Source organism: Muscardinus avellanarius (genome assembly GCF_963383645.1).
Source record: "Muscardinus avellanarius genome assembly, chromosome: 7".
Lineage (NCBI taxonomy): Eukaryota > Metazoa > Chordata > Mammalia > Rodentia > Gliridae > Muscardinus > Muscardinus avellanarius.
The window spans coordinates 91807144-91951322 of NC_137793.1; the positions used below are offsets into that span (position 1 = coordinate 91807144).

The 144179-nt window shown below is 37.4% G+C and overlaps 1 protein-coding gene across 1 annotated transcript; it reads right to left on the reverse strand.

Moving 5' to 3' along the window:
* Window positions 1-10732: 10732 nt before the first annotated feature.
* NEK7 (NIMA related kinase 7) lies at window positions 10733-91761 on the reverse strand (the record flags this gene model as incomplete). The annotated part of the gene is made up of 9 exons (XM_080698604.1): window positions 91693-91761; window positions 70000-70140; window positions 58118-58180; window positions 56014-56124; window positions 42165-42273; window positions 41172-41279; window positions 27361-27455; window positions 23344-23457; window positions 10733-10843 (listed from the first exon to the last, which is right to left on the reverse strand). Exons 1-9 carry the CDS (start codon window positions 91747-91749, stop codon window positions 10733-10735), a joined length of 909 nt encoding a protein of 302 aa, XP_080554730.1. The 5' UTR covers window positions 91750-91761.
* Between the last annotated feature and the right edge of the window lie 52418 nt (window positions 91762-144179).

Consider the following 144179-nt stretch of genomic DNA (forward strand, 5'->3'; position numbering starts at 1 on the left):
CACACCTTGTTAGTTCCTGCTTTGCCTCTTAAAGGCAGAGCAGGGGAGGACCTGAGCAGTGGTCCCCACAAGCAGTCCTTCAGGTCAAAGGCACTTTTGGTGATTTCCAGTTCTTGGGGCGGATGCTGTTCTCTCCATGAAGCCTCCTCCTTGGAGATGTATTCAATGAAAGTCTGCAGTGCTGATGCAGGGGTGCATTACAGCCTCAGGGGCTCCTGTTTCCAGCAGAGGGGCTCAGCAGAAGTAGCTGGGTACATACCTCACTGTCAGATCACTCCCTGGAAGTGTCATGCATTTGAATATGCTCAAGCCCCCACATATACTACTGATGGGGGTCTCAGTAGCCCTCAGCTCACAAGCATTGTTTCAAAGCTCCTTTAACCAGCCTGCCTCAAAGGTATTCCCTTTGACATTAACCAGTATCTCTAGTTGGGAAGAAGTTGTAGAGATTTTATTGCTTCCTGAGCTGTAACCTTAGATGCAGTGAATTTAGGAAAGGCATAGAAGTTCTTTATCAGCAGGTGGCTTAGCAGCTGTGGTCCCAGCTTCACTCAGTCTGACATTCTCTTCTATCACTATTTTCAAAGTAAGCTTGTCAACTTTGCTCTCCCTTTCCCTTCTGTTGTTACCTACCACTCCCCAGACTTGCCTTGTTGGTACATGTGTTGATTCTGGTTAAATTATTGCCTGTTCTGTGTTCCGGTAACCATGGTTGTTGTTGATTCCCTCCAAACTTCTGACCTTCCAATACTGAGTCTGAGTAGCCTTTGTCACCCACATCCTTGATCAGCTATTCTCACGTCACTGATTCCAATCAGCAGAGGAGCTGAGATCTGCAGCCTGCTTCCTCACCATTGTGGATCTCCCCACTTGTCAGTTTTGCTTTTGTATTTTGTGTTTTGGGATTCATTCTCAGAATATAATTGCTTGCATTAATGAAGTGGGCTTTCTTTTCTGTTTTCTTATAATCCCAGAGTTTTCAGGTGGTATATTACTTTGTTCTATTTTGTATTTTGTATATGGTGAGAGATAGGGGCCAAGTTTTAATTATCTATATGTAGATTTGCAATTTTCTTACCACTCTGTATTGAAGAGGCTATCCTGTCTCCAACTTTGTTTTTGGTGCATTTGTTAAGAATCTGATGGTTGGATACATGGATTTATACCTAAGATCTTCATTCTGTTTTGTGTGTCAGTGTGTCTACTTTTATGCAAAGATATTTTTTTGAATACTATGTTGTTGTAATGTCTTAAAACTGGGTATTGTGGCTGGGCGTGGTGGTGCATGCTTGTAATCCCCGCGCTTGCGAGGCAGAGACAGGAGGATTGCGCAGGTTTGTGGCCAGCCGCACTGGCTTAAGAGACCGTTTCCAAATAAAAAGTATAAAATAGGTCTGGGAGTGTACCCCAGAGGTAGAAGGGCTCCCAAGAACCCCAGTACCACCAAAAACAAACAAAAAAATTGGGTATTATGATGTGACCAGTGTCCATCTTTGTTATTTTTGCTTACAATCTTTACTATTCAGGATCCTTTGTGCTTCCATATGAATTCCTGGATGGGTTTTTATAGTTCCACAAAGAATGTCTTTGGTATTTTGGTGTGAATTGCATTTATCTGTAGACCACTTTCAATGATATGAACAATTTAATAATATTTACTCTTCTAATCCATGAACGTGTAGGGCCTTTTGGATTTTAGTGTTCTCAATTTCTTTCATCAGTGTTTTAGATTCATCATTGTAGAAGTCTTTTTCTACCTTAAATCATTGCTCATTTCTTTATTCACTTATGTTTCTATTGTGAATGAGACTGCCTTTATGATACTTCCCATACAATATTTGTTGGTATACAGAAAGGCTAATTTTGTATGTTCATACTTTATCCTGGTACTTACTGAATTTATTGTAATTTCTTATAACCTAGTAGTTGTGCAGAACTGAAAAAGAATGCAGGATATTAGTGAGAAATTAATTAAAGAGATATTTTGAAAAAGAACCAATCAGAAATATTAGAAAAGACCAAAAGGCAAGCAAAAAAGTAAAAAAAAAAAAAAAAAAAAAAAAAAAAGCAAACCTACTCAATAGACTAGATCAAGAAGAGATAGAATTTTAGTTTATAGAGAAGGTGCATGAACTAAAAATAAGTATAGACAATATACAAGATCTCTTGGACATTAAAAAGACCTAATTTAAAAGTCATAGGTCTTGAGGGAGGAAGAGAGATACAGGCTAATGATATATAAAAACCTATTTGGTGAAATAATAGATTTCTCAAATCTCAGAAATGAGTTGACACTCAAGTGCTAGATGCCTTTAGGACCTGAAACAGATATGATCAGAATAGATCTTCTCCATGACATAGTTAAAATGCCAAAAATTTAGAATAAAGAAATAATAGGAGCCACAAGAGAAGCACCAAGTCACACATAAAGCCATACCCATCAGAATGACAGCAGATTTCTTAGCAGAAAACTATAAAGTTCAGAAGAACATGAAATGATATATTTCAAGCACAGAAAGAAAAGACCTGTCAAAATAGATTGCTGTGTCCAGAAAATCAATCCTTCAGAATCAAGAAGAAATAGACTTCCTAAGATATGCATAAACCAAAATACATGATCACTAATCCACCATTGCATAAGATTCTTATAGTAATCCCATACAGAAGAGAAAGATAAATCCAACCACAAGAATGAATAAAGATAAAAAATAAATCTCCCCAGAAGAATAGATATGCAAATGAGAAATAATAAACAATCAAACTTTAGAAAAACAAATGGACTGAAATAAGTATATACCTTTCATAATAACAATCAGTAAATGATTTTCATTTTCCAATTTAATGCCATATGGGGGTTGGATAAAAAACAACAACAACAACAAAAAACAAGACCCAGCTCCTTGTCTGCAAGGATCTTCTCACCAGCAGAAGTTCACTGTACATGTGTAGAGGGAACAACCCAATAGGGTGTATTGAGTGCAAACATATGCATGGAACATTGGTGCATACAATTGTATAAAACAAACACTAAACCCATAGGGAAAGACAGGCACCAATACTAATAGTCATCCAATAGTAGGTGACTTCAATGACTCACTCTCACAAATAGGATATCTAGAAACCCCTAAAAATCAAAGAAACATCAAAGTTAAACTATACTGTAGTAATTTAACTTAACACACCATGATGAAAATATTTTGATAGTCATGTCTATTTTAGGTTCTATAAGTCTTCTGTACATGGCTGTCCATGTTTTTCCTATCATTAGGGTTTTTTTTTTCTGCTATTACATCATTGAACAGGTTTTCTATGCCCTTAATCTTTATCTTTTCACCTTGATGTACTCTAAAGATATAGAAGTTTGTTCATTTGTGTCCCAAAGATCTTAAATGCTTTCAGTTGTTCTCAGTACTACTTCTGTGATTGCTAAAATAGCAACTCCTCTTCCTCCTTCTCCGGTTTTTCTTCCTGTCTGAATGGGATATTTCAAAAGACCTGCCTTCAAGCTCAGCTATTCTTTCTTCTGCTTGATCTAGATTGTTGAAACTTTCACCTGAATTATTTGATTTATTCCAATTTTTATTCCCAGATTTCTTTTCCAAAATTTCTTTGCAGAATTTTTCATGCCATGTCCTGCTGTCTTGCTAATTTCACTTGAATGTTATGTATATTCTCCTGGATTTTGAGCTTTGTTATAATTATTTTTCAGGCATATTACTTTTCTTTCAAATCTACTGATTATTTTTTGTCAAATCATGTTTGTTTTATTCATACATCTTGTGTTCCTACATTGAGAGTTGCCCATCTGTTCTATCATGCATCCCTACCAGTCTTATTGGGTGGCTTTCCTAATATTTGGCTTTATACTTAAATTGTGCCTAGGGATAACACTGCATTACTATTATTATTGTTGTGGGGTACTTTGGATTAAACCCACAGGCATTTTTCCTCCAAGTTACACCCCTAGTCCTTATTTTGAAACAGGGTATTGCTAAGTTGCTGAGGCTGGTCTTGAACTTCCTTTCTCAGCCTCCCAAGTACTGGGATTAAAGACTTGTGTTACTGATATTATATAGTGCTGGGTATTTATTTTCCCATCCAAGAACATTTTCCATTCTTTCTGTATTCAGTATTTACTTTGTGTCCTTCAGAATTTTATAGTTTTCTTAAAATAAATCTTCCAGCTTTCATATTCAAATATTTTAAACATTTTTTTCATGATAGCTATTGTAAACTTTTTTCCACTGATCTTACTAGCTGGTTGTTGTAAGGACAGCCACAATCTCAAAACTTACATTGGCTTACTCTAGCCTTGCTCACTCATTTCCATTTTTTTGTGTCTCAAACATACAAGACATTTCTTATCCCATTCTTCCCAGGCATCCTTCCTCTGCCTGGCATAATCATTATTTGTTTTTCAGCTGACTCCTTTTCCTTCTTTGGGACTTGACTTAAATGTCCCTTCCTCTAGATCTCTTTTCCTCCATATCTCTCATCAATACTTGCATTCATATGTTTATATTTTGTTCAGATATGTTTCTTCCTGACTTCAAGTCTGTGGAAATAGATATTGTGTTCAGGACTATATGTATAGGTCTGGTGATTGAATATTCAACATTTCCAGAATTTGTGGGTGAATACTTTTGAGGATTGTAATGGTTTGGATTTAGAATGTCTCCCTATCCTTCATGAAAGCAAGGTAGCCAAGTGAGGCTTGGCAGCTAAGGAAGGGTCCCTTGGGGGTCTGGTCTTGGGGATTATCTAAGGTCCTCTCATCTCCCTGCTCCTGGCCTCCATGATGTGAGAACAGAGCCTTGCTTGCATTCATTCTCATTCTCATTCTCTCTCTCTCTCTCTCTCTCTCTCTCCCTCCCTCCCTCCCTCCCTCCCTCCCTCCCTCCCTCTCTCTCTCTCTCTCTCTCTCTCTCTCTCTCTCTCTCTCTCTCCCTCTCTCACGCCCCTCCCCTCTCTCCTTCCTGCTGCCATGCCATGAGCTCCTGGCCTGACATGGACTGAACCCTGAAATCTCCAAAAACCTATCAGCAGATAAATCTTCCTTCCTCTGAATTGTGTGGCGAGTTGTTGTGGATCACAACAGTGAGGATGTTGGCCGAGAAGTGGATCCCATTCTTATCACCATCCACACTCCCTGTCTAGATCTTCAGTTTCTTCATGTGCTAATTCTCTTAAACTGCAAGCATTTCTAAGTTCACTTTACCTTTAAAAAATTGAGCTCTTGACAAGTGTGGCAGCACATGCCTATAATCCCAGCTACTTGGGAGGGAGAGGCAGAAGGATCACAAATTGGAAACCAGCCTCAGCAAGACCCTGTCTTGAAATAAAGGATTGGTTATAGCTAAGTGGTAGAGTGCCCTGGGTTCAATTCTCTGTAGCACCAAAAAGCAAACAACTCTATTGTGTCTGGCTATCATCTTTCTATATGGCCATCATTCCTATATTTACCCAAAATTGTTTTCTATTTGTCTCCTATTGACATAGCTGTTTTTTAAATGTTACTTGATGTTTCTTATAAAGTCAAGTCCTGATCTTAGACTGTATTATCTTTGATTTCTTTATTTTTATATTCAGTTTCTTTATAATCCTTTAAAATGGACAGTTTTTCCTCTTTCTGTTCTTGTCTATGTGCCACCCTGTGGAGCGCTCATCCACACAAGAAGCATTATATACACATTTATTCATTCAACAAAAGTACAGTGACTACTATGAATGTGGCATTATGATAAGTTTAAAATACAGGAGGTCCATGTCCTACTGGCATTCAGGATTTAGCAAAAAGATTGAACTAAAAAATGGACACAATCATGTGGTTACAGTTGGGGTAAGCAGTAGAAATACAAAATTTTATCTGGGTGGTTCTGGAAAAGTACATTTAAAGTCAGTTTTGTAAGATTAGGTGAAAGCCCAGTGTAGTACTGTGCATGCTTGTAAGCCCAGCATTTGGGAGGCTGAAACAGGAAGATCATGGTTTCCGGAAAGCCTCAGCTACTTAGTGAGGTCCTTTGCAACTCAGTGAGACCCTGTTTCAAAATAAAGAATAAAAGAATAGAAAAGCCGGGCATGGTGGTGCACGCTTGTAATCCCATTGCTTGGGAGGCTGAGATAGGAGGAAAGCACAGGTTCGAAGCTACTTAGGCTCTCAGCAACTTAGACCCTGTTTCCAAATAAAGTATGAAGTAGGTCTGTCTGGGGGAGGTAGAAAAGCCGCTGGGTTCCACCTCCAGTACCACAAAAAAGGAAAAAAAATTAGGTGGACATCTTTTCTTTTTTTCTTTGTTTTTTCTTTTTCTCTTCTTTCCTTTTTTTAGCAAAAAGACCTTTTAAACTATTTTGGTCTTGAAGCAAAAAAGTGGCCGGAGAAGATACACATGAACTCCTCTACACTCATGTAATAATAGCTGTATTTATCAAGCACTCACATGGTGTGTGAAATTATACTGGATCCATATAAAGTATACTGCAACGGAATACTCCACAAAAGGAATTAATATCCCTATTATATTTATAAGAAAGTAAAGATTATAGAAACTAAGTGACCTATCTACAGTATTATACATCTAGAAGGGATGAAACGTTATACGTCATTGCAACAATCATAGGGAAAATACTGAAAGCCCCTGGTAACAACTCCTACCTCTAAAGTTTTCTTGACTTTTTCTTTTAAGGTTTAAAATTAGATTTTGATACTCAGGTTAAACAATGAAATCAATACATGAAAAGACTAGAAGAAAAATTCCCTCAAACTTTTCAGAATTATATACTATGAGCTTTCGTATCTTTCTCTGAAAGATAATCTGACAAATTCATTTTGTCATTAATTTTACCAGAAAATTGCCTGCAATTGAAAATAAGATGAGAACTTCATCAAAGTCTTTTAAAAATTCAAGTGTTCATTGTAGATTATCAATAATATCATTTTGAGCTGGGCATGGTGGCACAAGCTTGTAATCCCATTATCTGGGAGGCTGAGACAAGAGAATCGTGGTTCAAGGACAGCCTTAGCTACTACTTAGTGAGGCCCTTTGCCACTCAGTGAAACCTTGTTTTGAAAGAAAGGATAAAAACTAGGGCTGAGGGTGTAGCTCAGAAGTAGAATGCCCCTGGGTTCCATCCCAAGTACCACACACAAAAAAGTGTCATTTTGATTTAAAGTTACTGGACCAATCTCCTCTGTGGTACCTATGCCTAGATTGCACTAACACATTTACAAACATACATGCCTGGTACCAGCTTTTTCAATTAGCATAGTTTTGAAATTAAATTTATAATTAGTCCCTACTATTATGCTGTGATTAGAATTTCTCTTATAATTATGAACACCTTCCTTCTCCCCCGACCCCCAACACAATTAGACCAAAGGTTCTTTACTCCAAATCATATATTATACAAGTAGCCATTCTTCACTCTGGTCTGTTTGGCATGTACATCCTATCCACTTGTTCTACCACCAGTCTGGCAGGTTTTTTCTAAGAACTTTTTAGCCTCAACGTTTCTAGGCCCAATAATACTACTACAGGAAAAGAATATTCAATATATAAACTATCTGTAACACTATCAGCAGCCCATTACAGTGGCAGAAACAGCACCAACTGCCGACATTTTAGATTCTAAAGGTTCAAATTAGAAAAATGCATTCTCATTTTCTAACTTGGAGAAAACTTTTCTTAGTCAAAGACAACAAAGCACTGAAAAGAATAAGAACATGTGAAGGTGTGCCTGCCTCAATATAACTTATATTCAAAGACTATTTCTCAGTGGGTCAGAGCTTCATTGTTACTCTTGACCATTTTAATTCTTAGGCGTCTCCAAAATGGCAAATAACTGGGAATGCATATGAACTGTTTCTACAGGGTAAGTGGTAGGTAAAATGGGGGAGAAATCATGGATACATAAATTTTACAGTATTCATTTTTTATTTTTATATATTTATATTAGGATATTGTACAATTTTCAAAGCTAACAGAATATTTTTGTATGTGTCCTTAAGGCATAACAAAATAAAAGGATTTCACAAAAGAAGTCCATATTACAGTACTATTGAAATATGAGGCATAGAGTAATTATGCATTTGTGGGTTATAAACAATACATTCATTTTAAAGAATAAACATTTAATGTGAATAACATTTTGGTTAAAATAAATATCATGGTAAATGTTAACAGCAACACCTGAAGTATATGGATCCAAGAAAGGTGTTTTGTAATAGACACTATGCAGAATGGCAGAGCATTCATGAAATGGCTGTAATATCTTACTAAATTTACAGTCATTGCACATTGTTGAGCACTTTATTTATACAGGGATACCCTTCATTGACCATTCCTAAACCTCGGCATACAAAACAATGTTACTCCATGTTTTTCTTGGGTAACTGGTACCAATGCCTAAATAAGGTTTAGAATCAGATGTACCTTTCATTTTGCTGCTTTTCAAATCAATTCAAATATTTAACTTAATATAAAATGTACTTCTAAGCAGAACTACAAAGAGAACATTCATAGGTGATTATAAAGATCAGAGCTTCTAATCATCTTCATAATTCGTTGAAATGATCCCACTCAAAATTTGGTTTGACTCAGTGGTTTCTTCAGGAACAATATGAACACTTGGATTAGAAAAGGAGCTGACCTCTAAAACAACTTTCCACACACAGAGAACAGTAACAGATTTCCCTGACCATTTAACCTCTTCCCAGTTCTTTTTCGTAGTGGCTGAGAAGAAAAGCTTAAGTCTTCTATGAGGGGGTTAAGCCATTGAGTTTTAGATCCATGTATTTCTTTAAAAAAAACAGAGAAGGTCTGTTTCAATCAGAGGACAGATCATCTCACTCAATCCTATTCCATGGAAAGGAACATGACACTAATGGTCAACAAAAACAATTGCATTCAGGCTTGTGGGCTAAATCTCTTGATGCTCAGTGTAAATGTTGTAAGTCACCAGACTCCAAGAAATAGAGCATCTAGCCCTCAAAAAAGTTGACCCAGGTTTCCTTTGCCCATTCTGCAATCAATTTACCCTTCAGATATCATATCTAACCACTTAAAACTTTGAAAACCAGATTTTGCCCTTGATATATTTTTAAAAACAATGACCCAAAACTATTCAGAGGAGAATAAGGAAACTAATATGTGAAAACAAAACGAAACAAAAAGCCCTGAGCATTTCTAGCTGCTGAAGGCAGGTGATCTCTGAAAGTGCGGTTTCCGGGTCGGCAGGATGAGCCAAAGCCAGGGCTCGTGAGGGTCCGCACGGCGTCCTTTGCTGGTGACTGCCGCTTGGCCTTTCGGCTTCACAATTCTGCAAGGTCCTGATCACTACTAATAGGAAGGCATTTGGGCAAACACATCTCCACAACAGCACTTACTGTCCCCTGCCTGTTTCCTTACACTAAGCCACTGCCATCTTCATCATCTTTGTGCACAAATAGTATTCTGCCCAAAAGCTTCTCAACAGAAATGGTAAAAGGCCTATTTATTCTGGCTACAGAAATGGCCGGTTCTCATTTCCTTAAACACACCCTAAAATTATAACCTTGTCAAATGAATTGAAACCATATCAACATTCACAGGTACAATGTAACACACATCCTTTTCTCCTCTCTAACAAGACAAAATGCATACATATCGGGTGGCCCAAGTTTCAAAAAGCTAAAAAAAATTTCAATCTAAGAAAAGGGTTAAGCATATGAATTATCTTTTAAAAGGGAATTATGTTCTCAGAAAGCTGAAACACTAAATAATGGATAAAATGCACACACAATATAAATAAGAAAGTAACTTGAAGAATATAAAAAATCTAAAAGGGACCAATCAGAACCTCAATAAAATCTATGAATAAAAACATATTGCTTACATTATAGTGTACAATTATGATTTAAGATGCATTTAGATTTATAAAGAAATTGAAATATAGTACTGCAAGATTATTCAAAGAATATTTTTTCAATATACAAACAATAATAAAAACACGCACAAAAAAGCTTGGGCAATGTGCAATTTTAAAAATTACTATCACACCAGCCAAACAAATCCTTAACCACTTTTCAAATGGATTCATTTATACCATCTTAATGCAGAGAGACTATCAAAGATATTAAAACAAGACTTTTCAGTGTCTGACTCACATTTTGTCCCCAAATCTTTTCACATTTAAGAGTTGCATTCTGAAAGCATAAGGTGAGAATTAGAAACGTTTCTCAGTTTGTCTACATGTAAGAGTATGTGAAAGCTACAGTGCTAAGAACTAAATCATATACTTAAAACTTTAAAAAAAAAATTACCAAAGCGCACAATTGTGTTCATTTCCGTGTCTATCAGTGACTGAAGAAGCAACCAAGTGGCGCGTCCGGATACCTTTGCTCCGTTTCATGTCTATCCTGATGTGTGCCACGTGCGCCTTCAATATTTGGCACTCAGGGTCGATCTGAACACAGTTATCAGCAGAAAACTGAATAGCCCTAAAAGTGTTTAGCCGTTAAAACTATTATGTTTTCCTTGCCTACTAACATGCATCTTGATGATCCTGAAGTCACAGAGGGTTTGCAAGGAAGCAATTTAGATTGGTACAAAATGAAGCTTATATGAAAACTGGTTAAGGATTCAAAGCACATTATTTCTGAAATAGTATTTGTAACACCCAGACAAAAAGAGAGAGGTATGATCTGCACAAAAATACTTTAAGTCATCCTGATTACAGTCTTCATGCCTGCGCGTGTCTAGCTGCTGGCGGTGCACTCGTGCATCCTCTTTGCCACATCATAGACATAGGTGATGTCTGGCCGCTTCTCTGGGTCTGGGTTGATGCATATGTTAACCAGCTGTCGTAGCTGCGAAGAAAAGAAAACATTTTGTAAGAAAAGTACATTTTCTGACTAGTCCATTTACTAGGAATACGGTATGTGTATGACTGTCAATTTTGCAATCAGCTAAATGTCTTCAGTCTCACTCTCTTTGAAGAGTTTTGTCAAGCGAGAAGTATTTTCTGCAATATAAGCCTTTAAAGTGGACTCTTGTTTTCTAGAGATATTTAATAAGTGTTAAAAATATCTGTTTTAATTTCACTAAAAGGCGCTAGGTTAACTATAGGTGTAGACTCAGGCATTTGAACTACACCTTACTAGGTTAGCTTTTGATTGTAAAGCTGACTTATATAAAAGGCAATGAAGATAGATATCTGCCATATGTATTTATCATAAACCATTTTATGTAAGTATGTATGGAGTTCATTAACTTTAAGATACTTTTATTGGTGCACTGTAACCATACATTGAGGTTCAGTGTGACAGACACACACACACATGTACATAGCACCCAGGGTATTTCCCCTAAACTGAAAAGAGTAAATTGTGAGCAAAAGAAATTATAAATATGATTCCGGTCCTGTGTGAAATGGTATTTGAATGTCCCCACTTTACAGAAGAGGGAGTTGAGGTTTACTATTTAAGTCATAGAACAAAAGCACATCTTGATAAATCATGGAACTATCTTCTATAGGACCAGATCCACCAAGGGGGAACATTTGTAGGGCTTTAATTTTAATTGTATTTACCACCACTTTAGGGACCTATGTCTTCATAACCCTGTATATGGTCTTACATATTCAGATTCTTTTACCTTGGTGTTTTTGGAATAACTTAGACATTTTAAAAATTCACATGCATTAAAAATTCACATCTTTTGGGCAAGTATATTAGCACTTAGTAAACTATCAAATTACCATAATATCATCCTCAACTTTTACAGTAAGAATTTGCAAAAGCACATAGAAGCAGGGATCACATTTGTAGGCTGCATCGGTTAGCTTAATACTGCTATTGAGAGGGAAAATGTAATTCTGAAAGAAGAGTGTGGAGGAGGCTGCCAGGGAGGGGTCGGGGTCGGAACATTGTTGGAAAAGTAAGCCAGGAGTGCTGAATGCTGAAGGCACTCGGTACCCATGCGCCCCTAGGTAAGCCATTCTCCCTGGAGGTTCATTTCTTCATCTGTTACTTAGGTTGAATGAGATAAGAGTTCTCCAAGCTTTCATTCCCAAGTTGTTTATCCTAACAGAATAAAATTTAATGATTCCATTTTAGCCACTTGTGGAAGTTTGACAATGTTGGATGGAAATGTTATACCCACCGAGAGGGCCTGAGATCTCAATTTATATTCCTTGTAAAAGAGCAGAGAATAGGATTAAAAAATCTTAAGGAGTATAGTAACACACAAGGCATTTTACTGTGGAGATCTAAGAGAAATTTAAATTGGAAAGAGGTTGGCATTTTACCAGTTAAAATTAAAAAATGCACCAAGTTATACACAATTCAGGAAACAGCAGGGAAAGCACTTATGTAACAATACTTATGTTTAAAAAGATAAGTGTTCCTATAAGCTACCAAGCTGTCAGTGTTTTGTTTAGAGGTAAAATGATAAAAGCAGAAAGGATGGTAGAAAGAGATAGCTGTGGTACACACATTCATTAGACCTAACCAAAATTCAAGGAGATTTTTTTTCCCCTTCACAGTATTGCTACTTCAAGGTAGTTCAGAAACCTCATTTTCCTGCTTAATATTTCAGAATAAGGTGGTATTTCCAACCTACCGACAATAATGACTGGTCCCAAGTTCTGCCATGAGGAAAACGCCACCCAAGATTTGAGACAAAGACCCAAGGTTGTCTGAAGAAGATGGCAATTCTCTAGCTCTCCAAAGTAAAGGACAAGTGACAGGGAGTGGTGGGTGGCTTCTCAGCTGCTGCTTAAAAAGGGGCCCTACCGAGGGATGAGAGGTCACCCAGAAACCCCAGAGCAATACTGCATTTCCCTCTCCACTTGTTGGTTCAATCACCAAATATAAAATTTACTTTCTCAAAGATTTTTCTCTTCTAGAGGTATTATGGACAGGTCCATCAATGTATAAAGTCAGACATGTCAAATTAGAATATGCATCCCTAACCATATTTATGAATCAGTTTTGAGAAAATATATTTGTGGATTATCAATCTGTTATAAAATGGTGCAGTTAAGAAAGATCCTATGAAGTTACAATATGCTTTGGCAGTACCTGGCACTCATTGGCTGCACCAGTCTTTAGGAGGATCTGCTCTGGGAGAGATGCAGTGTTGGTGGCAACTGAGGACAGAGGGCAGGCCAGGCAAGATGCCTTTTCCCACAGGGAGGCTCCGGGGCCAGGATGAGTGAGAATGACTTGTCTTTCCTGACTGTCCAAGATTTTAGGCAAGAAATATTCATCAGAAGTTTCCACCTGGGTATGTGATAGGACAGTACTGCCATTTACAGAAGTGGGTAAGACAGGAAGAGGAGGGGCCTTGACAAGGAAAGAGGGACATTTTGAAGGTATCAAGTTTGAGATATCGACACTTTGAGATCCAGGCAGAAATGTGAATTCCTGAATTTTGGGTTCAGTCCTGCATCCATACCTAGAAAACCGAATTGTATTATATTCTAGTTTTCAGGACTCTGCCCTGTCTACAATATAAAGACAAAAGGAGATAGCTCAGGTGAAAGTTGTTAGCCTAATTTTGTGTTGCATGGTCCTCTCAAATGCTCATGTTTTGGGGGCTTATTTTTACTCTATTCCTTAGTGTGAATTCATGATGCCTAATGCAGCTTTGCCTGAATGATGACTATCAGTAATCCTAACTGGTTAAATTTAAAATCCTCTGTAAGGAAATGTCACTTGGGTTGACGTAGCATCTGAGTTCTAATCAGGAGAGAGGAGTTAGTAGGCACCACTGAGAGACCTATCTGACTTCCATCCTTGAACACAGGGTGGAATGCTTCAAATTTCACAAAAGGTATCAACTGACCGTGCTCTTTGTTTTTCCTTGAGCAAATAAACAGAAAATCCAGGAAGGACCTCACCAAAGAATACATAACCTTGAACAGAGTTCTACAGGGTAGGTACTACTAAATTTTTGCAAAGAGAATTAAAATTTAGAAAGATCCTGCAATAGATGCAATTCATCCACACAACTTTGGGTCATCTAAGCTCTCTCCCTCCCTCACTAAGTCCACTACAAGGCTGCATACCGGGATTTAATGCTTGCTTTTGTTTTTTTTTTTTTTTTTTAATCAAACAATACTTTGGCATTTGTATGAAATTGCTGTAGAAGACACTGCCTGGTAAGTTTACTCATGGGTCCTTGAGATATTTCTACCATAAATGAGTAGGAGAACACTGTTACCTGAGGAATTGGTACATTTACCAGTTAAAACAGACAATTGTGCTAAATGCTTCCTTCTTTTGCTAAGATCGAGAGGGAAGCAATGAAGACGAGGGCAAGGCTCACCCAAAGCAACTCTGGGGGCCATTCTAAAACAGTTACTGCATTCCCTCTTACCTGTGGTTCTGAATTTGTACTTCTATCTCAATAGCTAATAAACTTTTTTTTTTTTTTTTTTTTTTTTTTTGTGTGTGTGTGTGTGTGTGTGTGTGTGTGTGTCTGGGGAGGGATGGAACCCAGGGGCATTCGACCTCCGAGCTACACCCCCTGCCCTATTTTTTATTCTTTATTTGAAACAGGGTCTCACTGAGTTGCAGAGGGCCTCACTAAGTAACTGAGGCTGTCCGCGAACCGCGATCCTCCAGCCTCAGCCTCCCAAATGCTGGGATTACAAGCGTGCGCCACCACGCCTGGCTCTAAACTATGCTTTTTTTTTTTTTTTTTTTTTTGGTGTGTGTGTGTGTGTGTGTGTGTGTGTGTGTGTGTGTAAGTTATCTCAAATCTGTTCTGAAAAAAAAATAGTTCTAAATTACATACTTAAAGGCTTACATAGGCTGAGTTTTCAGTTTGATGTAGTTTTCCTTGATATATGTAACTGTTGGTTGTTTATATAGAACTGTTATACCAGGGGGGAAATCAGTTACAAAAGTCTCTTAGCATAGGAAGGGGAAAAATTCACAACAAATAATTTAATATAATAAACAGCCATAACTTAGTTTTATATTTTTAACTTAAACAATCTAGCTAAAAAGCAAATATATATGGATTTATGAATATCCTTTTATTAGACTAAATAAAAACTAAATTTATATAAACATGGCTGTGGTGGTGCACATTGTAACTTCAGAACTTGGGAGGCTGGGACAGGAGAATTGTGGCTATCATTATTCAAGATAGCCAAAGCAATTTAGTGATACTTTCAGCAATCTAGCAAGACCCTGTTTCAATGTAAATAATAAAAATCATGGGAACATCTTATATTTTTTAATGAGTCTAAAACTATAATATGGCAGAGTTACAGGTGCTGTCCTATAATAAAAAGGAAAATAAAATAGCCAACTATGTATTACAAACCAGAAATAGTACTGAGTTTAAAATTCATTAATTAAAGGAAAAGTAAAACCTTTGACTTAAAAAAAATGTAATACTGTCAGGCCAAGATGAGTACCTATGTGTTCTAGGTTGAGTCATTTGGTTACTCAGCAGTGCAGTCCTATAGCTGATGGGCACATCTGGAGGCTGTTACTTTGATTCAGATGCTCTCCATAGAATTATTAGTTTTGCTAAGATTCCAATAGACCAGTAGGAACAGTTCCCAGAACATTTTCAGATCAAAAGATAACTAGTTAATTCTAGTGCTTCATATATATATATATTGATAGAGCAGAGAGAAAACTATTTGTTCAAAGCCAATATTTATGAGCCACTCTATGCATTTCTACATGCTTTAACTTAATCAGCCTTCCTAACAACTCTATGGGGGTGGCACTACTGTTGCATACAATTTTACAGAAGAGTAATGTTCCTGAGGTCACGAGGCAGTAAGGAACGAGGCCTAGCTGTGAACAGAGCAGATTAGCTGCAGAGCCCTGGTTTTTAAATAACTGCATTTCAAAAACCTAAGGCAGAGGAAAAATTCTAACTTGGTCTGCAGGTTTCCTAATGACTACCCCTGCACAAAGATGGGCTGACCTTCCACAGCCCAGGGTGGCCAGCCAGGCTGTTGATTTTTCAAAAGCTTCTCAGCTCTAACACTGTTACTATTTTCTAAAACTAATAGCTCTGCCTTCAAATTTCATAGGCCAATCTGGATCAAAACACAAACCAATAAATTTTGTTTAGGGCTTGGCAAAACTCAGGCAATAATATATGTGCGAGGCCCTCCTGTTCTATCCCTAGCATTGCAAAAACACAAACCTTAGTGACTACATAAATTAAAAAAAAAAAAAAAAACTAAATTTTTTCTAAGTCGGGCATTAAATAATCAAAATGAGGTAATTATCTTCTATATAAAAGCTCCTATAGACCTCTGGAAGAAAGAAAATTACTTTAAAAGTCTTAATAGTTATCCATTATTTTGCAAATGATTCTAGTATTGCATTATTAACCATGTTTAAGGAAAATGTGTTGATATAGAGAATTCTATTGATATCCTTTATGCCAAGTTTCAATTTCTAACACCAAGCAATCATTTTTTTCAGAAAATATTTTTTTCATTTGATGATAGCTTCCCATTTTTTACTTCATTCTAGGAATAATTTAATGATCAGCAGATATTATAAACTAAATGAAAATACAAGTTAAAAAAAAGCATACAGTTTATTACCTTACGAAAGGTAGTTTGCATTCCTTTCTAGTTGTTTATGAAATACTTGTACTCTTTTTTTTAAAAAAAAATGTATACACCACGTTAAAAATTAGGCAAAAGTAAAGGTCAGAATATGCAGGAGCCTTTACAAAAATCAGAGAGAAAGACTAATTCAGATGCTTCAGAGAAATTTAAAAAACAACATAGAAACACTTAAACAAATACAAGCATACAAACTAAAAATATATTCTCTAATAGTTTTAAATAATTATAAAGTCATAAACCATACAGAAATCGATGCATATGTTCTGTGAAGTAGATAAAATACTAATATATTTTGATCCAATACATTGCCAAAGAAATATTAACAAGAAGAGAGTGTTAGCCGTCATTGTTGTCAGGGTGATAACCCAATTACAGATCAAGTTCAGTCACGTACAGGTAATAACAATAGGGCTCTTTGTGCATTATAGCTTTAGGTCACTAACACAATTCTCAAAAGAATAATAAAGACTAGTGCTATTGGTACTGCTGCTTTTTCACCCCCATCTTAATCCCTCTGAGACCAATTATGTTATATCAGCCTCCCAGATATACCCAAATTTCCATCTACCCGAGGACACATTTTAGCACCCCAAAGAGGGTCTAATACATTAAAGCGCACTATATTTTGGAGCTTTAGATATATTTATACAAAATGATTAGGCGTAGCCAACTTGTACACCAAAGTGTCACTAGCGATTGACTTGAGGGTACAGGGAAAGGGAAAAAGAGTAATCTTACACAGATATAAGGTAATGTAATGTCTATATTTCACAACTGAAGATCACTCAGTGCCTTTTAAAAACCGAAAGGCTTACAGAAAGTTACATGATTTTATAGGATCCCACAGGATACGTGAAATATAGGGCACCGTTTTGGATCCGTGTCTTCAAGGAGCAGGTCTCCGGTGTCGCTTCAGAAGCACAGGTGAACAAGGGGCCTGCCTAACTATGTATTTTAAATAAAAATGGAACATTCAAAGCTTAAAGATCTGATCTTACAAGGCAACTTTTAGTAAGGTGGCAACTGATATCATAAGTGATATGAATATCAAACTTACTAAAATATTTTAGGAAGGAAATGTTAATGACAGTGACAACTGCTAATTTTAATAAGGACACAGTTTTTAATTGTTGCATCATTATATATTTCTACATTTTAAAGAAAAAATATTCTTATTTGGCATTTGACTACATAATTACAGGGACTTCAGACAGACACAGATTTACCTTCATATATTTGTGCCATATCATATAAGGGTCTTCATTTAAACAGATAAGAATTATTGGGACAATATATTAGAAAAGATTTTCTAATACAAATTTAAGTAATATTGGTTCATTTACAGCAACAACTCCAAGGAAGTCATATAACTACATGGTTAGAAAATAAACGTGCTATAAACTCAAGACGTGCAGAAATCATCTCCACATGACACTTTCTTGTTTTCTCCTATTTACATAAAACAGCTTTCTGTGAGCCAAAACAAAGGTCATGGCTTTTGTTCACTGACTTGACTTCAACTTTCTTAAAAATCTCCCTTATACATGTTCTGAATGTAAGAAAATAATCAGGAATTACTTATAAATGTTAGGTTAAAAGTCATTTGTAATTATTAAGGCTTTCCTTTAGCATTTTATTTAATGATGACCAAAGTATAAGTAAAATCAAGACAATAACATTTTGTGGTTAGCATATTACAAAATCAACACATCCAATGCTTTGAGATAAATGTAGCAGATTTACATACTCTAGAATAATTCCTATCTTGTACAGTTCCCTCTTTCAATGCAACATGGCCCCCAAGTTACCATAGGCCAGAAGAGTTTTCTGTGTAAATATCCATTGTCATGCTTCTAAACCGATGACATGGTACCCTTTGAGGGAGAGAGACTTCACGTAAATATAATAAAAGAAAAAGAAAACATTGATACATCTACAGAAATCACGAAATGCTCAAAACCCTGGAATGTGGGTTCCTACAGCGGGGGAGGCAGTGAGGTCGAGACCCCTGAAGTCCAGTGTTGCTCTCAACACCCACAAGTAAAATGGGAATAAGGTTATTAACCTTTCTCTAACCAAAAAAAAAAAAAAGTTGTTATACGAATTAAAGACAGATTACTTTAAAAGTTGAAAAATCAGAATTTGTATTATAAAAACCACAAATACAGGATATTTTCCAATAACCAAAAAATATCTGAAATCAGTCGAGTTCAATTAAATATGTAGCATCACTGTTCACATATCATCAACCACAGACCACTATACTTCTTAATCCCTATAGTAGATTTTAAATACTCTTGAAAAATAAGACTTTGTCTTAAGAACAATGAAAAGAATGCTGCAAATGCGTACACAATTTGAGCAAAGCAGCAGGGAAGAAACTGTCAGGGTGCACTGCTCAACAATTCCAGGAAAGGCTGGAAGGAAAGAAAAACCCAACTAAGAAAGCAAGACAAAAGTAACAAAGGGGGTTTATAATAAGAGCAAGCTTATAATAATTTACAACATAAAATTATTTTATTCATTTTCTATTCTTTGATTGGATGTGATCTTCCAGGATATTTTTAAAAATAATTTTCATCTTTGAGATACAGTGTCATCACTTTTAATAGAAACACTTTTTCTATATGTGGGCTGGAGGTTTAAAGCTACAAAATGAGCAGATGCTCAATGTAAAACAAGGGAGACATGAAGTAGGAAAACTGATCACTGGGTTAGTAATTCTCATTCCCAAGTATTTTTGTTTCTTCATTTATAAAAGCAGTAATGGGACTTAACTAGCAAGTTTTCAAAAATAGAGGATATATAATCATGAATGTTACATTGTTTAAAGTTCTAGCAGTTCAGATCTACAAGCACTGCTATAATACAGTCTTCTTTAATAAAGGTTTGGCCATCACTACAATGTTTACAGAAGTTTAAAATTTACACTCAGCTGTTGTTTATAAATCTTTAATGCACTAGAGCTCCCTTATTTTCTATCTCTTGAACTTTCATTTGCAACTCTGTCCTTGACTTCAGAACTTTCTCCTAAACCTATTTGATCAAACCCCTAAAATGAAGGGAAATCTGCTAAAAGCAACTACTGAGGCACAATTCAACTTAACCTTTCTTGGGTCTTCTTTATTTAAACGAGGAAGTTTTTTTTTAAATAACAAATTAGAGGTAAAGTCTATATTTTTATGAATGCTCAACTTTTTAACATAATCTCATTTAAGAAGAATTAACTCAGTAGCGTATCACTTTTATTGTTTTCTAAATAATTACCAATATAACTATTCACTGTTTTTCTGAGCCTCAAAAGATGATTTACTGAACAAATACACAATTTTAATAACCACTCTAGTGGAGTGGAAAATAGCCCGACTTATTTCCTCGCAAATGGCCACTGAACATTTCAGTGAAGATGATGCTTACATAAAAGAATGAAAAACCACGCAGGTAGGGTATCGATAAAAGAAAATGAGCACATCTTCTGGCCTGGTTTTTGAGTCAGTCTTGTTGGAGTTCCTTGGAGAACTTTCTCACACTCAGTTGTCACTGAGTGGGTCATTCATTCTGGTTTTAATTTTGTTTCTTTAATCTCACTTCTCTAAATCAAGCAAGCAACCAAGCAATAACCAAGCCTCTTAATATCTGTCAGGTGTCAGGCCCTAGAGATGCACAGATAAAAAGCAGAGTTACTGCTGCTCAAGAGCAGAAGCTTGACAATGGGAAAGGGGAGGAAAACGTGCCAGGAAGTACCTACTGGAGTGCAGGGAAGCGGGGCCAGGGAGAGGAAGCGGCGAGCCCACCTGTTCAGAACAGGGGAAGAGAGATTTCAGAAATAGGAACTGGCATCTATAAAGCCTGAACATTCAGGGATGACTAGAAGAACTTGGATTGGTGGAGTTAAGGGAGAGAAGAGAAGGTCCCATGATTCTACAATCTTGAGAAGGCTGGGTCACATTATGAGTAGTCTTTTAAGTGTTTGCTTTACTATCATCGCCAACATTTAAGTTAACCGGATACCTTCAACTAAATATCTTCAACCCAAGGTTTTAAGTACTGTAATTCTCCACTGGTAGATGGGTGACACTGTTATTGAAAATGGAAAGAATACAAAACAAACATAAAAGTAAAAATATTTCAGTAAGCCACAAAATATACATTTCTTAAGATCATGTAGCTGACGTGTTTCAATGTAGAATCCTAATTATGTATATACAGTAACAACATAATTAAAAAGAAAAGATTTGACATACCAGGCTGGCTTATTTTTCCAAGGCACCCTACTGTTCATTTTTTTTAGTTTTAATGCTTAACTGTACCTATGTTTTATGAAATCAAAAAATACACTGCAAGTTTTTACACTCATGGTCATTCTATTTAAAGAACTCAATCTAGAAATCTTGTTGTGTTCCTTAGGATTCCTACCATTTGGGGTTATTCTGATAAATGTATTTGATAAATTTGCTTAAAATGTTTTTTTCTTGAAATAGTCTTAGCATTATGGCTATAATACTGGCACTTAATGAACTGGTCTTTAAAGGTCACTATCAACCCTTTGGAATCCATTTTTTTTCTCAGTTCATATATTTACTACACTATCTAATTAAATGGCAATTTGGATTTTTAAAATATCAAAAGAGCCTGCTTTGCAAAGATTTAATTATGGCAGCACCAAATCTGTTTGGGTTTTTGTTGTTACCATGAATTCTGAGTAATTATTTTACAGAGTTCCTACTTAAGAAGAAAAAAAATATTTATTAGCACATCTGCATTTCAAAGCTCTTGTGCTAAGAACTCTTCTAAATAGCTGATCAGATTGAAGTAACGTTGTTATATATTGTCTGCATATTTTTATATTCATTTCCTTAAATAGAACTATTTCCCTAGAATTAAGCTTTCTATTTCATCAGGGCATGACAACAGATTTTTACCAATATCAGGTGCCACCCTTGTTTTAGAGGGTACACCACGTAATGCGTTTTGCTTTATAGCTCTTTCGAAACTGGTAACTATATAGAGTGAAGTAAAAAGTGGAATCTATTTTCTTTTCCCAACTCGAAGACCTTCTATCTAGGCCAGACTTTGATATTTGCCCCTTGGCTGAGAATCCGCATATCCAACTTCACACTTAGCTGCAGTGAAGTAGCCCTGCAGGCAGGCCGACTTCAACGAACCACTAGTGGTATCATCATTAAAATCCTGCTGAAGGTCACCATGGTAACCGCCTGCTGAGGCTTCACTGCTGCACTCGGCATCTCCTAATCAGCTACCATGTGAAATGCAAATTCAGACAGTCTGAAAATTAGTCAAGAAGAATAGGGGATGAGGATGCAGATATGTGAAATATTCATGTGCTTCATGGAAAAGAGAAGACAGCATGAATGACACAACAAAGAAAGGCCCCTGACATTCTTGCTATCAGTCTGCATTATTGTTCACACCCTACTGTATTTCTAGGCCTGTAGTTCTGAAGTTGGTTTTGTGAAATGCCATATTTATATTCTATACCCAAAATAGTAATTAAAAATGGCTAACATAAGAGCATTATCATCAAATAAACACAGTACTTCAAAATTATCATCACTGCCTTTTAAGAGTTTATTCTAATTACCTGAACGCAAGCGCTAGGAACAACAACAAAAAAGAAGACGTTATTGATTATTAGTATCAAAACTATTAGAAGAAAACATACCACATTCTAGAAACACAAATGCTTCACATATGTTAAGCAATTCTTTGGAGATATTTATTATTCAAGTTACACAAACTCAAATTTTTTTCCATAATGCTAAGGCTGAATGTTGTTCATTTCACAATAGAAAGACTGACAATATTAACTAGTAAGTGAACATTATAATTGTTTCATTTTTCCTTCGCTCCTTTCCAATTTCCTAGGGCAAAAAAAAAAAAAAAAAAAATCTATTGCTCATGAGCTGAGAAGTCCTAACACAAAACAGTGCTTTCTCTGGGTAGGTCTCCAATGAGCTTACAGGAGCACATCTTAGTTGACCTGAGATGACTAATATGCACACTTCCTCCTTAAGTATTGGTACGATCATGATGTATTAAGCTCAAATTGGTTATATTTTGTTCAATGAAAAACTGGATGTTGGGTAGAACCAAAACAACTCATTTTAATGGGTTATCGACCTAAGCAAGAATTCAGATCTTAGGGTACAGTCTTTGAAAACTTTTAATTTTATCCAATATATATATTTTTAACACACCTACAATGAAAACCTTGAAATACTTCCTCAGGACAGATATTGTCAAGAGGGTAAAGCTTAAAGGATAGAGTGAAGATAAATAGCTAAGAGATATATATTTCAGTTTTTGGAAAACATAGATGTGAGAGAAATTCTGCCAGGATGGAAGGCTTTAATTGCTTGCTGGTCTGAGATGGTGAGAACAAGAAGTCAGTGTATTTAGAGGACCACCGGACACATTGATTAACTAAAGGCTGGACTGGAGCATTGATTCTGCTCTCTGTGTTGGTTCAGTCCACCGAAGAGTCTCCGACTATTCTGGTCACACCTTGGAAGTGGTCAATTGTATGGCACAGGCTGTGTTGGTCCACGCCACATTATGAATTGCAGAGTCAACTCTTTAAAAACAAGTCTCCCAGAGAATGGAAAGTGCCATTTCTGCCACCTCTGCTGTTCATTTGTAATTCCGGATGAAACCATATTCCTTAATATAAAATACATATGTCAGCAAAATGAACAGGAGACAAACACACACAGGCCGAAAGTGACTTACTTCCTCTGAATAGTGATCTGAAGGAAGAGGTGGGTAGTCACACTGTTCTATCTTCTTGCACAGTGAGTATAAGTTCATTTTGTCACCGTAGAAGGGACTCTGTAATGCGGCCATCTATAAAATGTTCCCAATGAAACTGGTAAGAGTTACACGGTAACTTTGCAGGCGATTTCAACAAGTGCATTACACTAGGGTAGAAAATAATGACCAATATTTCCAATACAATTATCTGGGCATTTTTACTTCCATGAATATTCCTTTCTGAAAGTTATTAAGAAATCTTCAACTTTTGACTATTTTATTTTGGGCAACATGTATAACTTCCTAAAATAGAGAATCGTATACAGACAAATTGCGTACTTGTCTATATACAAAGCAACATATAACAATATTAAGAAACGGAACAGAACATAAAAATTCTTTGTGTATATACCCTTAAAACTAATCTCATGACAAAACAGGAACACAAGGTATAGTTTGCAATAGTCAAAATACAACAAAACTGAAGTTAAAGCTGAATTATAATCTAGCAAGTGCTTAGGGAACAGAATGCATGGTATTTTATGTCGCATAATATATTCTATAGGGAAAGGTTATTTTGAGATAAAAAAGTCCCATAAATTTGAATATAACTTATCCCGAGTAGTTTGCAATAAATTGGAACTCCTTTCCTTTTGCTAATGCCTTCCACTAAGTATATTTAAAAAACAAACAAACTTTGGGATCTTAGGTGCAATCCAAGGCATGTGAATGACACTTTTATGCAGAAAAACGTGACTGGGAGGATGAACAACTTAAAAAAAAAAAAGACATTATTGAATTCAAATTTATTTTAAGACAGGGTTGTAGCTTGACATTTAAGGTGGAAGCAAGTGCTGTGGTAAGCAGAGTTACAAACTAAAAATTCAATTTAAAATGTTCGCATCCTGTTCAAAACCTTCTAAATCTTTGAACCGCAGCAGCAAGAATACAGCAACGGAGCGCCGGCTGCCCCAAAGCCAGTCACCCTTTTCTACATGTGCTAATAAGTTTGATTTTGGAAGGACAATGTGTACATTCCCCAGACAGGCAGAGTGTGTGTGAAACACGCTGGTCCATGCTGTGCTACTCAGTGAGCGTCAGTGGGGACAGGACAAGCTGAAAATGGCTCTCATCTGTCTTCGTGCTCCAGACTGGGCTTTAACTCCTTCAGAGCCTCAGCCAGGAGGGGGCCGGCCTGCAGAGGGGCCTGGTGAGCAGGTCCCTGCCGCTCTCGCCTCGCCTCTCTCCATATACACCTACACAGAACAACCTTACGAAGAGCTGTTCCATGTGCGGAGATAAAGTAAAAGACAATTTCAATGCCCCTAAACATATAAACACTCTGCCCGAGATTTCTAAAGGAGGGGCTACAATAATAATTTTGTTTGTTTAAAATGCAAGAACGCCTTATGCTAAGATAGTATATTTTTAGGTAACATTTTTAACATTCTATCTATAAACCGTGGTCTTTATTTGTAAAACCGTAAGTAAAGGAGCATCAATTCATTATCATATGCTAGGAGTTCATTACACTACTTTTGTCTCCATACTGCAGAGTGTTAAAAAAAAAAATCTGAATGTCCCCTAAGGAGTTAAACAGGAATAGTATATTTTCATGCATCTCCTGCTTTGACAGATGAAAAATGTCAACTGTCCTGTTTTTATTTTCAAGCTTTTGCACTATTCATCTGGTTCATTAGTGCATCTCGATGCTGCCCCTGACAGCTGCTCGCCCTCTCCTCCCAGCAGCTGAATTTTTCAGGCTAATTTGATCCTCCACACTGAGACGATCGCGAGAATGATTGACTTGCTCTCTGACCTCCAGGGTCTGACTTTCCTGATTAGTATTCTGGGGGTGTCGGAGGGACGAAAGCCCACTGTCTGTCTTCAGGGCTGGTGGCAGCTCTCTTTTTTTTTTGAACTGTAAGCCACCAACCTACAACCCTGTAAGGATGCAATTGCTGCGCTGAACAATAAAGGAAATGTGTAAAACCTACTTTTCCATGTAAAGGTCCGTGTAGCAAAAGCACAGCATCTTGATTTTAATTAGTAAAGTCTACTTTGTTGCATATCAATTAAAACTCTACTGCTAGGATTTTTTTTTTTTAAGGTTTCAGGAATATTTGAAAGTCTAATTTTTTGAGTTTATAATACATTTTTAAAAAAGCCTTCCTACTCCTTCATTGTTGGTAGTAATTTCTTAGTGGGATACAATATAAAAGATCTACATGATGTGATGGTCAAGTTTTTAAAGTTAAATGGCTGGATAGTTCTATTAACATTACATTCAAGCATAACTGAAAGGAGATAAAACATAAATTAAGTCTTTAGAAAAACCGTAGCTCTTCCATGGAAGAACTGAGAAAATTGAGATGAAAACTCATGTTTGATAAATAATTTGAAATAATTTGCAACATATATAACTCATGAATGTAGAAGTGTCTGAAAAAATAATTTTTATTTTGGTGATCATTTTAGTCTTATATAGAGATGGGATGCTGCCTCTCAAAGGCAAATTTAGAATGTGAAAAATTATTTCAGCTTTGACATTAATATGTTAGCCCTAAAATGAATTATAAGACTTCCTCCAAAAAACATTATCTCAACTGAACAATTTTTCCATTATCTCAATTTTTTTATTGCTAAATTTAATCTAATTATTAGAAAATAATCTGTTATTTACTTTTAGGTATTTAAAGAAAAAAATGTTGCTTTGATAATATTAGACGATGGCCTGAACAAATCTAAGGTTACCTAAACAGATACACAACATTTTACATATATAAAGTGAGTATGTCTTAACATTATAGTGATGTAATATTATTAAGCCAGTTCTTTTCAATATTATAACAAATAGCATAAGAGTGAGCATAAATCTTATAATCTTGCACGTAAATAGAAACATTTGATAACAGTAGTTTCATAAATTTTCATGCTAAAAGGTTTAAATCATATTTAAATATTTCAAAATTTTTTTTATTTTTAAGTGCTTATTACTAGGGACAACAAAAATTACTAGGAACCAAAAAAAAAATAATTCCAAGTTCCTTAAAATAAGGAACCTGGAATTTGTTGTAATCAACAAAATAATAAAAGATCACAACAAATATAAAGAAGAATGCCTCCTGATTTTTGAAGTAATGGAACAATTAAAATAATCTCATCATACATTCCAATGTACGTCAGGAGGACAAGAGACACAAAATATAGAGTAAAAATACATTAGTTTCTATTCACTCACTTTAGATTTCCTTACTGGGACATGAAAATGATTCGATGTATTATATTCACTTTACTAAAACCTTCTATGTGGCCTAATTTTTAATTAATAGCTTTAATTCAGTTTATATATTTTCTTGCCATTCAATTAAAAATAAAATTATGGAAGTCACTAGCTTAAGAAACTTCAGTGACATTGTTCCATAAACATGGGTATAAAATGTGTTAGAAAGATGCTTTCTTCTATGGATCCAAATTATTGTACTGAGATATTTCTGGAGGACTGACCTACGTAATTCCATATTCCTTTAATAAGAGAGCATCTCTCTGAGCTTTCTCAATACAAATTGTTACTCATGGAAACTAAGTGGCAACCAATGGAATTCACTGAATATTATTCTTAAAGCTGAATTATACCTTTGTAAATGCGAAGCAAAACATTGATAAGAATATTTACTATCTTTCATATTTTAAACCCTTTTCCTTACATCTTTTCCTAGATACTCAAATATTTATTTTATAACATAAAATATTACATTAGCAAAAAAAAGTTAAAATTCTCACGATATCATAATTTAAAAATATACTAGGGGAAATAAATACATGATGATATATTATTAAATTCCCTACAAAAATAGTTACCCAAATGAATGTGTTCTTCATAATTTAAAAGCTGAATCTTAAATATCACTCAGAAAAGAAAGCATATAAACTCTAATGGACAGAGGAAAGAGACTGAGGACATGTCAATATATGGAACTTATCAGCATTACCTACCTCATACAGCAGACAGCCCAGAGACCATATGTCAGACTTGAAGTTGTATCCATTTTCATGTATTCTCTCTGGAGACATGTAATAAGGTGTACCCACTGTAAAAAATAAGAGTATAAGAATGAAGATATAACTGTGGTAAGAAATTATACAAATTTTAGATTTAAAAATGTCACCAAAAGATTCCGTAAGATGAGACAACTGTCTGGGAATACTTAAAACTTTTTCATTTCCTCTTGACTCCCTACCTTAAATAGCACATTACTATCTATAACAGAATAAAAAAGGTGTGGTCGTTTAAACTCTGATTTATTCCCCTTAGAACAATCCAGGAATATAATTAAATAAAAAATTAAAGGATTTTGAATAATAAACCTACCTAAGTAATTCACCTTGATTTATTTTTTGGAATAAGGCTCGAATCCCCCCAATAATTAAACATGATAATATATGTTAAACTAAAAAATATTACAGAAAATAATAATTTAGAAGCGTATGTATAAATCACATTAGCTTCTACAGAAGCATCCCTGACAACAAGTTCCTGTTCCTAATATTAGAAATGATATAAATGTTAACACTTGGTACCTCTGTTACTCCCACTTTAGAAAGAGTATAGGAAACTTTTGTACATCACAAGGTTATGTATCAACATCTGTAAAAAGGCACTGACCTTTCTGGGAAAGAAGGTCTTAAGTTCTTACTACTACTGAGACCATTTTAGAAACGTGAGACTCTACATAAATTTTTGAGGCTCTAAGTAAAAATAAAGATTTATCTAAAGTATGGATATAGTTTTATCTCTCTTATGGCCAATTGGAAAATGCTAATTTAAAAGAGTAAAATATTTAAATGACTTTTGAAGTGAGTATCTTTAATTTCAAATTTAGATGGCTATCATTTTCACCTAAGGCTTTTTGCTAAATCGAAAAAGTTTGAGAATAAAATTTATAAATTTCATTTACTAGAGGCAAGCGCTACTAAAAATCTGCTGCTGCTTATGGAGAAAAGGCATTCTCCTTTTCCTGTTCATTTTCAAGAGCTCCCCAGGTGTTTACTGTAAATCTTAATGAGACTACCTCACAACACTGAACAGGGGTCTTTAGTCAGAGACAATAAAAAGAGTCACACCAATAATCAAAGCACTATCCCCAAAGGCAGGAGTCGGTTTTCCAAAAGAATAAAGTTATAACCTAACAGCTATGTATGCAAACTATGCCGTGCTAAAAGGGAAAACATCATATACCACGCAGCCATAAACCCCTACCTATAACTGGATTCCATTTATTCTAATAAAGGACAGTCCTAGTTGGAATGGATGAAAGGGAGGCATTTATGAATCTGATAAAGTTAATAAAAGACTGTAAACAGAGTTTTAAAAAAACCTCAAAGTATGAACTATTGAAAGATGAAATTAATTAGACAAAATTTAAGAAACAAATTAAGTGCCTACTTTGAAAACAAGAAAACTGGCAGTTTCGGTAGTGTCAGAAAAGGAAACACCGAGAAAGAACTAGGTTTAAAGTGCTGTTATCGTGCAAAAATAAACAGGAGCTATCTGGCTTTGAGGGTTATAACTGCTTTCCCTTGTCGTTTGCATAATCACCAGTTATTGGAGATATTTCCACTCACTCTCCATCTGAGGGAGGCTGGTAGAGAATAATAAGGGGTCTCTGCACTGGCTCCTGGTTTCCAGACATAAAGCAAGTGACTGGCAGTGAGGGATGTGCGGAGAGAGGCTTCACAGAATCCACAGGGGGCAGCCGAAAACACTGAGGCTTGAAGGTTCAGAGTTTACCAAAAGCAAAGGTAATTTTAACCAGTAGCTCTGGGAAACCTGCTGATACATTAGGGGTTTGATATGAGTGTGAAAGATTGATGATAGGGAAAAAGAAGAACAAATGCCAGCATTTTACAGAGATTAGCCCCAGCATAACACCTTAACTGCAACACAAACCAAACTCACAAGGACTGGAATGAAGAGGGCAGAGAGAATGAGGAGGAATGCTGCTAACCGCAACTTAAATTGCAGAAAATTTTTGATGTTCAAAAAGCCTCTTCTAGTGAAATTGTTATAAAAAGTTACATACTAAGAACAGTGATTTTAAGCTTAGATACTGATTCTTTGTCACATAAATAACAAACGTCTTCATACTTTATATGTATTTTTTCAATATGTAAACTACACATATCCTGATTATATATTAAAATGTAAAACTAAGTATCTTACTCACCTCCTTGAGGGAAATATTTCCAAAAGAGTCATTATTTAACAGTAAGTTTGCATTCTGCCCTTCGATTTACAATTGGGTACATTCCTAATTAGTTGCTGAACACAGGCCTTGGAGGAAGGTTCCTCTGTCTCCCTCTGCTCTGGGCTGGGCTCTCCCCCTGAGCAAAAAGGTTCGGCCCCATCATGACATAGACTCACTCTCTAGCTGGCAGAGAGGCCTAAAAGTTTAAATGCCTAAAAAATTTGCAATACATTTAAATGCAGTAATATATTTTCAACATTTCAAACTTAATGAAGATATAATTATTTCTTAACATTTCTGAAACTCTATGACAGCTGTGTCTATTATTATTGTCTTCATACATATTGTGATTTCTTTTAAAAGCTATACAATAAGACTTCTGCAGTGATATGATTAAACATTAAAGCAATCATGTTAATTATGATATATTAAAGAGCTTGAAGGCTGCAGATTGCATAATTCTGCTTTCAAGAATTTATGGTTGTAGGTAGAATGAGAATACATTTTGCAAGAGCAGATACCTAGGCCACTAATCTCCTGACATGAGTAAAAATGAATAAAAATTGGATAACAGCATCATGAAACAAGGAGAGGCTTGACACTAGGGGAAAACTGCCAACAACTGAAAATGCTATCTGACCTTTATCTAATCTATATTAATATTACATTAACATATACTAAAGCAGTCACTCAGGTGTAAAACATTTACAGTAATTGGCAGTCTAGCAATATGAGAAAAGTTTTACAAGCTATAAACAATAAATATATTCTCGAATGTGTTCTGAACAAAATGAAGACCAATTTTCCAGAAGTCCTACAGTATGGTCAAGAGAGCCGTCAGGTTCGGCTAACACACTGCTACTATGGAAGATACGACTAAGTTAATAACTTTCCTTCATCAGAATAGGTTATATATACATTTTTTTTCAACAGGTTAGCTTAAAGTTTACCATGGTAATCCCTGCAAAGACTTAAATGAGAAAAATTAACAGAGCAACTGAAGAATCATTACATACGGCTAGATTTGGGTTGCTTTTTTTAAAAAAAAAAAAAGGGCGGTAACAAATCTTTCATATCTTACCTTTGCTACTAACTACCTGGCGCAGCTTAACTTTTTAGTCACTTTCCCATCTGTAAGATGAGGTGCTCTGCACGATGAGATGATCTCCAACATAATTTTTGTTCTAAAATTCTGCAGCATTCAAACTCTACAGAAGTTCATGTGGAAAATTAAATAGAAAAACTATGCTGTTTTTAAAACTATTACTTAGGCCAGCAGAGAGTGTTTTAAGCCAGGAAGGATAAGCAGGCAAAACTAGTTGAGAAATGTTGTTTCTTTCTTTTAGAAATTAAACTGCAGAAAAGAAAGCTTTAAAAATTCCTTCTTGGGAAAAATTAAAAGGAAACAAGTCAACTATATCTCAGGTTAATGGAAAAACAAAAACAACTTCAGAGAATGGTAATTAATTTCCACTTTTTCTTTCATACTCATGATTCAAGGCCAGAAATTGTTAGCAGACTGACTGGAGAGAGACCAAATTTATTTTGTTGGAAGGAGTGTTATCTGAGGTTAATATGGGATGGCTGAGTGGTAGATCAATATTTCTTCCTCAAAAGCTATTTAGAAACATGAAATTTGTTATTCTTTGAGTACAACTGATAACATTGAAGAGTTTTAATAATGCTGAGAAAAATGCCTCACCATATTTTGTTATCATTACTCTGCTCCAGGATCTGAATTAAATGTATTAACGTGTCTCATCTTGTTGAATTTTAACAAATGTCTATGAGGCCCTACCACATGGCATATACTGCTATAGGTGCTGGGGAGACAGAGGCAAACAGAGCACTTCCTTGGATCTCACAGGAACCATAGTCTCCTGAATCGGAGACTATTACCAGGTAGCTATATGAGATGTGGGATTATTATCCTGTTTTAGAACAGAGGGCTAGGGAGGTCAAGTTAAGTTGCCAAAGGTCGCAAAACTGGTAAGGTATGGACATGATTTCAAACCCAGGTAGTTCTGCATTTAAGCAGAGTGTAATTTTATTAAAACTGACCACTCTGAAATATGACTGAATATACATCTACATTTTTTAAGTTAAGAAGCAGAGAAAATATCTGAAAGTCACAGCATGCATACATATGTGAAAAGCCAGAAATAAAGGTCCAGGTTCAATGAAAATTAAGCTACTCTGATTGTTTAAAATAAATACTTGTTATGGTGGTTGAGAGGTTAAATGTGCACAGTTTAAAATTAGATAATAGAGTCTTCCCAGAGCAATTACTTAAGTCAAGAAAAGCCTGAAAGTTAAAAATAAATCAGTGAGAGCGGCCTCCAGTACTGGATGAACAGGAGCTGCCTTCCTGGCTCTATGCAGCCCTGGACAGTGAGGGGTCTGAGCTGAAGAAGGACCCGCGGGGAGGTGCTGGGGAAAGGTGTGGGAAAAGCAAGTATGTGACCACAGGTGGCACCAAAAATGAAACGGTTTTAGTGTCTGGTTCAAGAACACTAATTTTCCAAGTTGAAATCAGAGGATGTATCACACTTGGAAATAGTGTGGGGAACATGAATTGTGCACTCAAGAGACTTCAGTGTGAAAATTCTGATATCAAGCTTAAATGATGGCCATGCATTTACTCTTCTGGCAATAGCACAAAATCAGAGAATCATGTGTCTCTCTGTGAAAAGTCAACAAGAGTTCAAGCAATCCTATAACAGAAATAACCCAAGGTTTCCCCACAGGGTTTCAAATATTTGTCTAGCACAAGAATTGATATCGGAGCATTTTAGATTGTTTTCTAAGAAATCTATTCTTTGAGGTGTATAGCAAGTACATACACCAATTAAATTCAAACACGTACATGAAAAAAGAAAATTCTCCATCTTTCTTTGCACTATGAATGCAAGTAAAATCACATCTCAAGGCATCAATCCAACTACTGTCTGTCTTTCTCCTTTACTGGACTATATTAATAAATATAATTTTGGTGCAAATAGGTTTTCTTAAATAGCAGATAACTACTCCAATTACTTATAGACACCTTTTAAGCATATTATATGGCTAGATTTTATAATAATTTTCCTAATCAAATTGTATTAAACTACCTTTCCTTCTCTCCTCTATGCCAGTTCATGATAGAATAAGCCATGGGAAAGGGAAAGCATATTTGCTAATGAAGAGGAAAGACCCTTGTGGATTAAATAAACTTTTGCAAATAATTTTTTAAATGTCAAAACACCTGTTCAGAAGAGCACTTCATGTCAATAATGTAAATTTCTGTTAAAAACTGACTTTTAAAGAGTTTGACCTTGTCAGGCTTTTGACCACAAAGGACTCCCTAGCTGTTAGGTCCACTCCAGTGCGACAGGCAGGATTCTGGCCCCCGTGGTGTTATACTTGTTTATGTGACAGCACATGGCAAAAGGGACTCTGTAGATGTGAGGTTATGGGCCTGAAAGCAGAGACCATCACTGAGAGAGAAGACAGAAGGGATGGGAGCGATGTGCCGCATGAGAGGGGCTCTGCTTCCCGTCACTGGCTTTGAGAATGGAGGGAGAGGGAGCCCAGAGACAGAGAATGAGGGCAGCCACTAGACTCTGGGAACAACCCCAGCTGACAGCCAGGGAGGAGGAAATGGGTCTCTCAGACACCAAGAAACTGCATTCTGCCAATAGCCTTGAATAGACAAGAAAGAGTTTCTCCCCTAGAGCCTTCTGGTGTCCTGCAGACCTTGAGTGTAGCCTGGAGAGGGCCATGTTGGACTTCTGACTTACAGAACTGCAAAATAATAAGTTGCTGTTGCTTTAGGTCACTAAACTTGTGATGATTTGTTAGGGCAGCAATAGCAAATGAATACTAATGTGTTAATGACCATGCATTGCACAGTGCGCTGATGAGGATACAGCCCAAAGCAAGAACTACACCAGGCACTGTGAGGATACACAGAAAACCTATGGTTAAAAAAAAAAAAAAGCTTGATCTCCAAGAGCTCACTGGTTCATTTTGGAATCAAGCATGGTTTTCAGTTTTCTTTTATTTCTGTTTTTTGGGGAAAGGGCAGGAGAAGCCAATGCATGACCACAGGAAGAACTCTATGATAAGTAACATAATGAGTAAGGTCTGAATTTATAATCTCTTGTAACTTACATGCCCTCTGACTTGGTCATTAACTGATATTGCTATAAAGTCGGTATTCACACCTACCCTCAAAGGTTGTAGAATCAGAGAAGAAGAGGAGAAAACTGTTACAGCTACATGACGCTTAGTCCAGAGTTAGTATTTGAAGCTCGATAAGGGAAAATGTTTGTTGTAAATGTTTTACATTGACCAAAATAAGGTCCTTATCACAAGGGATAACTATAGATATACTGATACAGGGATGAACACTCTGGTGAGCATTATAAATCATTTTGGGTTTAAAGATACAATCCTCTTCAGGATTTTCCAATGAAGAAGATGAAAATTACATAAAGTTGCATCGGGCTCCTACTTCATTTACAACTACCATCTATTCTCACTAAGAGAGTCAAAATTTTAGCTACAGTAGTTATAAATATATCACAAACATAAATAAGTAGTAAAAGAATACAAACTATTAAACATAATAACCAAGGTTATCTTTTCTTCATCTCAGTGCCATGGATTTTTTTTGTTACTCACATGAGAGAATATATTTCCCTGCCTCCTTGAGATAGACATGTACAGGAGATTTATTGTGGACAATGAAGTGTAAATGGAAGTAATAAGTATTACATTCAAGAAGAGGGGTTTAATTAAGACCCGGTGAGTGATTCTCCATGCTCATGAGGTCACACAAAACTATGATGTTATGAAGATAACACAGGATTAAAGCTCCACAAAATGTGAAGGCACCACACGGAGGGCAGGCAGTCACCTCGGACAAGAGGTGACTTTGGGTGACAAGAGGTACATCTTAGTGCTAAGCAACTAAGATTTTTTTTTTTTGAGGGATATTTATTTCTGCAACATAATCTGACCTATACTTACTAATGTATTTAAATTCACCCTTTATATGTAGCTGGCCCCTAAGTGCCAACCAATATTTATGGAGGATCTATTATGTGTAATGCCCTTTCAAGGCATCTGACATATATCAGGGAACCAAAACCACAAAGATTTATGTCAGGAAGCATACATTTTACCTGGGGCAGAAAATAAGCACTAGGCATAGTCTTTAAGTTACATAGTATGTTAGAAAATTTTAAGTTCTAAGGAAAAACAGAAAAATTCTAACAGGGTAAAGATGAGGAAGTCTAAGGATAGGTAGAAGTAAGAAGGTCAGGTGTTAGATGAGAGTGATGTATCTCAGTTTCTTAATCTGTTTCACCCATCCTACCCATTATCCAACATTGAAGATAAAGGGGAAAATGTGCTTTAACACTGCCGGTAAATCATGAAGTACTACATACATATTCATTGCTACCATTGTTACTGTTAATATTTAGTAACAATAGAGAATTCCTCTGGGTCATTATTATAGAAAATATGAGTAGTTTGATATGATGAGACTAGAAGTCATACTGCATATTTGAATTATATAAGAAATTGTTGTTTTGCTATGTGCTTAAATATTCAAAAGTGAAAATACTTGATCTCCTAGCAAGTTGCCTTTGGGTCAGAAGGTATTTGCTGAAAAGAGACTTCCGAGTATGTTAAGAACTAAAAATGTATGAAAAGCATATTGTACCTCTTGTGATATGAGAAAATTACATTTGATTACTGTATTCCAATTTCACAAGATTTGGTGAAGTTTTAGTTTTCAGTTTAGAAGAGCCACATCTTTCAAAAAACGAGCTGTTGCTGGCAGGCAGAATGGTGCTGAAGACACTCAGTATCCTGCAGGCTTATTTCCTGTTCATTTCTGAATCTTGAAGTAGCAAGAGCAGTCAAGTTCAGGAGAGGGAACAAACCAAACTATGTTTTCATGTATAAGCTCCTAAGCAGGACAACCAAACAGAAAAAGGCAATTCCAGAGTACCTAACAGCAAATCAGAAAACAAGGAGGCAAGAGAAAATGCCAGGGCACATCAATAGAATGGAAAGATGACATGAGCGGGCGAGGAATCCTAGGCCACCGGCCGCCTCACCAGACCTTAGCTTCAGAGTGGGAACAGCCCACGTGCGTGTCGGCGTTTATCTGCAAGGACTGCGGGGAAGTAGGTGATCCGCAAATTGTAAAGAGCTACCGTGGATGCTGACATCCACCTGCAGAAGCACAGGGAGGACCGAAAATGATGATGATCAACTGGACCAACCAGAGAGCAAGGAAGGAGGATGGGAACGTAACTTAAAGTAAAAGCAACACGAAAGCACTGCAGGTCAAGAAACCCACCAACAAGTTGAGAAATCAACTGGGTGCCCCAACCAGCAGTATATTTACTAAGTAAATAAGATAAAATAGGACAGATCATATCAGCTGTAGTGGAGTTTATTTTATTTGTACTGGGGTTTGAACTCGGGGCATCGTGCCTCTTGATCTACACCTCCAGCCCCTTTTATTTTTTAATTTTGAAACTGAGTCTTGCTAGGTTGTAGGTCGTGTAAAATCTCAGTAAGCTACTAAGGCTGTCCTTGAACCTGTGATCCTCCTGCCTCAGCCACCTGAGTATTGGGAATTACAAGGTGTGTGCCACCACACCTGGATTGAAACTTTTGTTTCAGTTAGAACAGTAATTTTCCCCTTAGGGTCACAACACCGTGAGGGTTATCCTCAAGAAATGCGAAAGTCACTGATCTCGATTCTCAAAGTTAAATTCAGAGGAAAGTTGTGTCCTTCTTATCATAAATTTTAGAGATGCAGATATCAATGACAGGTTTGGTAACACCTGTTATATCTGTGAGGTTGACAATATGAAAGAAAACAAAAGTCACAGAGGTCTAAAGTCCCACGATTAGTCTCCCTAGCCACACCACTCACCCGAGTTAGTATGAAAGCACTTAAAGAAACCATACAGTAAGTTCTTATGGAAGGAGCAAGGGGACAAAGCCAGCAACTGCCTGTATTACAGATCACAACACAGACTGTCCTAAGAGCTAATGAGCTCCACTGTGGCAAACTCCGCTCAGTTCTGGGGAGCATGCACTCAGAGGTACTCTCCCTCCGAGATGTAGGCAATCCCAAGCATGGGTAACCTCAGGAAGCAAGTTAGTGGCTGCTGTCTTTAGCTCAAACCCTGGTGTTCTTTCCATCACAATTCTGCAAAAGCTTTGCCACAGGGCTAGAAATCCGATGTGAGTTCCTCCTGGTTCTGGCCCTGCCCTATGCAGGAAATACCCTTTAGTAAACCTGAGGCCATATTCCTAGGTCCTTTTACAACTGCCGCTTCTGCCTCCTTCGGATCTCGGCTCTGCGGAGGGGCCCTGTCCAACCGCACCCTTTCTAAAGTAGTTTCCTTACTAGTCATTCTCTGGCACGATGCTATCAAATCATCTAATTTCTTTGTTTGATTTATTATGTGCCTCCTCCACAGGGGAAGCTCCCCCAAGACAAAGACGTCTTGCCCAGGCTTGTCACTAGAATAACATCTCTATAACTAAGGTGCTAAAACTACTCTTTTACATGAATCAATGCAGGTATTTTAACCAAATTGCACAGGAAAACCTCCTCTTTCTGCACCTTCACGACCATCACCATCATCTTAAGAAAAGCAACTTAAACATTTATACAATATATTACAGTGTTCAGAAAACATTCTGTGTGTGTGTGTGTGTGTGTGTGTGTGTGTGTAGTCCTGGGGATGGAACTCGGGCTTTTCTACCTCCAGGCTATACTCCCAGACCTATTTTATATTTTATTTGCAAACAGGGTCTAAGTTGCTGAGAGCCTCACTAAGTAGTTGAGGCTGGCTTTGAACCTGTGTGATCCTCCTGTTTCAGCCTCCCAAGCGCAGGGATTACAAGTGTGCACCACCACAGCCGGCTAGGAAACATTATTTGGTTAGGGATTGACTAAAGGTTAAGGACAAACACAAGATGGATATTACCCACATTTCTGATTTTTTTTTTAATAAACTGAAAAACAGGAGTTTTAGAAATGTTAATAAATAGCTGGGAGTGGTGATGCATGCCTGTAATCCCAGTACTTGGGAGGCTGACATAGGAGGATCACAGGTTCGAGGCCAGCCTCAGCAATTTAGCAAGATCCTGGGGGCATAGCTCAGAGGTAGAACTCCCCTGGGCTCAAGCCCCAGTACCCTCCCCAAAAAAGAAAAGAGTCAATAAATAGCATAATTGGGTTTCCCCAAAGTAATGAGCACACAAGTCCAGGTGTTCTCCATTCTCTCCAAAACATCATGTTGTTTCTTATCTTCAAAGCAAGAGGAAAAGCCTGGCTGGCACACAATAAGGTGAGGAGGTCCAGCCAAGGACCAGAGTAGAAAGTCAGATCGCCCTGAATGCCAGCCAGCGATCCTGCATGACAGCCTTAGAGCAACAGAGAGCCGTCAAAGTTTCGGGGAATGTGAGGTCATCAGATGTCATAGAGGAAGGTAACTCCCGTAGAAATACATACAATGGATTAAAAGACAATATTTGAAACAAAATCTGTATTTTCCGAGTCTATGAAGTATAAAGTAATTATGGTAATTATGAATTAAGGAAGTGGATAAAAAGACATGTTGTGAGACAAAGTATAGAGGCTGTAGCAGGCTAGGAATATAAAACATAAGAGATGCAAAAATAATAGACAAATGAAAAATGCAAAGACTTATAATCTCAAGTATGATTCTAAATTCCATTACTTTTCCTTTTTTTTTTTTTTTTCCGGGTCTGGTAATGAAACCTGGGGGCATTCGACCTCCAAGCTACACCGCCTGCCCTATTTTTTATTTGAAACAGGGTATCACTAAGTTGCAGCGGGCCTCACCAGGTAGCTGAGGCTGTCTGCAAACCGCGATCCTCCGGTTTCAGCCTCCCGAATGCTGGGATGACAAGCGGCGCCACCAGGTATGGCTACTTTTGCATTTTTAAATTCCTAAAGATATCTCTTTTACAAAGTTATGAAATTTGGCTCTAGGACAGACTTTTATCTAAAGTTAAACTTACTGAAAGTTTTCTGTATAAACTACATACATGTCTTTTTAATTTTCCATTTCACTAAAATTTAGACCTGTTCTGTGAAAAATCATGCAAAGTAGATTTTATCCTGAAATAAAAATCAGAAAATGAACAACATGCAATTAAACATAGTTCTATCAATATTTTCTATAAGCAAAATAGATTTTCATAGAGAGGCATATTTTCAATAACCAATTCTTAGAAGCAAACTTAGGTCTACTGGTTAAAAATATGTGGTAATTACACAGAACAGTAATAATTATTTAAAAGTAAAAGGACCAGCTTGTCAACAAAGATGCCGTGTCATAATTTCTATCCTTGTTAGTTTATACATATTCTTTCTTAGCAGAAAAGTTTTCTTGACTATTTAAAAACAGGATATTTTAATTGGGTCCAAAGAACCTTAGTAAACTAGAGTTCAAACTTTAATTCTTGGTGTTTGAGAACTTTTATTTCAAACCATCAACATCTTCACTTGGTAGAGAAGACAAACAGGGATAAAAAGATATTTTCTTCTTTTAAGCATTTGTTTTCTTATAATTTGGAAAACAACAGAGGACTTATGGAAGCAGTTATCTTACTAATGATTCACCCATCAGGGAACCAATTTGATTTCTACCTTCTTGGCTAGACTGAGATGTGCCTTAGGACTACACTGACTATATCATCACCATGTACCACAAATACAAACTGCATGAGCCCAAAGTGATAAAATTTGAAACTTTTTAAATCAGTTATTTTATCTACTAAAATTGATTTTACTCTATGTCACAGAATTTGAACTAGCACATCACCTAGATTTGAAGATCCACAAGTTTGTAAACCTTGTTTAGAACTTTTAGAAGAGGCAGTTATCAATCAGCCTAAACAATTCCATTCCCAAACTGTTCAGATGTGGGATTCTTTTATCTGGTGGATCCTTAGGGTTAGATAGTGGCGCATGCTCTGAGACGGCCTGCAAAACAGCGTTCAAACAATGCACACATGTGTGCATTCAGGTAACCTAGAATCTCTAGTTTAATAACAGAATGCTGTTAAGACATTCCAATCAAGTGAAGAACAAAGTCAAAATACTCAAAATACGTTATCTTTTCTAGTGATGAATACACTATTGGCTTGGAAACCCTAAAATTTTCTTCACAGAAATCTTCCACTATTTATATTGTAAAAATTCTTAATTTTCTCCAAAATCTTTATTGGAGTACTGCATAAATGTAACAATTTCTTAAAGGATTTTATATTAAATTTTCATACTCAAGCTGGGCGTGGTGGCGCACGCTTATAATCCCTGCGCTTGGGAGGCAGAGACAGGAGGATAGTGCAGGTTCAAAGCCAGCCTCGCTGGTTTAAGAGACCCTGTTTCCAAAAAATAAAAAAAGTATAAAATAGGTCTGAGAGTGTAGCCCAGAGGTAGAAGCGTTCCATCCCCAGTAGTACTACCAAAAAAAAAAAAAAAATCATATTCAGAAAAAGAAGTAAAGCTTCATAAACATACAGTGGAAAGAATAAAAACATTGCTAGTCATCATCAATGTGGAATTTTCTTAGTTCTGGACAAAATTGAAATTTTGAGAAATTTACACAAAGATGTAATGCTTAGCATTAAGTGAATATTTACTGCAGACCTATTTATATGGCAGATGCTATTCTAGATATAGAAAAATGATATGTTCAAGGCCATACAGAACCTTAGTAACAAGCCACAAAAACTTAAAAAAAACAATTGTTTTCAATAAAATTATCACACCAAAGATGGGAACATCAAAACAACTGCTTTTTGTCTTAATTCTTTATTTTTTGGCTCACCATTTGTCTCATATTTATAAGGAAAATATGATTTGAAGAATTTTAAGAAATTCTCTATCGCTCCTTTATTCTATTAAAAATGTTTCTAGATATTTCTGTTATTTCTAAATGAAACAGCTTTTCTTCCATTGTTAATGCAATGTTGTCATTGCTATATACAATTCTAGGTACCATTAACTCCAGAATGAATAAACTACAGATACTCCTTCTATCTTCTAATCCAAAGGAATATTTCCTTCTTATCACAGGACATCTTTAGATATTCACCTCTAAAGTCACCACAACCAAGTGTGTTATTTTAGTAAATAAACATTTATAAGTTATTACATATGGTATTTTTGAGTGGACAGGTAAAGTGCTCTTCTAAAATAGTTTATCACTTTTCCGTACTATCGTTGCGTGTAGGATAAAAAGGACTCTCCAGGGCAACAGTCAAAATCAGGCTCGTTGGCACTTCTCAACTTGGCGCCCACCAGACGTCAGGTTAAGAGAAGCATCCAACTGCCACAAACACAACACCTAAGAGACTTGTGGGTATCTGCTCAGGACCTGGTGATTCGTACAACATCTATTAAGAATATAAAAGCTGGTATGTAATTGGTACATCTCTTATCTTTTTAACCATGACACAAATTTCAAAAGTAATCAAATGAAAGTATATTGTATCTCTTACCTAAAGAATGTGCAGCTGTGGTTTTGGAGCTGAAAAACCGGCCAAGCCCCAGGTCTCCAAGTTTTACCACCCCAGTGGCTGTAATGAATACATTAGCTGGTTTTATATCTGTCAATAAATTAAGGGAAGGAACCAAGTGAGTCAAGATGATGCAATCTGAGAATTTTTAAAGAGATAAGAATCTACTTTTCGTGGCAGAATTTAAAATGTATCAAACACCAAAGTCTGAATTGTGAATTGTCATTTTTAATAATTTTGATATATCCTAATATTTTAAAGTTCTCAATCCTGACACAGGATTGGGAATGTACCATGATGAAGATCATTATTAATTTCCATTTACAAGGAATTTTTCATTTTCAAATAATTTTTGTAAAATTCAAAGCATAAAACAAATGTGTATCATTTTATATCAATTTTTGTCTTACTAAAGGTTAAGTTTTGGTATATCTGCCAATAAATATTATTTACTAATACATATTTTAAATGAGATGTAAAACCATGATTTAATATTCTTATGCATATTACTCTTTACTTAGCTTTAGAATGCGGAAATGAATTGCTCTAAAATGTTTCATGCTCCAACCACTGGATTTAAAACTTAGTTATGCAGCCTTACCACACTCTGACCAACAACTACCTGACCATTAATCAAGAACATATAAGAGCTAATAATGAAGATTAAATAAGAGTCTATAATATATATTGTTCTCTTGAAGAAAACCTTCTTTCTTATGAATATTTAAATGTTTTCCCATTTCTTTGTTTCCTTTACCAACATAACCATTAAGATAGAAAGAATCAAAAAATAATTTCCATTTTTCCTTAAAACCAAACAGGGATTTACTTAAAGGTTTATCATTCTAACAAAGTTATAATTTAGAAATAAGATTTCTAAAAAAGGCACACTATGCGATGTCTAGAAGTCGCCTGTTACTGCTCAATGACCTGTATCATTTAAAATATCACAAATTCTCAATGGCTTGCTCTCACCTCTGTGCATGACTCTTCGGGAATGCATGTGCTCCAAAGCGCTGCAGAGCTGAACAAAGTACTTCCAAACAGTTCTTTCAGGAATTAGCCTCTTTTGTTTCTTAAAATGCTTTTGAAAAAAAATTAAAAGAAATTGTGAGACCTAAGATTTCTTAAAACTGGATTCTAACATGAAAAAATCCTTAAGTGAAAAAAAAAACCACCTATTTTTATCTATTTGTTAATGACACAGACAGCATCTGATTTTCTCTACTGAAATGATTCTAAGCATTTTAGCTGGCATAATACTTTTAAGTTTTTTTTCTATTAGATATAAGGCTAGCTCAAGCCACATAATACCACATTTCCGTAACGTTCAACTATTTCAAGTAATTAACATCCATATAAAATTTTGTCTGAAAAAGATGCTGTCAACTTTCATTTTAAGAACAGCCAGAATAAAAAAGTCTAGAAAGCTGAAGGTAATTATATTCATCAAAAGACTATTCTTCTCCTGGCAGAGTTTCACTATAGAATTCCTTTTAAATATTGAACCACGCTGGTGATTTGAAATATCACAATTTATTAAAAATTAAATAAATAAAAGATTTATATAAAGAATGTCCAGGAATAGTTCTACTGCACACTGCGGAGCAATCCTGCACTTTGCTTTGAATGAATGAAACTAAATTCCATGGAAACAATCCTGCAGGAAGGAGCACCACTGGGCTATGTGGGTGAGCAGGCAGTGGCACATCCAGGCGAGTGCTGAAGTGTAAAATGGAAGCTATTCGCCTGTGCCCATTTTTCTACATTCAGGTTGCTAGAGACTATACTAATATACACTCATTCAAGAACAAAATGCTCAGTTTCATCAGGCATGTGTAACATAAATATCGCTTTTCAAAATAAAAAATACAATTGGTTTCCTATTTAATGATATTTATAAGTATCGTGATGAAATATTGTACTTAAATGGGATTTTATAAAATTTTCTGATAATTGTAACTTTTTTTTTTTTTTTGGTGGTACTGGGGTTCCTGGAAGCCCTTCTACCTTGAGCTACACTCCCAGACCTATTATTTTAATATATTTTTTATTTGGAAATGGGGTCTCTTAAGCCAGAGCAGCTGGCTTCAAACCTGTGCGATCCTCCTGTCTCCGCCTCCCAGGCGCAGGGATTACAAGCATGTGCTACCATGCCCAGCTAATTGTAACTTTTAAAAGTATATATACTTCTTAATATATACCAAAACTTCAATGTTATATAATGCATTTTATTTGGAAACTAGACATTTTGATTTTTTGTTATTAAATATGGAGAAACTATACTTGAGTAATTCAAAGCAACCGCCACTTAATATTTACACTTATGACCAGTGTAGGAAAACGTATAGGAAATCTGCCATTATGCTTACTTCAAACTTGGCCAAAGATTCTATCCACTGTCACTTATGCAGTTACTATACCAAAACAAAAATATTTAAGAAAAGATTAATAATCTTATTTTAATCTTTATTATGACACATTTATAAAAATGAACTTTTTAGCAATCCCAATAGCTATTTTATCAGTAGCATTATGTCCTAAGAGCCAAATAACAGTTAGATGGCCAGGTAATTAAAAAGCAAACCAGGGTCTTACTAAAATCTTGGAAACCTCCCATATTGTGTTTCAATATAAAGTCTTTTTAATTGCAGACTGTGTCAACATCAGTTTTCTTCCTAAAGGGACAATGCTGCAAAATCAGTTCTTTGCCCAGAATTTTCCTTCAGACTTGGAAGGAATCCAAATACAGCCTGTATATGTGCTCTCCCCAATGCTAGATTAGCATATCAGAGGACTGTTTGATGTCAACAGGAAGCTTGGGACCAGGTTTTCTTTTCATTCAAAAATAAATATACAGTATCGTGTAAGTATCAGACCATAAAAGAAAAATTTTGTGCTTTAATATGAATTCTAAAATCATCATAATTATAATTGACTTGGCAATTTACAGTTTAGGTCTCATTATTAAAAATAAGTATATATAAATAAAAAGGGATCACCAACAATTGACCTCAAATGATACATTAGACAAGACGCAATCAGGCCAAGATATACTTTTATTAATGTATTTATATTGTTTGAGCGTAACACTTTGAACAAGTTTCAGATGATGACAATAAAATGATATAAATATAATGCTACCTAGATTTGGCAAGACAAATATCCAAACTAGTAACAGGCTACTAAAGAATAGCAACTCTTTAATTTTGCCATAAAGGAAAGGCTAGGTGACTGTGTCATTGGTACTGATTTTTAAAAAGCAACTGTCTACTTAATTACAAGTGGTATTTCAAACATTGCTTAGGTGTATGGAATTTGGTTTTGAGGAAATCACCGCTCATGATGGGGAGCCGCCTGCTCTGATGGGGGCACTGTTGGCCACCTCTTTTACAAGCACAGCAGAAAGTGGTGAGAACGGAATTTATTTTAATCTTGGTAAAATTCATATTGGCCCTGCAAAGGTAAAACTGCTCTTAAGCCTTATTCAAATAAACACATTTTTCAAAAGTTAATTTTCTAGCTACATAGCATTACTTTTCAAAAAGATGGCCCTATATACTCAGCTCTAGATCAGTATTTTTAAAAAGGTATGACTATTGCCAACACATAAAAATTAAAAATGCATACATTCCTCATGTAGTAAGTTTAAAATAAAGCAACCAATAATGCAACCACTATTTCTAAAGGTTAGCATCAATACAAATAGTTATAAAAATAAAGATTATGGCATTTTTCCCTTTTGTATGTTATGAAATAGAACTGTAACATTTTGTTGTCCCAAAATAAAATATCTAAAGGTTTACAAACAAGAAATAAATGTTCTGGTAATCCAGACAGCTTGGACATAATTTGTTTTAAAGTAAGCTAGTCTCAAATCATTATTTACTTTGAAAAATATTTTCTATATTAACATTTAAATAAATACTGTATAGACATTATTCAAATAGAAAAAATCTTATGTAACAAATAGCTACTTAAATTATATATAAAACATATACAAACATCAGACTAAACTATATTCTCATCTCTTATTTGTAAAAAGATTAATAGTTCACTTATGTAAATTCAGTACAGATGGTAAAATCTATTTGCATTACCACTTAGGTATTTGTATTTGTATTTGTATTTCTGTGAAGAGGCCTGCTGATGCAAGCTGTTTCCATTCAAAAATTTCAGGAAAGTACACTTTAATAGTCATACTTTTTTCAATTCATGTAAGGACCAAAATCATGAGTAATGAACTTTTGTTATCTAAGTACTATTCTTTGGACTCCACTGGGTAGCTTGGCTCCTGTATTCTAGACATTACTACAGCGAACACTCACTACTTTTTTTTAATGTTTTGGAATTGTAAAACTCTCAAGGAACCACTGGAGAAGCTTTAATGATATTACCCAACAAAAATTCATCAAAACAGATCAGAGAATAATTGTGATTTAATTTAAAAAAAAAGACAATTAGTACCTGCTGGCATGGTGGCACACATTTGTAATCCTGATACTTGGGAGGCTGAGAAAGGAGGATCATAATTTTGAGACTGGCCACAGCAACCTGGCAAGACCCTGTTTCTAAATAAAAGATAAAAAAAAGAGCTGGGGTGTAGTTCAAAAGAGAATGGCTCTGGGTTCAATCCCCAGTAACCAAAACCAAAATATCCGCTGTATGTAAAAATATTTAAGCCTATAGTTGGTATATTTCTCTCTCTTTTTTTTTTTTTTTTTTTTTGGTGGTACTGGGGTCCCTGGAAGCCCTTCTACCTCCGGGCAACACTCCCAGACCTACTTTATATTTTTATTTAGAAACAGGGTCTCCTAAGCCAGCGTGCATGGCTGGCTTCGAACCTGCGCGATCCTCCTGTCTCTGCCTCCCAAGCGCGGGGATCACAAGCGTGCGCCACCACGCCCGGCCTATATTTCTCTTTAAACAGAAAAGTTTCAGGCAAAATATCTGACATGTCAGCTTCATGCAAACTGTGCAGTCATGCAAATCCTGAACCTGGTTTAATGCCCTCTTACTGTGGTTTCAAAGATTCTTAACTTTTTGACAGAGGGACCCACAGTTATGTAACCAGTCCTTCAACTTCATACCAAGCACCCTTTAGAAATCCACTGCTGGGTTAAAAAAAGATACAGTTAAAAGTGTGATCCTGGTCTGCAAGGTATTTTTGAAGAGAATTAGAAGAAATATTAACTGATAATAAATGAATTGATTAGAGAACTAGAAATCAAGTGCCAGCTCTTCCCTATCTCTTCCAAATATCTAATAAGATTTCTGTTAAATATAAGGGAATATTTCCTGTTTGAAAGCGCTGTCAAATGTTTAGATGTGTCAGTAACACGACCCATATTCATCTTGTAGCAACAGGCCTGATCATGAGGGTTGGCCGTAACTGGCTGTGTGACCTTGAAGAGGCCACTTAGCTATGCTTGGAGATGACCAGAACAGTTTCTACCACCTCTAAAAGAATAAATACTGTCTTTTGGGCACATGTTCGCACTTAAAAATAATACTTTACTGGTACACTGTACCCTCCAAAATAAACCTCAGACCGTCTCGTTGGTCCACTTAATACTACAAATGTTCTTACATGAGATGACAGGCAGAGTTCTGTATCATGAACTTGTAATTAGGTCAAGCATTTCCCAACATCTACGTTCCCTAACATATCTTTGTAATTATAATACATTTTTATAAAACTATATTTTTCAGTCATTTTGAAAATTAATTGCACAGAGATTGGTGATGAAAAAGGGTGCTTCTGAAATCAAAACTGTTCTAAGTGTGACTTTTATTGCATTGTACTCTTTCTATAGGAATATTTTTTCTTCTGAAGGCATAATGAGGCACTGACAGACTGTACTATGCAAATACTGGCTCTATAAAATCTGGGGGAGATTATATACATGTTCAGCATATGTCTCAACTAGAATTTTGGCATACTAATTTTCAGTGTGTGAATATTTTCACACACAGTCCGAAAAAAAAACGCAAAGACCTTAAGTCTTTAGAAAGTGCGAAGGAGAGCCGGGCATGGTGGCGCACGCTTGTAATCCCCGCGCTTGGGAGGTGGAGACAGGAGGATCACGCAGGTTCGAAGCCAGCCTCACTGGCTTAAGAGACCCTGTTTCTAAATAAAAATATTAAACAGGTGTCTGGGAGTGTAGCTCGGAGGTTTCCAGGAACCCCAGTACCAAAAAAAAAAAAAAAAAAAAAAAAGTGTGAAGGAGAAAAGGCTTTGCAGCCACAAGGTCACTGAAAATGTCTATCTCTGGCATCTCATTTACCTACTACAATAAAAGATTTCCCATCCAAGCACTAGTGTTTTGTGTTTTCCTATACTGTTGTAAAATCCATGAAGAGTGTTCAGTTGTTTCCGAATTACAACTCCATTTATTTATTCAGACATGCATTCTGGGGATTGAACCCAGGAACATTCTATCCCCATGCTATATCACCAGCCCTATTTTATTTTTGTAACGGAAACAGGTTCTTGCAAAATTGCTGAGAGTCTCACTAATTTGCTGAAGCTGTCCTTGGATTGCAGGCACTTGCCACTATGCCTAAAGTCATAATTTTACAAATTAATAATAAAAACCAAAAATGTAGTTTAAGGCTGCATGAAACACTAAAGACATTCTCCTGAGTAAATAAACCACAAAAATTATATAACAAACAAGAAACATAAGTTCCTATAAAATCAGAATGTTCTTTCCTCCAAAAAGTTGCCTTCTGAACACTGGTGACTCAATATTCAATATCGAGAAAATTTACTCGGGATATTAGAAAAATAAAAGGTCAATAAAAATTAAAATATATGTGAAGTGATAAAATTACTGCAAGAAATGATTGCTGCATTGTTACTATGTGAATAGTTCTCAGGAGAAGCTTCCTTGTTAAAGAGGATGAGAAAATGTTCAGAAATACTTTCTCTACCACATCAGAGTAGTAGAGATAGAGAAAGTGAGATTTTAAAAAAGAAAGTTAATCTTCAGGGCAACATAGAAGGTCACAAACTAAATTAACATATTGGCCTCTTTAATGAATTATTGCTTTACATTAGACCAGACAACACTAAGATAGAAAGATGTTTTAATTTTCCTAAAAGACAAAGAAAATTCAACAGAGTAATAATGAAAGAGTAAAACTCTCTCAATAGAAATCTAAATAGAATAGAAATCTACATAAACTGTATCCCTGAATTGTTTATAGATACCAGAATTATTGTTCAAGGCATCAGATGGTCTGTAAAGGCAGCTTTTAGATTAGCATTGTATTTAAACATAAAGAATAATGAACTTCTTGGAAAGCATCTTCCTGGGGAAAATATTTTTCCCAAGTAATTGCCAGTAAAAATTTAGATATAACCATTTAGTTATGCTCACAAAACTAGGTAATGATCACTGTGGTATCTAATATTTGATTTACTAAGCTCTATGCTGCTTCAATATCAAACTATGTATATATCAAATAAAATCTAAGTGATATTTCAAGTATAGCACTGCCTCTATAATTGTGTATCACACCCATACATACCCACCATATACAACAAATATACATGTCTATGTATCTATGAAAATCTTATTCAGATAATGCCATAATTTGTAACCTTCAGAGAGAATAATTCTGAAGTGAAATAGAAGACAGGTGACAATCTTACATAAAAGACTGAGTAAAATGTGGGTTGCATTTGGACCACTGGCTAAACTCACAGTTGTCAGACATGGGTTCGACACTTTAGCCAGAGGCTGAAAGGGCAAGTGTAGGTATCTTGGTAAACAATATATCAGAGTTATCTAAGGTAGATGGCACTACTGGGAAGCCTTTATTGCTTTAAGGATCCAATGGTCAAGAGTGTAAAAGACCTTTCAAAGTGATTTTATTTCCACTACAACCTCTAAATTTGGATAAGTAAAATAAAAATGTGTCTTCAATGGAAAAAAATAACTCACCAAGTAGGTAAACAAGATTTATGAGTTAAAATACTTAAAGGCAACAATATCGTTGATATTTATATTTCAAAGTCTGTGGTAGGCAGAATTCTGAGATGCACCATACTCCCCAAAATTCTCTCTCCTTGAGTCTGAGTTGGATGGGTGAATATTATAAAATATGATCCCCCAATGTTTTAAGTCAGAAGAGATTTTGCCTATGTTATTAAGTTTCCTCATCAGTTCTCTTTGAAGTATTCGGAAGGAGCGTTATCTTGGGGAGGCCTGACCTAATCGGGGGACACTTCCAAGAAGTCAGATTCAAAGACAAAGAGTCAATAAAAGAGCACAGTGCTGGATTGTGGAGAGGGCCATGTGGCAGCTAACGGCTGGCAGCCTCTAGGAACGAAATATGGCTCCTGGTTGACAACCAGGAAGTTAGAGACTTGAATTATTCAACTGCAAGGGACAGAATTCTTCCCAAAACAAGTAGACAATGAAGACGCTGACCCTCGGTGAGCTGGCAGCTGCAGCTGGCACCTAGACTTCCATTTTCTAAGACCTTAACAGGGAACCCGCTAGTCCCGCTGACTGTGAGTGACCCGCTAGTCACTCACAGAAATAATGAAAATGTGCTGCTAAGCTGCTAAATGTGTGGTAACTTGCTATACAACAAAAAAAGTTAATACAAAGTATATTTCTAAATAAATTAACATATAGTGATTTTATGTTTATGTAAAGAAAACAAGTTTTGGGACTCCTACACTTTTAAAGGGAATAATACACTAAGGGTAATGATGTAGAAATACCAAGTTAACCCTGCAAAAAAATAGCCTACTTCTAGGTGTATTAGAAATATATAAAAAAAAAGCTCTAGTTAATTACATTGCACGAAGTCAAGGTTCTGACAGGAAGCAGATACTCATTTAAATTATTTGTATCACACATTTCACTAAAAGCATCTCTAAGGATAGTCACTGCCTTCTTATCCACTGTGATATGGTATGAAATTTTTTTTGACGTGTAAAAGACTTAATTTTTCCTTCAAAAAACTGACTACTACATAAGGCTATATTTTATTTTAAGAATATTCTAGCAAACTAAATTTTTTAAAAGTATAAAGGAAAATACTTATATATTTTTAGCTTACTAACTGGCAATTATAAATATATATATATACATACATACACACACATATATGCACTTGTACTTCAATAAGTATATTTTGTCAAGTGGGTTATGAACAATTGAAACATTTTAACCAGATTTCTATTGATGAGTTAAAATAAAACTCTTGCTTATATATATTTTTGAGATTAGTCTCATTTTCTCTACATTTGAATGTTTGTTACCATGTTTGTTGATACCACAAGTGAAGCACTGTAAGGCTCAATATGAAGTGAAACATGTATTTGCCCAATTTAAACTGAATACATACATGTATATGCATCTATATGTGTATATGTATATACATTCAATAGGTAGCACAACTTAACTGAAATCTGCTTAATAAAAGTCTATTTTACTTTAAAATTCTTATTACTGATAATGAAGAAATATATGATGAAAAATCTGGATTTCCTTTTATCCTAAAACTCATCTGGGAAGTATTTCATCTGACCACAGCCTCAGGTATTCCTTTGTCACTAATTAGAGAAATACTGAATATTTCAACTATAAATTGCTTAATTATATTTGTCAGCCTGCTCTAAACCAATTAATTATTTACTTGTAAAAATCTTTGATGCAATGCTATCCAGAGGTTCATTTCCAGAATACAGACCAGAAGCTATATTTCCTTTTCTACCCCAATTAAGCTGAAGACGAGAGAGAGTGAAATACAATGTTGTGACACACAATGATTTATAATATTACTCAGTATAAAGAAATGAATCACATTCTTTACAATTCAAACATTTACTGCTGTTCTTTATAAAATGTTAAGTCCCTGTCATGTTTCTTCACAAAAGAAGTTCTTACGATTTCTTTCCTAATGTCTCTTTTATAACGAATTGCATATAGAATTAATAGGTGGTAGATGTTGAAAAAACGATTTTAGAATTTCACAGTGCACCCACCCAACACACACATTCCTTCTTGTACACTCTCTTCTCTCATTCCAGTACCATTTCCTGTTTTAGCATCTCTACGCCACCAATGCTCAGCTATAGGAAACAGTTGTGATGGCGATATGACCACCTGTCTCACTCACTGGCCCTGGAACAGGTAAAAGAACCAACTTATCACAGACTAACTGAGGACAGTCTCTTGCATCCCAGGCAGAATCGACTGCACCATGAATGCCTGGAAGAAGGGAAAGAGTAAGGCGTTCAAGAACTAGAGGGTCTGTGTGCCAGAGCGCAGGAGAGCAGGGCTGGATTCTGCGGCCAATATGTGCTGAGCAGCTACTCCACGCCAGGCACGGCTCTAGGCACGAGGGATATGTAAGCACACAGAACAGATTGCAATGGTTCCTCAAACAGCTTATCCTGTTTTCATAAATCTTCTTAAATATTTTAGTCTTTGGCTTCACTGGGACACCCCTTTGAAAGCAAAAGTTTTCCTATTATCTTTTTCTCTCCCCCTTCCTCTCTGAAAGAGTAATAGAAAAATAGATTTGAGGAATGGATGCTAGGTGTTGGGAAATTAGTTAAAAAGCTCTCTGCGGTGAGAGATGATTTACTTCATGCTACAGATAGAGAAAGGCAAAAGAAGCTGGGTGGGGGGATTTGAAAGGCATTTAGTAGAAAAAAGTAAATCTTGGTGACAGACAAACTAAGAGATAAAAGAGAAGTGTCAAAGGAGAGCCCTGGATTCGGGAGTGCACAACTAGGTGCCCTGGCACTGAGTCTTGCTTTGGGGAATACTGGAGGAAGGCAGACCGTAGGGAATATCAGGAATTTGCTCACAGACACATTGAGCTATGTGGGTTCAAGATGAAGAGAGACCTCTCTGCTAACATGGGTATAGAGAATAATTGAATACCTGGGCACGAGTGAGATCAGCCACAAAGTGGGTACAGGGTGAAACACAGGAAAACTACAACTGAAACGTAAAAGGTCATCATTGAAGTCAGAAAGTGGAGAATGACTCTGTTAAGAACAATGAGAGTCTCCAGAAAGGTAAGAAGACCAAGGCACTCTGGTACTCAGTAAGCCAGCCAAAGCACACTTTAAAGAAAGGAATGAGGGGCAGAGCCAAAGCAGTAACAGAAGGAAAAGGCAGGCAGAGTGAGAGACGTGAGGCTTGATTAGTGGGACTTTCTCAGATTTAAGATGGCAACACTCTTCCCCTCAACTTCCCCCTCAACTTCTTAGTGCCTTCTTTGATTTTTCTCCACTGCACTTACCAACATCTGGAATACCACATATTTGATATACGTATTTTGACATCTCCACGAGAAGAAAAATTTCTTAACTGAATGAATGAGTTAAATGGACATGTGTATACATGTGAACATGCTTAACATCACAGTAACCTGTGCATCCTCAATTGACAGTGGAAGGATCCAGGTGGAGGGACACACAGAAATGCTCCTGACTAATAAAATATGGTAACTGGAGACATGAGAACAACACCAGAGACAAGTTGGTCTAGAATACTTGGCCATGGCGGTGGGAAGGGGATTCTTGTCTGATGCCTTCTAGTTAGTTACTCTGTGAACTTGGAGGTATGAGGTTATTTGTGAAGAGCAAAGAAGGGGTTGTATGATGCAAAAAGGGGAAAGGAAGAATATTTTCCAAAGGTTAAAATAAAGAAAAGTTGAGTATCTATCAGATACCACAAATTTGGATAGGCATAGTTGTGTGTGGATATTTTTACACATGTCTAAAAATAAGTGTATATATACATACATATACCCAGAGATATATTACTTTATCCTCATAATAATGTTATAAGACAAGCACTGTTTAACTAATTTTATGGATATGTTAGCTGTAACTCAATTATTTAAGACTTAGTAACTAAATCAGGGTCATAGAGCATCATTTTTAATAGCCAGTCTAGTTTCGGTTATCCTGTTATTAACACCCAACTATAACCAACATTTAGCCTTTATATAACTTATTAAAACTGAAGGTGTAAAACTTTCTATAAGTATTAGTCAAGTGACTGTCTTTCCTGCTACACAATGAATCCAGGAAGGCATAAGTGTAGCTAATCACGTCGATAAACAATATATTATTACTCATTATCACACAAAATTCTGTTGTTCTCAATTTTTCTACTGATAAAGATTTACTATCTTTCCCAGCATTCAACTATATAAGGAATTAAATAACTCTCACACCTAAAGTTTTAGGCAAAGAATTTTATATTAGTTGTACTCTTTTATAAAGACGTGTTTATTTTTATATGCCTCATCTGGTAGATAGCTGTTTTGTAAGTTTTTGCATTTGTATATTTCTATTTATTTTTACAATTATGACTATACTTTTTATTCTTAAATTTGCAAAGATGTATTTGTTGGCGGTTGCCTGCTTGAGTGGGGAGTAGTCCCTAACACAGAAAATCAGATAACTAAAAGCAAGTCATTCTAACAAGACTAAAACATAGCTTGATGGCATTCTGACTGATAAGAAAATGTCACCTTATTTTTATAGAGCACTTTTATAATTTAGAAAAAACTCTGATAAATTGTCTTCATCTTACAGATGAAGAGACTAAGAATGTAAGGGACATAGAGTTTATGTTAAGTTTAAAAAGAGATTTTTTTTTTTTTTTTGCAGTACTGGGAATGGAACCCAGGGGCATTCTACCTCTGAGAGACACCCCCAGCCCTATTTTTTATTCTTTAATTTGAAATGATCCCACTGAGTTGCCAAGTGCCTCTTTAAGTAGTAGCTGAGTAGTAATCGTGAGCCTCCTGTCTCAGCCTCACAAATGCTGGGATTGCAAGTGTGTGCCACCACACCTGGCAGCAGAATTCTTAATTACTAAACACCTTGATCAGAAAATTTGAGAGTGCTTTGTAATGAAGTACATATTGTGTTTATGTCAATCTTTTTCATTTGATTTTCAATGGAGTTCTGTGATAACAAAAATCTTTAAAGATCATTAAAGCACATGGAATTTTGTATCAGACAACTCTAATCTCAAAGACATCAGTTCTGTTACTTACTATTCATGAGTTATCTTCTTAAATGTAAAGTTTACCTCACAAAATCCTTGTGAAGTTTAAGTAAGGCAAAATGTGTGACATAACTTTTTAAAAATCTTCTTACAATAACTACAGTAAGCAGAGATGATCGGTTATGCTCCATTATCTGTTGAGAGATTTAACGTACAGACAATGGAGAGGCCATATGCAAACACTGAACTTTCACCCACCACCACTGCAACCTGCCCGAGAAACCTACACTCGACACTGAACAACTCAGGAAGCCAGCCTGCTATCTCCAGTGACAATACAAAACGTTCAGTGGTAACGTTAACAGCCCCACAATGGCCAAGCCCTGATCAATACCTGCCGGTGCTTCTAATTTTGTTGCTGATGCCAACCAGGACGGAATAAAGAAAGCCAAACCTGTATTGCTCCCCAGTCGCATTCGACGCTCTGCTTCTCGTGAGTCGGCCTAGACCTCTCCTGAGCCAACAGCCTCCACTCAGGGCAACCTGAAGTCCCCCTGCTTCCCCCATGAAGCCTTCGCTCCTCCGCACGCCTTGGAGTCGCTGCCAAAATACAACATCGGCCAACTCCCTCGCTATGGCAGGGTCTGAATACATGGCCGCCGCTTTTCTTATTTGGTTGGTCTTGTTTGCATACTGCTCAACTCATCTTCCACAGTAATAAAAGCTTAGCTGGGCACATGGCCAGCAGGATGAAGGCTATAAAATCCAGCCGTTCTTGCAACTGAATACGCTCATGAGCCTACATTCCGGTCAAGCAGATGAGGCCGGAGATGTGTGGCAGGCAGCATTCAGAAGCGGGCTTGCGATCTCCTTGTCTTTTTCAGCCTAGGATGACTTCATGAACTGATAGGCTTGTGCCCTGAGAGAGACTGGATTTCATAACCTTAGCTGCCATATTAGCCTCAGTTATGTGACAGAAGAACAGTAATACCCATAGCAGCAACTACTGTTTATAGTCTTACAATGTTTGAGGCACTATTCTAGGCTCTTCATAGATACTAATCATTACAAAAACTCTGGGAAGTAGGTCATTATGCTTTCTAAAATGTGGTAAAGAGAAGTAACTTGCTGAAGGACAAGCATGTGTGTGTATTATTATTATTATTATTATTATTATTATTATTATTATTTTAAGCAGGGTCTCACTTAATTGCAGGGGGCCTAACTTGCTGAGGTGACGCTGATCGCAAACTTTCAATCTTCCAGTTTCAGCCTCTCACATACTGGGATTACAGGCGGGCACAACTACGCCTGGTTATGACACACAATTTTTAAGCTGCTGTTACTCTGGGGATTCTATTACTTGCAGCTCAAAGTAAATCGAATTAATATGCCCTTAGGAAAAAAGGTTAAACAACTTTAAGTGGCTGTGTCAGGGGTTGACATCCAGGTGTCTTCTGATGAGTCCCTCCCAGAAAGAGGGCAGTCGCTCTAGATCCTCTTTCTGCCCACCTTTCACTGATGTCCAGACACAGGATCAAAGAAGGTCTGCTCAGAGAAATCAAGCTGCAAAACTGTAACTTTAGCTTAGAGAAGACGAGACCGTTGCCCCGTTTTCAAGGTGGAATGTCCAGAGATTTAAGGTGACGAGTGGGAAGGTAAACCAGCGTCAGAATTATCATCACGGTCTCACCTGCCTTCATGGCACATACACACGCGAGCCTTGACGTCAGGCTTTATATTCCCAAGTATGCCCCTCGGTTTAATGGGCAACTCTGTGAGAAAAACAATTTAAACAGTGAAGCAACCAAAAACCTTACCTTTATCATTCTGGATAGATCACCAGCATCTGCTAATTCCAAAACTATATTTAGTTCATTGTCTTCAATGAATGATGCATAATATTTAATGACGTTTGGATGGTTGAGTTGCTGAGGGGATAAAATGGCATCAAAAAACTATTAACTATTATGTAAGTATTTTAAATGCCAAAGACTGACTGACAGCTTCATCACTTAAGAATTCAGCTACTGAATTTCATTTTTAAGTTACAAAAATATGAATATGACAATATATTTTCCTTTAGTGAATTCTAAACAAGTATTATAATTATTGGAAGCAAGACTATATAGGAATTATGTTTAATATTCTGTTTTAGAAATAATAAGTTATACACTTAAATATTTTTAAATATTTAAAAAAGCACTGCTAGGCCTAGCTGACATATAGATACAATGAACAAATGGTAAACTAAGTCACCAACTGCTAAAAATTATATCCTTCAAAATGAGATCTGTCATTTAAGAACATTCACTAGTAAATAAGTACCTTTATTTTTGGTGCTAGAAACTGAACTCAGGAGCATTCTACTTCCAAGTTACACCCTAGCCCTATATTATTTCTCATTTGGAAACAGGTTCTCACTAAATTGCTAAGGCTAGCTCTAAACCTGCGATCCTCCTGTCTCAGCCTCCCAAGTACTGGAATTACAGGTGTGACCTACCATGCCCGAATCTCTTTTTACTTCTACTTTGAAAGTTAGGGCTGGTCCTAGTATAATTTTAGCCAGCATATACACACAAATAATGTCTATTATATTACATTTAAATATTGCTTTTACACAAAATAGCTAATAGAACTTATTATGTGGTTAATTTATAAAATAATTTCTAAGAAAAATTAGTCTGGTAGAAATATACACACAAGTGCTTTTTGTTCAATCTTGAAACAAGTTAATACAAGACAAATTATTTCTCAGAGAAAAAATAGTCAAGAATTATGAATATAACACAAGACAAATTATTTCTCAGAGAAAAAATAGTCAAGAATTATGAATATAACAGAAGACAAATTATTTCTCCGAGAAAATTCATCAAGAACTATGAATAATTTTCTTCTGTTTTCCATCATATGTTCTATAATATGTTATTTCTATAATAAAATTTTATGTATACTTAAACCAGTTACTTCATGTGCCAAGAAATAACTATAACCAACAGAAGAGTTGGAAAGTATAGTTTGGGCTTTCCTTTTTATATATAAAGCTCATTGTTTTAGGCACTAACACAAATGGTGCATAAAAACATCCAAGTCTTATCTAAAAACTGAAAATATAACATAAGCCACAGCACTTCATAAAAGGAACTTCACTAGAAAAGCCGCAGTGCAGAGATGATGAAAACCCAAACAGCTAATTTTTGACATATTCCTTATATTCATACTTTCTAAATCTGGAAAAAACATTAAAAATATTACTTTAAAATACAAGCCTTTTGGATTAGTCCACATTCTTAATATAATGTAATTTGAGATAATACTAAAATGCATTTACATTACTGAACCTTTAGAATACGTCTAGTTGGAAGAACCACACACACAAAAAAAAACCTATTTGGTGGTTTTGCCCCCTTCTCTACATTGCTTTGAAAAGTCTAATCCCATCAACTGTTCTAATTAGATTATTTTACAATAAATCCAAAAGGAACTATATTCTCCGATGCTAAAATTCTAATCTACATAATATTACTTAAAATCAGTGCTGCAAGTGGTAAATCTTAAAAGTCTTTTTATTTATAAATGTGGTGCTTTCAAGAGGGACTTTAGATGCTGAAGGAGAAGCCCCAGTGCAGCAAGGGAGGTGGTTTCCAGGAGGGGTGGGGGAGGGAGAATTAATGAGGGAACACTTGTATTGACATTATATAGATATGTGAGAATACCAATGAGAATCCCAATATCATGTGTGGGGAGGGAGAGGGGGAGATGCGCACATCTATGTCCCTATCACTCAGCTACATTATAAGAGACAGCAATGCGCCAATAAAAGTGTTTACTAAAAAAAGAAAAAAGATAAATGTGGTATTTTAGAAAATCACATTTACCTACATGTCCAGTTATGTTCTAAACCACCCACAGTTCATTATTTACCTTAAGGAGATCTATTTCTTTGATGCAATCAGCACGTGCTTTGGCATCCATTAAATCAAATATCTAAAAAAATAGAGAATTATTTAACAAAATGATATAACATCAGGCTACCATTTAAAGTATTAATACTCTAAATTCATTATAATATTCTATATACAAGAAATCTTTTATAATGTTCAGTTACCATGGAGGTCATAGGTACTTTATATCTTGTTACCACGAATGCTACATTCTTCCCTCAAAAAAACAGTCAGCAGTAAAAATACAAAAAAAAAAAAAAACCAAGACAGATATCTATTGACAAGTCTTAAGTTCAAATGAGCTGGGTAAACACTATGATCAATTGGATAACAAAATAATAATTAACATATTGAGCGATCAATATATGCTAAATGTAATGTATGAACTACCTCATCTAATTTACTCCATATGAGGATAGTCTGAGCATTTTCATTTTACAGATGAAGATTTACAAAACTTAACAGATTGGCAAAAGGTCACACACATAAGCAAGCAATCAAAATTTATTCTCAGTAGCCAAACTAAAACCTGAACTAAACTCAACTAAACAAACTAAAACTAAACTCTGAACTATTAATATGTCCAAGCAGATCATGTCTAAAAGACCTAAAACACACATTCTTGAGGGGGGTGATCCTAGGCAAAGGGCATGGAAATAGGTTCTTTGAGGAGAGGTGAAAAAATTTTCACTCTTTTTAAATGCAAAGCACTAATCTAGATACTACATAAATGAATATACTATATTTAATATTAAAATTTCATGGGATTGGTAACTGGAAAAAATGTCTTCAAAGGCCTCTGGGGAGAGCATAATGAAGAAAAAAATTGAGAAATACTTGATTTAGTTTGAAAAACACAAAAGTAATGCGACAAAAGCAATATATATCTCTAGAAACGAGAAATGAGAAAGCAAATCACAGATATTGCAGAAAATATCTGAATATGTTATTATAATAATCTGATTAAAAGCTATTTCATAACCAATTTTAAAAATCCGACATATTTTTAATCAACAACTTGGTCAGGTGTTTGTGGTCTAGAGAGCCAATATGCATCAGAAAAAGAAGGTGCAGAACTTGAAAGAAGTAGAGCTGCCCAGTCTCCTTAGTGAGGCGGGGGAGGACTGAACACTGGCCCCAGGGCCGGCATCGGTGCACGCGCTGCTTTAAACTTCACCAGAATCTTAACACGTGGGCAGCACTGGCTCCAACACAGAGTGAGGCCTGCAGCTCACAGGGCTTAAATAATGCTCGTGGTCATAAAACTGAGGACTGGAGCCGAGTTCTTTCCGCTCCACGGTCATGGTTTTCTCCATTGGCCCAGACAGCTGTGAGATCTAGTACATAGGCACCTAACGAGGAAGTACCAAAGCATATGGATGTGCAAAGTGTAGTATTTAGGAATCTAAGGAAGGAATGCCCACATGAGGAAGGGATAATATTCAAGCCAGAAAGAATCAGAGGATTCAACCAGCCTGGAATAGTAAACATGCATAAATGTAAAAATGGAGTAGAGTGTATAATTATAACTTGAGACAGTAGGCAAATTGATCCTTATGACTCAGTGTTGCCCAAGGTCCTAATCTTAAACTGAAAAATAAGAATCAATGTAGTACAGCATAGAGTAATGGTCACCAGAGGTTAGAAATGGTTGAGATGAGCTGGGTAAGAGGTACCAAAATTCAGTTACGCAGCAGGAATAAATTCACACAATAGAATGACTATAATTTATAGTTCATTCTGTATTTTTATAAAGAACTAGAAGAAATGAGCTGAACTTTCCCAATACCAGACATAATAAATGTTTAGGGCTAGGTAATGCTAATTATACTGATTTGGTCATTACATATTGTATGTACATATTGAATGACCACACTGTATTCTGTAATTATGTGCAATTACTGTATGTCAACTAAAACATAATAAAGATCAATAAGAGGATATTAAATAAAATTTAAAAATCAAAACCTACAAACTCACCACATTAAAAATATTTTAGCTTTTGCTCAACTCTTTCCATTTATTATACAAATGCATATGGTTTTTACATAGTGGAAACAGGAGCAATATATAAACTGGGCAGATACTTTTTCACCTAACATTATAGCAAAATATCTTTTCATATTTCTATATAAGTTCAATTTTTTTTTGTTTTACTACTTCTAATGAAATCTTCAAGGATCAGTTTTATATTTCACAAGTTTTAATGTGAAACACTTGTTGAGCATGGCCTACTGCTAAGATTTGAAAAACTGTAGACTAAAGATATAAACTTGACGACATAGAAGCTTCTCCCACCAAATCAAATAAGAGAAAGGGAAGTATGTGTTGTGATGAGATGAGACAGCCTCAGAAAGTGAACAGTTATGTTTTCTTTCATATGTGGAAGCTAGAAAGAAGCTGGATAACAAAATAGACTTCAAAAGGGTCATAGGATGAACTCCAGATGAGGAAGAAACCACAGAGGAGCAAATAAGGGGACCTACTGAGCGGGATGGGAGGTGGAAGAGGGATTCCCTAATGCATATGATGTGCATTTATAAATATATCAAAGTCAATCACTAAGCCAAACGTGAGAAGGAGGGAGAGGGAGGGACTTGGGAGAGGGCTGACTGAGTGATGTGTGCAGGTATGTCTCTACCATCTTCTACCCCATGAAGATGTATGACTACAATGCACCAATAAAAAAAAAAAAATTAAAGTAGATACTCTGGTCGGACCTGGTGGTGTATGCCGGTAATCACAGTACTTGGGAGGCTGAGATGGGACAGCAGGTTGAAAGCCAGTTTCAGCAATTTAGCGACATCCTGCTTCAAAATAAAAAATAGGGTTGGGGATATGGCTCAGAGGTAGAATGCCCCTGGGTTTAATCCTCAATACAAAAACAAAATAAAAAACATAATAGATACACGACTGGAGCAATGGAGGGGGCTCGAGGGAGGGCAAAGTGAGGAAGAAGACATAATAAAGGTGACAGTTCAAATAACGCTATGTGCATGTATGAAATTACCGATACCAATCTCAATGACAGATACAGGAAAGGGGATGGACTGGGGCAGGATTTGATGGAAACACACCAAGTGCTGTGTGCACGCTGGTGTCTATCACTCTGTACCTGATTATGATGCCTAATTACAACTCACCATTATGTTAAACAAAGAAAAAGTCATCAATCTTCCTCCATTAATTCTACTCATCTTAGCCACAGACGTGCCCACTACTATAATTTCAGAACATAACAGAATGGAACAGAATAAAACAAAGAAAGAAAAGGGGGCTATGAGTGACAAATCACTGTCACAAAGTTCTAATCGAATATCTAGCAAGGTTTTTTGGTTAACATCATGACAAGCCCATGCTTGTAATCCTAGTAGTTGGGAGGCTGAGACAGGAGGATCACAGGTTTAAAACTAGCCTCAGCAACTTAGCGAGAGACCCTGTTTCCAAATAACTAATAAATAGGGCTGGAGTGTAACTCAGAGGTAGTATGCCCCTGGGTTCAATCCCCAGTACTGGGGGGAAAAAAAATCAAATCCTTCTACGTCAAACTGAAATCAAGCTAAAAGTCCTTAAAGATGCACACTGTTGGGCAGAATGCAGAGTAGAACACAAAATTACTATGCAACACAATGAGTACTATTTGTTGAGGTTCAATGAGAACTCCGACAGGGATGAAGAGTGGCGTGGTAGAGCTGGCAGAGCTCTTAATATTCTATTTATACAGAAAACTGTAATACCTTTCAGGTTTTTGTTTAAAAAATAAAACTCAAGTTATTCACATAGAAGAATAAACTCTACATTTAGTTATTTCAGAGAAAAAACATTTATCCCTAAAAAGAGCAAATGATACCAGAAAAAATGCTACTGTATATTTAACACATTAAACAACACAAAACAGCAATGTGCGCAGAAAATACTGAACTTGATGCTACTTATAGGGATGAAAACCACACATAGACTACTTTTGCTTAAAAGCCAAAAAATGTCAGAGAAACGTTCGATCCTTGCCAAATCAAGTGCTGATGCTATGCTCAGCAACTGCTAGTCACCAGGACCAAGCGGAGACAGCTCAGTACATGGGAAGCAAAATCACAAGTGTCTGTGCTCTGAAAGAATTCCTGAAAAAAGAAAATTAAGAACACAGAAAGAGCATTGTAAGCAGACACTAGGAATAAAATTTTTAAAAATCACAAATTTGAGCCGGGCATGGTGGCGCACACTTGTAATCCCCGCGCTTGGGAGGCGGAGACAGGAGGATCCCGCAGGTTCGAAGCCAGCCGCGCTGGCTTAAGAGACCCTGTTTCCAAATAAAAATATAAAATAGGTCTGGGAGTGTAGCCCAGAAGTAGAAGGGCTTCCAGGAACCCCAGTACCACCAAAACAAAACAAACAAACAAAAAATACAAATTTGAATGAGAGTGAAAATAGAATAAGATGTGTAATATCTTTTTTTTTTTGTTTGTTTGGTTTTTTTTTGTGTGTGTGTGTGTGTACTGGGGTTCCTGGAAGCCCTTCTACCTCCAGGCTATACTACCAGACCTATTTTTACATTTTTATTTGGAAACAGGGTCTCCTAAACCAGCACGCAGCTGGCTTCGAACCTGTGCGATCTTCCTGTCACTGCCTCCCAAGCATGGGGATTACAAGCGTGAGCCACCACGCTGGGAAGATGTGTAATATCTTTAGGCAACCCTAACTAGATACAAAATGCTAAGATAGAAACACACTAAGTGGAAATCACAATCTTTAATGCATTTATGATTAAATTAATTTAGAATCACAAATTAGCTCTGTGTGTGTGTGTGTGTGTGTGTGTGTGTGTGTGTGTGTGTGTGTGTGTGTTGCTGGTGATTGAAGCCAAGGAAGTTCTACCTCCAAGTTACACCCCCAGACCAATTTTTTTATTCTTTATTTAGAAACAGGGTCTAAATTGCAGAGGGCCTCACTAAGTAGCTGAGGCTGTCTGAGAACCGTGATCCTCCTGTCTCAGCCTCCCAAGTACTGAATGCAGGATGTTATAGAGAACCCCAACTCCTCCTCCTCCATCTAAGGAGTGTTTCTACTATCAGCCTGCAAATTTCTGAGACTCCTACTAGCTGAGTATTAGGCAAGTACTGGGATTACAAGCGTGCACCACCACCACTCCTGGCTATTGGCTTCCGATTTGATCTTAATTTTCAGTATTGGAAATCACCCCTCAAACACTAGGAGACATATAGATTGCTGGCACATTTAAGGTGAAAGGAAATTCTGAACCATCCATATTTACAAATGAATTTAACTGGAAGTTTGGAAATATCTTATCTTTCCTTTTCTTTTAGCCAAGACAAGTCAAGACAAAAAAACTGAATTCATAGATTAATTCATTCCAGACATACATTCAAAGCTGTGAGGTGGTTTCATGTACACGATGATACAAATTAGGAAAAAATCTGGACCTTTTAAAAATGTTTTATATAAACTATGTGCAGGCAAGTTTTCAGAATTTCAAAAATTTCAACTTGGGTTTTAAGCCTCAATTTTTACCTGCTAAGAACAAAGCTTTTTGCTATGGTTAGGCAAGTACTGGCTGATAAATTCTTGGTATTCTCTGAATCATTTTTAAGGTTTTTTTCTGTCATATTCAAATTCTGCCAACATTACTCCCAAGTAATAAAACTCAAAAGCTTAACACTAGATACTTTAAAAAGGAAAAAAAAAAAAGTCTTTCAAGTAACTTAACAGAAACACTCTTTAAAAGGCATGTGTGTCAAACTGCTAGGGAAAAGCACATAAAATGTAGCAAAAGAACTACTTAAAAATACATACTTAAAGAGTTTGACAAATCTGCTATCTCATTTTAAACCAACCTTAAATATATGGAAATCTTAAAGAAATTTCCCAGGGGTCTTACCAATTTCTAGAGTCTGCATAAGGGACTCTGGTCCCTTATAAGGCAGCTGGTCCCTGGATAGACTGACATGTCCCTGCCCATCCCCCTCTTCACCTGGTGGCATAAGGATGCCTTCATCCCTGCATTCAAATTGCCCAATGGCTGCCGGACGCTCCCAAAGCTTTGCTGGGGGGTAAGCGAGGATGTTATAGAGAACCCCAACTCCTCCTCCTCCATCTAAGGAGTGTTTCTACTATCAGCCTGCAAATTTCTGAGACTCCTACTAGCTGAGTATTAGGCAAAGACTTTCCCCTCCAGAGCCTGTCTTTTTTTCATTTGAAGAGATGAGTGAGGGAATTAGAAAATCCATGGTGCTAGGGTTGTGGTCTATCCTGACAGGAACCACAATCCCTGAACAAAGTAATCTCCAAATACTTAGTCTCCACCACCCTTCCCTGACTAAATACAAAGGCATTCTGCAGAGAGAAGCTGTGCTGGGAAGGAAGATAGAACCGAAGCAAGGCGAGGCCAGGAAGAGTGCTGCCCCCACACCCTGTCCTGTGCTCTAGTCTATGAAGGCCCACCCCTCACCCTACTCCATCACCAGGTCCACACTCGAAACTGGAAGACAGCTCAGTGTCTTTCTCAAGGATTCCTTAAGGCCCTGGAAAGTGAAGGCATGGAACTAAATGTTGGTGTCAAGAATTACTATGTGACTATTCACAAGCCTTTGCTTCTAAATGGACTGCCTTTTAACTCATAGTCTAGCACTAGGTCTAACTTGCAGCCCATCAGTCAGCTCTATTCAACAGGTTGCTTTAAAATTAGAAAGCTAAAAAAAATATTGTGAAATAAATTTCACATAAGCTCAGCAAAGCCTAGTCGGAGCCGGGACTTTACATTCAAAAGCCAGACTGTGGTATATTAGAAGCCAGAAGTGAAAATGCGGGTTCTTAATTATGTTTAATCTAGAATCTAATTTAACATATGTAAAGAAACAAGTTGCCCTTACTAATAACTTTAAAAGTTATTTTCTTGATGAATGCTTTAAATCAACAATTAAGCATCAATGAATAAAAGTAAAGTATTGAACATCAAGGAAGACTTTTCCATTTTGAATGTTTTGAGATCACTTTGACCAAAAAGATAAATTTGGACAAAACATATCACTTTACATTTATTTATAAATATACACAAAGTATTTTTTAGCTTTCTACTCTAAAACAATGGATGTTGCACAGTAAAATAGTGCTATTTGTACATACAATAGAACAGTAAAGAAATTAAGCTTTAATGAACTAAGGATCAACATATCTCACCTGCTATTAAAAAGTAACAATGGCCCAAGAACTGAGATACAGTGAGACCCAAGACTCATACTATTACACCATGGCTTTAGATTGATAAAATAAAAAACTAATTCCAATTTGATAGCTCTAGTCAGAGGTAAATATTATAAAACAGAAAATGCAGATACTATACCTAAGCAATTCTTTGAAGATCTTCTAAGTACTGAAGTTTGAAAGCCAGCTTGTATGCCTCGTAATGTTTCTGTGAAGACTTTCCCAACCTGCCCCTCACACCTGTTCTTCCCAGAGCTGCTCCCAAAATGCCTACCTATGCAGGATCCCATCAGAATCTTATGGACCCCATTACACCCATCTTAGTATTCTCAAAGCCTGACACACTACCCAATGGAAACTAAGAGTCAATAAATACTGGTGGAATGAACTGAAGGGAAGGGAGGCATTGAAAGAGACAGGCAGGGAAAGGGAAGAAAAGTCATACATTGGCTTTCAAGTTTGTTACATCAGTGAAGGCACCATCTGAAAGCATTTGGGACAGAGGTACATATTCAAAAAGATAGTTAATTTTGACATATGTTTTACTTCTCAGACCTCTTATGAGTTCAAAAAGTGCCATGCATTGGTGTACACTCTTTCTACTTACAGGATAAAAGGAAAAACCGTAGAAAAAGTCCCCTGAGTTTAGCATATTCTTTGGTAAAGGCCCTGAATAAATGAAATGAAGATGTGGGACAACAGGGCCTTTGAATCTGGGTGATAACCCAGTAATCTGGGTGGTAGTTCTAAAGTATTTCATTAAAATTTTGCAAGGGGGGCATGGTGGCACACACTTGTAAACCCCGCGCTTGGGTGAGACAGGAAGATCGCACTGGTTTGAAACCAGCCTCAGCTACTTCCTGAGGCTCTCAGTAACTTAGTAAGATCCTGTTTCCAAATAAAATATAAAATAGGTCTGGGAGTATAGCCCAGAGGTAGAAAGCCCCTGAGTTCTACCCCCAGTACCAAAAAAAAAAAAAAAGATTTGTAAGCAAAAAAAAATTAATTAAAAAAGCAATTCATTAGCATATGAACCCTACTAGAGTATTTAAGGAGGGTTATTCTAGCAGAACTGTAACAGTAATGAGAGCTCTTGAGACAAGTAATATAGCCTTAAACAAATTAGATAAAGAAATCTGAGATTTGATTCTTCAGGAATTTTTTTAAAAGTTAGGTTAGAATTCATCAGAAATAAAATCATCTGGTTAATAAAACTTTAAAAGATTTAAGCTGCAGAGGTAACTTTATAAAAGGAAGAATGCTGGGATTTCTTGTTTGGCACCAGTGTAATAAATCATGAGAGTCAATAACATGTCATATTTAAAGCAAATAAGTTTCTCTTTATAAAGGCTTAAGACAGTGTTCCCTAATTAAATAGGAGCTAAGTATAGCTTTCTGACATTACTTCTTTCTTCTATGAAGAGGTTATGTTTAAACCAGAAGATGCCACAATATCAACACTTAACAAAGAAATAAAAAAAAAGAGAGACTGACAAAATCCAAGAGAATAAACTTTAACTTCCTGCGGCAACTGAGGTATATCATAGTGTAAAATGAGAATGGTCAGAGAAAAGACATATAACCAAGCCCGAATGGAAATGCAGTTTTGCAAATTAACTCATGCTTCTGAAAATGTCCAAAGAATAGGAAGAAAAGTACGGGCAAGAAGACATAATTCAGAGGGTATGCAGGTAGGCGACCTGAAAGAGCTTTCATTCTTCCTCCTCCTCTTCCTTCCTTTCTTTTCCTCCCTTTCTTTCATTCTCTTTCTAGTGACAGGTTCTCCAGTTAAAAGAATAATCACTAGAGACAGAATCGGTCCCCTCTCAGTATCAGTGAGAGATGGAGGAGGGAGACAAGAAGGTCCCCGGACCTCCAGAGGACTTCTCAACCCACCCAGCCTCTGGTCTTGACTACCTCTGGCAAATGGTCCCTTCTCTTCGGGGTATTTTGTAACGTTGAATTTGTAAATTTATTTTGAAAACAATGAGATTTGGAGATAATTACCTACTTGAAAATCTACAGTGAATCCTTATTTTGCCCACTGTTCCAACTAGTTGCACTACTGTCCACAACACAACCACACTGTGTGTCCTGGCTTAAGCTATAGTTCCACCAACTCCAGCAGCTCTAACTGACATCTCTCTTCTATGAATTCTGATTCCATTAGGAATCCGTGCCACAGGGGTTAACATGTAACTGTTTTCGGTAGTCTCTTTGCCCTGGAGGGTAGAAATAATGCCACTGGTTTCTTTTTTATTTCCCTTGCTGCTCAGAGAAACATAGCAATTTAATAGGCTTTAAAAACGATCAAAGGCTTCTTTTGTAAGGGAGTAATCATTTCAAAACTCCTGTTTTATAAACATTAACGTCTACATTCTGTAAGGAGTTTTCTTAAGATCTAAGTGGCCTACTAGAAAAGAGAAAATTCTTTTATACAATTCTTATACATTGTTCCTAAGAAAGTAAACTGCTTCAACTTTGAAAAACAAATGTGTCACTAACTTTGTGGTACACATGCATGCCCTGTGGCTCTCGGCCTCTCAAGCACAAACAAGAGAGAAATTGTCCCATGTCTATACCAGGAAAAACAACAAAATATCATAGAAGTATTGTTTTCTGTGTGTTTATGTGTGGTACTCAGGACTGAGCCCAGGGGTATTCTACCTCCAAGCTACACCTACCCCAGTACTTTGTTACAGTATTTTAGTTTAAAGCAGCTTATAAATTGCTGAGGATCTTACTAAATTGCTGACACTGGCCTTAAACATGTGATACTCCTGTCTCTGACGTTTTTAAGAACCTGTGATACTCCTGTCTCTGATCTTCTTAAGTACTGGGCCTTGTCTCATTCTCTCAAGTACTGGGAATATAGGCATGTGCCACTATACCTGGCTAGGAGTATTTTTTGTAATAGCAAAGCAAACAACTGTAAATGTAAACAGCAGGCAACAAGAACATTTGGATACTACATGGCCGTGAGAAGGGTAAACTACACACACCACCATGTATTAACTGTTGAAACATGACGCTATGAGAACAAAAGTGTGTGTGTGTGTGTGTGTGTGTGTGTGTGTGTGTGTGTGTGTGTAATATGCTTCTTTTATACAGTTCAAACTGCAAAAGTAAACAGACTTTATTTTTTGGCAATTCATAGAGATGTAGAGAAATTTTTAAAGTAAAAGAAATGATAAATTCAGAATATGACTATCTCCAAGAAAGGAAGTGATGACACAAATTAACAATATTTTGATGTTTATTTTATCTCTAACATATGCAATATAAAATCTTTCGAAAATATGCAATTTTTTTTTTTTTGTAGTACTGGGGATAGGACCCAGGGGCGCTGTACCTCCAAGCTACACCCTTAGCTCTCGTTTTTAGTCCTTTTATTTTTGAAACAGGGTCTCACTGAGTTGCAAAGGGCCTCACTACGTAGCTGAGGTTGTCCGAGAACCACAATCCTCTAGTCTCCACCTCCCGGATGCTGGGATTACAAGTGTGCATCACCACACCCAGCTACAATGCTTTATTTTAAAATCTGTTCATTTCTATAATGCTGATCACTTTTATTTTTTTGATACTTAGGGATTAAACCCAGGGGCATTCTACCTCTGAAATATACCCCCAGCCATTTTATTTTTAAACTGGGTCTTGCTAAGTTGCTGAGACTGGCCTGGCACCTGCAATCCTCCTGCCTCAGCCTCCCAAATACTGGGGATTATAGGCATATGCCACCACACCCGGCAATGCTGATCATTTTAAGAACTTAAAAAGAAAACTATAAGAAATTTTAAGTTTCAAAGGTCTCTGCAAAAAAAAAATAAAAGGTATCAGGCTGGCATAGCAAAATGGAAAGTCTGTAGTAGAGGTGAACGATTGCAAAGGGGAAGTGAAACTGCATGATGCATACACACTCTGAGGCAGGAAGACAAGGGCCGTCTAGGGCAGGACGTCTCACCGGGGCAGGTGAGATGCACCAGGGCTTGCCAAGCGAGCGTTCAGCGACCAGGGCTCAGTGGAACTCAACCCCAGGGTCAGGGCAGGACCAGAGAAGAGCGAGCAAAAGACAAGTGAACTTGAAAAAGGAGAGTCCCGACTGGAGAACAAAACTGACTTCACAACACTGCTGATACAGTACGACTCTAAGTCACATCACCTCCAATTTCATACCTCGTTTTCCCCAAAACTAAAGTCCACTTCCTCTTCCTTTTCACAGCTATTGACAGTGGAGTGTGACCGCCACTTAAAACTTCAGGCAGCAGTGCCGTGAGCCTGGCTTCCCACTCAATGCCTATGGCCGAGAGTCTCACTGGAGATCCGATGTCTGGTTAAATGTCCAGTGAGCAGCAAGGGTGATGGCTGAGACTGTAAAGTTGTGAAAGCTTTCCTCGCGTCATTCCAGCCGCTGCTGGACACGGGTGCACGACACCCGCCAAGCTGTTAACGCCTGAAAGTAATGCTAAGGCGAAAGTCAGTTTCTGCCATGTCCTACACTCACTCATTTCGGACTTTTAAAACACCAGGCTCATTCTTTCCCAGCATTCTCAGCTTCAGGTGATCACTACCCAATCATTCTGGACACACTGTTGTCTAATTTAATATAGCATAATTTTACACTGATTTATATAATCCAAGTCATCTTACCTGTACTTTTTTTAAAGCTACTGATACTCCATCCAAGAGACAGGCTGCTCTATAAACTTCACTAAATTGTCCACGACCAATTTTCTTCTCTATCCGAAAGTTGGCTAATGTGTTATAGCCCATATCCGGTCGTAAGGCCTTCTGTAATTAAAAAGGTCAGAAAAACTTTCAGTCACACAATCATTATTATTTCTGTTTAAGCAGGTGATATACACAATAAGCTTACAAACATCCATTCACCTTACAAATATTTATGGAACACCTGTGCCTGCCAGGCACAGTTCTGTCACTGAGGCTATAAGCAGCAAACTGAATAGATGATCATCCCTAAACTTAAAGAACTTATAGTGGGGGAAAATAATAATTAAAATGAATATGAAGTATGCATACAGGATGTGAGACAGGAAAGGATAAAATACTATAAAACAAGGTAGAGAAATGTGACTAAGGGATGAGAAAGACTTTGAAAGTTTAGATAAGAACTCTCTATACCTTATCTTTAGTTTACAAACTACAAACGGGTCCCTTCCCATCTAGTATTTCTCTGACATTTATTTTCTTTTTCAAAGAGTCTTTGAGTTGAAATGGGCCTCATATATACATATATATACACACACACACACACACACACGCACTCTTAGTTCAGCTTGTCAACTAATGAAAGAAATACTTCTTAAATTCCTGACAGTTACTGGAGCTTCTGCAAAAAAAAAAAAAAAATAGCTTTCTAGTAGGCATGAAGTTTATTGTTACATTTTCACATAATTACATCATTACATTTTCTTTTTTTTTTATTGGTGCATTGTAGTCACACATCTTAATGGGATAAAACACTTGTGGAGACATATATGCATGCATCATCCAATTAGCCCATACTCAATCCCCACCCCATTCCTTTTTTTTTTTTTTTGGTGGTACTGGGGTTCCTGGAAGCCCTTCTACCTCCGGGCTACACTCCCAGACCTATTTTGTATACTTTTTTATTTGGAAACGGGGTCTCCTAAGCCAGTGCGTGCGGCTGGCTTTGAACCTGCACGATCCTCCTGTCTCTGTCTCCCAAGCGCGGGGATTACCCCCGGCTCATTTTTAAATAATATCTTTTCATGCTTTTCTTCTGGAAAAAAGTCATTTCTTTTATATTAATATTTGTTGTTACTTATACTACGTCAGCCACTGTGCTAATTGCTAGAAACAGATGAATGAGAACTGCTTTCTGCTTTCTCTCTCTCCTGCTGCTTACCAAATAATAGAGTATTGAGTGGCACAGCACAGTAGTAGTCCCTGTTCTGAGACAAAACTTAGAAAAATCTAGCCGGGCGTGGTGGCACACACTTGTAATCCCCGCACTTGGGAGGCAGAGACAGGAGGATCGTGCAGGTTCGAAGCCAGCCTCGCTGGCTTCAGAGACCCTGTTTCCAAATAAAAATATAAAAAATAGGTCTGGGAGTGTAGCCCAGAAGTAGAAGGGTTTCCAGGAACCCCAGTACCACTCAAAAAAAAAAAAAAACTTAGAAAAATTTATTCATTATCCTAGATTTTTTGTTCATCTGTCCTTTCACTGATTCATTCAGTCAGTAACCGAAATGTTTACGAAAGTCAGACACCATTTATTGCTGAGATTACAACATACCCCCAAGGAATACTGTTTCTTATGTTTCTCGTGATACTTATTTAGCATTTTCATCTATTTAACATATAATAAGATAGTCTATATAACTATCATATCATTATTTAGTATTGTTTAGCTAGATATACCTGGGCCTTTTTAAGATTCCTAGATTATTGGTGAGTATACTCTTCCAAGCCTTTTATTCCCTCAGACCCTGTGTATCTTCTCTGTCCTAAGCTACCATCAAATAAACATGATATTCCAGTGAGACCCGACTCGTGTATCTTTCAACAAAACTGAGTACTAAAGACCTATTAATACAAACAAGATAACACTGGCTCACAGCACATTACATTCAACTTGAACTCCTTCCTAGGCTTTCAAATGAGCCTTTGTTAAAGACGGTGACCCCATATTCTAGGTTTATGCAGAAGGCCATGTTGATCCATGGGCCATGCTTTACATTTCATTAACCCCTAGTAATTTATCTTGTTAATTTAACTACATCTGCCATGCTAACAAAATGCACAGTTTTGCTATAAAAATCTGTAATGTAAACCCAATGTTTCTCAAATAGTGGAGGGGGCAGTAGTAATTTCTGTCATTATACCTTGTTTTTGTCTTCTGAAAGTCTAAACTATTGTCAAAAAATCATTCTTGCTTTTAGTTATGTAAAATAAGTATTAATACAAAAAGATCACAAATTCATTTCATAAACACAGGATGATGAGGTAATTGCTATGATAATAAAATAATAGTGACCACAACTACTACAATAGTAGAAAGTTCCATTTTGGTGCACCAAATATTAAAATATGATATGTGATTTAATTTGATTCTCATACCATCCTGTAAGATAAATATTATCAAACCAAAATCCTGTCTTCATGATTCGCATGCATAGCCTATGGTGCACTGCAAAGTTATCTACAATATCACCCAATATTATGAAACCTTGCCTGATGATCCACAGATATGATCAATCCCAAGTTTTCTGATTAAAAAAACTGAGAACAAGCCATATATAGTAGTGCAAGCCTGTAATCCCAGTACTTGGGAGGCTCACATAGGAGGAGTATAGGTTTGAGGCCAGCCTCAGCAACTTAGTGAGACCCTGTTTCAAAATAAATAAAATAGGGCTGGGGATTTAGTTCAGAGGTAGAACACTTTTGAGTTCAGTAGCACATGCACACTAAGCATATGTATTAAAAATGCTAAAAATAAAAAAGTATACTATGATTTTAAAAAATTATCCAATAAAGGGAGATAACTTATGGTGTTCATTCATGAGATCTATTTTTGCAGTCATTACAACTGTCATTGTGACAAAATGGCACATATTTAACAAGAAAATTCAAAAAGGACCACTTTTCAGAGATATCAATAAATAATATCTTAAAGTTTTATCACTTATTTAAAGATTAATATATGAAAGAGATATTTAAAAATTGGCCATGTTTTCCCAAAAAAGCTTTCTTTTTTCTTTATAGTGACATACTACAATAGTTTATAATATCTAAGAAATTGAATTCCTTTTCCCATACACATAGGGATCTTTCTCTCGATGAAGACTTGTCAATCTCTACAGTAAAATACAACTTCATCATTAGGAACAGCATTGTAGAAGCCATATACTTGAAATATGACTGGGAATCCCATCTTCTGTCTGCACAATAACTTGACAAATATTAGCGTGAATTGCTAAGGCAGTGTGACAACCGCATGCTGAGAGCAAAGTCTCACTAATGTGTTTTGGCATGCAGGTTTGTAATCACACATTTACATATGCAATGACCTACATTTGCATGTCAGATCACACACTGTCTGGGTTTATTAAGACCGGGCACCTCCCTGTGCTTGGCGGCCAGAGTGGTGAGAGAGGGCCAGAGGGCGGTGTTTTTTGGCAGTTGAGGGATGAACTGCCACCAAGGATTAGGTTGATATGGCCTGAGCATCAGACACTTCATTAGACATAATCTGTTTAACAGTGGGCAGTGTATGTAAACTTCACAGCCCATTTGCGGCACCTTTTTCCCCCCATGGCCTTTCTTCAAAGGGCAGTGTGGGTGAATGACAGCTTGTCTCATCTGCTCCCATGTCCTGTCACCCAGGGAAGATGTGGAGAGCTGACGTGAGAAGGAGCATAGCTGCACATCTCCAACTACCCATGGGTCTCTTTGCCACAGTGCAATTTGTATAAAAATACGCCTGTGTAAGCTGAGGTCTCCTTTAGGAGATCATCAGGCAGGTAATACATATACTTCTGTAACAATTATATGATATTGTATTCAACGCCATTCTTCATTTTGATGAACTACATCCAACTGTAGCTAGCACGGTACTAAGTGCTTTTAATAAAAGATGGCATCGTCGAATGAGTTCCGCTCAAGTAAAGAATGATTTTTAGGAAAGAGTTTTATTCTCTTTCTTGAATGATGTGCAAATTAAATAACCTACTAAAAGAATGAGATTCAAATCGGTATGAAATATAAACCAAAAAAATCCACTGAAATTGACTTTTGCTGTTTTCATTTTAGAGTGAACACTGAGTCTTGGTCTCTTGTAGTTCCTTAGTGACTGGGGTATTTTTCTAAGCTGCACAAAAGGACTTTTAGATTTGAGATGCATTGCTTAAAGTTATCGTCAACTCAGAGTAAAACCCTTGACTTTTGTGCTCTAAAGTGAGGAGAATGATGCCTTCCCTCCAACAGAAGGCTTTTAAAGTCACTTTTGCATCTAGCCATGGGCCCCTTAAACCCCATACCATCTGGTTCCGAGTGCACCAAGAGCTTCCGCCTCTCCAAGGCACTGCGTTGCACAGCCCCTGCCTGTTGAGTAATTTCTTTTTAAGGGTTGCAAACTCATGTAGATGACTACAACTCATCTTTGAGATTTAGCTCCACTGTTTGCATCTCTAAGGGATGATCTTCAGCTCAGTCAGGAAACTTTAGTGATCAGCTTCTGTCTCTGTCTATAGTAGCAACTGAGAGCAGTCATGAGTTTGTAGCCTTAGGTGAGGTTCTAGGTTATACTAGCTTTTAATTATTTGTGTATATATACATATCTACACACATGCATATGTACACATATATACACAGGTCTGCGCATATGCATCATATGTGTTGCATATGTGTATATATGTATGCATGTATACAGTATAGAAGATATATACTATATGATATTTAATACATATGAATATATAATATATTTCTCCTTCCATATATTGAGTTTCTCAAAGGCACAGAACAAGTTTTTCTGTTGTTATTTAAGCTTTGTATCTTTGTATGCTGTGAAGAGGTAGACAACAAATATTTGAAAGAACTTAATTGCCTCTGCCTCTACAGCTTCCCAACAGGTGACTTCAAGGAGTTGCCTTTAACCTCTACTATTAAAGGAGACTTTGGAAATAAATCACAGTCCCTATTAGAGCAACAGGAGCAGCACAGAACACTGTTTGGAATCAATCTTGCTCCAAAGCCTGACCTAAGCAAGCACGGTTTTACAAAAGAGTCCACTGTGTTTCCATAGAGTACATTAGAAAAGGCAGTTTCTGGAGTTAATAATCAATAAGGTCTGAGCTCAACTCCTAGTTCTCCCTGTGCTTTCAAGCTAGCAAGCTACCCAAAATGTTTATTTCTTTAAAATAGGAGTAAGCCTGTTTTGTGTCTAAGGGAAACGATGACTATGAGCACCAGAGAGCCCAGCACCTAGCAAGCGCTCGTTAACATCTAAGACTTCCCCTTCCCTGAGTGTCAGGAATGACAACTCTGGCATCTCATTCTCATGACAGGATGCTTGTGATTGTTCTTTACACACTCTATTTCTCAAGACTAAAATTCATCTTTAGTGTCTTTCTTTTTAGTCCCTGTTTCTCTGGGCCACAACTGGTGTCTGTTGTTGTTGTGAGACTTCACATTTGCCACTAGGACACTGAAAGGGAGTTCTAAGTATCACCCAGTCCTGGGATCTGTCTCCCAACTGGAATACCCCATTTATCATTGGATTATCTTCCTGATTCATGAATAAAAAAGAGCCTGACCCTGTGGTTATGACTACTTAGGGAACAACACAGTATATCTAACTGCAGCCATTCTGTCCAAAGTCTCTTTAATAATTATTAGCGGGAACATTTAATACGAAATAACATGTTTGGTGGCCATCAGTTATCTGGTTGGAACATGCTTAAAATAAAGTTAAAATCACAAACTGATCAGAAGATTAAAGGGCCCATGGTCACCATTAAACCAATGAGTTGGGCAAATGAAAACTCAGAAAGGGCATGGCTAATTCCGCTCACTATCTTCTAAAGCTACTAAATAGAGAATACATAGCCCATGTTAAATCATTCATTTTCTGGAAGACATCTCAAAATATAACTAATATGAGTTCTTCAGTTTCATGCAATCCCACGTATGGATTCATCATTGAGTTTCTTGTGCCTTTGGGGTCTTGTTGAGAAAGTTTTTATCTGTGCCTATATGTTGCAATGTTGGATCTATGCCCTCTTCAAGGAGCCTCAAGGTTTTTGGTCTAATATCCAAGTCTTTGATCCATCTTGAATTGACTCTTGTGCAGGTGTGAAAGTGGGATTTATTTCTCTTTTTCTGAATATAGTTAACCAGTTTTGCCAACACCATTTGTCGAACAGGCCCCTTTATCAAAAGTCAATTGGCCGTGTGCGGATTTGTTTCTGAGTCTTTTATTCTACTCCATTAGTCATGTATCTGTTTTTGTGCCATTCCATGCTATTTTTAAAGGAAAGTGCTAGAACCTCAATCCAGAGCCAACAGAATGGGAGAAAAATGTTGCCACCTACTCCTCTGATAGAGGACTAATATCTAGAATATACAGAGAACTCAAGAAACTCAGCACTAAGAAAATAAATAACCCTATCAAGAAATGGGCAAGTGAATTAAATAGACACTTCACAAAAGAAGAAATTCAAATGGCCAATAAATGCATGAAAAAAATGCTCAACATCAGCCGGGCATGGTGGCTCACGCTTGTAATCCCAGCATTCGGGAGGCTGAGTCCTGAGAATCGTGGTTCACGGACAGCCTCAGCTACTTAGTGAGGCCCTCTGCAACTCAGTAAGACCTGGTTTCAAAATAAAGAATAAGAAATAGGGCAGGGGGTGTAGCTCAGAGGTCAAATGCCCCTGGGTTCCACACCCAGACCTGCAAAAAAAAAAAAAAAAAAAAAAAAAAAACCCTCAATATCATTGGCAATTGGATAGATGCAAATCAAAACTACCCTGAGATTTCACCTAACTCCAACTAGAATGGCAATCATTCAAAACACAAAAAAGGGACTTCCGGGAAGATGGCGACGGGGCAAAATGGGGCTTACAAGCCCTGCTAACAACCAATCTCTATTACCACAAAATCAGCGCCATTCATAGCCAGAAAACACCATCAGCGGAGAAACAAAAAATGTAATTTTAAGAGACAGAGAAAAAGAGGGCTGGAAAAACGAGACACCAGAAACCAGACCGCAGTGCTGCAGCCGGAGCTGCGGCGTGAAGCGGCGGGCGCCATGTTGCCTTGCAGCACCAGGCTCGAGAGAGGAAGGGAACTCAAAACGGAGTTCAGAAACCAGAGAGGAGATACACCGGTCTCACACCCGAGAACGCGGCAGCAGCGCCTTACTGCTGGCGGCAGCGGTGAGTTCACCGGACGGCACAAGACCAACACACTCAAAAGCCCACCAAGCTCCAGAGAGGAGTGGCGGACAGCGAGCCGAGGTGAGCCGCTGCGGAACAGCCGGGCGGGATTCGGCAGATTTCTCCGCGCAGGGAGCAGCTAAAACGCCCAGGGGCTGGGTTCAGTGCACCCTGCAGGGACTCAGAGTGGAGTTCAAAAACAGAAAAGAAATACGCCAGCCTCACGGCCGAGGGCGTGGCAGCGGCGCCATATTGCTACCGGCGGCAACAGCAGCGAATTCACCAAGTCCATGACAGCTCCATCTGCGCACTCAATAGTGAGTCAAATTGCGGCCCCTAGAGGAGAAATCCCAGTACTGTACTCCCAGGCACTTGACCCAAGGGGGAGTGGTGGTGGCAGAGATATTACACCATAGGAGAACGCCCAACCTGGCATCCCCCATGGTCTAAAGCAGCCTCGATTGACTCCCTGGGTCTGAGACTCCACGATACAACCCAGTAAAGGAGTAGTGGGGACTGAGATACCACAGACTCGAGATCCACAGCACCTTAAGCGAAGTCGTAGTGACCCAGGGAAGAACCCAGAGAAGGCACAAACTTCCGAAATCATGGGAAAGAGGAATAACAATAGAGCAATGAATGCCCACAAACCCACAACATCAGAACCTGATAAAACAGAAATTCAGAGATTTATAGAAGATCAAATCAGGAAAATAACTGTAGAAATAATAGAGGTGTTTCGAAAAGAATTCAGAGAGAGCCAAAGAGAGATAAAGGATGCAATTAATGAAGTAAAGGCCTCAATTCAAAGTACAAACAACCGATTAGACCACGTGGAGAATAGAATCTCGCGCCTAGAAGATGATCATTCAAAAAATGAACGCATAGTTTCCAATTTAGAAAAAAAAATCCGACAGCAGGAATCTGACATTGAAGAAATATGGGCCCATTTTAAGAGAGCTAACCTAAGAATAATTGGAATAGAGGAGAGAAAAGAAGGTGAAACCAAAGGGATTAACAATCTTTTCAAGGAAATAATAGCAGAAAATTTTCCAAACATAGAGCAAGAGGTCGATACACAGGTCCAGGAAACTTATAGAACCCCCGTTAGAGAGGATCAGAGAAGAGGATCCCCACGCCACATAATTGTCAAAATGACCACTGTGGAAGCCAAGCAGAGAATCTTAAAGGCAACAAAAACAAAGGGCCAAGTGACATTCAGAGGCAAACCAATTAGAATCACTCCAGACTTCCCAAACCAAGTCATGAGAGCCAGAAGGGCTTGGAGTAACATATTCCAAACTCTGAAAGAAAACAACTTCCAGCCAAAAATTTCCTACCCAGCAAAACTTTCTATCAAATTAGATGGGGAAATAAGAAGCTTCCACGACAAACAGAAACTGAAGGAATTTATGTCTTCAAAACCAGCGCTAGAGAAAATACTCAAAGAGATTAACTACAAAGAAGAAATAGGTAACACACACCAGAACCAGGGAAACAAGATTTTCCATCCAACAGACAACTAAGATTGGGTATCTGTGGAGATTCATTATTTATGTTAGTCTTTTACCTATCTCTAAATTGTATTGTTTGCTTTTATTGTTGCTAATTTTTAGGATTTCTAGTTGGAATATTAATATACCTTCAGATATAGCATTTGGAAATATTTTATCCCATTCTATCAGTAACTTTTAACTCTGTTTACATTGTCTTTGGATATACAATATTTTTTATTTTTTAGGGAGTTTGTATACTCTTCTGTTGCCTGTGCCACTGAAATCATATCCAAGAGATCACTGCCAATTTCAATGTTGTGAGGTTTTATGACCCAGATTTTTTTCTAAAAGTTTATAGTATTAAGATTTATATTTAGGGCTTTTATCTATTTTGAGTTAATATTTGTATATGTGTTAGGTAAGGGTCCAATTTTATTCTTTTTCCTGTAATTATTATTTTTTAACAATATTTAGTTAAAAGATTATTATTTCTACCACCAAATGTTCGTGGAAACCTTGTCAAAAATAACTTGACAATATAGGGAAGAATTTAGCTCTAGGCTTTTATTTAACTCCAATGGTTTATATATCTGCCTTTAGAATAGTACTACACTGTTTCAATTATTGTAGCTTTATATGGTTTGAAATCAGAAAATATACAGCTTCTAGCTTTATCCTTCTTCGAGATTGTTTTGGGTATCTAGAGTCCATATTCCATATCAGGATAGATTTTTTCTGAAAAATAAATAAATGTATAATAGTTTCACCTTTAAAAAAGAAAAAAATATCCTCTGGTAAGAAAGAAAACAAAAAGAAATATTGAACTATTATCTTTTAGTCATCAAAAGCTTGGTATCAGACAAATGAAACTGTTTTGTGAGATTATCATTGTTAATATTGGATAAATTGCTATAAAACTAGATGTCAACCACTAAGCCAAGCATGGGAAGGAGGGATGGGGAGGGAACGGGGTGGGGATCGGGTAGGGGCTAACTGGGCGATGTGTGCATGTATGTCTACAAAAGTATTTTCTTTATACCATTATGATGTATGAATACATTGCACCAATAAAAAATAAATAAATAAAAAGAATGGAAAAAAAAACACAAACAACAACAAATGCTGGCAAGGATGTGGAGAAGTGGGAACTCTAAAATATTGTTGGTGGGATTGCATATTAGTGCAACCACTTTGGAAAAGAGTATGGAGGGTCCTCAAAAGAATAGGAACAAACTTACCATTTGATCCAGCAATACCACTTCTGGGTATCTAACCAAAAGCAAGGAAATCAAACTACCAAACCAATACATGTGTATCTATGTTCATAGCTGCACAATTCACCATTGCCAAACTATGGAACCCAGTAAGATGTTCATCAACAGATAAATGGATTACAGAACTGTGGGATATGTACACAATGGAATTTTACTCAGCCATAAAGAAAAACACAATTACATCATTTACAGGGAAATGGATGGAATGGGAGGATATTATGCTATGTGAGATTAGTCAGTCATAAAAAAGAAGAAATCAAATGCTTTCCCTAATATGTGAATGCTAGGGAGAAATGGGTAACAGGAGGAACTCTAGATGAAGAAAGAGATCCTATAGAGGAGCAAATAAGGTGACCTAACTGAGGGGATGGGAGAGGGGAAGAGGAAAACTCTCTAAAGCACATGATGTACTTAACCATATCAAAGTCAATCACTAAACCAAACATGGGAAGGAGGGATAGGGAGGGAATGGGGTGGGGATCAGGTTAGGACTAATTGGGTAATGTGTGCATGTATGTCTCCACAAATCCTTTATCCCATTACAATGTATGATTACAATTCACTAATAAAAAAAGAAAAATATATAACTAATATGAATAACAACATAAATATAAACCTACATAGTATTTTAGGGCTTTTTTGTTTGTTTGTACTGGGGATTTATTCCAAGGTCATTTTTCCTCTGAGCTACATCTCTAACCCTTTTTTATTTTTTAATTTGAAACAGGGTCTCGCTAATTTGCTGAGACTGGTCTAGAACCTGCAATCCAGCTATCTCAGCCTCCCAAGTACTGGAATTATAGGTGGGCACTGCCACACTTGGCCATAAGATTGTTATTTTTTAAAATATTTCTTGAATTTTTAAATTACTAATAAATGTCTATAACTCCTCATTTAGTGGGTATAAATAAAACTAATCTTGAAGCATTTATATTACATTTTATGATAAATTATTAAGTTTATGCTCTTGAGGTATTTGGGTCTCTTTATACTCAGCATTCTAAATTTTCATAAATAAAAAATAAATATTCAAAAGTATATATGTCAACTAAGAAAGTAAGCACAGAATGAATGGAGCCTTACTAACACCTTATATGTTCTGAGTTCTTTTTCTTAAATGTATTACTGGTGCATTGTAGTCATACATCTTAGTGTAATACAAGATGGTGGAGGCATACATATACATATCACCCAGTTAACCCTTACCTAATTCCTGCCCCATTTTCTCCCTCTCCCTCCTTCTCCTGTTTGGCTTAGTGATTAACTTTCATATGTTATGAATGAATTTCTTCTCCTTCTGACTGTCCTCTAATCATGCAATATCACATCTTGCTAACTATAATAAATTGGATTAACTTCTACATGTCAGTCTCTGTATACTCTTTTCCTTCACATAAATACTTATTATAAGATAAAATTCATTCTGTGTGCCACAGGCTTGTATTCTCACAGGTACCTACCCCTTAAACAATTAATAATTACCTAGGACCAGATTAATTTATTTTAAAATGTGAAGGCAAGGACATTTACTGCGCAGTAACATAGTTTAGGAAAACATTATGTTGATAATTCTCTCTGGGGAAATTAGAAAAGTCACAGCATGGACTCAGTAGTCTCCAGAGAGAAAATTATGTCCTGGTAATTCCTCGAGGTATTGCTATCAATGATCTCACATACCAGCCAGTAGTAATTACAGTATTTAACACCATTAATAAGGTTTTCATGGTTATTGCAAATACATCGTCCTGGTGGTGTTCACTTCACTGCATATTTAAATTAATAAATTGACAGATATCTTAATGTTTATTTTCTCTAAAATCTAAAAGTAACAAATCTTTAAAATGCTTTTTAGTATTTTTAGCAGTGACGTTTATGCTACAATCTTTATAGCTCTAAAAAGAAACTACTCATCTCCAAAATATTCAAACCAGAATATCTTTTCTGACAATATCAAATACAACCCTACCATTTATTATTTTCCAGACCTTACAGAAAATTGGAAAAAAAAAAAACACCACCACATATACCAGCAATGCCTAATTATTTGTGCCTTTTCCTACTTTTTCCTTGAAAAAGTATTTCCCTAAAATATCACTATAGAAAAGTAACCTATCCCTAAAGATTCCTGTGTCAGAGACTGAACCAATTTAGACAGTATGCCAGTGGTCATTGTATCAGATCAAAAGAGAACCGTGGTATAAGGAAAATGAGTGACCAGATATAACCAAACACATCATGAGACATCGGTAAGACCCTGGCATTGTACAGAATTTATTTGCTAGTAATATTAACTAACATAATAATTACTATAATCAAGTGATATCACCCAAAACACTGATTCTCTCTCCTAGGTTACCATGATAATGATAATTAATGTTCTCCTTCCCTCCGCCCTCAGCACCACCAGCCATACCTGGTAAAATTCAATAGGGGAGAAAAAAGCCTCTTACTGAAAGGCAGATCAGAAAGAGATTTTTTTTTTTAATGTATTTATCCCACAAATATTAATGTAGAGGATTGAAGAGTTAAACAGATATATAGCACAAAGACAATAAACACATGCATAATCATATTAATATACTCTGCATATTTAATTTAGGCACTATGCAGAGAAATGGAATAGGCTGATATTCTAGAGATGAGTGGATGGTTAGTTTAGCTTGGGTGATTTAGGGATGATCATGCTAATGTTGTATCTGTTACACTGATTTTAAAAGATAAGGAAAGCTAGGCATGGTGGCACACACCTATAATTCCAGTACTTGAAAGGCCCAAACAGGAGGAATGTAGTTTTGTGGCCAGCCTCAGCAACTTAGTGAGACTTTGTTCCAAAGCAAAGAATAAAATAGGTCTGGGAGTACAGCTTGGAGCTAGAGTGCCCCAGAATCCAATTCCTAGTACAAAAAAAAAAAAAAGAAGAAGAAGAAAACAAAGGAGGAGGAGGAGGAGGAGGGAGAATTGGAGGAGGAGAGAGGAGGAGGGAGCAGGAAGAGGAGGAAGGAGAAGGGAGGAAGAGGGAGGAGGAAGAAGAGGAAGAAGAGGAGGAGGAGGAGGAAGAGGAGGAAGAAGAGGAGGAGGAGAGAGGAGGAGGGAGCAGGAAGAGGAGGAAGGAGAAGGGAGGAAGAGGGAGGAGGAGGAGGGAGGAGGAGGAGGGAGGAGGAGGAGGGAAAAGGAATAGGGAGGAGGAGGAGGAGGAAAAAGGAAGAGGGAGGAGGAGGAGGAAGAAGAGGAGGAGGAAAAAGGAAGAGGAGGAGGAGGAGAGAGAGGAGGAGAAAAAAGTAGCCATAACAAAGTACAGCTAGAGCAAAAGCAAAATGTTGTGTGTGTGTGTGTGTGTGTGTGTGTGTGTGTGTGTGTGTGTGTTAAGGAATGAGCCTGCAGTCTTCCAAGAGAAGCATAAAGCTTACTGAAGCAACCAGAAGAGGAAGGTGTCTGGCTTTGAAGGAGGAAGCCCTGTGCTGTAGTACAGGACATTTTATAAAGATAAGGAAGGAGCTGGGAAGCAGGATGAGTGGAGTGAGAGCAGATGCCCAGAGACCAGAGAGAGGGAGATGGGCTTGGCCTGAGGAGTTCCAGCCAAGCACAGATGCTGTCAAGATTCAGTCTTGAAGCAGAGTCCAGAGGCTTGCCGATGCACTAGATGTGAGGACTGAGGGACAGAGCAAAGTCAAGGATGACTCAGATTTTTGGCTTGAACACCTGGATGGCTAGTGACACCATTTGCTTAGATAAACAAGGAAAAAGGAGTACTTCAGGCAGAAGGTGAGTAATAAAAATATAAGAAAGGAAATAACGTGACATGGAAAAAGTATGTAGGGAAATCTGTGGACCAAGACAATCACTGGCGGCATGTTGTCAAGGCTGTTATCATCATTGGTAAAAACTAACAAATGTTGTAACTATGCACCAGGCAATGTACTGAAAGAAAGCTCTATATCAGCTCTATGAGATAAATTGTTATTCTTATTATCTATGGATAAGAAAACAGTGTTTTAGAAGTTGCACTATCTTGGCCTCTAACACATAACTAAAAAGAGGGGAACCAAACTTGGTTCCAGGCGATCTAATCTCTGGGATCTTGCTCTAAACCCCACCCTGAAGAGCATCCTCTGCTTCTTCCAGCTCCTCTGTGTATTCTTCCCTGGGTGATGCTCTGCATAACACCTCTCTTTGCTCACTCAGGACAACCTCCTGCATGTTCCATCTCCCCTAAACAGGGCTGAATGGTTAACTAGTTCCAAGTATTTGTCTCACCCCTTAATGTACACCCAACACAACCCTAGCAGAGAATCCTCCTCTCTTCACTTGTACTCCTACTCTGAATAAGATTTAATGAAGAAAAGGGGGAGCACACAATTTATTCTATAGAAATGTGACTGGTAAAAATATTTATCAGCCAGTCATAGTGGCGCATGCTTGTAATCCCAGAATGTGGGAAGCTGAGACAGGAGGATCGAAGTTCGAGGACAGCCTCAGGTGTTACTTAGTGAGGCCCTCCACAACTCAGTGAGACCCTGTTTCAAAATAAAGAATAAAAAAATTGGGCAGGGGGTGTAGCTTGGAGGTCAAATGCCTCTGGGTTCTGTCCCCAGACGCGCATAAATAAATAAATAAATAAATAAACAAACAAACATTTTGCTTTTACTCTAGCTGTTCTTTCTTATAGCTGCTTTTTTCCTCCTCCTCCCTCTTCTTCTTGCTCCTCCACCTCCTCATTCCTTAAATATATATATATATGTATATACATATATATATATATATACATATATAAATTTCTAGCTGAGCATGGTTGTGCACACCTATAATTCCAGTACTTGGAAGGCTGAAACAGGAAGATCACAGGCTTGAAGACAGTCTCAGCAAAACAGAAAGAATCTCATCAATCTAACAAGACCTTATTTCAAAATAAAAACATAAAAAGGGCCTAGCGGGTTTAGCTTGAAGGTAGGATGCCCTTGGGTTCAATATCCAGTACCACCAAAAATAAATATAATTAATTAATTAGAAATTATTTGCTTTAATCATATGACAAGGTCATGATGCTCAAGGAATAATCATATAAAGAAAGATAAAGGTGCAAGAGATACCACTGACTTGATCAAGTGCAAACATGCGGCTCTTCAAACCAGCTAGCGTGGGGGTGGGAGGTTATGGTCTTCCTCCAGAAAGGCTGCCCCGCTGAAGTTCTGTCTGAACTTGGTTTAAAACCATAATCAGAGCTAGTCTGTGATCCACATGAAAATTATTGACCTCATTTAAGAACATTTCCCATTTTGATCAGGAAAAAGAATGTCAAGACAATTTACTTTATTGACCAAGGAAATATGTAGCTCAAAAGGATTTTGGATTGTTCCCAAATATCAAATTCACTCTCAAAAATAGAACATTTTCATCATTGTGATTATTAAAACTGTATTTCAAGCTTTAAGCCTGGTTCCAAATAAAGCGGGAAAGCAGCTTGGGTTAGCGTCAGCTTCATCTTTGGTCCCATCACTCTGAACGGACAGTCCCAAGAGAAATATCAAGAGCACGCACAAGACCTCCACTATGTTCTCATTCTGTTCAAAATCACCTCAATTTCTCAAGACATTTCCTTTAAACTCTGAGGACTGCCCCTCCTAAGTATATAAATGTATATTCAATCTAAATTCAAAGACAACTCAAACATACTTTAAATATTAGCATCAATTCTCATTTGACATCCTTCTTATTACTCTATGCTGCTACAGTCTTTTCCTAAAATAATACTAAAAACACCCTGAAATTCATGTCACATAACAGACTTTGAACAATATATTTATCTGAAGAGGAATAGATTATTTTAACTTTGATGTACAAGATTATCTAACAAGCATATTTGATTACCCATTACCTATTAATCATTGATATAAAATATGGAAAAGAACAACACAGGATAGTACATTCTTATTTATTAAAAGTATCCTAGTATAAAGAAGCACCCATAATTGCTATTTTCTCCAAGTAATCATTTTGTCCTCCAAACTAGATATTTTCTCTACTATAATATTTTCTCTAGGGTCTCTATCATAAAACCATTTTATAAGTAATAAAATTATAATGAGCCATTAGTGGCTAAACTTCCTTGAATACCACCTGAGACTATCACCTTACCACCTTAGATGTGGAGATGAAAGGAAGCATTGCGTCTTTTCTAAATTGCATTTTAAAAAATAAATAATTTACTTTAAAAGCAATATGAAGCCAGAATAAATAAGCTGATGAAATAATAAGATATATGCTTCAAAAAGATGACTCACTTTAATGTAGAAAATGAATTGGAAGTGGTAAACTGAGAGTTAAGGAGACCAGTTACTGTAATCTAACCACACAGAAACAGTAAGCTAAACTAGAGTAGTCAGTCAGGATCTAGACAAACAGTAGATTCAATACTTACTTGGGGTATAAAATTACGACGGGAAAATTGCCTTCTAGCTTGAGCAACTAGATAGATGGTGGCAATAATTACAAACAAAAGTGCATACTTGGGCGGAACATAAAAAAATTTTATTTTTAAGACAAATTTGAAGTATGTATGAAAGTTGTTATCAAGAGTCAGAGTACTAAGGCACTAAGACTGGCCAGGGAATATTTGAGGAGCTTTGTCTATGAAAGTGAAAAAACACCTGGCTTGGAGTTGGGTAGACAGACCCAGTCCACATCCCAGCTCCGCCACCCTGTGACCCAGCTGCACCCCAGCTCCGTGACCAAGGCAGGTTAGTGCACTATGCTGGGTTGAAGTTTCCTCATTTATAAAGTGTGAACAATAATGTCTTATAAGCAAGCTAAATGACCCTTACTGGCCAAAGAATAAATCTAGAAGATAAGCTTAAGAGAAGAAGCCAATATAGAGAGCATGTCCCCAAATCTTACCCATTAAATAGAATCCACAGGGGGCTACCTTCTTTCTGGCCCACAGTAAATCCTGGTAACTATCTTAAACATTCAAAAGGCATAACCGACCATCTTAAAAAGATGGTCAGTCTCCCTTACTTTTAAAGAGTTGAAGACTTTGGGGTTTTTTTGTTTTTTTTTTTTGCAGGTCTGGGGATGGAACCCAGGGGCATTCGACCTCCAAGCCACACCCCCCTGTTTTATTTTTTATTCTTTATTTTGAAACAGGGTCTCACTAAGTTGCGAAGGGCCTCACTGAGTAGCTGAGGCTGTCCACAAACAGCGATCCACCAGGCTCAGCCTCCCGAATGCTGGGATTACAAGCATGCATCACCATGCCTGGCTTCCACTTTTATAGAGTTGAAGAGTCTTAACATAAGATTATCATACTTCCCAAGCTGTAAATGTAAATGACTATTTTTCTACGTGGGGATCTGAGTTGTCTTCCCTTTCACAGATAGCCAAAGTATTACACTAGCTTCGAATTTACCAAAACAAAAATGTTATGATCTAAGCCTTAAATTATTATTGTAATTAAAATTAATCTTCCCAGATATTCTTGGAATTGCACTTTAATTATATTTTATATTTAACTTTATGATAAAAACTGAAAGTAGCATAGCCCTCTTCATTCAGTAGTCATAAATCAAAGTACTCACAAAATGTAAACTAGTCCATTGTTTAAACAAATCTTATAGCCAGGCATGGTGGCTAACCCTTGCAATCCCCATGCTTGGGAGGCAGAGACAGGAGGATCACTCAGGTTTGAAGCCAGCTGCGCTGGCTTAAGAGACCCTGTTTCCAAAAATAAAATAGGTCTGGGAGTGCAGCCCGGATGTAGAAGGGCTTCCAGAAACCCCAGTACCACCAAAAAAAAAAAAAAAAAAAAAAAAAATCTTATAGTAAAAAGTAAATATTTTACTGTTTTTCTGTCACCACCTTTTATATAGTCTGAATTTAAAAAAAAATAAAAACTATCTGGGCATGGTGGCACACTCTTGTAATCCCAGTGCATGGAAGGCTGAGACAGAAGGATTGCAGGTTTGAAGCCAGCCTCAACAACTCTGCAAGGCTCTCAACTTAGTGAGACCCTGTTTCCAAATAAGAAATAAAATAGGGTTGGGGGTTTAGCTACGAGGTAAAAATGCCCCTGGGTTCAATCTCAGTTCCAATAAATAAATAAATAAATAAATAAATAAATGTAAAAATCTAAATCTATTATTCCAAAAATAAAAGTCTAAGGGCTGGGGGTTTAGCTACGAGGTAAAAATGCCTCTGGGTTCAATCTCAGTTTAAATAAATAAATAAATAAATAAATAAATAAATAAATAAATAAATAAATAAATAAATGTAAGTAAGTAAAAATCTAAATCTATTATTCCAAAAATAAAAGTCTAAATGCAGGGACAATTTAGAGGCTATAAATTTGTGAAATATCCTTTCAGTACCCTATAGATCTAGTTTTAGTAGACAGAATCAAGAGAGGAAGGAGAGAAGGAAGGGGAGAGAGATGATAGGAAAAAAATCTCTAAAGTTCAAGAGAATGACAGTCATGCAAAATGCATTAATAAAGACACATAAATTTCAGATTCTAAAACTTGAAAAAAAGGAATTCATACTGTACTAAAAATGAGACCACATATTATGCATTATGGGGTTAGAGTGTTCATCTCAAAACAAGAAAAAGGAAGGATATGCCAAGAATATACATCACTCATTATAACAAGGAATGGGTTTCTGACACTTAGAAGGCTGACTTCCTTAGTTTTCTGTTTATGTCCAGGCTATATTAGCATTACAAAAGTGAAGGAAGTCACCGGCTAACCAGATGTTGCCACATCACCCCCATTATTCAGGCCAATGGTGTGGAACAAAACAAAAGAAGGTTGTCAACCCAGAGCAGAGGCTGCCCTCACCCAGTCTTTTAAAATAACGCGACTGAGAGCAGCAACATTTTTCAAAGACTTAATAAGCAATAACGCCTCTACGCGCTTGTCAGGTAATCTTTCTTTCACTGTCTCACACCATCGGTCTGCAGGAGGAAGGGAAATGGCAGCCATGCCCTTCCCCCTCTCAAGCACAAGGCCCTGGAGCCGGCAGCACCGGCCTGTTTCCAGCAGGGAAGGAGGTCCACCCACATGGGAGCAGCAGCAGGAGGCAGCAACCAAAGGAGCCATGTGAAAGGAAATGCAAAACCATTTCTTTAATTCTGAAATTTCTACTGGGTGGCAGCCTGGTGTCTCCTAAGGAAACAATTACTTTCATTTTGCCTCCTACTGCCACCTCGACCTTTCCTGGTTGGGGAGTCAGTAGGTGGCAAAAACCCAAGTGCTGGCTTTTTCCTCTAAGACACAGAGCTGTTCAGAACTGTGAATTTCAAAATCCTAATGTGAACCAACTACTTTTTTAGAGGTGATCACTTATTGTCTTCACTAGAAACAATATAATGTGAAACAATAATGTGTGGATGTGTACAAAATATACTAGGATGTGTCTATATCTACAAAATAGAAATTATCACAAACTGATAATGAAATTCATGATCATTAGACAAAATATTAGTAAATTTTTTTAAATCTTGAAATTAAAATTTATTTTAACTGTATTACTATTTATTTGCTTATTTGTGTATGGCAGTGAGGATTGAATCCCAGGTTATTCTACCTCCAACCTATAGCCCAAGCCTTCTTTTTAATTTTGTTTTATTTTGTTTTGAAACAGAGTTCTGATCGGTTGCTGGGGCTGCTCCTGAACCTGCAATCCTCCTGTCTCATCCTACCAAGTACTGGGATTACATGCATGAGCCACCATGCCTGGCTGGCTTACTTAAAAAGGTCTCTATTTTCAACGTAAATAGTAAAGAATTCAGGTAAGTAAAACAAAGAAAAAAAAATGTAAAAGTGCAGTTAAGTAAAGATAAAATTTTTTAAATGTTAATTTACAAGAGTTCCTGGCTAGTTTTAATCATATATTCTCATTGAGCCCCTACTGTATGTGAGAAATTGAAGTACCACAAGGCACCCATGATGGACACAATCCTTTTCTTCACAGAGATTTTAACCTAATAGAAGAAAAGTACCCACATAAAAACTGAGACAAAGGTGTCAAAAGAACCAGAAGAGAGTGCAAAAAATATCCATCTCACATCTACCCTATCAGACAAAGCTCAAGGCAGAGAGGGCCTTTCAGATGGTCCTTGAAGGATGGGCAGGAAGAGGGAAAGTACAAAAGGAGCAACATCGCAGAAGGAGAAAAGTAATTTTTGGTAGGTAGTTTTTTTTTTTTTTTTAAATTTAATGTTCCTCTAGGAGAAGTCATTAGATGCACCAAAAGAAAATGATTCCATAAATACATATATTGGGAAACCACTACACTCTATATTGTTCTCTTCAAATTCCCAGTAGACGTTGCTATAGGAAAAGTTCTGAGGAGGTGCTGCCATAAATAACCGACCACCCAAGTCTCCCAAACCTACATGGCCATATAGCTCACTTCAAAGAATATCAATTCCTCAAACACTTTCAGAAATACCATCCAAGCAAAGCATGGTCAACACTGCAGAGTATATTTAAGACTTATCACAAAACTGTCTTAAACAACATGCTGAGAAATACTCTTTCTGGAAAACAATAAAAATGATGTGCTGCCCCTTCGTAGGAATATTATTTTAAGCATGTCATTATATGTTGAGCTTTACGGCAAGCATTAACAGATAATGCAGGATGCTAAATGCTGAATTTTAATAGTATGTATACATATGTTACTGGAATTTTCTTTTTCCTTTACCTTAGAGTAAAAGAAACAAGGAACTACATTACAGGAGAAATAACACTACTATAAGTCAGAGATAAAGTAACAGTAATAGAAGGAATTTGTGGGCAAGGCAAGCTCAACCCGCCAAAGCACAGGCAGGTACAAAACATACAGGTGTTCCCCAAACCTGGGCGAACCCTCACCTCTTCTCCCTTCCCCTCCCTGTACCTACTAATAACCCCTAAAGCCTGCAAACTACTCAAATAAAGTCAAAAGTTAAAGCTGCCCCAGAAATAACCTCAGTCTGTACATTGCTTGCTTTTAGGGTAAAATGCTAGCTAGCCTGGCTAATGCCATTTTGTGGGCCAGCTCCATTTTGCTGTGCAGCTGAACTCAGTTTCCAGTATGAACCGCTGTGGATCCCTAGCAGAGCCATGACAGGCTCCACAGTTGCAGAACTGGTCAGTTCCAAGACCTGGGGCTGGGGTGGAAAAATCCTAACTACCCCAGGTGCCATAAACCAGTCAAGAGTCACTAAGCACCCCTCTCTTACTCAAGATAACCACTGTGGTAAATTCCTTTAGGATAAGAAAATTCCTTCGAAAACCACAACCCCTGTAACCAAACTGTATAAAACCGACTTCTGGACACAGGCTCAGGGTCCTTGTCAAGACTCCACTGCGCTGGATGAGACTCGGACCCTAGCTCGAGCTAGTTTCCCAATAATCCCCTTCCTGTTTTTGCATTATTGTGTGTGGTGGTGGTCTCTGTCACCCTGGGGTCCCGGACTTTGAGTATAACAATGTTTGTACATAAGAACTAAGCATTACTGAACATCTTTAAAAATTCTGGCTCAAACTTAGAAATCAAAAATTCACATTTCTGGCTACTTTATTTTTTAAAAAAACTGTAAATATACCACTCGCTTACTCATACATATTTAACATAGTTACTTGTCCTTATGTCCACTTAATTAGAATGAATTACCTGTGGTTGGAACTGAGGAACAGGGGGCCCTTGCATTCCTTGTGATTGCTCATCCATTGTCTGAAGCAACAGGAACGAAAGAACTCTGCAAAGCAGTAAAATTGAAATTTAAATAAATACCAACTCATAGCATTCATCATATGCCCAACACATACATTCAAATAAGAGAGTCATGGTCATGTGATGCTTCAAAGTTTATTAAATATGAGTCTCGCTTGTTGGCGCATGCCTATAATCCCAGTACTTGGGAGGCTGAGATAGGAGGATCAGAGGTGTGAGGACAGACTCACCAAGCAGTGAGACCCTGTTTTAAATTAAAAATAAAAAATAGGGCTGGAGTTGTAGCTCGAAAATAGAATGCCCCTAGGTTCAACACCCTGTACCAAAAATAAATAAATAAATAAATAATAACAATTCAATATACCGTGCAATCTGTGACATTTACTAAATCCAAGTGCTGTTTAGCTCACAAAAGTATTCTCTGTCTCAAGCATGTCCACTTCTCCAAAGCAGTAGTCTGCTAAGAAACTGAGATGAACTTATTTCTATTTTCTTCATTCTGCCTTATGGATCAATACTTTCCTTTACCTAGCACAGTGACAAAATAATATCCCGCTAAGCTCCCTATAACCATGCTCACTATTTGCCAACTTATATTCTAATATTCTTTATATTCTAAAAATAATAGTTCTTAGACTGGGCATGGTAGTACACACTTGTAATCCCAATACTTAGAAGGCTGAGACAGAAGGAGCAAAGGTTTGTGGCTAGCACCAGCAGCTTAGTGCGGCCCTCTGCAACTTAATGAGACTCTGTTTCAAAAGAAAAAGTAAAAAGGACTGGGGGTACAGATTGGAGACATAGGCCTCTTGGTTCAATCCTTAGTACCACCAAAAAAATGTGTCTTAGTGTACATATTTTTCTATTTAATGTGTGTGTGTATATGTGTGTGTATAGAGTTACTATAATTTTTAGGTTTAAAGATTTAAATTTCCTTATTATCAATATTCTTTATGATTTTTATACTATTTATGAATTATTTCCCTACACGCTAAGTTCCTTTCTACTTTTTTCTGATAAAAGCTTTACTGTTCAATATTTAATATTTAGATCTACAGACCACCTTGAATTAGAATTCATTTGTGTCATATCAAGTGACCTTGTGTATGTAAGTATATGCACATGTGCATGCACACACACACACACAATTAGCTTTTCATATACGCAGACAACTGCCTGCGATGAGCTTATACAGATGGATTTCCCCTTGTTTAACAGATGGTTTTTCCTTAATCAGTAATATTACTTACATAGTGTTTATGCTGGATTAAATATGAGTAATTATAACTTAAAATATATACGTGGGTGTTCCATAGTTTATGTGCAAATATATAAGGGATCTGAAGTATATAAGTTCTATTTTGTAGAAGGCACATATATCCGTGGATTTTTGTCTCCACAAGTGGCCGTGGAAACAATTCCCCAGATACCACAAAAGATTGTATATATCTATCTCAACCTACATTTTCTTCTGTTTCACTGCTCTATCTATACTAACAAGTACACTACATTTTATGGGTAGCCATACCATACATACCACGATATAATACGTCGACTACGTTATATGATTACAATATTACCAAAGCCTTATCAAAAAGTCTTAATATCTGCTTTTACATATCTGATTTTAATATTAACTTCAGATCTCCCTGTTTTCATTTTTAAAAAGCTGGGATTTTGATTGATATATACTGACTCCACAGATCAATTTAGGAAGAAATGACATCTTAATATAAAAAAAAACATGAACACTGAATATCTCATTAAAGTTTAATTTCAATCAAAAGTGATTTTCAGCTTCAATATACTAATCTTCCACATCTTTTTCCAGGTTTTCCCCTAATTGTTTTATATTTTTTGATACTGTTATAAGTAGTGGGATATTTCTATTCAACTTGCTAATCATTATTAACATAGAGGAATATAAGCAATTTCTATATATTGATTCTTTATCATGAAAAGTTGCTAAAACTAAAGTAACCTTTCTTAGATTCTTGCCTTATTGCAATAGTGAGACGCTCCAGCACAATGGAGAGAAGTGGAGAGTTGCCATCCACTTGTTTCTCTTCTTAGGGGGGAAAAGTATTCAGTCTTTCACCATTAAGTATAACCTTGGCTGTGTACTTTTAATAGAGGCCCTGATATGTCAGGTTAATGATTCTCTACCATTCTTTGCTGAAAACTTTTTGATAAAGAATAGATGTTATATTTGTATCAAATGCTTCTTCTGGGTCTACTGAGATGACTAGTATGTATCTATCTTGGTTATGCTGTATTATGTTGATGCATTTTTGTTCTTTTTTTTTTCTTTTGGTAGTATTGGGGTTCTTGTAAGCCCTTCTACCTCCGGGCTACACTCCCGGAACTATTTTTTTTTTTTTTGAAACAGGGTCTCTTAAACCAGCGAGGCTGGCTCCCTCGGAACCAGCGCGATCCTCCTGTCTCCACCTCCCAAACTCAGGGATTACAAACCTGAGCCACCACGCCCAGGGTTGTTGATGCATTTTTGAATGGTAAAAGAGTAAATTATTTGGATTATGTTACATAGTCACTTTCAGTTGGGTTTGATTTTATGTAGTTGTTATGGTTTGGATAGAAATGATGCCCCAAAGCTTGTGTGTTCAAGGCTTCGCCCCAGGGCAGCCATGTTCAGAGGTAGGACTTCGGGGAAGTGACTGGATCCTGAGGACTCTGATTTCATCAATGGATTAATCCACTGATGGAGTCACAAGTGAATGGCTTATAGGAAGTGAGGGGCCTTGCTGGAGGACACAGGTCACTAGGAGAGAACATATTTTCCCCAGGCCTGTCTCCCCCTCTTCTGCTTCCTGGCCACTGTGAGATGAGCAGCTCAGCTTCAATACACACCATCTACCATGAGGTCTGCTTTGCCAAAGACTCAAAGCAAAGGGGCCAAATGACTATGGACTCTGAAACTGAGAGCCCAGATAAACTTTTACTCATTTAAGTTGATTTTATCAGGTATTCTGACTCAGAGAACTCAGATGAAAAGTTAACCAGAACAATAGCAGTGAATTAAAAGGAGAAAGGAAGCTGGGAGTGGTGGTGAAAGCTTGTAATCCCAGCCTTTGGGAGGCTGAGACAGGAAGATCGTGGTTCACTGCCAGCCTCAGCTATTTAGTGAGGCACTTTGCAACTCAGTGAGACCTTGTTTCAAAATAAAGAACAAAAAGTAGAGCTTGGGGTGTAGTTTGGAGGTCGAATGTCCCTGGATTCCATCCCCAGTGCTGCCAAAAAAAAAGAAAAAAAAAAAAAGAAAGAAAAGAAAAGAAAAGAAAAGAAAAAGGAATGAAAGTTAAAAAGAATCCTAGCAGCGAATTAAAATTACTTTAGGAATAAAATCCAACACTGAAATCAGTATTTCACATCTGTTATCTGCAGATAGTTTCACAAACATACCACGAAAAGATTTATGTGAAATACTACTTGTTATATGAATCTCAGAGTCAGATAAATATCCACATCTAAAAGACCCAAGCAGATCTGCAAATTTAAAAAAAAATGATTTAACTCATTTAATCATGAAATGCCGTCTTAGTGTGACATTTCTTAATATCCCACACCTTGACTGATCCTAGGAACCCAATGAGAACTTCTGTGCCAGGTTATAATCACGTGGTTTCCACATACCTACCGATACGTGACAATTTCTAGGCAAATAAAATTATGAAGGAAGAAAACCAAAGTAAAAGAAATAAAGACCTCAAAGAAACCTAAAGTGATTTATCTAACAATCTGCATAACAAAGAAATCCCTTCTACAGTATCCTGGACAGAAGGTCAAAGAGCCTCTGTTTGGAAAATAAAAATCTGTATAGAATTCTCATATTGCATATATGCTTACTAAGTACAATGAATTAAAAAGCAACACAATTTTCTTAGCAGAATAGCTAACATGGCTCTGTGTATTATACTCTTAATGTTATCTCTTTTCACTAACTCAGGAAATGGAGCAAGAACATGTTTTAATATATAAAATATATTTAATATGTATGCAGTATGCTGGAGTACAAATTCTGTGTTTTAGGAACCTGTGTCATCTGCAGCTGGAACCCTGGCGTTGGGGTCAATGCCTGGCATGAATAGGTGGCTGAATGGATATTTATTTTAATGAATCAATGCATGCACATCTGTCACAGAAACATCAAGTAATTATTGCCGCAAATTAAGTATAAAGTCAATAATGAGAAAAACTATCATTGAATTCAACAAATTTGGTAACTAATGTTCAAGGAAAAAAAAAAAAAAAAGAGCTGCCCAGAGAAGGTGCTGCCTGGGCTAGTAATAAGGCATATATAATGCCTAAGGAAAAGTTAACACGGTTCAGATGAGACAGAGAAGGCAAGAATTCTAGAAAGAGGAAAGAACATATCCAAAGTGTAGGGCAGTATCTTATATGTAATTTCAAATTAAATTTGGTGGGTAGTGGAAAATTAGTAGCAAAAAAGATTGCACTAAAAACCTAGACAGGCATCAGTTCATGCCCAAAACACTTTTATGGTATATACTGTATCCAGCTGGGATCAAGGATCTAATAATGTTAGGCTTTAAGCAGCTAAGAGAGAAAGAAGTTCACTATGTATCAAAGATATTCTCACAGTGAGACAGGATAGAGAACACACAACCACAACCAGCGGAGAAGCTGACAGAGGACAGCCCATCAAGAGACTATAATTGAGACAAGAAATGGAAAGGCTACCACCAAAGCCCTCTCACTCATCTTCCACCAGCTTTCAGCAAACTAAGCCACTTTCCCCAAACATTTCACCATCACACATCTTCCTGGCTTTTTTTCCTGTATCACAGCTCCTCTAAGCTCCCTTTCCTACTTAATGCTTATATATGCTGGAGCACTCCAAGACTTTAATCTTCATTTTTAAACCAACATTCTCCTCAGGCTTCACAGTTTTAAATATTATTCCTAAGTAATTTCTCTGAAACTTGCACTACCCCCTCTATCTTCCAGATCATCACTCTTGGCTTCTACGTCACGCCTGTAAACAAGCTGCCACTGTCTCGTTCCTGATGTTGTTTACTTATTTGGTCTGATGGAAGTAAATGAGGGCAAGTACTCCACCATTTTGTTCTCTGGAGTTTCCTCGGCAAGTATCTAGGATAGAATGAGTGCTCCATCAATCCACACTGGCTGAAGGAATGAAAACTGAACGGAAACGTGGAATAGAGGGCAGATTTTGGACTTGCCTCTGGTTGGATGTTTGGGACTTGTGACTGATTAGATATGGCTGGTGATAGAAAATTAAAAATGATTCCAACATTTTAGCTTAGAAATAGCATTCACTGGTACCCACAGGAGGTAAAAAGTGTTTGAGATAAACACAGGTTGGGTGTCAGGAAGGGCAAAGTGCAGAACAGAAATGATATTTAAAAAAAACTAACCTTGAATTATTAGAAGAAAAACCATATATAAAAAGTGGGGGTTGTGTGTGTGTGTTTGCGGTACTGAGGGTGGAACCCAGGGGCTTTTCTACCTCCGGGCTATACAGCCAGACCTTTTTTTTTTTTTTTTTTGCTGGTCTGGGGGATGGAACCCAGGGACATTTGACCTCTGAGCTACACCCCCTGCCCTATTTTTTATTCTTTATTTTGAAACCGGGTCTCACTGAGTTGCAGAGGGCCTCACTAAGTAGCTGAGGCTGTCCAGGAACCGCAATCCTCCAGGTCTCAGCCTCCCGAATGCTGGGATTACAAGCGTGCACCACCATGCCCAACTCCCAGACCTATTTTTATACTTATTTTTGGAAACAGGATCTCACTAAATTGCTGAGAGCCTCACTAAGTAGCTGAGGCTGGCTTCAAACCTGTGTGATCCTCCTGTCTCAGCCAACTAAGCGCTGGGATTACAAACTTGCACTACCATGCCTGGCTAAAACGTTTTATAATAGCCCTAATTTGCCAAGTAGAGTTTTGGGGGAAGTAAAGTCTTATATGTTGTCTTGTAATTCTTTTTTTTTTTTTTTTTTTTTTTGTGGGTCTGGGGATGAAACCTAGAGGCATTTGACCTCCTAGCTATACCCCCTGCCCAATTTTTTATTCTTTATTTTGAAACAGGGTCTCACTGAGTTGCAGAGGGCCTCACAAAGTAGCTGAGGCTGGCTGTGAACCACGATTCTCTGGTCTCAGCCTCCCAAATGCTGGGATTACAGCGTGCGCCACCACGCCCAGCTTTCAGCTAAAATTTTTTAATGTGGTTGAAAACAGTTCTTAAGAACTTTGTTTCCTCCTGTATTTTTCAAGTGCTACAAATATTTTCACATAAATCCATAAAGTCAGTATTCAAAACAATCCTACCCTATTGTTGTGGAAAACCACATATCTAACAGACACGAAAAGGACACAGGAATGTTAATTATGAATAGACACAAACGCTAACTCAATGACAAAATAACTTAATTTTAAGAACTCAGGTGTGCCACTGAGCTGATTTTTAATAATTCGTAAAACCCAATAAGAAAATTATGAAATAAAATATGTTATGTATTATAAAATAATATAGCCCTCAATGACACTGTATTAGGTAACCATCTTAAGCTCAACACTGAAATAACATTATAGACCATTCCCTAAATAAAAATATACCTTTTAGCTTCCATAATTAATTAATTTATCAAATTTCTGTAAATTATCAGATAAGTATCAGCAAGTTAAATCATGCTGCATGCATCATTTTTCCTGGATATAATTGGAATGAGACTATGACTAATGTAATCACCTTAGCCAAAATCTTAACCACAATAAGAAGTTTTAACTCGAGACTTCCGGGAAGATGGCGACCGAGAAAAGCGGGGCTTAAGAGTCCCGCTAACAACCAATCTCCATTACCACAAAAAGAGCGCCTTTCATAGCCAGAAAACACCATCACCAGAAAAACAAAAAAAAACCACCAGGCTCCAGAGAGAAAGCGGACTGAGAACAGAGCTCAGGGCCACAGAGGAGACACACGCGCCCGAGGACGCGGCAGCAGCGCCATACTGCCGGCGGCAGCGGCGAACTCAGCGGACAGCTACAGCAAGCCGAGGTGAGCCGATGTGGAACAGCCAGGCGGGATCTTTCAGCGCAGACAGCATTTAAAGCTCCCAGTGGCTGAGCTCAGCACACGCTGCAGGGATTCAGAGTGGAAATCAAAACCAGAGAAGAAAAAATACGCCAGCCTCATGGCCGAGGGCGTGGCAGAGGTGCCATATTGCCACCGGCGGCGGCAGCAGCAGTGAATTCACCGAGTCCAGTACAGCTACATCTACGTACTCAAGAACAGTGAGTCAAATTGCGGGCCACAGAGGAGAAATCCCAATATTGTGCCTCCTGGGACTTGACCCAGTAAGGGAGTGGTGGTGGCAGAGATATCACACCATAGGAGAACGTGCAACCTGGCACCCCCCATAGTTTAAAGCAGCCTCTATCGACTCCCTGGGTCAGAGACTCTGTGATACAACCCAGTAAAGGAGTAGTAGGGTCTGAGATAATACAGACTCGAGATCCAGAGCACCTTAAGTGAAGCCATAGTGACCCAAGGGAAGAACCCAGAGAAAGCACAAACCTCCGAAATCATGGGAAAGAGGAATAACACTGAAGTAATGAATGTGCACAACCCCACAACATCAGAACCTGATAAAACAGAAAATCAGAGATTTCTAGAAGATCAAATCAGGAAAATAACTGTAGAAATAATAGAGGTGCTTCGAAAAGAACTCAGAGAGAGCCAAAAAGAGATAAAGGATGCAATTAATGAAGTAAAGGCCTCAATTCAAAGCACAAACAACCGATTAGACCACATGGAGAACAGAATCTCGCTCTTAGAAGATGAGCAATCCAAAAATGAACGCATAGTTTCTAATCTAGAAAAAGATATCCAACAGCAGGAATCTGACACTGAAGAAATATGGGCCCATCTTAAGAGAGCTAACCTAAGAATAATTGGAATAGAGGAGGGAAAAGAAAGTGATACCAAAGGGATCAACAATCTCTTCAAGGAAGTAATAGCAGAAAATTTTCCAAATATAGAGCAAGAGGTTGATACACAGATCCAGGAAACTTATAGAACTCCCTTTAGACAGGATCCGAGAAGAGGATCCCCACGCCATATAATTGTCAAAATGACCAATGTGGAAGCCAAGCAGAGAATCTTAAAGGCAACAAAAACAAAGGGCCAAGTGACATTCAGAGGCAAACCAATTAGAATCACTCCAGACTTCCCAAACCAAGTCATGAGAGCCAGAAGGGCTTGGAGTAACATATTCCAAACTCTGAAAGAAAACAACTTCCAGCCAAAAATTTCCTATCCAGCAAAACTTTCTATCAAATTAGATGGAGAAATAAGAAGCTTCCATGACAAACAGAAACTGAAGGAATTTATGTCTTCAAAACCAGCGCTAGAGAAAATACTCAAAGAGATTAACTACAAAGAAGAAATAGGTAACACTCACCAGAACCAGAGAAACAAGAGTTTCCATCCAACAGACAACTAAGATTGGTTATCTGTGGAGATTCATTATTTATGTTAGTCTTTTACCTATCTCTAAGTTGTATTGTTTGCCTTTATTGTTGTTAATTTTTAGGATTTCTAGTTGGAATATTAATATACCTTCAGATATAGCATTTGGAAATATTTTATCCAATTCTATTAGTAACTTTTAACTCTGTTTACATTGTCTTTGGATATACAATATTTTCTTTTATTTTTTAGGGAATTTGTATATTCTTCTGTTGCCTGTGCCCTTGAAATCATATCCAAGCAATCACTGCCAATTTCAATGTTGTGAGGTTTTATGACCCAGATTTTCTCCTAAAAGTTCATAGTCTTAAGATTTATATTTAGGTCTTTTATCTATTTTGAGTTATTACTTGTATATGGGATTAGGTAAAGGTCCAATTTTATTCTTTTCCATGTAATTATTATTTTTCAACAATATTTAGTTAAAAGATTATTATTTCCACCACCAAATGTTCGTGGAAACCTTGTCAAAAATAACTTGACAATATAAGGAAGAATTTAGCTCTAGGCTTGTATTTAACTCCAATGGTCTATATATCTGCCTTTAGAACAGTACTACACTGTTTCAATTATTGTAGCTTTATATGGTTTGAAATCAGAAAATATATATCTGCTAGCTTTGTTCTTTTTCAAGATCGTTTTGGGTATCTAGAATTCATATTCCATATTAGGATAGATTTTTTTCTGAAAAATAAATATATAAATATATGATAGTTTCACCTAAAAAAACAGAAAAAAATATGCTCTAGTAAGAAAGAAAGCAAAAAGAAATATTGAAATGCTATCTTTAAATCATCAAACACTTGGTATCAGACAAATGAAACTGTTATGTGAGATTATCATTTTTAATTTTGGATAAATTGCTATAATACTAATTGTCAACCACTAAGCCAAGCATGGGAAGGAGGGATGGGGAGAGAATGGGGTGGGGATCGGGTGAGGGCTGACTGGGCGATGTGTGCATGTATGTCTACAAAAGTTTGTATCCCGCTATGATGTATGAATACAGTGCACCAATAAAATAAAATTAAAAAAAAAGAAGTTTTAACTCTCCATCTATAAATATCCTCAGTGGATTTTATCTTTAAAAGTTTAGCAGAAATTGATCTAAAATAATTCAGTATATGTTTCAAAACACTAACCTGACTCTTGACCAATTACAAAATGTAAATTTAAAACTTATTCAGAATTTAATAGCAAAGGGAGCTTTAAGAAGTTATCTGCAAGAAAAATCATTTTCATACATATATGTGATGACTTTTGCCAAAAACCAAAAAAATTAATTATAATAATGTTAAGCTACAGAAAAGTATTTCTTTCATTCTATAAATATTATTTAACAATGAAAAGAGATACAAAAAATAGTTCATCTCAATCATTCAAATTCAACTTTTAACTTGAATCTTCAAGTAAATCCAACTAGACCAGAAAAGGGCACCATACATTCTGTTCATTAAAAGGTTTTCTTCTTTTTGTTCTTAAATATGTGTTTTGATAATTCCATCATATTTTCAGTTTTGCGATGCAGTATAAAATCTTAAATATGAAACTATGCACTGATTCTGAAGAGATCTGAGATAAACAGTTTCAGGCGTTATTTTTTTTTAATTTTTCAGAATTCCAAGTTGAAGTACATGAGTCCAAATTAATTTAATAGTTTCCTTTTCTTGAGATAAATTTCAATCTTCAAGATTCATAAAATCTCCAGCATTTTAAGATAGTTATATATATAACATTTAAATATTATATGAGAATATTAACAAGATAGATTCCCTAACCAAAACCACTATAACTTATGAGGAACAAAACAGAAAGCAGAACAACCCTCCTAAAATAGCAACACTCCCTCAGTCCAAAATGAAGTTATTGACTTAGCCATATGTATATATATATATATATGACATCTAAAAAATGAAAGGATATAATGGAAATTTTAGGGTGACTGGTACTTGGCAGGGTCTCCATGTTCAACTCCAGAACTAAATGTTTTTCTTGGCCCCGTGTCACCATTCAGCAGGAATATTCCTGGCCTCACCCTCCTGTCTCCATTTAACTGAGTCATCCAGTATTTCCCATAATCAGGCAAGTGGTATGTCTATATCAGAAAACGCAAAAAAAATACATATATAGTAATAATAAGCGCTTGGAGTTGACCGTTCATTCTTACATTTTGTGTCATAAAGAGTACGTAAATGCTACCAAGATAACTATCAGATCTTTGAAAAGAAAGATGGATGTTTCTAAATCATTCCATGCTCAAAATTTATACTTAAAAACCTTGACTTTGTGCTACTTTGATTTGTAAAGCCATTCTCCACTTAAAGAAATAAAGGTCCTTTGGAAAAACAGGTGGTTCCAGGCTGGACCTGGGAAAGTACAAGCTGAGCCTGAAACATCTTGTGCCAGAAAACAAAGTCCTGTTCAAAGAACAATGGGGAACTGTTAAAAGAATACAGAAAGCCAGACATGGTGGAGGATGTCTGCAATCTCAGCACTTGAGAGGTCGAGACAGGAAGATCTCGGGTTTGAAGCCAGACTCAGTAACCTAGAAAGACCCTGTTTCAAAACAAGGGCCAGGATATAGCTCAGTGGCAAAGCACCTGCTTTGTAGGTGTGGCGCTCTGGGTTCGATCTCTGGTTCCAAAAAAGACAAGAAAAAGAAGCCCTTTAAAATAATAATAATAATAATGATAATAATAATAAGCTAAGAACAAGCGCCGGGCATGGTGGCGCACACTTGTAATCCCCTCACTTTGGAGGCAGAGACAGAAGAATCGCACAGGTTCGAAGCCAGCCATGCGCGCTGGCTTAGGAGACCCTGTTTCCAAATAAAAATGTAAATATAGGTCTGGGAGTGTAGCCCGGAGGTAGAAGGGCTTCCAGGAACCCCAGTACCACCAGGGAAAAAAAAAAGCAAAAAAACAAAACAAAAAAAACATTAAAATAAAATAGTGCTTAGGGTGTAGTTCAGTGATAGAAAGCCCCTAGGTTCATCCCCAATCACTCACACACACACACACACACACACACACACACACACACACAGAAGCCAATTTGAATGGGTCCCAACTGGACACCTTTTGAACAATTTCTGAGTGACAGATTTTAACCAATGGAATAAAATAAGAACAGGTGTTGTGGCACCAGCCTGCAATTCTAATATGTGAGAAGGTGAGACAGGAGGATCACAGTTTTAAGGCCAGTCTCAGCAACTTCATTTTTAATTTTTTAAGCTCTATAAGTCTGACAAACACTATGTAACCACTAACAGATTCAAAATGTGGAACAGTTCCATCAAACCACACAATTCCCATATCCCTTTATAGTGAAACCTTCACCCTTTCATTGTAACAGCTAAGCTGTACCTATAGTTTTGTCTTTCCCAGGATGTAATATAACTCAAGACGGTTGAGTATGGTTCCTTCACTTAGAAGGGTGTGTTTTGAGAGTCTTTTGTATTGCTGTATATAGTCGGCTCATCCCTTTTGCTGCACAGTACATCATTGAATGGATGTATCACAGTTTGTCCAGTCTCCAACTGAAGCCCCAGTTGAAGGGAAAATGCCTTGTTTCCAATTTAGGAAAACTATGGATAAAACCATTATAAACATTTGCATACAGGTTCATGTATGTTTTCACTTCTCTTGAGTAAATACCTAGGATTGGGATTGTGTAGTGCCACTAGATATATAAAGTTAAAGGTTTATGTAGAGTATTTTTGTTTGGTATGACGATAAAATAAAACAGAAAATGAAAGTTCTTCCACTTGTCCGGCATTATCATACCCCTTCCTTGAGGTCTTCACAATGCCCCCCTTACTCATTCTTTTATTGTTTCCTATTTTAATAAGACCATCACAAAAGATCAGATACCATATTTGTGTACCAGATTTGTATTTTTGTCAATTCATCAAGGGAGGTAAAAAAAAAAAAAATAGAGACAGGCTTTCTAACAGAAATTACGATAAATTGAGAAATGCAGTAAACCTTTCAGTTGGGTGGAAAATTAGACATTATTTTCTTTTGAATGCAAAATGAATTATAATGGGCTTAAACTAAAATGGGCAATCCATGACAAAAACATATAAATGCCATATATTTTCACTGAAAAATTAGGCTTATTACGAAGACAGGTTTTATATGAATTTCTACTCTTATTACGTGTATGGTTATTAGATAATCAATAGCAACAAAACACTAAAGAAAGTAAAACACAATAACAGAAATATCTGAACTGTGAAATAGGAGCTTTTTCAATATTGCATAATTTATGTAGAATTCTTTCAAGGCACTGAAATAAGAAAAAGTTCACAGTGCTTGGGAAACATCTTTTCTTTGAATTAAATCTTTTTAGAGCAGTTGCTATACTTCAGACATGTTCTTTAAAACATTTAATCATTTCTCATTTGGGTAACACACTGAGAAAGAAAAGACTGTGCATTAGGATGCAGATAACAGCCTATGAAAAACTTCATTTTAAAGATGTTTTAGACTGAAGAATCACTGAAAATAATAAAATTAAAGTTGTGACAATAAGGACTCTTTATTATGGTTCTTCTGACACCTGCTGGTTCAGGTTTACCTTAATATATCAATCGATTAAGAAACTTAAATGGAAAAGAGTCCAGCACTAGAAACAGAATCCTTAGGTTAATCAGAGGATCACTGACCCCAAAACTAAATGAGTACCATCAGTCCTAATCACTTCCCATTGTGGCAAATACTGCAAATCACTTCCTGATCAATTTACCTAATATAAACCCTTTGGAATCTATTTAGATATTGTCTTATTATTTTACTATGAAACTTATTTCTGACACTAGAGTCACTTTTTAAAACCTTAAACTGCAAGCTGGGCGTGGTGGTTCATGCTTGTAATCCCAGCGCTTGGGAAGCTGAGGAGTATCGCACAGGTTCAAAGCCAGCCTCAGATACTTATGCTCTCAGTAACTTAGTGAGACCCTGTTTCCAAATAAAATATAAAAGAGGTCTGGGAGCATAGCCTGGAGGTAGAAAGCCTCTGGGTCCCACCCCCAGTACCACCAAAAAAAAAAAAAGAAAGAAAAAAAAGAAACTGCAAAAGTTAACAGGTCACATTAATAATAATTCAAATAAATGGATGTCTTCAAAAAATATTACTTATGGTGATTTTCTTGTTGGAGCAAATTCCAGTATCTATATAGGCAGCTTATTAAATGAGGCAACGACAGGTGGCCCAACCCAGTCCTCACAACTCCTCTTTAATTTCTACTCTTCTAACCTCTAAGTCACTAAAATAGTAAGCAAGAGAAACAGCACTGTCCACTTAATTGAAAATTCTGTCATATTTCTAATATTAAAAAACCTATCTCCATGGAGGGAAAAAAACTAGTAGATGCCTTTACATTTGCCTCTTTGCTGTCTTTATCTAGCTTAACAAAATAAATAAGAGATACACTCCACACAGTTAAAAGATTAACTTGAATCCATGAGTAGACTTAGGATCTATAAGAGAAAGCCAAAAGAAAATAAATCACAGTGTATAGCATAAAATATTTGTCCTTTACTTATTATACATTAGCCTGTTTCTCCCATAGCAATTTCAGTAACTTAAACATAAATGAGAGTTATAATGTATTGTTTTGAATGCAAATAATCCTTAGTATATACTATGGATCAACAGAACTCACCCTCTTTGGCTGTCAGGATCACCTGTAAAGCTCTTATCATTTCATTTCTTTTTAATATCTGCTTGGGCCACCCATATGCTCCCATCCCCAGATGATGACTGGCTAGGTCTTAGATAAAACTGCTTTCAATTTTATTTCTAAAAAGGCACATAGACTATTATAATGCACTAGGTTTGGGATCTACAAGTACTTGGCTTAGTAGGTAGTGGGCTCGGGCTCTTCCCAGCTGAGCTGTGTCCAGCAGCACCCTGTTTGGGATCTACAAGTACTTGGCTTAGTAGGTAGTGGGCTCGGGCTCTTCCCAGCTGAGCTCTGTGTCCAGCAGCACCCTGCAGCTGGCTATGAAGATGATGCAGCAATGGCAGCCATGATCACCACTAGCACTCGGTCCCAGTACCGAAGCTGGTGTAGTGCGGCAAAGACGGCAGCAGCAGCAGCAGCGCACGCCCAGCTGGATTCCAACAGAAGTAAGCAGTGGTATTTTATCCAAGGACACCGATGATGTAGTGGAGAGAGGGGTGAGAAGGAGACAGAAGGGCAGAAGCCCGGACCATCCTCAGCATGTTTTTGTTCTCATCAACACTGTTGTTATTATATGTTATTATATTTGTAAAGAGAAAGAAGGGAAATTGGGAGGGCACACAGACTGTCTCAAACATCACTTCTGAGCACCTCCCCCTCTTTCTCAAGACAGATCTAAAGCCACTCATCAGTTTCAAATTCAAATTAAATCTGGCTTATTCCCCAAATTGCAATGCCTTGAATAGTTATTTCAGAGAACATCTGTAAACAAAATATGTGAGTTCAATTTTTAAAATAACAAATATGTAGAGCTAAGCTACTCAACTTTTTTAAAAAAGAAAACCATCTGCCAATTTAAGAGGTCCGTCAAATAACAGTACAAAGCAAAAATTAGTGTCATGGTATGTTCTCATCTTTGAAGTTCTCCACGCTGAGACAGGAGGATCGCACAGGTTCAAAGCCAGCCTCAGCTACTGAGTGATGCTCTCAGCAACTTAGTGAGAGCCCGTTTCCAAATAAAATATAAAATAGGTCTGGGAGTGTAGCCCAGAGGTAGAAAAGCCCCTGGGCTCCACTCCAGTACCACCAAAAAAACAAAAAACAAAAAACCCTTCAGTATTAACCAATGCCCCAGAAAGACAGAGCCCTCAGAGAACGTGAAGTGTATGACTCTACACTGAGTCACAGCATGTGATATACCACCCGTTTTGATCCAGCCCAATTTTATATAGATACATTCTAATCAACAAGAATTAACAGAATAGAAATTATTGGCAGCTGAGAGAAATTGTTATAAATGTCATGTAGGATTACAAGCACATGCTTGTAATCCCCGCGCTTGGGAGGCAGAGACAGGAGAATCGCACAGGTTTGAAGCCAACCACGCTGTCTTAAAAAGTATAAAAATAGGTCTGGGAGTGTAGCCTGGAGGTGGAAGGCTTTCCAGGAACCCCAGTACCACACACACACACACACACACACACACAAAAAAAAAAAAAAACTTATTTTATTATAAATGCACCTGTAATTCATACATGTCAATTCTAATGGAAAGAAAGAAGGAAGGAAGGAAGGGAGGAAGGAAGGAAAGCTAGGGGTGGTGGCACTGCCTGTGATCCCAGTACTTGGGAGACAGGAAGATAACAGTTTAAAAGCCAGGCTTAGCAACTTAGCAAGATCATCAGAAACTTGGTAAGATCCTGTTCCAAAACAAAAATTTTAAGAAAGAACTTCAAGGTAGAACATCCCTGGGTTTAATCCCCAGTCCAGAGACAGAGAGACAAATAGAGAGACAGACAAACAGACAGACAGATATTGACTCTCATTAACCTAGTGAGACCCTGTTTCAAAATAATGGTAAAATAGGGTTGGGGGTGTAGTTTGGAAATAGAATGCCCTTGGGTTCAATCCCCAGTACCATAAAAAAGAAAAAAAAAAATGGCAGAAGGGTTTCTTTCCACAAATTACTGTTTCTACTTTTTTCTGAAACCTTCCCCTTCCTGGCTCACAGTTGCTTGGGGAAATGGAGCGATTCTGGAAGGGGCATCCTCGGCTTGGCCGCAGCCGTGACTCGAAGAGACACCACACAGTGAAACAGGAAGGAGACGGCGAAGCTCTGCACCACCTGCCCCAGAGGCTGAGCCCAGCACACCGAGGTGCGCGGTGATCCCACTCCCAACCCCAAAATAACGCCTTCCTGGTAATGAGTTTCTACACTGGACCATAGGACTGTACTTGACAAAGGGGGTATTGCTGAAGCGATGACAGGGTCAATCCAGCCCTCCCGGTCCTCCTGTTGTACAAGACTGGCCACATTTTTATTTTGTTTTATTTTTTCACAATCCTGACAACACCTACACAAACACTTAAACTTTAAAATGATGATTGATGCCTGTGAACTTTTAAATCCTAAGCCAGCGTAGCTAGTGTGGAACTCCAGTGCTCCAGTGCTGAACTGTAGGCTCCAGTGCTGCTGAGCCCACGTCTGAGTTATTTCTGGTCTGGAAATAGACGTGGTTCAAGTACCTCTGACTTTTTAGGTACAGCCAAAAAGAGTCAGCAGACAAGGTGCCCTAAGATGAATGGTTGTAATAAACTGTCCTCAGATGTGAAACTTTAGCTGGGTGCTAAATCCAAACTACACCGTCCTTTGTGATTGCCACACCGTTTATTAAAAACCTTTGCTGAACAAAGGGCTTCCCATTCTGATGGCTTTGAACCAGGATTTGCATCTCCAACCAAATGTCAGCAGATGCTGTATTTTTAAAAAAGAGCTGCCTGGTGACCTTCACGTTGTTTCTTGTGTGTGGTAACCATGTGGAAAGACATACCTCCCACCCTATCCATTTTTTTTTTGTACTCTACCTCCAAGCTATACCTCCAGCCCTATTTCAATTTTTTGTCGTTGTTTTGAAACAATCTTACTTGTATTTTGAAAGTCTTGCTAATTTGCTGAGACAGGCCTTGAACCTGCAATCCTCCTGCCACAGCCTTCCAAGGACTGGGTTTATAGGCATGGGCAACCACACCTGGCTTGCTTACACATCTCAGGTACAGAAATACTGAATGTCTCTGGGTCCTCTGTACTGTCCTAGTAGACTATCAACAGGGTGAGAATCAAGAGAGAATAAAAAGGGAGCCATTAAAAACTCCTGTAAAAACAAAAAGAGCATATCGTTGTTAACCTGTAAGCAAATCCATAGAACATTAGTAATGAATTCCATATTAATAATACAAGAAAATAGTTGGGTAATCTAAAGTAAAGACAAGCATACATAATATATTTTTTAATTTTTATTTATTTTTATTTATTTATTTATTTTTGGTGGTACTGGGGTTCCACCCAAAACCCTCTACCTCCGGGCTACACTTCCAGACCTATTTTATACTTTTTTTTTTTTTTTTTTTTTGGAAACAGGGTCTCTTAAGCTGGCTTCGAACCTGCGTGATCCTCCTGTCTCCACCTCCCAAGCGTGGGGATTACAAGGGTGCGCCACCACTCCTGGCTATGGTAAATATTTTAAATGTGACAGGCATCATATGGTTTCTTTCACAAGTGTTACACTCTAAGACAAAGCAGTCATAGCTGATAAACAAAGGAGCAGTGCAGCAAAATTCTCTTCACAAAAACAGGCTGTGGCTCCAGCCTACACTCCCAGTTTCTCAAATGGAATTAGTATGTCTACGAGGTAGAACTGAATACAGACCTATTCAGTTCCTACAAAAATAAGACTGAGGCATTGTGCAATCATCCTAATTATTTTGTAAATTTAGATTATGACCTATAGAACAAATTCTGCTGAGATTCATTTATACTTCTATCATCCCCTCTTCACCACGATATACACAAACACAATTCTTTCCCATTAAGAAGCCCACAAATTAATAATGCATAATAAAAACATACTGCATGCATTAAATACCATAGGAATTGTTTCTGCCTAAAATGTTTCTGGAGCTCAGCAACCTAACATAAATAACATCTACAGAGGGCACCAGAAAGTCTAATATCTCAAATAATCCAAGAGGCCAAAAAGAACCCAGTTGCTGACAAGATAAAAAGCAGAGAAGCAATTTCAGGAGACAAAACTGTAGAACAGATGGGTGTGGTGGTGCACACTTGTAATCCCCACGCTTGGGAGGTGGAGACAGGAGGATCGCACAGGTTCACAGCCAGCCGCGCTGCCTTAAGAGACCCTGTTACCAAATAAAAACATAAAATAGGTCTGGGAGTGTAGCCTGGAGGTAGAAGGGTTTCCAGAAATCCCAGTACCACAAAAAAAAAAAAAGAAAAGAAAAGAAAAGAAAGAAAAGACAAAAATAAAATAAAACAAAAATCTGTAGAACAGAAAGCACCAAGGAGCAGAGGCTGGGTAGACACCCTCAGCATTCAACCTCCGCTTGGTCAGAGTACAAGACCATATGCTCCCCAGAAATAGCAATCCTCTCTATGCATAAGGACACTATCTAGAACTTCTCAAAGTTTTCTGGCATGCAATAAAAAAGCCACCGAGCTTGCCAAGAAATCAGATAAATGGGCCAAAGGGGGAAGGGGAGGAATCACAAGAGAAATAGTCGATAGGTGAACAGATTTAACTATTTATATATTTATTGGTTTTGGTACTGGGAATTGAATCCAGGAACATTCTACCTCCAGGCTACACCCCAAGCCCTTTTTATTTTTTATGTTTTAAAACAAGGTTGTGCTACATTGCTGAGGCTGACCTTGAACCTGCAACTCTCCCATCTCTCCTGTAACCCTAAACACTGGGATTACACTGCTACACCTGGCTATGAATAGAACTTAGAATCCTCAGAACCAAATTTTAAATTATTATAGTTCATATGTTCTATAAATAAGTTGAAAATAAGGAATAATCATTAGAAAAGTGAAGTGCATAAAATGGAACAAACATATTGTCCATACATATATTTTAACAAAAAAATAATACTCAAATTTAATGTTAGCTCTAAAAGGTCAAATGTGTTGAATTTACTAGAGTGTTCACTAACAGGAAAGGGAAGCGATATATAACTAGCAAGGTAAGAGAGCAAGAGGAAACAAGACTGGAGTGATTTAGAAGGTAGGAAAGGAAGAAGGCAAAACAGAAACAACAGTTGGAACAACAGAAAAGAAAGATGAGAGGATAGATTTAAATCCAACTGTATCAGCAAAGACATACATATATATGAACTAAAAATTCCAATTATAAAAAAAAACTAGGCTACTTTTAATTCTAAGTTGCTTGTCAGCTATGTCTTATGTATCAGAACACAAAAAAGATTTTTAAAACAATGAAAAAGAAACACTATGTGGACAATGGCCAAAAATAAATAAATAAAGGCTAATGTAACTTTGCAGACAAAATTGCTGTTAAGATGAAAAGTATTAAAAATAAAGAGGAATATTTTATATAAATAAAGAGTATGTTTCAATCCTACATAGCCAACATACACAAAGCAAAAGCTAATAAAACTAAAAAGAGATAGACATTTTCATCATTAATAGAGAGGATCAGAAAACATCTTTAGCAGCAACAGCTAGAACAAAAAGAAAAGAAAAATCAGCATCTAGAGAGGGAATTTAAACTGTATAAATGGCATTAAGTGCATGCACTAGAAAAGAAGAAAGCCTGCGTGGGCACTGTGCTGCCCAGATCACCCTTTGCAAAGTAGATACACATCCTCAAGCTGCAGAGAGGATGGCTGCCAAGGGCTCTGAGGCCCTGTCGAAGCAGCTGCATCCAAAGACAGGGGAGTGTGAGGGAGCAGAAGACCAGACCCACCCGTTGCCTCCACCTGGGATAACCCGAAGGGCTCCTGGCTTCAGTGTGTCTCCATTCACTGGCGGAGACCTTCCTTACAACCAGGCTGCAGTACAGGTTCTTCCACCCAGTCCTGCTTTCTTCCTGGTGTTACTCCCAAGACCACCGTACAATAAACACCATGCACACCGATCTCCATCTCAGAATCTGTTTCCTGGAAAAATTCAGCCAATGACAGCTACGACTAGATGTGGTCCAGAAAGCACCCTCAAAGATGGGAATTACTGCTCAATTACTGGTTGGCAATGCAGACTCCCATTACAAATGGTAAATAAAGTATAGGTATCCCCCTAAACACACACACACACACACACACACACACACACACACACACACTGTTAAAATGTTCACCAGTGGAACAGGAAATATCAAATAAAAGAAACTCACTAGGATGTAAAATCCTTCAGGCATCTAAGAGGCTAGCAGGAAGTGGTAATTTACAAAGACTATGGAATCTGCTTTTGCTGCAATCACAGATAAATTGAGGAAAAAAATTAAAAATGAGAATGATTTGAGGTGACATATGAAAGAGAACAGGCCTCTGAAGGACATAAAGAAAGGCTCATATTCTGTAGTCAGAGGGCAGAAAGAACTTAGAAACAGGCCTAAGACATAATTATCAGGGCAGCAGATCCCCCTTGAAAAAACTCTTGAATGCACAGAATTAAGTGCTCAACCCTGGCAAGTCAGCTACTTCCAACGTCAGGATGCTGACCAGGAAGTATGGAGACTCTGAGACTTAAGCTAGGGATGTGTGGATCAACACCTTGAATCCTGCGGGCCTGCAGAAGAGGTCCGCTCCTCCACCACCTGTGGACACTACAGCAGCTCCTAGCTCTTAGGACACACAGACCCTCATTAGGACTTATGCCCACTCTCCCTCCTGGCTACTAGACCAAGAACCAGGTGCAGGGGAGGAAGCAGTGGCCCAAAGGGGCATGAGGAAGGCTTCCACAGTGCTGATAGTGGACATTCAGCCAGGGGGTCACATGGGTGTGTTCCCTCAACAAATCAAAGTTCACTGAGCTGCACATTAAATATACTGTACAGGTTTTTGTCCATTATACTTCAAAAGGAAGTTTTCTTAAATAGCAATTCTATTCAATTTACATTTTCAAAAAAAGGTGCCTTATTTTTACAAACTTTATTAAAGCTTTTTAAAAAAATTTTATTTTTATAAAAGTGCTTCATGTTCATAAACTTTTACAGTATCATATTTATCTGTCTTTGTTACTATATCTACATAGTAAGCCAGATACTACAGTAACTAAAAAGACATTCTTATTAGAAATGTTAAGTATAGAGTAGACAATAAAACTTTAGTATTATACATTAAGTGACTAATGACAAATATGATCAAATTGTAGACTTCCTTATGCTTTCATAAAAAATCAGTATACTTAATCGCTGCACAGATGAAAATAAAAGTAGAAACCATGTCTAGATTGCTGTGTGCCAAGCAATAGCCTAAGTCCTTATCTATACTGCTCGTGTAATTCTCATAATAATCTTTGTAAATTTCTGCACTGAACAAATACACCTGTCCAGCATTGTTCTAGGTTAGAGGAAACTTAGTAGTATGAAAAAAAAGTCCAAGTCCTCTCCACCCACGAGGGTTCTAACACTATCCCCTAGGAAAAAACAAGGCTTACTCGGGTTACCTGTGGAACCCATGGTTGCTGAGGCAGACACTACACAGACCAACCCACATCCTGTCACAACCTCTGCCTTTCCAGTCTGGAAAGTCTCCACCAGAGACACTAATTATTTACCTCCCAGATACTTTTCAGCTAAAACTGACTCTATAGTCTAGATTACTCCATGAGACATAAGTAAAAATCTCTTGTCTCAATAAAAGCTGCCTTTCTCTTTTTCTTCCTGCCCACGATGTAGATGGACTCCTCAAGCTTAAGGAGCCATGTTTGTTAATGAAAAGAAAAAAAAGAAAAAAGAGCCAAGAATCACAGAGATGCCAGCCTTGACCTCAATGATAAAAACACTGTATTGTTACTGAAAATCTGGAATTAGATGGTCAGCAGTCATCTACCTCCAGATTTCTTATTATATGAGAAAAATAACATCCCTTGTGGCTAAGCCACTGCCCTCACCTAAAGGTGTATGAATTCCTAACAGATAGGTCACACAATAAGTTGAGAGCCAAGACTTGAAAGTAGGTCCATCTCCCTCCAAAAGTATCAAATTGAGTCATTTTCCTATAAAAGTTTATTTCAAATTAAATATATATATATATATATTCCATATAAAAGTGCTAATTCCAAAACTTCATTGCTATAATCTATAGTAAAATCAAGATAGTCATTCAAGAACTCTTTTATCTTCTCTTGCTTTCCTTTACCACTAACCACTAAGCTATGTTTCTAGTCCTTTTTATTTCGTATTTTGAGACAAGCTCTCACTACATCGCCCAGGCTGGGCTGTGTGAAATACTCTTGTAAATGAGCCTTTCCTGACCTTTTAATACAGCTTCATAGACATTAGTTTGTAAAAAATAATGTCTTTGAAGCTCCTCAGAAGCATTAAGCTTAAAAACATTAAACTTTACAATTTTCCTAGAATGAGTCTGAATGATTTTCAATTGGTAAACTACTAATACTTTATTTTAAACTTTACATTAAGACCTAAATCTGAGTGGGTAAAAAAATCTTCTGGTAACAGAAGCAGTGATAGCACATACATCTACAGATATCTTTCATTATAACAAATCTATTATTGAAAAACAATTCAGTATCTATTTGTCTAAAACTAATCCCAAACTACAAAAGAAAAGGAAGTCAGCCAGGTGCCATGGATCAAGCCTATAATCCCAGGACTTGGGAGGATAAAACAGGAAGATTACAGGTTAGAGACCAGTGTGCAGTAATTTATCGAGACTGCTTCAAACTAACAGTGAGAAGGGGCTGGGGGTATACTCAGAAATAGAAGACCCCTAGGTTCAATACTCAGTAGTCCATGAAAAGGAGGGATGGAGGGAGGGAGGGAAGGAGAGAGGGAGGAAGGTAAGTAGGAAAAAAGAAAGTCAAGTTTTTGAAAAACACCACCAAATACACACCAAGACTTACTGAACATACAACTAAAACAAGAGACCAATGAACAACAGTATTAGAGCCCAGAAACGCAACTACTAATGCAAGAAAACTTTGATAGAATAAGCATTATAAATAAGTAATAAAATATGGGCTTTTTAATCAATTACACAGGGACAACTGATATCCTTTACTTTAAATTGATAATTACATACAAACAGGCATATATGCATACATAAACTAGGGATTACCAACTTGCATTAGAGTAGATTTAAAAACTAAATGTAATAGTAAAATTTTACAATGTTTTAAAGGAAATAAAGTACCTTCATGACCTCTAAGTAGAGAAAAAATACACTTCAGGACAAAATGAACAAACTAAGATAAAAAATTGACAATTCAGTACAATGAAGTTAGAAATTGTCAGTTCATCAAGAAACAATTGAAAAAGTATACAGAGAAGTCACAGATCAAAAAAAGATGCTTTTAATGTACACAGAACTCAGAGTTCATATCTAGAATTTATGAAGAAAACAGTAAACAAAAACTAAACTGATTTAGAAAAAATTGACAAAAGATATTAACAGGTCATGTTCAGATGAGCATTTGAAAAATGCTCAACCTCACTACAAATCAAGGGATGCAAATTAAACTAAATAGGGTACCATCTCATATCCATCAGATAAGCAAAACAAATTTTAAATCTTGGCAAAATAAAGTCAAATATGCCAGGCGTGGTGGTGCACGCTTGTAATCCCCACGCTTAGGAGGTGGAGACAGGAGGATGGCGCAGGTTCGAAGCCAGCCGCCCTGGCTTAAGAGACCCTGTTTCCAAATAAAAATATAAAATAGGTCTGGGAGTGTAGCCCGGAGGTAGAAGGGCTTCCAGGAACCCCAGTACCACAAATAAATAAATAATAAATAAATAAATAAATAAATAAATAAATAAATAAAGTCAAATACAGAGCAATTGGAATTCATATATACCACAGGTAGGAATATTTTAAGGACAATGTTCCTACAACCCATCCATTCCTTTTGAAGGGTCCAAAAAAAAGTTAAGCCATCTGCATAAAAGATATACACAAAAACTTTCGGGTCGGCACTAACAGCAACAGGGTGGGAAGAAAGTCTACTTCTGCCACGGCGTCAGGCGATCGACTGCATATGTGTTACCGTATAAGGGTTCCTAGTTCACTAAGTTAGAATTAAAGTGACTTGTACACTTAAATGTTGATCCCTGCTACTACTACTTATCTTTAAAATTTCAAAAATACAAAAATGATACCATGCAATACATCAAGGAAAAAACAGCAGCAAAGCCACCAGACAAACTACTTCATAAAATTTATGACCACCCCTTTACTAATAAAAGGCACTGCAAAATTCTTCTACTGGTTGAGAAAGCCAAGATTCTAAAACAATTCTAACAAATTCCATTTGTTGGAAATAAATTATCAGCCTGCCTTCTCGTCCTTGGCCAATCTCCTAATAGATAGTGTAAATAAAGCACAAACAACATATTTCTAGGAAAGAATACTAAATTTCTAAATCTGGAATTCCAATAGCAATTACTTTTAAACTTAACAGTGCAGAAAAGTGACCTGGGCCCAGAATGGATCACAAATTTTAAAAGACTTACAGGGACTTCAAATAGAGTCTCTGACATTTCTATAAGATCTGATTAATACTGTTCAATTTTATTGAGTGAAACTATTTTTACTCTCACATTACATAAAACAGCATATTCTAATTAAACATTCATTTTACTAAAGCTTAAGTTATCTAAAAGCATTAAAGAATAAGACTGGCATAAAAATTCTACCACTCTGCCAGTTTGGGGTTGGTTTGCTTGCTGGATGAGAGGAAAGATGATGGTGACACGCTGAAATGTAGGAGTCTCTGGGAATCTGTTACGTTTGTTATGAACACCTCAAATGGGTGGACAGGTTTTCACGGTGTATTTTGGTGCCAACTCTGATAATGTTAGAAGGGTAATTCTCAGGATATTTTTATATATCTTCAGGAACAAAAACAATATGGAAATAATAGTTTCATTTTTAAGGAAGTCCTTTGGAGATGAAATGGCAGAGTATAGGAAAAAGCTACTGGAGATCCCACATTCTTAAATTAGCATTTGCTTATATAGCAGTGCAAATTAATGGACCACAAAATAATGAGCCTTTTTTGAAACCACTGATAAATTTCACTTTCAAATCAGTACACAAGTTCTTTATTCTGATCTAACAGTTTATCGATGTCAAATGCTATCTTTTTTTTTTTTGGTGGTACTGGGGTTCCTGGAAGCCCTTCTACCTCCGGGCTACACTCCCAGACCTATTTTATATTTTTATTTGGAAACAGGGTCTCTTAAGCCAGCGCGGCTGGCTTCAAACCTGCGCGATCCTCTTGTCTTCGCCTCCCAAGCATGGGGATTACAAGCGTGCGCCACCACGCCCGGCCCAAATGCTATCTTAATAATAGTTATTTATGATTTCTAATTTTATAGAGTTGATCGTCTGAGGCTAGTAACTATGCTGAGTATAATATCAAAAATAATGCTTCCCTACAAGGAATGAATAAAATAACTTTAAGCTATTGGTCCCCAGAGAACATATTTGAAACATAAAATTTGCCTTCATCTTAAAAGCCGTTAGCGGTAATCTGAATGTTTAAAGAGGACTGTAAGTGGGTCATGCAATATTTGTTCCCAGGCTGAGAATCTGTATACAAATTGTTTCCTGGAAAGAATTTTAACCAAAAGTTATAAATACCGAAAGAAGGATTAATAATGGAAAGTCTGACCTACTGCTAGGCCTGACTACAGTAGTCTACTCAGTAATAGCTACTTACTGTTCCGACTTCTCAGAATTACAATCCTTAGTTCTTTTTGCTTGAAAGCTGCAAATATCTGCTTTTTCTCCCAATGGTGCTTTAAACATAACATCAAATCATAAGACATCAGATAATACAATTGGGAATATGACATCAAAATTAAACAAAAATAACAAAATTTTTACATAACTATTTCAAATAATATCCTCTTCCATTCTCTTTTCCAGTGTAACATGAAAACCAGTAAAATCTTAGTTCAGGCTGATATTCAAAACATGTAATAAGCCACACAGGAACTGAACTGAATGTTAATGCCGATGGGTTTCCTAAGCCAACTGTTAAGAGGATTCTGAAACCTCCAAGGAGTAATAATTTTACTGAAATATTCACTAGCATACAAATATTACTCATAACCTACAAATCATCACTTTCTACTCGCCCAAGCATATTCGGTTCAGGGTAGTAAAGGAGAGTAGATTCGGGCCCAAGGTCTGGCTCACACCCACCGTTTCCCACATTACCTGCCATCTGTCACTTAACCTCTCTGAGCATCAGCTTTCTTTCTGCAAAATGGAAACGATGACACTGCGTGACCTACTTCACAAAGCAGTCAGGGTGACTCAGTGACATGCACTTAACTCTAGAAGAACTCGATTATAATATAGTGTTGCCCTGTTTCATGCATATCATATGAAAATACCTACACTTACATTACGTGTTTTCTAATACTAATAGCGTCAGGAGAACCAAACACCCCAAGTGATCCTGTAAGGCCTCACAGAGTGTGCCAACTGCACAGTCTAACCACCCTCTGGCCCTCGGCCCTTTCTATAGGTAGTAGTGAGTGTCAAGGTAACCAGAGGGACTTCGGTACAACTGCTCGCCCTTGAGCGGGGTGACAGGTTCGCTTGCTACTTGTTCAAAAGGGCTGAGCCCCTAGCCCTGGATTCCTCAGCTCCCACCCCACTCACTGCAAGCAGAGCCACCAGCAAGACATCTGCAAGAGAAAGCAGCAGCTCCACTGTCCAGATGCCCCTGCTCTGGGGCCTGGTTTAATCGACCGTGCTGCCTTCATCAATACTCTCTTCTACTTCTACTGCCTGTAGTGTTATGGCATCGCCATGTGCTAAGCAGTTATTTCCTTTGAACTTTGTTGCTCCTTGCATTTTCAATGATGTTTGGCCTTGTCCCTTAAAAAAAAAAAAAAAAAAAAAAAAAAAAAAAAAAAAAAGGTCCAGTAAGCAGTGTATTGAGATAGACAATACCTTTCTGGAATGTCCTCCAACATTAAGCCCAGCCAGAAAGTCATATAGATATGGCTATGATGTGTGTGTGTATGCCTCTACCATCTTGCACCCCATTAAGATTTTGACAACAATACACCAATAAAAAAGAGGGGTTCCCAAGAAAGATAGATGGGATCTGCCCCAAAGAAATTTGGTTCAAAAATTGAACTGTGGGAGCGTCAAGGCAGCTGGTTGAAACCAAAGCTGGCTAGAATCTAAAGTGCCCCTAAAGAGCTGTATTTCTCCATGGAAATCCATCCATCCCCACTGGAGGAACTAAGAATCCAAGTGGAAATCTTAGAACAAATTATTCCTTCAGTACCTCCACCACCTAACCCTATGCCTCTGCACCCTGGTTTGCTAGCCTTTAAAGAGAAAGAGGATCTGAGATGGGCCGTGGTTTCCCCATCCACAGAAAAGACTGGAAGAAAAAGGGCAGAGTAGGAACTACAGACTTGTAGGGCTCTTTTGGACACCGATGCTCACACGGCTATCTGACCAGCTTTTCTTGACAGGAAAAGGCCACATATTCAATTGGCTGGGTTTGAAAATGGAATAAAAGGAGGAATCAAAGTTATTGTGGTCAGATAAGTGGGGCCACCTAGATCCTATCATGAACCACTGTTGCTGCTCTCATCTCTGAAATGATGTTTGACACATATGTGAATACTCATTGGTCCATAAATATTTTCTCCGTTGGAAGATCTGCTCATAAGGAGGTGACAGTGGGACAAGAGCATAGTAGACCACTCAGTCAGTAGTCCCACCCATATTACACAAAAACAACACAAACTCCAAGAGAAGAAAAATAAAATCAGAACCATGATTACAGGCTTGAAAACAGCAAGAAATATTGAGATACAAAGCTAAGTACAATGGCACATGCCTGTAATCCCATTACTTGGGAGGCTGAGGTAGGCAAATTGCATGTTCAAGGCCAGCATGTAAAATTCCAGCAAGACTCTGTTTCAAAATAAAAATCAAACGGGTTAAGCTATAGCTTAGAGATAGAACACCCCTAGGCTCAATCAACAGTATTTAAAAAAAAAAAAGCAGGAGAGAGAGAGAAATATTGAGATATGCAATATATCTTTTTCTTTGGCAGGGGGAACTAAACATTTATTCAATTTTTACATTGCAAATGGGGTCATGAAATGTTTTGAGGGAGTCGCATTTTCTTAATTGGTGCATTGTAATCATACATTATGATGAAGCCCAGAGTCATAGACACATACATGCATACAGCTCTCGGTAAGGTAAGCCTCCCAATGTGTGATATCTCACTAAAATCACTACATGTAGCAAATGATAAAGGCCAGCACAGAAGCTGGCAGCCCACAATGGATTCTCACCAAAGGAATTCAGTTGTTGCCCCTACTCAGGCTATCCCAGACACAGTGATGGTGAACTCATCAACTGAACAAATGGATGACAGCTAGGATGCCTTCTTGGCCGCTCACTCTTTCCCAGTCTCTTGGGTACCAAAAATCAAGATCAGCTTATCTTCACCTGGCTGCAGGTCCCAAGACAGGTTTACTGGGCAGCCACAGGCTTGTGAATTCTCTTGCTGTGTTCAAGAAACCAGCTCCTCACCCTTTAAGAATGGCTTGGTTTTACTGCATGGATGGTATTATGCTGATTGATTGACTCGAATGAAGGAAAAGTGCTTTGGTACAGATGCTTAATCACGTGCGAGCCCAGGATGGTTCATTAATCCTGAGGATACATAGGGACTATGCACCCAAGTCAAACCCCATCCAAGTCAAACATCCATTCAAGTCATACGTGGACTGGCCCAAGACAGTAAAGTAAACATTGCTCACATTCCAGCCCCTGCCTACCAAAAGGAAGCCTAGCACTGAGCTGGACTATCTGAGCATTAAATACAACATAGGCTTCATCTAGCTTTACTGCCCAGACAATCAAAAGCTTCTGGTTCCATATAACAGTGCAAGTATTTCTCCCTGGCAATGGAGTTCAAGCCCTTCACCAAATCTGTCTTTTAACATCGGTCTGTGTAATCTCTAGATCAGTAGGTCAGCTTAATTTCCTTTGCACAAGTCATAATAGATAACATACATACTTGGCCTTAAACTACATGCTGGCCAAATAGGATAAGTATGAATTAATGCCACTGGTCAGGTGGAACATCCATACATCCCATAAAAAGAAAATACTAAATGATTATATGAAACAACGCCATGATATTACTCAATTTGCTAAGTCCAGAATCTTAAGGAATAGGGTCGGGATGACTACTGCAGGCTGCCTCCTCCTGCTGATAACAGACCTCATCATGTCTCATCATGAAATAAACTGAATGGATTTGTCCTCGGCACCTAATAACATATCAAATTGTTGGTAAGCTGGTACATTCATGCGCAGATCTGAGTTTGACCAAGAATGTGTATGGCAAAGAGACTGTTGGAAAAAGCTTTCTGTCATGTTCCCCAACCTTCCCTGCATATCCTTCCCAAGAGCACCAAACCATCCTCTATCCTTGAGCCACTTCTGTAGCTAATTATAAGCAATCATGTAGGTCAAGGTTGCAAGACTACCCTGAGACTGCCTGCTACAAAGTATGACTTTAATAAAGACTTGCTTTCTGCTTGCTCAAAATGTGTTGGCCCTTTAGTACTGGTACCTCAGCTGTGACCAACTCATACCCACCATCTAGGCCTAGCTGCTTTCTCAATGGGACATGGGGACAGGAAAACCAGCATACTCATGCTGATGTTCTTGATGTTTGTTGTATTGTAATAAAATGTACTGTAACCAACTGTTTTTTTTTTTGTTTGTTTGTTTGTTTTTTTCTTTTTTTATGGTACTGGGGATGGAACCCAGGTGCCTTCTATCTCCAGGCTACACTCCCAGACCTATTTTATATTTTTATTTGGAAACAGGGTCTCTTAAGCCAGCTGAGGCTGGCTTCGAACCTGCGCAATCTTCCTGTCTCAGCCTCCCAAGCGTGGGGATTACAAGCGTGTGGGGCCAACTGTCTTTTTTGATCACTAAGTCAGCCTGCTTCTTAGTGCCCATAGAGCTGTGGCAAGCCAATCTACTTGTTGGCCTTGTCATCTCCTTTAGAGTTTAGTCCTCCCTGCAAGCCTGTATAGCTGACAAATTATAATGCAAAATAAAACAACTTAGCTGGGTGTGGTGGTACATACCTGTATTCCAATTATTTTGGAAGCTGAGACAGGAGGATCACAGGTTCAAGGCCAGCTCAGCAACTTAGAGAGACTTTTAGCAACCTAGGAGACCCTGTTTCAAATTAAAAAACAAATACAGGGACGGGGCTGGAGTGCAGTTTGGAGGGATAGCACCTCAGGGTTCAATCCCTGGTACTACACACCAAAACAAAAGTATATATCAACATGTTTTCACACAGTATCCTGAAATTTCAAAATTTTAAGGGAAATTGGAAAGGTTAAGGATAAGACTAACAAATCTAAATATATAATTGATGCATTTAATACTCTATTTTTGCCAAGCATCACAAATAGTAAGCCTGAACATCTAACCTCAATTCATTAAAAAGACAGAAAATTAAGTAAAAACAAAGATATTAGTTAAATAGCCACAGAAATACGTTCAAATACATTTTCACAAGTAAAAATTATTTGCATTATTCATTTTACTATTTTAAACATATTCGCCATAAGTTTAAATGACCATTAGAAAGTTGATCTGGTACCATAAATTTTCTAGCTAGTTAAGAGATTGAAGTATAAATGATCTATTTCCTGCTAGTAAATTATCTATTTACTAGCTTCTTGGAGATAAGGTTACCTTCGAAGGCCGAGAGTCTCTGTACATGCTTTAACAACAAGAAAAAATGATTTGATTATTTCTATTTTCACTTGTAGTATTTTAGTGAGTACCTACCTCAAGAAACTGAAACTGAAGTGACAACTAATCTGAAAGACAACCACCAAATAATTACTAATGAAAGTGAGCAAATTCCTTCTTTCAATAAAATCTAGATATAAAATACTACATGTGCATATTACAAATTGCTTAAATTTATTTTCTAGGCCCTTACTGAAACAGTAATGGGACTGTCTTTCTCCTATCTGTACCAGTATTGGGAATGGCCTAGGAAGATTTGAGAAAGCTCTGTCAGGAAGCAAACAGCTATTTAAACTTAAATTAACCTAGCTAAAGGTAATTAGCAAGTCTATAGGAGAGGGGAACTAGGACTTCCTCATTACATTTTTTTTTTTTTTTTTGGTGGTACTGGGGTTCCTGGAAGCCCTTCTACCTCTGGGCTACACTCCCAGACCTATTTTTACATTTTTATTTGGAAACAGGGTCTCCTAAACCAGCGTGCACGGCTGGCTTAGAACCTGCGCGATCCTCCTGTCTCTGCCTCCCAAGCGCGGGGATTACAAGCATGCGCCACCACGCCTGGCTAGGTTTACATATTAATTGGATAATCTAGCTAGGATGGGAGGAGGGGGTCGACCTTCGACTTTCATGAAAGGAGACACCTTGGTGGGGGAGAAACCTTACAGAGTTTTTACTATGTCAGAATTACACGAACAAGATGGAAGGTGTCATGTATAAAAAGTCCGGTCCACATGTTGTATCTTTGGTGGTGGGGCATCCACTCCAACCACTCCCTCCATGTCATTCAAGAATGGCATGGGGCTGTAGCTATCTTCTGTATTTCTATCTTTTTAATAAACTTCTTTAAATCTTCAGCAAGAGTCTGGACTAATGTGTATTTATCCTTAGCTTAGGACAAGAACCCATGCTTTTTCTGTTTTCTGTTTTTTTGGGTTTTGTTGTGGTTTGAGGAAATTGTGTCTGGGACCCTAACAGGGGTCCCCGGAGACAGTTTCCCCAAAACCATAACATTCCCAAACTGTAACACTACCTGTGTTGCCTAATATGTAGAAAAACATTATGGTTGAAGAAAGTACCTGTTTCCTCATCAAACTCAACAATTTAAAGTTATTAAGACTGCTTCTCTCGGGTAACGCTTCACAGTCAACATGACTGCGTGGTTATTAATTTTTAAGAATACAAGAAAAATACACAGAAATTGACATATACTTCACTGTGCATTGCTTGCAGGTATATTCTGTCCTCAGCACAACACTTTTCTTAGTTTAAGAAAATTTTCAGAATATTTTAAATCAGTTTAGGCATAATTAAGAAAAGACAAAGCACATGTGGAAAACAAACAAAACATCAAAACACCTCTTTGAGCTATGTTCCTGTTATATCTACAGCATGGAACCCATCTCCACAGCTCAGACATCATAAGGTCACCTAAGAAAAGCAATAAACAATAACGAAAATTATTTCCAAATCCATTAGAACCTTAGGGGAGGGGAAGACCAACATTTTCCCAAAAAGGAAATGAAAATCAGCCTCAGCTTTAATATTAAAGTTTGGAGGAGAATCTGCTCAGGAATGAAAAATTCTATTGACTATTTAAAAAAAAAAAGATTAGCTGTAGGAAGACAAATTAGCTGTCATCTTAGCACATTTAATGCAATGACAGCCACATAATTAGGATAGAAAAAAAAAAACAGTTGCAACTTACTCAGAAGAAATCTCTGGCAAATTTATTTTCAGGTTAACTTAAATGCACAACGGGAAGCAAGCCAACATGATTACAGATAAAATATTTTGATTGATATGTTTTTCAATTTGGGGAAAATTTACTAAATTCACATATCATACCACTTTTTCCTTCTATTTTCTTAAGATTAACTTAATTTGTGACTCCTTGATTTCATTGACACTGATCTCATTGACAGATTAAAATGTCAATTTAATCCATTTGAATATTTGTGAGTTTATGTTCTGACCTCATTATTTACTAAGGGCCTATTAGATGCTGGGCACTACATTAGACAATGCAAACCTGCACAAAATTATCTCTCCCTTCACAGAGCCTATAATCTAGTTAGAAAAACTGACTAGGAGGGTAATAACAAATGATGTTTTACAAATGAAAAATGCAAGGTCCCAAGGAAACATATGACAAAGTTTTTGAGAGTCTTCAAGGAACTGTCCTCCAAGGAAGTGATTTCTACCTAAGGCCTGGAAGATAAGTAGCAGCTCACTTGGTAAGTGAACAGAGAAGGTGGGGAATGGAAGAGAGAGTATTCCAAGGAGCACCACCTACAGACGGTGTGTTTGTGCATCAGACTCCTTATCGACAGAAAGGTTATACTGTATATATCATCAGAGGTGGTTGGCAACTTTCAATATGTGAAAAAAGGCATTTCTCAAACTTCTAAGGCTTTTATATTAGAACACTGTGACTTAAGAAATAGGATTCTTTGTTCTAAACATGAAAACACAGATTTCATAGATTGACCAAGAATGTTCCACATTTACACTTGAAAGAATTTACATGCTCCCTCCTGGAAAAGTATAAAGTAAAAACATCATTCCTTAGGTAGTTTCACAAATTTGGACCATATACAAGAGAAGAAGAAGTCATTGATAAGGCTTATTTAAAACAAAAATATCTGCCACAAGATTTGGCTTATATCATAAATTCCTACTTATGAAGGTGTAAAGTTCAAATGTAAAATCACTGATCAAAAAAAAAAGTCTCCTGAAAAAATAAAAAAACACAGAATGTTGTCAGTAATTTCTAAGCCAAATAAGTACCTCAGAGAAAAAGGTGCATATCTATTCTAATGCACAAGTTTCTGTATTAACCTGCTTGTTTGTGCTTTGGAAACACAGCAATGAGGACATTGTTTCATTTTTATTATAAATCTCCCTAGCACCTTTCAAGAAAATGTCTCTCCAAGGACTTTCTCAGAAGCATCAGTCCTGTCCTATTGAGTTAAGGACTATTTGTGATTTCGCTGGGGGAGGCAAGGATCACCCTGCTGTTATTGTGTTACCATGGTTGTTGTATATCTGTGTGTCTTGATGTTCGTAAAACTGCTTTAAACACAATCCCGATTTCACTTAAGAGTCCTTAAGTCAACCATTAGTCACAAATCTTCTACACCTTGGAATGATCCACAGAAATAATGAAAGAGTACTATGAAAAGACAAACACCTTGGTTAGTATAATGGAAAATACATTCTGAAAGTTTCCAACAACAGCCATGTAAAATTAGTCTCTTGGTCAACTACATTGACAGGAAGTACTTCAAGCCCATTGTCTGAAGAGAGAAAGCGCAGAACTGCAAGGTGCTATTTCACCTACTCCTTCAACCATGGCACTTAGTCATGAAGTCATGAGCCAATTATTTCAAGAAACTTGGATGCCTGGATAAGTAAAGCATTAGGCACATTTATTTATGACTGACCAATGAGTAGTCATAGTCTTGCGTACTTAGTATATTGTGAAAAATCAATGAATATTAAGGTACAGTTAGTATTAATACATTTTAAAAACCAAGAATCTCACATGAATGTATATTATATATATTGCAGTATTGGGGATGAAATCCAGGAGCATTCTACCTCCAAGCTACTCCCCCAGCCCTATTTTTTGTTCTATATTTTGAAACAGGGTCTCACTGAGTTGCAAAGGGCCTAAGTACCTGAGGCTGTCTGTGAACCAGATCCTCCTATCTCACCCTCCCAAATGTGCGCTACCACGCTCAGCTTATACAGTCATTTTTTTTAAATATGGATCACACTTTAAAGTGGTCCAGGTCTCTCCCATATACATGCTGCTAAGGAAGTCCAGTGTAGGCCCATACACTGCCAGGCTTCCACTTGGACTTTCTATAGGATAAGATGGAATAGAGGAAAGAAAAAAATTGCTTGGCATTTTCTTTGTGTGTATATATGGTACTGGGGGTGGAACCCAGGGGCTTTTCTACCTTTGGGCTATACTCCCAGACCTATTTTATACTTTATTTGGAAACAGGATTTCACTAAGTTGCTGAGAGCCTAAGTAGTGAGGCTGGTTTCGAACCTGTGAGATCCTTGTCTCAGCTTCCAAAACGCTGGGATTACAAGTGTGTGCCACCATGCTGGGCTGTTTGGCATTTTTAAAACTGATTTTTAACCACTTTTAAAGCTCTGAATGACATTAGATCATTAAAAATTACTCCTGACATCAAAGACTACATTTGTCTTGTTTATCACTGTGTTCTCAATGCCCAGGACACTATAGGCACAATAGGAGAAACTTAAATATTTGCTGAATGAGTAAAAAAAACAAAGTCTACCTAATCCCACTCTGTTTTGATGAACTTGAAAAACAGTAGTAAAGACTGTCTCTAAATGCTAATTTAGAGTCAAAAAAGCAGCTAAAATTTGAATCCTTATTCCATCAACCAACTACTACACATTTAGTACATCATTAACTATAAATGTTTATTTGCTATATGATAGAAGTATTTAAAAGAATGATGTTTAAACAGCTTGGATACTTAATGCTCAATTTACTCCAATTAATTAATCATCATAGGCTATCTCTTTCACTATACCTTTCACTTTGTCATTGTTTTATTTAAAAAAAAAAAGTCAAGTGCTTCTCCACTATTTTCAGAATAAACATCAACTTCCTGAGCTTGGGACCACAGGCCCCTATTAATACAGTAAAAATGTGCTAAGTTCCTTTGAACCACATAGGCACTAAAAAAAGGTGAACAGAAAATGGGCCCATTTGCTAAAGAGCTCATAACCTAATGAAGAAGTCTTCAGAAACTTCTGCCAGAGGCATGGCCAAGGGGAAATCAAAGTCTCAAGTTTCAGATTACCCAATGCAACCTCGGAAGACTGGTTCCCAGACAGGGAGTTATGGGTTGGCTTTTTCTCATTTTACAAATACCACCACTTGGCAGTTACAAAGAGAATGAATCAGAGCCTCATGCCCCACTATTTCTGCCAAGATGGACAATTTCCAAGCTTCAGGAATCTTAATTTCAACTACTACAATGGCTTACCCTCAGAATTAGGCACAAATCCATATTCTTTCATGAGACGTACATGAAAGCCATTCAAACCAAGAGATCTCTCCTACTTTGACGTTCCTCTCCCTATACTGTGATAGACTTGGTGATGGGAAAGGCCTTTCTCATACTGTTAATGATACTTATCAATAGCAATTTATGAAGTCCTTAACAGAAAAGTCTAGAAGAGGTCTAGCAGAGCTTTTTCTACCATAACCCTTTCCTAGATACAATGAATAACCATTGGTTATCACTTGGATTATATTTTATTGAGCCATTAAAGTCTATAAAGTTATAAGTATATATCATGATACAAAAAATAAGTTTAAAAGTAACAGTTTCTAAAACCTGGAAAATAGAAGCAATGGTTCAGAAAAATAGCCCTGGAATTCCTGTATTACTCTTTCCTCAAATTACTTAATTAACTTGTAATACACATGGAAACCAAAGGCCCCAGGCCTCGCAACAAAAACACGAACCAGAAAACCAACTTGACATCTTGATTCACAATCACAGACTTGATCTATAATAGGAAAGCCAACCAAACCCTTCTACTCTACCTGTCTCTGTTTCTGTGTCTCTTTTTCTGTTCCTCCCTGCCTGCCTGCCTGCCTCTGTCTGTCTGTCTGTCTGTCTGTCTGTCTCTCTCTCTCTCTCTCTCACACACACACACACACACACACACACACACACACACACACACACAGTCTCTCCAGTTCAAAGCCAAAGAGAATAAAACGGCCTTGTCAATTTTGAGTAAAGTATATTTACTTATTATTTAATATAAGATTTAAACAAAAGCAAAACAAAAAAAGGCAGAATGGTGCTGAAAATATTCATGGATGTCCAAGAACACCTTCCTAACTGAAAGCTAACCATCATCATGCCGACCTCCAACACTTCCGGGATTTACAGTCTTATAGTTAAAAATATTCATCATAGCGACCTTTTTAAAAGCTGATAACTTGGATGCTCTGCTCTTGACATTTCTGTTGCCTTTTGATTATTTCAATCTCTACTATGAAAAGATGTAAACTTGAAGAACATCTACCTACATTTTGTAGATCATGTCAAACTATGAAGCTATCATTAATTTGCATGTTTTATCACTTTTTTTTTTTTTTTTTTTTTTTTGCAGTACTGGGGATAGAACCCAGGGGCATTCTACCTCTGAGCAACACCCCCAACCCTTATTCTGAAACAGGGTCTCACTGAGTTACAAAAGGCCTCACTAAGTAGCTGAGGCTGGCTTCGAACCTGCACAATCCTCCTGTCAGTCTCCAAAATGCTGGGATTACAAGCATGCACCACCACACCTAACTATGTTTTATCACTTCTATTTAAGCAGAAAACTCAGGGCCCTAAAAAATACTTTTAATTGACAAAAGTTTACTGAAGTCTGTACTGCAATTCAACTGCACCACTTACCCTTCACGTGTTATTTTCTAATAAGTACTTTGCTTTACTTTGTTAAATGTTAACAAAAGTATAGTTTAATTCAGATTGCAGATTAATCCACTAACAAGTAAAAAGTTTTCAAATAATCATTTCTTGTATAAGAGTATTAAATGAATTCCAAAAATCCTATAACCCAAACAGTTTCAAATTTTATGGGGTTTTTTTTTGGGGGGGGTTGTGTTTTTTTTTTTGTTTGTTTGTTATTGCTGCTGCTGGTGGTGGTACCTTTGGTAATCTGTTACTAAAGAAATTCTAACAAATATAAATAGCATGGAGGGAAGAACTGCAAATATGACAGTGAAGATACAAATCTTAACCTAGTTTTGCCACAAACTTTCTTTAAAATATCTGACCAATATCTGAGCTTTAGTTATCTCAAATATCAATTGAAGGTTTGGATTATCTGATATCTAAAGTTCCTTCTAGTCTCAAAGATTTACTCAATTCTAATTTCCTTATAAACCAGTCATGTCATATAAATTTGGAATTTACTGACATCTTGATTCAAGTGGAACAAAAATGTCTCCAAAAAAAAAAATAAAAAGGAAACTGTGGGTTGCTATGGATTAGTACTACCCTAGAGCAGAGATTCACTCGCAATACATGAGGAATTCCAAAGTCATCACTTACTGAAAAAAACCTCATGGAGCAGAGCACTACTGAAGAACCATCAATGACCAATCAATTCAAAATGTGAAATACTAAAAAGGATAAAGATTTACATTTCCTTACAGCAACATATCAATATGTGATTAACCTCACAAAAAATATTAACACAGTTTTGTTAGGTTAGTTATTGTTTTTTTCTCAACTCTTTAAAGATGATACAATGCTCTAAGATTTCAATTTATATTTAGTTATCTCATCAAAGTAACATGGGAAATATGCCTTAACGTTAATGAGAAAAGTACATAAAATAGGTGAACTCAATTCTATAACTTGCCCCTTCTTTAACCTTTCCCATATAGATTTTTCTCTTATATTTTTAAAAAGTCAATTATTTTATGAATGTATATTTAGGGCATCATTTCATACGGTATTTTATAGACAGTTTTTCTATGATAAGTCAACAGTGAAAATGTGTGAGCTATAAGCCTGTTACTTATTCACACTTTTATTTTTAGTAAGTGACTATATGAACATAATTCATTTAATAAGGCTGTGAATTTGTTTTCTCAAAGTAAAAAAAGAATGCCCTCTTATTGAAAATACTCCATGGGTGTTCTCATCGTGATTCTTCAAGAAGCAAAAGCAACACATCATTTCACTATCTCCTGAAAAGATTATCATAATTATGAAAAATGATTACAAGGTCATAATTACCAGCAAGAAAATGCTATACCCAAAGGGGGAAAAATGTGTTAAGTAACAACAACAAAAATGATGAATTCTAGCTCTGACTCTGTCACCACAAAGCAAATGCAAGCTGAGGAAATCTCCGTGCCTTCCTCTCTGCGCTGCCCATACCATCTGGCAAGTGAGGAAAAGCCTGCCTGTTCCTCAAGCAAACTGTGACAAAGAAACGCAACCTCACCAGAACCACATCGCTCGGATTTCCATCTACCCAGGAAGTTAAAACAACAGGTCTCAGGATACATTCTGAATACTTCAGAATAACAAAATGTTCGCAACATAAATAAATCCTCATTTATGACAGCTCTATTACTGATTAACTTTCTCTGTGACACAAGGGCTTTTTAAATATTAGTTCCAATTCAATGAAAACCCAAAAGAAAAGGAGAGGAAAAAGATCATGTTTCCCTATTGCCATGTCTCTTAAGGCTTCCGTACTCTCTGTTTATATGTATTTTTCCAACAAAATGAGGATCAATCTGCTTTACTGACAGCTTACACTTGTTGTTTTGTACTCTTTAAAAAGTTTCCACAAAACTATTCTCAAAACATCACAGTACAGTGAGTGGGAAATGATTTCCAGATGTCAGATAAGAAACTCAAAAACAGAAGCTGTATGGCTTATTCAATATCGCACAAGGAGAAAAAAACAGAATTACACTTCCTGATCCTTACAAACCAGCATTAGGTTCAGGCTATTCTGTGTGTCTTTATACGTTTGTACGCCCGCACGCTGGGTCCCATGTAACTGGCTTCTTCTGCCAATAGAGAGACTGCAGAAATCCACATATAAACAAAATTTTCACGAACTCTGTAAAGCCACATTTCAAGGCTACAGTTTTATGGACTAACTATAAAGGCAGTCCTCAAGACCACAGAAGAGCTGTGTTTAGTTCAAAACCCAACCACATCCTGGAGGGTGCTGAGCCAGTCACAGGTCCCCAAATCCCTTAATTTTCCTACATGAACACTCTTCAACTGAGAGTCTTCTTTATGCATCTTTCTCTATATAAAGAACAATTCCCCTTTAAACAGTATTTTTTTCACCTATTTATTATTCAAGAATCTTTATGAATTTCCTTTCACTTAAGTATTACTATAGTTAAATGTATCTAATGAATTTAAGGCTTGCTAGATAAATAAATATATCAAACACATATATGCTGAAGAGTATCTATTCCAATTTAGAAAAATCATGTATGTTTTACATTTAAGAAAAAAACTGCACAAAGAAAAAAATCACATTTTTCTCAAATCCATTTTAATCTAAAAATTACAGAAAGGTATATTTGCAAATAGTGTTTTTATTTAACAAATGGCTATACCACACGCTGCCTAAAAATGCAAGGTCTTTTATTAAAATGGGTGACAATGAATATAAAAATTATTTTTTCCTCTCAGATACCTTAAAATATAGCCATGAGGAGAAATACAGACAAACTTACATGGGCTTATATTATGATACTGACCATATCCCATGTCAAAGAATATTCTCAATTTTTTCAAAGACGTTTTCTTTAAAAAAAAAAAACAGAAAAGGGGAAAGTATTAAGTGATATCACATATTTTTGTTTCAATAAGCTTAACACAAGTCTTTACCAAACCAAATGAGGCAATGAATCATATAACTCAGTATTTTCTACCAAATTATCTTTCATGCTCAGATTAACCTTACTTGGTCATAACTGATGGTTTTAAAACTGAATCATTAATTTTAACTTTATTAATATTTATACATCTATAGTCATAAGTATTTTTCAAACTTTCTTCTTTAAAACACTAGAATCCCATGAGTTGTAAATGGGTATGCATTGGTCAAAAACAGGCTGGAAGGGCGCTGTGCTGGTCTAATAAATCTAGAAAATACCGAGCTAAATAACCAAGCAGATTTCTTTGTTGTAAAACTTCTCATTGGCCCAAATAGGTTAAAGTATAGCCTGAATCCCAGAAAAGGATCCTCTGCAGTTTTTCCTAAATGTGTCTTGCGACAAGCTTCTTTTACAATATTACATTGTTATATTGGAAATTTCTTATAATCGGTTAGCTTGGTCAATATTTGATCAAATATTTTCCTTTAGCCCAAGATTTGGTATTAAGGATATAATAGTTTTGCCAAGCATGGCGGCACAATGCCTGTGATCCCAGTACTTGGGAAGCTGAGACAGGAGCATTGCTGGTTCAAGGACAGCCTCAGCATCACAGTAAAACTCTCAGAAACCTACTGAGACTCTGTTTCAAACAAAAAAATGTAAAAGGGCTGGTGGGTGTAGTTCAGAGGTAGAATGTCTTTGGGTTTCATTCTCAGTACCACAAAAACAAACAAAACACAAAAAAATATAGCAACTTAATTTTTTTTTTTTTTCTGGTATGGGGATGGAACCCAGGGGCATTTGACCTCCAAGCTATACCCCCTGCCCTATTTTTTTATTCTTTATTTTGAAACCGGATCTCACTGAGTTGCAGAGGGCCTCACTAAGTAGTAGCTGAGGCTGTCCGTGAACCGTGAACCGTGATCCTCCAGGTCTCAGCCTCCCGAATGCTGGGATTACAAGCGTGCGCCACCACGCCCAGCTAGTGACTTAATTTTAAAAAGTGAAAATCCAAAATCTAGATCTAGAGGTCTGAATAAACTTTACTCCATTTATAAAATGGGTCATTACTTTATTTGCTCATTTTCTTCATTAAATTTTACTTCAGAAGCTGGGCGTGGTGGCGCAGTGCTTGCAATCCATGCATTTGGGAGGCTGAGAAAGGAGGATCATGGTTCACGAATATCCTCACTACTTAGTGAGACCCTCTGCAACTCAGTGAGGCCCTGTTTCAAAACAAAAAATAAAAAATAAAAAATAGGGCTAGGGGTGTAGCTCAGAGGTAGAATGCCTTGGGTTCCATCCCCAGTGCCACACAAAAAAATTCTTCTTCAGAATTCATATTGCTATTTCTCCATCTTTTTTGTTGTGTTTTCTCTATAAATCTTGGCTTACATTTTGAGTCTCTTTTGAAAAAAGCATATAGGTGAGGAATATTTCTTACTCTGATATACTGTCTCAGCCTCCCAAGTACTAGTATTGCAGGTGTGCACCATCACACCTGTTGGTTTTTCTGTTTCTTTGTCTGTTGTTTATTGAGGTGCTGGGGATTGAACCCAGGGGTATTCGACCTCTGAGCTACACTCCCGGCTGAGTCCAGTTTTACTTTTTATTTTGAAACAGGGTTTCACTAAGTTGCTGAGTCTCCATGTTGAGGCTGTCCTTGAACTTGTGGTTTTAGTGTCTCAGCCTCCTAAGCACAGGGATTACAGGTATGCGCCACCACATGGGGCTTGGCTCACAACACCCAGTTAGCTGAGGAGCTAACTGATCCTGCCAGTACTCTTCTTTCCTTTCTCCCAGCACTCCGATCTCCACTCTCAGATTATAGATTTATAGCCATAGCTTATCTTTCTAAGTTATTTCTGGCATCTTGTATCACTCTAATCCTGCGTAACATTTACTTAGTCTTGCTTCTATGTTCAATTCATTTCATGCTCATGCTTATGCATACAGTGTTTGTGTGCAAAGATGTTCCTTTCTCAAATTTGTAATTTTATCTTTACTCCAATAGCACATCTTTAAGACATTTTGAAAAAGGGCTCATATGCGTTATATTTTCTCTAATCATTGAAAAACCAAAAATATCATTCTATTGCCATCAGATAGAAGCAATAATTTGCCTGCATTTACGATTTTTTAGCCACAACCCTTTGTTTTATTTTAGGGCCTCTAAAGTAATTGTTCTATTACTTGTGACATTTTGCAATACTAAAAACAACACTTTGATCCCTTCTAATTTCTTGAATGAAGACACTAGTTCCAATTACTTAATCACCTGCTGGTTTAGAATTGTGTATTTATGACAACTCAATCTGTACTTGCTTGAAATAAATCAAGCTAGCAATATGAATCACTACAATAAAGAGTGTGACAAGAAGGTTATTTTACCTACTTCTATCATCTACACAAAATGCATCTTCTGCTCTAGGATCAATAAGCAAGACTGCTGGTTCTCTTGCTCTGGCTTCCTTTAATGAAAAATCCCGCATATAATTAAATCAGTAGTGGTACATTTTCAACTTGCATCTAACCTGCTTCCTACATACTGGTAATTTATAAATTTGTAGTTTCAGAATCTAATTTCTAACTCTACTGTAACTTTATGATATCCTGCACCCAATATGTCTGATCAATCTCAAGATAATCTAAACCTGTTCTACCCTGTATTCCCTTTCTTAATGAATTCATTTCCATCTAGTCATCTGGAAAAGGCCCTAAGTCATACTGGACCCTTTTACTTACACATAGACAGACAGACAGACAGGCAGACGGACAATGATACATCTAAAATGAAAATCTAGCCAGGTCATATTCCTGCTTAAAACCATTTAATGAATGGAACGTAATTCCTGAGCATCAGTCCATACTTGCAAGGACTTTCCCCATATAAATACTACACTCTGACCTTAATGACCATTTATAATCCTCCAAATACCAGGATTTTTTTTTTCATCCCTACATGCCTTTGACACAGGACATACTATCTTTCTGAAATAGCCTTCCTGGCTAGCTGTTCTGATCAGCCTTGCTTACTACTCAGGCAACCCCTTCTGAAATACGCTGTTTGTCTCAGTGTACTTTAGTGAATCAGCTGTTTACCCATCCAAAGTCCAACCCATAAGTTAAATACTTGTAGCAATGACTAATTAAGGGCCTGGATTTGTTTCTTCCTCATCTTTATACCTCTGGTATATATTAAGGTCCCAAAAGTATTTAAATAATCAAACACAGACGAATAAAAAAAAAACTATAATGCTAATAGTCTGGGAATGTAGTTCAAAGTCATCCGAGCGCTTAGTTTTGAGTAATTATGACAAGGTATCTGTCCTGCTTCTCAGCCCCCTCCCCTTTAAAGGAAGATTCATACCCAGTACACCAACGCCATGACAGACAAGATCCCAAATCCTGGTCTCAGAAACAACAAACACGGGATATGTCTACATAAAAAGACTGAGAGGATAAGGTATTGATGCTCCTCAAAACCATTAGGCGGAACAGGATACAAACCTTCATTATGAGAATGTAAAACAAAGGGATCCATATTCAATCCCATGAACGAAGTTAGTCCAAAAGCTTTTGTATTTTAGGTTAACTATGGACACAGGATGCCATTACACATAGCCCCTCTGTGTCCGTGTCAGTCTTTCACATAGCAACAACTGAAGCCAGGCCAAAGCACATGCTCACTAAGCTAATCATTCATTTGTAATACTATAATATGGCAACCCAACGGAGATGACATAAAGAGTTAAAATGAATAGCTTGTACCTATCTTCCTGACTTGATTTAAAAAAATTCTACTGGGGGGTGGGCGGCCCGGTCTGCTCCCAGGAAGACTCAGTGCCAGGTGGGGGGTGGGAGGCCCTGCCCCTCCCCAGAAGGCCCGGCGCCAGGTGGGGAGCAGGTGGCCCAGCCTGCGCCCGGAAGGCCTGGTGCCTGGCAGGGGCCGAGCTGGCATTCTGGGAGGCCAAGCCACGCATACCGAGGAACTCAGTGCTGCTGTGCTGCGCCGGACCATGGTGCACTTGGAACAACAGATCCTGCTCTGCGCGGTGAGGCTGTGGGACTCTGCTCTTGGAAGACAGAAAAAATTCATTGCTACCAAGTGCCTGATCCCACAACCTCTTCAAACCACACATACTGTCTTCTCTTATTTAAAAGAAAAAGAAAAGGAAAGGAAAAAAGAAAAGAAAAAATATTGGAGAGGGGTCAAGATGGCTGCAGCAGCAGCCAGGATTCTGGAGATATAGACAAAACATATACAACTGATCTGGAACTTTTGGAAAAATTCCCCTAGAAGGGGGACTGCTTCTTCCTTACATGCTTAAGAATCCTGGGCATCATCTGTAAGGAGGGAACTCAGGATAGACCTAGGAGGAAGGCGGTGTTGGCAATGGCAGCTGCGGTGGCGGTGGAGGCTTGTATTGGGAGAGGCAGAGATCTGATCCAACCCACCCTGATCTTCTGAAGAAATTGCCCCAAAGGTGGAATGCTACTGTCGTGCATGCTCAGGAGTACTGGACAACATGCAGTGTGGGAAAAGTGTTTGGCAAAGAATTGAGATGGAGGAGGCAGTGGCAATGGCAGTGGCCAGTACTTAGGAGAGGTAGAGATCTGATGCAACACACCTGGATCTTTTGAAGAAATAACCCCAGAGGCAGAATGCTACCACCAAGCACGCTCAGGAACTTGGGACAACATGCTATGTGAAGAGGGTGCTCAGATCAGAGCCTGCCAAGGGGTGAAGCTGGTGCCGGGAACAGGAAGGGCGGGATCAGAGCCTGCCATGAGGCAAGGCTGGTACAGGGACCTCCGAGGCCGGGATCGGAGCCTGCTGAGGGGTTAGGCTGGTGCCGAGGCCAGGGAGGCCAGGATCAGAGCCTGCTATGAGGCAGGGCTGGTGCTGGGGCCTCCAAGGCTGAGATTGGAGCCTGCCGAGTGGTGAGGCCGGTGCCGGGGCCAGCGAGGCTGGGATCAGGGCCTGCCATGAGGCAAGGCTGGTGCTGGAGCCAGTGAGGCCAGGATCAGAGTCTGCCAGGTGGCCAGGCCAGTGCTGGAGCTGTCAAGAGTGGGATTGGAACTTGCAATGCAGTATACACAGAGAAATAACACAAAATAAAAAATCAGATGCTTTCCCTAATATGCAAAAGCTAGGAGGAAATAGGTAATAGAAGGAGATCTAGTTGAAGAAAGGGCCCTATAGAGGAGCAATTAAGGTGACCAATCAGAGGGGATGGGATGGGGGAGGATGGAATCTCTTTAAAACGCATGATGGCCAGGCATGGTGGCGCATGCTTGTAATCCCCACACTTGGGAGGCGGAGACAGAAGGACGGGGCAGGTTTGAAGACAGCCGCGCTGGCTTAAGAGACGCTGTTTCCAAATTTTAAAAAGTATAAAAATAGGTCTGGGAGTGTAGCCCAGAGGTAGAAGGGTTTCCAGGAACCCCAGTACCACCAAAAAAAAAAAAAAAAATGCATGATGTACGTAAACAAATGTATCAAAGTTAATCACCAATCAAGCATGGGATAGAGGGTGGGGGAGGGAATGGGATAGGGATTGGATAAAGGCTAATTGGATGATGTGTGCTTGTATATCCTCACAAGTCTTGTATTCCATTGTGATGTAAGACTACAATGCACATAAAATTCTACTGAATTCATCACACTAAATAATTTAGAGTGGTGAATTCTATTATAACCAAGCTGGTAAAGCCCTATGGCATGCAGGCTAGTATTTGAAAATACTTCCATTAGTATGAATTGTTTATTGTAAAGTAATCTGTTTTAATAAAAGTCTTTGGTTTGTTACAAGTACTAAGAGAAAAATCATTTTAAAAACCAAAAAAACCACTTATTTAAATACAATCAAGAGGAAATTTCATGGAATTTCTGGAATCAACAAATGTTTTTACATTTTGTCCTTAGAGAAAGCTTATTAACTGCCTGTATTTGCTCATTTTACAAACATCTTTTGCACACCTACTCTATTGCAGGAACTGCTCTATGCATTGATTATTCCTGAACTTCCAAAATCTTTTCTTTACATACCAGATTACAATAGGCCATAAAGAATTTGTAAAAGCCTTTCCTATCAATTACTGATGCGCCTTAAAACCAGACACAGAAATCAAGACCTTGAGCTAAGGGACAACGTGAAGTCAGATCTTCTGATATCCTCTCCAGTGAATTTTTTCACTAATCCCCACCCAGGCCCAGACTGCATTCTTAGGTCCTGAGTTAGTCACAACAGAGTCTACTTAATGAGTAATTAGGTTAGTAGGACAGAATCAATGTTTAACAAATCTGCTTTGCTATTTCTTCCAAACTCATGCCTGTCCTGCCTCTGCCCCTCTACACATCCACATAAAAATAAAGAGGCATGTATAATAGTATCTTTCAGTTGGTTTCTTCTCTTATTTACCAAGCATGGGCCTCCAATGCATGTTAAGACTAAAAGAGAAAGAAAGAATATTAGAAAGGAAGAACAAGCAGCAAGTCTATAAAAGCCACTGACTCATAGTTATTCAACCTACACTCACTGTTAAGAGCAAGATTTTTTAATGTACTTATAAGGTAAATCATGGGCATACCTCATATCTTAAAATTTATCTTCTGAGAAACTAAACTCAATTGCTTATATTCTTTATATGTTAGAACTGAACTATTCATTGAATGGATTATGCAAAGTTAACCTGCACAGCTGCTAAACAAACTTTCTCACCAAACAGTGCCAAATTATTTTAATCCTGACCTGCACCATCTTGCAATCTCTTTGTCCTTTGAAGCATGGATTAGAAAATCATGCCAAAATGTATATGTCTTAACATACACAAAAATACACTAGAAACAAATGTACTCCCTCTGGCACACTTATATCTTAAACAACACTGAAGATATAATCCAAAAAATAAGAGCTACTATGTAAATTAACAGTAGGCTTAACCAATATAATGTTATACTCATGAAACTTTTTAGGGTGTTATAGTAGAGACATTAAAGAACTCAAACCAAAAAGTTAAAAATTTTTGCTGAAATTCAAACTAGAACAAACTGTTACTGAACCTGTGAAAATCCAATATTCTAATTATAGAATGATAAAGTGTTAGAAAGACGGCATATACTAAAAAGTGTTAAAAACAGATTTATTACGGATGGATACTAGATTATTTGGGGAGTTACAAAAAAAGAAAAAGACCTGCATAGTATGCTTAAAAAGCAGGTTAACTTTTAGCTTTCCTCAGTGTCCATCAAGTATTTATTTACCTTTTAATAAAACTGTCTTTTGAGTGACCATGGACAAACAAGATACCCAACATGCCTCCCCTGGACAGACTCATCTGCTGCCACACGTAACCTATCCCCCCAATACCAACTTTATAAGAACTTTAAATATTTTTAAAGTAATTTAACAGCATGATTATCATTAGGTACCCATAAATCAAATGAGAATCTCCTTTCAATTAGCAAGAACTACTATTTATTCTCAAGGAGAAGGGAGTTGCTAAGAATTGAACCCAGAGCCTCTAGAATGTGCTACACTCCCAACTCAATAATTCTTTTACTTTTTTTTTTTTTTTTTAGTTTGGTACTGAGGATTAAAGCCAGGGGCATTCTACCTCTAATCAATATCCTCATCCCCTTTTTTCTTTTCAAACTGTCTCATTAAATTTCTAAGAGTCTGCCTAAGTTGCTGACACTTGTCTTCAACCTGCAATCCTCCTGTCTCAAGCTCTCAAGTGATGGAATTATACACATGTACCACCCTTAATTGGTCTTAAGAAGGGAATAATTTCAAGAATCCACCGAACTACTTTCCTATTTAACTCAGTTCTTCAAGAGGTGACTGTTAGAACACCAAAATGAAATCAATCTGGCTAACAGTAATATTTATGGGCAGAAAGTTTCCTATACCTTTATAGAAAACCAGACCATTTAACTTGGACTATGAATCCAATGGCCTTTAAAAATATATAAGGATACCTAGTAAACAGCTTGGTAAATCAGTTTCAAGTCAATTTAATATGACTCTGGTCCTGTTTTAACCTCATGCCCTGATCCTGGGAGCTCATTTCTCACTTTGTTCCTTCTTGCCCATCCTCTACCTTACACATGGTCACCACACTAGCCTCTATCTTGATTTTCCACCCTGCCCACTCTCAACAAATCCATGTCTGACAGACATGCCCATGTTCTTCCTGATCCATTTTTATCTCACCCCAGAGAGCTTTCAGAACCTAGAAATCAAATTCAGAGACAAAACCTGGCCTCTTAGACCAGATCCCCGAACGCCCTGCCAGTGGCCACCTGTGCATCAGACCTTTACCTATTCTACACAGGCAAACCTCCTCATACCCTGTTCTCTGGGCCTTGCAGGGACATGTGTCTGGCATCCATCCTTGACTTCCCTGAAACTGACTGACTGCTCAGTTCTTCTGGGCATACTCTCACTGCTAGAACCTGCCCAGACCTTCTGTTTCCTACAGTCCCTGGGAAGCAGGCTTCTACCATTATCTGAATGGCCAGTTCTGACAAGAATGGTCCAAGGCCCTATTGGAAACACAAACATGTCAAGGACATGATTCACATCTTCCAGAAGTTTACATTACAGGAAGGGTGTTAAGACAACTACATTTACTATGAGAGACCAAAAGGCCTAGAGAAGCAGAAAACAATAGAAGTTTCTTTGTATTTTTGTAGAATATTTGAATAGAGCCTGAAAGGGCATTAAAAGCAGTAAGAAAACCAGGCAATATGGGGCATGCATGTAATCCCACAACTTGGGAGGCTGAGACAGGAGGATCACAGGTTCTAGGACAACCTCAGCAACACAGTAAGATTCTCAACAACCTAGCCAGAGAGATCCTATTTTAAAAACAAAAATAAAATGGGGTTAGGGGTGTAGCTTGGAAATAGAAGGTCCCTGGGCTCAATCTCCAGTATCATAAAGAGGAGAAAAAAGGGCACAAAATTTATCAAAAAATAAATAAAAGGAAGGGAAAATGTAGAAGCAAATGAGGATTAGGAGTTAAACGGAGGCTACAATGTGGAACCATTAAAGATAGCCTGGCAATAAGATAATATCAGGCCATCCATTTACTCTCATATTCTGAAATTAAAAACTAAAAGATTTTAATAGCATAAAGATACTTATATAATCTCCCAGACTCCAGGAGGAATATAAAGAGCTGACAGCAGTGATCCAAGTGGTTTCTAGTCAAGATAATTTGGCAATTATACTTGGCATTCCCAAGCAAATAGGGAAAAACCTCTGCTGGCCATCAGCTGACGGAAAATAAAATAAAATAAAATAAGCAGGTGACAAGGTGGCCAGGTGGCAGTTTTACCTGTGATGAATAAGTAATCAAAGTCTATAAAACTACATTATTTTAAAAAACTAATATAGATGTCTAAGCAATGTGTATTATCCTACCTTAATTTCAAACTGGAAGCAAGCACATTCAACTACTTTAACGTAACCCAGGTAAGGTACACACACTAAGTTGATAATAAATACAGAGAAACTTCCGAAGAATCTTTCAAAATGAAGTAAAGTTACTTTCCCATCTTCCCTCCTCATATTTACTGCAATCTGCTCTGCTTTTGGTTTTTTGAAGGTTTTTTTTTTCCCCCGCTACTTTACCCTTTCCACTTTATCGTTCTATCCACTCTCTGAAAATGTCACTGCTGTCTAGGGCTTTCTTTCTCACTTCACCTCGGGTTCCTTCCTTAACTGGAACTTTTTCTCTTAAACCTTCATCTCCCTATAAACAATCTCCAAATTTCTTTTTTTTAATTTTAATTTTAATTTATTTTTGCCTATGAATGGTGGGACTGGGAAGGAAAATGTGGAGAAAAAAATGAACAGAAAAAGAAAAGTCTTAAAGCAAATATAATCAGAACCAGCTGGGCTTGGTGGCACACGCCTGTAATCCCAGCATGCATGAGGCTGAGACCAGAGGGTCACGGTTCGCGGACAGCCTCAGCTACTTAGTAGTGAGGCTCGCTGCAATTTAGTGAGACCCTGTTTCAAAATAAAATAATCAGAACCATTCGTCCTAAAGCTCTTGGAAGACTCCAGAGATCATATTCTCTGTCCTCTGCTTACTCCCAAGTTCAGAAAAAATCCCACTTGATTTGAAACTGAGTTTAGCAGCAAATGCTATACAGCCAAATGGATCATCTTTTGAAAATACTTAAAAGACATATCCAAATACTCTACAGAGTTCACAAGTAAGAAAATGTGGGAACACTGATATTCTGAGCATGATAACCTACCATGTGAACAAAAAGACCTAAGAATAATGGTCCTGAATTGTCAGGGACAATTCTTCCAGGAGACAGAGTCCCAGCATTTCCTACCTGGACGCGATCAGTGCATCATTATTGCCCAGGCTCTTTTTATTACCTGAATCATTAACCACATGACTGATTCTCTCCGTAGGACCACACCCTCAACTCTTGAGTATCTTTATATGGCTATTTAGCTCATATAAAGTGACAGACCCTGTGTTTGGCACTTAATATGATGCAATAATGAATTCAGATTTGTGTGTGTGTGTGTGTGTGTGTGTGTGTGTGTGGTACTGGGGGTGGAACCCAGGGGCTTTCCTACCTCCAGGCTATACTCCCAGACCTATTTTATTATTTATCTGGAAACAGGGTCTCACAAAATTGCTGAGAGCCTCACTAAGTAGCTGAGGCTGGCTTCGAACCTGTGCAATCCTCCAGTCTCAGCCTCCCGGGCGCAGGGATTATAAGCGTGCACCACCACGCCCGGCATGAATTCAGATTTAAATAATAATTTCAAAAACTTCCTACATCAAGCTGCCTCTTCTTATATAAAAGAAGGAATAGTATGAGAGAAATGGTCATAAACAAGAAAGATCTATATTGCTTCTAAACTTTAAATTTTAAAAAAGTCACTGGTAGAAAGCAGCCTTAAAATTACTGAATACACTTTCTTGAAGAGAGAGTATCATTTGTATGCACGGGCTGTGTCTACTGCCGAAAGCGGAGTGGGAAGGGACGCAGCAGTCACTTGTAATCAAAGTATCAAATGGAAATAAGACAGTCATGGAAAAAGGAACAGGTTACTCATCCTAATGTTCTTGAACACTTCCCAACGTGGCCAGATATTCAAGACAGAAAGGCCTGGCGCAACCAAGCTGTGGAACAAGATAGAGAACTACAGGTGCGTCACAGGCGTTGGTAACTAGAGGTTGGTCGAAACCCTGTGACAAGGCCAAGGGCTTTTGCCCTTATGCAAAACACAAGCCACCTCCGGAGTAAGGGAAGTGGAAAGCTTCACACCAGCTGAAAGAAACACTAGAAAACGCTAAATCCCTGAGATGAGCAACACCAAACACTACACCACCAAGGGGCTGGGTGGCTGGGACCCACTCAAAGTGATGCCGAGGCACACTATTTTCTTTCACCTTGCTTGAAGTGGAATTTCTTTCTCCTATTATTACTCAGTTGTTACTCATAAATATTTATACTTCTTTATTTAGTAATTATACTTGATGTACAATAGTGATTTCATAACACCTACCCATGTTTTGAGCTGAGACACTGTTTTCATGTGCTACAGGAGTCTGATTAGTAGGTGTAAGCTACTCTAAAGAGTGCACAGCCCCAACGGAACAAAGATGTCAGCAGTTCATAAAGGACTTTTATGATAAAACAAAGCAAAACAAAATGTTTTTAAACAGCACGTGGTGATTATTGGTATGGCCTAAAGAACTCGTGCATGAGAATCATCGGGATTATAAATATGCTTATTTAAAATCCAAGCTTCCATCAAAGAGCAAGCTTTTCAATTCTGTGCATGAAAATCATCTGGGGTACTTGTTTTAAGATGTAAGCGCTCCTGATTATCAACTCAAAATCTCTGATGCAGGCACTCTGAGAACCACAGTTAG